Source organism: Mobula birostris, chromosome 1 (genome assembly GCF_030028105.1).
Source record: "Mobula birostris isolate sMobBir1 chromosome 1, sMobBir1.hap1, whole genome shotgun sequence".
Classification (NCBI taxonomy): Eukaryota; Metazoa; Chordata; class Chondrichthyes; order Myliobatiformes; family Myliobatidae; genus Mobula; species Mobula birostris.
In genome coordinates, this window is record NC_092370.1 from 123,676,621 (window position 1) to 123,798,516 (window position 121,896).

Consider the following 121,896-nt stretch of genomic DNA (forward strand, 5'->3'; position numbering starts at 1 on the left):
GACCAACTTACCCAGGAACAGTAAATGCGGATGGACACGTCTCAGAAGTGAAGGGTCCTGGCCACAAGCAAGGTGAAGCCCTGGCCATTAGCTTCCCTGTCATAAGGGGGACGTTGGAAGTGGACCCAAATGCAAGACACAGACACTGAAGTACTAGGAACAGGACTTGACTAGAGAGCTGGGACAAGAACACAGAAAAAAGTACAGTCGACATTTCAGGCCAAAGTCCTTTGGCAGGACTGCAGGAAAAAAAAGCTGAGGAGTAGATTTGAAAGATGGGGGTGGGGGGGGGCGGTGGAGAGAGAAACGCCTGGCGATAGGTGAAACTTGGAGAGGGAGGGATGAAGCAAAGAACTAGGAAGTTGATTGGTGAACAAGACAGAAGACCATGGAAGAAAGAAGTGGGGTGAAGCGATGGGCAGGCAGGGAGATAAGGTGGGAGAGGAACATGGAGATGGGAAATGGTAAAGGGGGATGGGGTTGGAGGCATTACTGGAAGTTTGAGAAATCTATGTTCATGCCATCAGGATGGAAGCTAGCCAAACAGAATATAAGGTGTTGTTCCTCCAGCCAAAGTGTGGCCTTATCCTGTCAGTGGAGGAGGCCATGGATGGACATATCTGTATGGGAATGGAAAGTGGAATTAAAATGGGTCCCACTTGTTCTGACGGTTGGAGCGTAGATACTCAGGCGAAGTGATCTCCCAATCTACGTCATGCCTGCTGAGTTCCTCCAGCATTTTGTGTGTGTTGCTCGGATTTCCAGCATCTGCAGATTTTCTCTTGTTTGTGTATTGTTGGCAAGGGTGGTTCAAGACAATGGTCCATCTCATATAACATAGGGGCATCCCTTCAGCCAGAGAGGGAAACCCCAGTCATCAGAGAGTCAATACTGGAAGACACAATAGTTCTGTTGCTATAATGCCTCTTGGCAGAGTGATTGATAACAAGCAAAAGGGAGAATGCAAATCTAACTTTAATGCTATCATCTCAAGACAGCAATACAAGAAGATACTTTAGAAAAGCATTGTGTCATTTACAAAGAACAACCATTAACTTATGTCTATCATACCCAAAGTGTTGTTTGGTAAATAATAAGGCAGATCTTCTTCCAAAGGACTCCCACAAATACCAGCAGGTGAGCCTATTAATGCACTGGTAAGTTGGAGAAGTCAACAGATGGGAGAATAATGGGTAGAGCTTTCGATTTATTTAAGTTAGCTTAAAATTTTTAATGTGTGGGATTATGTGAGTGTGTATGTGTATGTCACCATAAGACCATAAGATATAGGAGCAGAATTAGGTCTTTTGGTCCATCGCGTCTGCTCTGCCATTTCATCATGGCTGATCCAATTTTCCTCTCAGCCCTAATCTCCTGCTTTCTCCCCACATTCCTTCATGCCCTGACCAATCAAGAACCTATCAACCTCTGCTTTACATATATCTGGCTGCCACATCTACCTGTGGCAAAGAATTCCACAGATTCAGCTCTCTATGGCTAAAGAAATTCCTCCTCATCTCCATTATATAATGATGTTCCTCCATTCTGAGGCTGTGTCCTCCAGTCGTAGACTCTTCCACCATAGGAAACATCCTCTCCACGTTCACTCCGTCAAGGCCTTTCACCATTCAATCAGTTTCAATGAAGTCACCCTTCATTCTTCTGAATTCTAGTGAAGAGCCATCAGATGCTCTTCATATAACAAGCTATTCAATCCTGGAATCATTTTCATGAACTGCCTTGGAACCCTCTCCAGTTTCAGCACTTCCTTTCTAAGTTAAGTGGTCCAAACTTGCACACAATGCTCCTAGTGAGCCCTCACCAGTGCTTTATAAGGTTTCAGCATTACATGCTTGCTTTTATATTCTAATGCTCTTGAAATGAATGCTAACATTGCATTTGCCTTCCTCACTACAGACTCAACCTGCAAATTAACCTTTAGGGAATCCTGCACAAGGACTCCCAAGTCCCTTTGCACCAAAGTTTTTTTTGTATTTCCTCTCCATTTAGAAAATAGTCAACCTTTTCATTTCTTCTACCAAAGTGCATGACCATACACTTCCTGACACTGTATTTCATCTCCGATTTCTTTGCCCATTCTTCTAATCTATCTTAGTCTTTCTGCAGCATCTCTACTTCCTCAAAACTACCTGCCCCTCCACCTATTTTCATATCGTCTACAAACTCTGTAACAAAGCCATCAATTACATCATCCAAATCATTAACATATAACATAAAAAGAATTGGCTCCAACACAGACCACTGTGGAACATCCCTAGTCACCAGCAGCCAACCAGAAAAAGCTCCCTTTATTCCCACTCGTTGTCTCCTGCCAGTCAGTCACTGCTTTATCCATGCTAGAATCTTTCCTGTAATATCATGGGCTCATAGCTTGTTAAGCTACGTTAAGCACTGCACACACACACACACACACACACACACACACACACACACACACACACACATACCAAAGTTCCCAAGGCAGCACCTTCCAGATTCCAGACTCACGACCACTACCACGCAGAAGGATGAGAACTGCAGAAACCTAGGAACACCACTGCTTGAAATCACCCTCCAAGTCACTCACCATCCTGACTTGGAAACATATCGCAGTTCCTTCATTGTCGCTGGGTCAAAATCATGGAATTCCTTCCCTTACTGTACTATGGGTGTGCCTACACCTCAGGGACTGAAGCGGTTCAAGAAGGCAGCTCATCATCACCTTCTCAAGGACAGCTAGGGATGGGCAATAAATGCTGGCTTAGCTGGCGACGCCCACATCCCATAAATGAATTTTTTTTTAAAAAGCAGCCTGATGTGTGTTGCTTGAATTTCCAGCATCTGAAGAATTCCTCGTGTTCATGTGTGGCGCTTTGTCAAAGGCCTTCTGAAAACCCAAGTACACCACATCAACCAATTCTCCGTTGTCTATCCTGCTTGTTATTTCTTCAAAGAATTCCAACAGATTTGTCAGGCAAGATTTTCCCTTGAGGAAACCATGGCCTATTTTATCGTGTGTGTGTGTGTGTGTGTGTGTGTGTGTGTGTGTGTGTGTGTGTGTGTGTGAGCAGTCATGTGCAAGGGAGTATGTGTGAGTGTGTTTCTGTTTTTGCTTGCATGTATGCATAAATGCGTTCATACATGCATCTGTGCGTGTAAATGTGCACGTGCATTTTGGTGTATGAACCTTATAATTTAAAAGAAATATTCATTTCAACAGATCCGGACTTTGGATGTCTATGAATGTTAAAAATTCACAGACCTAAAATTTAATCAGCAGCTCTGATGGAGCACCACTCGCTGTCAAAACTATTCTGCAAGTGCAGCCAACCACAATCAAAGAGCTCCTGCATTGCCCTGCTCCAGGCTGATGAGCTGAGAGCAGGGTTTTCCGCAGAAGAATGCACCCAGGATTTAAGCCTGGTTGAAGGGTAGACAACCAGCAATCTAAAGCAGCAGAAGATCCATCCCATTAATGTCTAAACCAATCACTGTGAACCATCAGTGTGGTTCTCAGCTTCAGTGTCAAAGAAACCCCTGGCTGAGTTGAACCATACTCACAGTGACCTGAAGGCAGCCCATCTGACTAAAGAAACCACTCAATGTCTCTGCCATCTGCGCAAAGTACTCTTCACAAACTTTGGATGATCACAAGCTTGACTGTGATGGCTGCCATATAGTAAAGCAACTTGCTCAGCTCAGCAAATAGCCACTTGACCGGAATGCAGAGAAATGACGCTTGTCCAAATCTGAGCACAGCAAGTTTCAGCTCCATCAAGAACAAGAGGGAGAAAATTCAGTTTGAGAAACAAGACCAATAAAAACCTGGAAATACCCAGCAGCTGAGTCTGCAAACTGCTACTGACGAGCAAAAAATTGTTGCTTGCTGCCACTAACAAACGTAAATGAAAATGTATATATGAGAGTAATGAGATCCTGTGTGATACGAGGTAGTGCAATTAACCTGGCCAAATTCTGGCTGGGCAACCACCCCAGAGAACATTTTATGAACGCACAATTTGCTTTGCATTTCTTTGGAAGAAGGTTTCTTTTCCAATCAAGCTTGCCCATTTAATTAATTTGACTGGTTTTGCTTTAACTGGATTTATCGTGGCAAATAGAAACTTAATCATTAATATCGTTCTTTCATACAGAATTTGTTTCTCGTTATGTTTAATGAGTGATCTAGATACTAAAAATCTTCATTTATGTTGTCATAAACTTGTGTCTATTTAATGATCTTTTCAATTCAATCATGTTTATCAATTCCTGTGGCTAAATGGAAGTGGGAAACCCAGAGCAATGTTGTATTTTAAAGCTAATAATACTCTGAAAAAAATAAGAGATCTAAGACTGAAATTAGTTATTATTATTTGCAACTGCTTTAAGTTTAAAAGAATGGGGTTAAAAACAAATTTCTGTTAACTTTAGCTGCTACCAAAATCTGCACAATACTTCTAAAACAAGAGAACAAGAAATACAAATCAAAACCTTTGATTGTGAAAGATTGTATGTCTAATCTAGTGACTTTGACAAACTGAGGATGTGATTGACACAGTATTTTTCTGCAGGAGGTAGAATTGTAATATCCAGTTCGTTAAATATAAAGTTTAAATTGTGTTTCCATATGAGCAGGATTCAATTTTATTTTTGTTTGCTTGTTACGCAGTTGATTGCATTTGCACACATTTCATGCTTTATCTTGTAATAGCATTTATTTAAAACTCATCTACCCCCTAGGCTTGGTCTTATTTTGTTTTTCTTTTATTTGTAAATCTTAGTATTAAGCACAGCTGATTACCTTGAGTGAAGTGCATTGTTACAAGCTTTAACAAATGTACACCTAGGAACATTCTTGCCACTTAAGCAGTTTAATCTAATCCACTGTGTCAGAACAGGCATATGCAATGCTTTGACTAATTGCCTTTTAAGCGGTTAAAGACTTTGGTGTGATTATGTGCTTCAAAGGCAAAAAAAAATAACCAACAGCATATCTTCTATTTTATTGCAATGTAATATTTTTCTTAACACGTTAAGGTTCTCGTGACTTACAACAGTAATTTACCAGCATTTTCAGTTTCTGGTTCCTGCATCGGCTTCTCTTCTTTACAAACCCATTTCTTTTTTTACTTTGCCCATTTTTTCAATCCTTCTCTTCCAGCATCCTCTATTGTTATTCACCTTATTTCCTGCTTGAAGTAATCCTGACATACTGAACATCATCTGAAACTGCAAACGACAGAATGCAATAAACTAGAGAATAGCAGTAATCTGAGGAAAGTTCTACATTCACTGTTGCTGCTAACTCTCTGTCTTCTTATCCTACATAGAAAATAAAAAAATCAATACTGCCTCACAAGCCTTGATAAAAGTGGTGGACAAGTCAAGCAGGCATGCTGGATATAGTAAATTAAAGTGATCAAAATTTTCCAGTTGATTCAGCCTACAGCCTACGTAAACTAACAACCCTGTCTACCCACTGCCTGTCATGTCAGAAGCTTTCTTTATAATCTAGGTCTGGATCCTTCATTCTGATTTCATGATGTCTAAAAATAAAACAATCATGTACATCAGCAAAGTCCATCTTATTTGCAGCATTTTTTTAAAAAAATCATTGAGTAGTTTGTGCTTTGGAAAGTTATTTGATTTGAAAGAGAAGTCACAGACTTTTTTCTTGATGGGGAAGAAATGGTAAACAAAGGATAAAATTTCCAGTGGAAAATGCAGTCGATAAAAAGCATTTTTCTGTTGCATTTGATAGCTGCAAAGGCAAACTTATCTCAAATTTTGAGAGCCAATTGTTTGGAGGGGTGACCATTTCAAGACATAGATATCTTATTATCAACTCTAAATGGTACATGGAGATCACAAAATCATTTGCTTTTCAGTAAATCTCTGCCTTTATAAAATATAATAAAGTGTAAGATATATTAAGGAGTTAACAGAAATTTTATTATTTGACCATTCTTTGGAAGAAAATATTGCAAACAGATGTAATGCTTGGTCTGTGTTTCTCCAGATGTAAACTTCCAAATGCCATTTGCCTTTTAAAATGTTAGTCGGTTTGCCTTCTATTTCATACACTTTTATATTTTTTTACTTTTAGAGAATAAGTTGGAAATTAACTCTAGATCTCTGAAGATTTCACATCTCTCCACATACTGACTCTTGATAGTTGCCTTAAAAGTTCACATTTCTCTACTTTCCAAATAGGCAATTTTTTTCTAAGGAGTTTACTAGGAGCAGGCCTCACCAATGAAAAACTAACAATCTTTCTAAGTCCCAACATCAGTGAATTCTCACGAAGAGGCTATAGAGTAAGGTTAAAATCTCAGGTACAATCTTATCTTAGCAAAAGGCTAGGCACCATTTTGCTGGTTTGAAATTTGTTTATTGTCACCAAAGTTTATGCAAAATAATTTCTCATGTACAGATTGTTATGTTTAAAAATATATTTATAAAAGAGCTAACTTATTTAAATGAAAATATATACGGACATTCATTGAAGTATATTAAAAAATATGAATTAGATGTAACCATAGTCATTTTTAATCAATAAACAAAGTGCTAATGTTGTCCGGAGATACATCAGTACTACATAAATTGCAGGCATCATAAATTTATGTTAAAATTGATAGTTCCAATAAACACTAGTCAACCTGATCTGTGCCTCAGACAAGCAATATAAAAAGAATGTCAGTGCACTCTGGATTGTGAAGAGTTCCTCTATCTCTGCTCTTATATCCACATGTATCCTTTCTTTCATAAGATCTGTAATTAACCTGCAGTATTTATTATGTCAAGCAGAGGATTCAATCTGATTGATAATGTCATTGGTAAAGAGTTCACTAAACCTGTTGTCCTCTTTTGACATAACCATTTTCCCAAGTTAAAAACTGGATTAAAACAAACAATTTCATACACTAGAATAAATTGTGCAGTTTAACTGCATATTGCACAACTTCTGGACACTTAGTTGCATCTATCTTTTATTATGAGTAAATTACTCTCATGATTAGAGAGCTCAAATCATCTGTTGCAGCTTGGTTGAATGCAATTAATCTTTTTCTGCAGCTATCTAATTGTTAACCATTTATTTTTCTCTTTGATGTTTTAATTTTACTTAACCCTGTCATATAAATGTTGGCAAAAGTTTACAGCTCTTTTTTAAAAACAAAAAATAACTTTTTCAGCATAAAAATCTGAAAATTCATGATTTCTTTTAAGCTGGATAAGTGCCAAGCACTCAGAACCAGATGGATTTTGGTTTTGAGAATTTCCTGTGCTGGTTTGCTGGACCTAAATTCGTGCAGTATCCCAGTCAGACTGCAATGTTGGAGGCACACACCAGCTCAAGCTGTTTATGCTCCTGCTTGGCATTTTCAAAGGGGTTTCTAATCAGAGTGCTAGCTTATTGATCAATGACAAATACAGGCAACAACTTTTGTATACCACTGCGGTTGGATTTTTTATCTGAGATAATATTTCTCTCTTAAAAGGCATCCTCACTGCTATGTATTAATTAAAATCTAAATACTAAATATTGATTGATGCGTTATCAGGCCATAGCAGTTGGACTATGTCACATTGATTTTTGCTGTGATTTATTATCATATTTAAGAAAAATCATTTTGTGTGATTATACAGAGGAAATAGACTTTAGGGAGGGTGTAATTCTTTTGTATCACTTTTGTTGTGCGTTAGAAGGGCCAATTTCTCAATTGTGGCTGAGATCACTGATATCTATGAACACTTCTTCTCCTCTGTTTCGACAGCTAATGTTTAAGCCTGCACAAAAGATCATGCTCTTGTCATTAGGAATAATGGGCTTGGAGATTCCTTCCCTTAATCAGAACTTGGATTAGCAGAATGTACGACACCAGCATCTTATATATAAAACAAATTCACCATGGTTATTTGAAAAAAATATTGCTTTGAATAATATCATAAGGCCAAACAAAATGTCCTAGCAGTATAGATGGGCATGGCTGACTGTGGATTGTTTCAGAAATGACTACTACCAGGCTTGTGTTGCACCAGTGTTATATTACATATTGGTATAAGTGGTTCTGTCGGAAATTCAAGCACTTTTACTAAATTGAAAAACACAGCCTCCACTATGTTTCTGTGTGGCTTCATATATTAAGACCTGCTCAGCTTTCTGAAAAGGCTTTGAGTGTCAAGCAAATTGTGACTATTTTATTTTAACTCACCTTTTTAAACTGAACAAGGGACTTTAATTGTATCTTTTTTTGAATGTGTGTAATCTTTTCTGTTTGTTCAAGAGCCTGTATACCCTTTACTGTGACCAGCTTGCATTCACAATCAGAAAATCATATCATTTATTGTTCATTGTTCCTTTGTTATTAAGACAGATTTGGTTAATAATGAATTGAAAGAGAAAGAGGGAACAAGAGAGAACTAGAAATATTTTAACTTTAGATCGCTATCTTAAATCCTGTCAAGAAAAGCCACTTTTGAACAACAAATTGCATTAAACAAACAAATAACTACAAAATTCCTTACCATGTTTCCTTGGATCACAGTTTGCTGATCAGATAGCCCAGTGGCTCTTTGAAATATTGAATATTTCATTTTCTCCACAGACACTGCCTGACCTGATGAGTGTTTCTGGCATTCAGCATTTTTATTTCAGTTTTCCAGCATCTACAGTTTATTTTCATTCACAATATTGGATGGCCCTGTTAGTTTATCCACTGGGTTATAGAAACATAGAAACATAGAAAATAGGTGCAGGAGTAGGCCATTCGGCCCTTCGAGCCTGCACCGCCATTTATTATGATCATGGCTGATCATCCAACTCAGAACCCCGCCCCAGCCTTCCCTCCATACCACCTGACCCCCGTAGCCACAAGGGCCATATCTAACTCCCTCTTAAATATAGCCAATGAACTGGCCTCAACTGTTTCCTGTGGCAGAGAATTCCACAGATTCACCACTCTCTGTGTGAAGAAGATTTTCCCTAATCTCGGTCCTAAAAGGCTTCCCCTCTATCCTCAAACTGTGGCCCCTCGTTCTGGACTTCCCCAACATCGGGAACAATCTTCCTGCATCTAGCCTGTCCACTCCCTTTAGGATCTTATCCGTTTCAATCAGATCCCCCCTCAATCTTCTAAATTCCAACGAGTACAAGCCCAGTTCATCCAGTCTTTCTTCATATGAAAGTCCTGCCATCCCAGGAATCAATCTGGTGAACCTTCTCTGTACTCCCTCTATAGCAAGGATGTCTTTCCTCAGATTAGGGGACCAAAACTGCACGCAATACTCCAGGTGTGCTCTCACCAAGGCCTTGTACAACTGCAGTAGTACCTCCCTGCTCCTGTACTTGAATCCTCTCGCTATAAATGCCAGCATACCATTCGCCTTTTTCACCGCCTGCTGTACCTGCATGCCCACTTTCAATGACTGGTGTATAATGACACCCAGGTCTCGTTGCACCTCCCCTTTTCCTAATCAGCCACCATTCAGATAATAATCTGTTTTCCTATTTTTGCCACCAAAGTGGATAACTTCACATTTATCCACATTAAATTGCATCTGCCATGAATTTGCCCACTCACCCAACCTATCCAAGTCACCCTGCATCCTCTTAGCATCCTCCTCACAGCTAACACTGCCACCCAGCTTCGTGTCATCCGCAAACTTGGAGATGCTGCATTTAATTCCCTCATCCAAGTCATTAATATATATTGTAAACAACTGGGGTCCCAGCACTGAGCCTTGCGGTACCCCACTAGTCACCGCCTGCCATTCTGAAAAGGTCCCGTTTATTCCCACTCTTTGCTTCCTGTCTGCTAACCAACTCTCTACCCACACCAATACTTTACCCCCAATACCATGTGCTTTAAGTTTGCACACCAATCTCCTGTGTGGGACCTTGTCAAAAGCCTTCTGAAAATCCAAATATACCACATCCACTGGTTCTCCCCTATCCACTCTACTAGTTACATCCTCAAAAAATTCTATGAGATTCATCAGACATGATTTTCCTTTCACAAATCCATGCTGACTTTGTCCGATCATTTCACCGCTTTCCAAATGTGCTGTTATCACATCCTTGATAACTGACTCCAGCAGTTTCCCCACCACCGACGTTAGGCTAACCGGTCTATAATTCCCCGGTTTCTCTCTCCCTCCTTTTTTAAAAAGTGGAGTTACATTAGCCACCCTCTAATCCTCAGGAACTAGTGCAGAATCTAACGAGTTTTGAAAAATTATCACTAATGCATCCACTATTTCTTAGGCTACTTCCTTAAGCACTCTGGGATGCAGACCATCTGGCCCTGGGGATTTATCTGCCTTCAATCCTTTCAATTTACCTAACACCACTTCCCTACTAACATGTATTTCGCTCAGTTCCTCCATCTCACTGGACCCTCTGTCCCCTACTATTTCTGGCTGGTTATATGGCTGGTTTCTTGTTCTTATTATGGATCTCAGTCTGACCACGGTAGAAGGTGCTTCAGTCATTGTGGCTGAGAAAGAAGTTTCTCTTTAAATCTCATGTGTGCTGTTGGCAGGACCAACAGATACAGACCCTCCCCAGGTGGATGGCAGGGTTCCATTCCTGTGAACCGATCAAACCACGAACAGTTTGCAAGTCAGAAATGTGGTCATAAACAGAGGACCTAGGTGGCAAAAGATGCCTGCAGACCCACAGCAGCTGGCAAATCCATCCCCAGCCACTCCACTGTCTCCCAAACGCTTGTTCATTTGTATGGTCGGTACATAAGTCAGGCATTGATAAGCTGGGGAGGGCTCTGTATTTCCAATCCCTAATTGTCCTTGAGAATGTGATGGTGAACCACCTTTGAGTCATACAGTCATACAGCGTATGCTTACAGGCACCTCAATCCAAATGGCCCATGCTGACCAAGCAAATTCAATGTGCATGCATTTGGCTCATAAGCCTCCAGATCCTTCATATCCAAGTACTTATGCAAGTACCTTTTAAATATTATTAATATACCTGCTTCAAACGCTTCCTCTAGTAACTCGTTCTAAATACAGACAACCACTGCAACCACCGCAGTCCTTCTGATGGAAGAGCTTCCACAGTGCCGATAGGTCGGGAGTTCCAGCATTTCCACCCAGCAAAAATATAGAAACAGTGACCAATTAGCAGATCAGTGTGATGAGTGCCTATAAGAGGCTGTGTTGTCATGAGCTTGACATTTCTTTCCTTTTAGTGATAAAGGCCACAGATTTGGGTGTTGCTGTCGGAGAAACCTAAGCAAATAACTCCACTACATTCCTGCATCTATGGTGAGTGGTGGAGAGAGACGTTTGAAGGTTTGTGGTGTTTGATGGTTTGTCAGTCAAGTGGAGTGCTTTATCATATGAACATTAAATATACAAATTACGAGCAGAAGTAGGCCACTCAGCCCCTCAGGCTTACTTACGTACTTACTGCCTGTAATGCCATTGGCAGTTAGGGCAGCAAAAGAGGTCCTCCATCTCTGTCTGTCCTTGACCCCTTCATCATACCAGTAGCTTCCCCTCGGTTTTCACTACTGTCAGCCGTGCAAGTTCCGGATGGAGACTCATAGAGATGTAGAAAGGTTATTCGTTGTTTTTCCCATGACAGCCTTGTATGATCAGTCAAGGTTGTTATCCATGAGCTGAACCCCTGAAACCTGGACCACTCTTAGTCTGGCCTCTAGTCTTTGACCTGTTTAGCATGGGTGACCAAATTACCAAGTTAAACTGCTGAGCGGGTGGTAGTTGTGAGTAAGAAGCTGAGATTGCAATTTAGTCACCTATGATTTTATTAATAGTGGCTAAGCCTGTCCTCCAAGAGGACTACAACCTTGTTGTGGCTTGGAGGCTTACCTGCCTCAAGGATCCAGAGGACTATGCTGGCTGGAATCGAGGCCTCATGCTTTGGATCATGCAGGTAAGCCTCCAAGCCACAACAAGGTTGTAGTCCTCTTGGAGGACAGGCTTAGCCACTATTAATAAAATCATAGGTGACTAAATTGCAATCTCAGCTTCTTACTCACAACTACCACCCGCTCAGCAGTATAACTTGGTAATTTGGTTTATTACGGTCGCATGCACCAAGGTACAGTGAAAACTTGGTTTTGCACGCCATCCATGAAGAGCATTTCATCATAACAGTACATCAAGGCAGAACAAGGGAAAGGCGATAGCATTCTACTGAATAAAGTTACAGAGAATGAGTGCATGTAGGCAATAAGTTACAAGGTCGCAATAAGGTAGGTTAGTTAGTGTATAGGAAGGAGATAGAGAGTCTGGTGACATGGTGTCATGACAACAATATTTCCCTCAATGTCAGTAAAACAAAGGAGCTGATCATTGAACACACGACAGGAGGTGCTATGCACCCTTTGGTTTGTATCAATAGTGCTAAGGTCAAGAGGGCTGAGAGCTTCAAGTTCCTTGCTTATTGAGAATCTTATCTACCTCTGCCTTTAATGTTTTCATAGACTTTGCTTTAATCAACCTTTGCAAAAGGGGTTCCAAAGAATCTGGGAGAGAAAACATAAATCTGTCTTAAATAGCCGAGTACATGTTAAATGGTAAACTGAGCAATAGGTTTTCCCACTGGCACTCCACTTCCAAGCTGTCAAAACCCCTCAGTATCTTGTCCTGGAAGGTGCTGAATGGCAGCAAAGCAGTAAGACATGAGGAATCACCCAAATGGTGATGTCTGGCCCAGCTGATGACTTCGATCACAAGGTCAGGCAGTAGATACAGCTGTTTCAAATTGACAGGGCTCATTTCAGTCACCTTCAGGGTCGGAACTGATGGGCATCCTGGGTCACATGTGCAATTTTGACTCTATTAAGCCGCTGTTGTTGTCCCTCCAGGGGAAATGGAGAAAGGAGCACACTTTATTTTAATGTAAGATGGAATAGGGTGTGTACTGCTCTGTAGGATATAAAGGCCTCATCTTCTCCCCACCCCTCATCTTCTTCCCTACTGCTGGACCCCGCCAGAAAGCTTAGAGAGAGGATCAGTTGCTGGCTAGTTTCAGCAGCCATTTCTTGCTCACTTCCCAACCCACTGATGGAAGATGCAGCAGCAGCATTCATCTGGCACTTTTGTAGTGAACGTCCTTCGGTAATTAAGCCATCCAGACCTTTCCTGGTCAGTGTCCACTCATGCAGACCAGCCAGAAACTAGTCATTTGAAAAACATTTCATCAAGGAGCTTGCAGGGGAGCAGTAAATAAAACAGTAGCAAAAGGACTGACTGGGCCTGAAACTGCCTGTGAAGTTTAAAAAATCTGATGTATGTATGTAAAATCAACCAAGTGCTTTCTCAAAAACATGATTGAACAGCGCAAAAAAAAAGCTCAACTCCTGAAATAAGAAATACTTTACCTTCCTGCACCTGCTCAGTACATTTATTTGCAGAAAATACCTTTGTACCCAATGCACAATAAGTATCACCAAAGCATTGATAGGACAAGTCCCCTGGTACCCAGATTCCAGTGCACAATGTCACTCACAGTGGCTAGTATCTTTCCAAGGTCAGCTCAGACAAGGAATTCTAATGAGATTAAACCTCATTGCATGGGTTTTAGTCCATTTTTGCTCATTGTTCTGAAGTGGAGAAATAGAATTATTGGAGTGACAAATCTTTCCAGATAAATCTCTGAGTTTAATCCATAGCCGGCTGACATTCCACTGTATGGTTTCTATGCATGCATTATAACATATACCTATGTAAAAGACATATATATATATATATACATGAGCGTGTGAAATAAAACTTTACTAGAAGTCATAAATTAATTTTGGACAGACTCCTTTTATTTTTAATGGAAAGGCTAACTTGCTTTTTATGTCTGCATGCTGTGCATTAACAGCAGCAAATATCTGAAGAGCCTAAGTGAAAGACAAAGGAATTCTTTACTATCCCAGAAGTGCCGGGCAGGAATCAGGCACTGATTGCAGTGCGCTCCAATGGTTTTTATTTTCCAAACCCTTCACTGCTATCATTACCTTGTTAACTCCCTGTGGTCATGCAAGCATTTCCACAGATACCAACTAGTAACCCCACCCGCCCCCCAGTCTATTTAAGACATATATATTATTCTGTTCCTTAGACACAGCATTTATTGTTTAGCCGTAATTACAGCCAAAAAGCCCCAAACTCTTATTTCACTCTACTTTTAGGTCCTGTTGCTGTGTCTTGCATCACTCTCTCACTACACATCTTGGAACTTGCACGTTTCCTCTAAAACTGCTGACTTAAATGGTGCTTCCTCTTTCTTTCCCAACTACTCCCCCCTCTAATGCAGCTATGATCAAAAACGTGCTTGATGTCCTGAAATTCTTGTTGGAAGTGTCCGTGGAAAGCATATTCAGTGGGAGTACTCTTGTCACTGACTCAGTGTGTTTCACATTTCCATCTCCATGCAGTGATTCAGGATGAGAATCTGCAACTGGGAAGGAGTGCAGCACTGTCTCAGATGCATGATTCCTAAAGGTACCAGTGTGAGTGACAGTACGCTGGAATATGGGTGTCAAGATACCAAACCCATCAGTGTATACCTCCTACAAACATATATCCCACATACAAACATATCCTACAAATACAGAAATTAATATCCCATGACAACTCACAGGTGGATAAGGTCGTAAAGACAACTTTTGGCACATTGGCTTTCATACATCAAAGTATGAGTACAGCAGTTGAAATGTTATGCTGAAATTGTATAAGACAATAGTGAGGCCTAATTTGGAGTATTGTGTCACAAACAAGAGAAAATCTGCAAATGCTGGAAATCTGAGCAATACACACAAAATGCTGGAGGAATTCAGTAGGCCAGGCAGCACCTATGGAAAAAAGTACAGCCGACATTTCAGGCCAAACTCCTTCGGCAGGACTGGAGCGAAAAAGCTGAGGATTAGGTTTGAAAGGTGGGGTGAGGGGAGAGGGAACGTCAAGCAATAGGTGAAATTTGGAGGGGGAGGGATGAAGCAAAGAGCTAGGTAGTTGATTGGTGAAAGAGACAGAGCACCATGGAAGAAAGAAAAAAAATGGGGAGGAGCACCAGGGGGAGACGATGGGCGAGCAAACAGATCACATGAGAGAGGGAAAAGGGGATGGGAAATGGTGAAGGGGGGGAAGCATTACTGGAAGTTTGAGAAATCGATGTTCATGCCATCAGGTTGGAGGCTACCCAAACAGAATATAAGGTGTTGTTTCTCCAACCTAAGTGTGGCCTTATAGACATATCAGAATGAAAATCGGAAGTAGAATTAAAATGGTATTGTGTGCTGTTTTGATCATCTGCCTTTGGGAAAAATGTAAATAAGATTGAAAAAGATCAAAAAAAAATTTACAAGGATGTTGCTAGGACTGGAGGACTTGAGTTATAAGGAAAAACTGAATAGATTAGAACTTTAATCCCTAGAATGTAGAAGATTGAGGGAAAATTTGATAGTGGTATACAAAATTATGAGGGGTACAGATAGGATAAATATAAGCAGGCTTTTTCCACTGAGGTTGACTAGGACTACAACTAAAGGTCATCGGTTAAAAGTGAAAGGTGAAATGTTTAAGGGAACATGAGGGACAAACTTCTTCACTCAGAGGGTGGTATGAGTGTGGAATGAGCTTCCAGCGCAAGTAGTGGATGCCATTTCGATTTCAACATCAAAGAGAAGTTTGGATAGGTACATGGATGGGAGGGCTATGATCCGAGTGCAAGTCAATGGGACTAAGCAGTTTAAATTGTTCAGCACAGATTGAATAAGCCAAAGGGTCTGCGTCTGTACTGCAGTTTTCTATGACTCTGTGACTCTGAGACCATGGAGGGCCCCCACCAAGTTTCCTAGCCAATACCTGTCCATTAATCAAAGTCACTAAAACAGATTATCTGGTCAGTAATACAAGAGATTCTGCAGATGTTGGAAATATAGAGCAACACACGAAATGCTGGAGGAACTCAGCAGGTCAAGCAGCATCTACAGAAGGGAATAAAGAACTGTCCATTTGAGATGAGACCATTGATCGGTTCATCAGTTGAGAATTCATCCCAGTCTATCATAAAAACCAACCTCTACTCCATGAACTCAGTCTAAACTTCCCATTGCTTCAGGAAAGCAGTCAACACAGTCAAAGCCCCTCCCTGCCCGGTCATCCTCTCCTCTCCCCCCATCAGGCTGAAAGTATAAGAGTTCAAGAACATGAATCACCAGGCCCAAGGACAGCTCCTCCAACAACCTCTTTGACCCATTACCATCAGGAAGGAGGTACCATCCATTTGGACAAGAACTGTTAAGATGGGCAACAGCTTCTTCCCCCAGGCTGCAAGACTACTGAACTCCAAGCCAGTAGCATTATCCGGTTTACTTTTAACTTGCGACATAAATGCACCTTATTACTTGTTAACTTATTTGAGGTAATATTATTTTATGTGATAAGTGTGTCAGTTATATGTACTGTCTTGTGCACCTTGTTTCAAAGGAAGGTTGTCTCATTGTTGGTATAGATGTGTTTGGTTAAATAGCAAAAACTTGAACTTATAAGATTCTTAAATAGACTTCTTTTAAGATAAAGATTTTCTAGTCGACCTTGTCATGACCCTTACACTGAATCTGTCTGCCTGCACTACACTTTCTCTGTGAATGTAACACTATATTCTGCATTCTGTGTGTTTTTTTGTACTACCTCAATGAACGGAATGATCCATTTGAATGGTATGTAAATCAAAGCTTTTCACTGTATCTACACAGAAACAATTACCTAAGATCAACTCAGAGTTCTTAAGTTCATTCATTGCCTGGGACGAGTTTGTAGAGAAACAGCAAATAAGGGCAGGAGTTTGCAGACTGGATGTAGTGATAGGGATGTCAGGGACAGTCAGAATCTTAAGGATTGGACAGGGTGAGGAAATTGGTTGAAGATGCAGAGATTGACTATAGTGCTGGCATAACAGAATCCCAGGGAGGAAGGTTAGTGATGGAACATCAGGGGTAATCACTGAGTTAAACAAAGGTTTTATTTTTGGAATTGTACTCTTCCTGAATTAATTTGACAACTTTTATCCCCAATACCTGCTGTAAACAAGGAAAAACCATTAAAATGAAGGCAGGGGCTCCTTGAAAGATTTCGCTAGCAGACCTGTTCCATAGAGAAGGCTTGCCTTCTCATGACTCTGTTGAAACGAAAAACAGAGGGTGTGCATGATATTTGAGGTGGTTTGGATTTCTGCTTCCCACTTCCCTACCAGACGCAATCACACATCCGCATGCAACAAACAGCATCAACGCAGACAAAGCAATTATTGATATTTTAGGTCTAATGTCTGTGCAAGGTTTCGATGTGAAACATTAAAAATTCCTTTCCTCCCATAGATGCAGCTTGATCCACTGTTGCTCCTGCAGATTGTTCGTTGATCCAGATTCCAGCAACTGCAGACTCATGTCTCAAATTATTTTCATACTTTAAAGTTACTCTTTTTTTCCTTCTAGACTTATGATCAATGCCATTCCTCACACTCTCCCTGAATCTTGCAGTGCAAGAGGATCACAAGCACCAATGGGCACTTGGTGGACCAAATGGTCAGCAGGTATGAATCTACTCTGAATCGCTGTATTTCAAGCTTTAGTTTCATTGCATTTGACAAAGACTCAGCTGCTCTATTAATCATAATCACTTTGAAACAAAAAATGCCACTACAAGTCAACGGACTATATCCCACGAACTCATTCTTTTTTAAATTAAGTGCTGAATGAACATATATTCCACCGAATATTAGACAATTCTCCCTTTTGTCTTCAGAGAATATTTATCATGTGAATGTAGGCAGACTTTCCGAATTCTATCTCTGTAGAGATGTAAACATATATATCCATTGGACAGGGCTGTCATTTGTATCCCTAACTGCAGCCATCTATATGACTGACTGCAGGGGCTTTTGAATAGATCTAGCATCTGCCCCTGTTGAGATCTAGTCAGTCTAATTTGCTGCAAATTTTTGTCTCTCCCGGTGGTTCCAACAACACAGGGAAACCTGGCCCTATCACCTGGGAAAAGAATCTTTCTGATGCACCAATGTATCAAAGGTAATTCCACGTAGACAGCCTACTCTATCCAACCACAGCTGAGTGATTCAAGATTCTGTAAAAGATATACCAATCACCAATGAAAAGCAGGTCAACAAGTTGCTATCTTTTATTTTAACTTTACTTCCTATTTCAGTTTTAAAACTTTAAATCTGCAATTTCATTGTAAAGTTATAAACACAGAACAGAACTTCAAAACCCTGATTAGTGTCTATTATTTCCTATTTGTTAGCCCTTACTGGAATTTAGTTCAAATTTTCATCTATTTGGAGGAAAGCTTAGTTTTTTTTGAAATGATTATGTTGCTTTTATTTTATTGTGTTAATTTAAGGTAATTCAATACATTTTAGCTAAATGTATTCCATCTTCTTAATTATTTTAATCCATTTAAGTTATTTTTTAAATGTCTTTTAAGCATCAGAAGCAGTAAAAAGCAAGGAAAGTCTCTTTAAAAACACAAGCTCTCATAGTCCGCTGGGGTGCTCAGGTTTAGCCGACTGAGGCCTGATCGTCGCCACTACCAGTTTCATTTAGTAGGTCTGTGAAATGGAGGTCTCCAGTATGATGCATCCCAAAAGCAGCATTAGAGGTGACTGAAGGAGTAAAGTGAGGGTTAAATACAAGCAAGTGGTCACATCAAGCACAGTCCTGTCCATCCATTGAAGCCCTTTATGCCTCACTGGTACATGTTAATTTGTAATTGGTAATTGTTTTATTATTGTCACATGTACCACAATGCATGTAAAACTTTGATTTGCACGCAGTCAAGATCATTTCACCACTTCATTTCATCAAGATTGTACAAATGAAAAATAATAACAGAATGCAGAACAAAGTGCGACAGTTACAGAGAAATCGCAGTGCAGGCAGACATTAAAGTGTAATGCCATGACAATGTAGATTGTGAGGTCAAGAATCCACATTATTTTGCTAAATTAATGGTGGGATAGAAGTTGAGTCTGGTGGTAAGTGCTTCCAGGTCATTGAAAAAAATATCGCAATGCACAATGTAAAAGAGTAGACTTCTCTGAGAATACGGGAGCTAGACTTTCTTGGGTCAGGCTGATTGCATCTTCCATGAGGAAATAAAAATAGAGGAAAAGGGATAGAAAATTGAGGGATAAAAAAGTCATTTAATTCCTGCCTGGTAGTACAGTAGCATGGTAGTTAATTGGTGGATTAGTAGTCAGAGTTCAACACCGATAATCCAGAGATAAGAGTTCAAATCCCACCACGGCAGCTGGGGAATTTAAATTCAAGCAACTAAGTAAATCTGAAATTTTTTAACAAACGTTAGTTCTAGGAAAAGTAGCCACAAAACTACCAGACACATCAGTTTCCGGAGAAAGGATTTGTCACCGTCAGCCACTGTGATTCCAGACACAGCAGTGTAGTGGATCCTTAAGTTACCCCTCAGTTCTGAGGTAATGAAAGATATACAATAAATCACATTTCTCATGAAGGAAAACTGCACTGGGATGCAATATCTTCCTTCCTCCCCCTCCATCCTTTTGGCATTCCTTAAAACTGACCTCCTTTATCCGTTTTATGCTCATAGGATTATAGAATTGTTCCTGATCGACAACGGATTATTCAGTCCAACAAATCTATGCTAAGTCCCATTCACCAGCTCTTTCTCCACATTTCCGAGACTTATTCTCTCTCTCTCTCTCTCTCTGACAAATACCCAAAGGCTATTAGAATGCCTGTTTTTCCCTATGCTATCACTCCAAAACAATGTGAATTCCAGATCCCATCTTCAATTATTGGTCTCCACTCTTTACTTAGTGTATCCTGGCCATAAGGTAGAATTCATCATGCGCAGAGTCATTCCCTTCTGTAGCTGAATTACTTACTACATGTTCACTGTAGTTCTGTAGCTAAATTGTTGATATCATTCCATGATAGCTCAATCACAGATAATGTCAGTGGTGATAGATATACAGCACTGATATCTGCTCAAGCCTTGACCACCATGTCCATGCCAACCAATGAACACCCATCATCAGTATTGACCCCATCTTTCCGGGACTTGACCCATAGGCTTCTTACCTAGGTCATTTAAGTGCTCATCTTGATATCTGCTCAAGCCTTGACCAGCTTATATTTAATTTGTCTCTTCTAATCTCTTGCCATTAAGCCTCATAATTATTCTATGTTTCAGTGCCTCATAAATACATGTGGGAGATTCTGAAGTCAGCTAGAAGAAGTTTCTATGGTCTCATGAAACCAAAATTGAGTGTTTCGCCCATCAGACTAAATACTATGTTTGGCATAAGCCAAACACCACACATCATCAAAAACACATCATCCCTACCATGAAGCATTGTGGTGGCTGCATCATGCTGTGGTGATGCTTCACTGCAACAGGCCCTGGAAGGCTTGTGAAGACAGAGGGTAAAATAAATGCAGCAAAATACAGGGAAATTCTTGCAGAAAACCTGATTTTAGTCTGCAAGAGAACTGCGATTTGGGAGAAGATTTGTTTTCCAGCAAGACAAAGATCCCAAGCTTAAAGCCAATGCTGCACAGGAATGGCTTAAAAACAACAAGGTTAATATCCTGGAGCGGCCAAGTCAGAGTTCCAACCTCAAACCAATTGAGAATTTTTGGCTGGACTTGAAAAGGGCTGTTCACTCATGATCCCCATGCATTCTGACAGAGCTTGAGCAGTTTTATAAAGATGAACAGGCAAAAATGACAATGTCCTGATGTGTAAAGCTGATAGGAATTTACCCACATAGACTCATGGCTATAATTGATGCCAAAGGTGCATCTACTAAATACTGATTTGAAGGGGGTGAGTACTTATGCAATCAATTATTTTGTTTTATATTTGTAATTAATTTAGATCACTTTATAGTGATCTATTTTCACTTTGACACTAAAAAATTCTTTTTCTGTTGATCAGTGTCAAAAAAGCAAATTTAGATCCACTATGATTCAATGTTGTAAAACAATAAAACATGAAAACTTCCAAGGAAGGGTGAATACTTTTTATAGACACCATATGTCAGGACATTGTTACAGCAAATTCTTTGGGGCTGAAATTTTGGAGGTAATTTTTACTAATTCAGTAACACTTTTAATACACTTAAAATAAATAAGCTCAATCCTTTAGAATCCTTTACACACTGCATGTAGCCTATACAAAATGGACAGTCAACGTTTCAGTCTGGATAACTGAATAGGTTTGTTAATTCATCAAGTTACCATGCTTTTACTGGAAACTTCAAAGGGCTATGCTGAAAACTGCAAATGCTTCTGTTCACTAAATGCCAACTTGTCAAGAAAAGCTAATTGAATCAGAATTAGAATCCAATTTCTTTTCTGATGGGAAATGTGTTGTTCTGTGGCAGTAGTAGTAATAAATATTGTAATAATCAGGTGGCATTCATAGTTTCATAGATCATTCGGAAATCTTATGGTAGAGCAAAAGAAACTGTTCCTGAATCATTGGGTGTGGGTCTTCGGGCTCCTCCTCAATGGTAGTAATGAAAGGAGGACAAGACCCAGATGGCGAGGGCCTTCGGGATAGAGCCACCTATTAAGGCACAGCCTCCTGAAGGTGTCCTTAATGTTGGAGAGGATTGTTGTGCCCATAATGAAGCAGGCTGAATCAAAAACTCTGCAGACTCTTCCAATCCTGTGCATTGGAGACTTCACTCCAGGTGGTGATGCACCAATCAGGATGCTCTCTACCATTTACCTGTAGAAATTTGTAAGAGTCTTTAGTGACATATGAAATTTCCTTAAACTCCGAATGTAGTAGAGCTGGTGTAGCCATCTTTGTGATTGCATTAATGTGTTGGGCCCAGGATAGGTCTTCTTAGATCCTAACACCCAGGAATTTGAAGTTGGTCACCCTTTCCACCGCTGACCCATCAATGAGGTCTAGTATGTATTTTCCTGACTTTCCCTCACTGAAGTCCACAATCAGTTCTGCAGCCTTGCTGACGTGGAGTGTGACATTGTTGTGACACAATCAACCAGCCAATCCTGTATTCCTCACTATCTGTGGTATTATCATCAAATTTATAAATGGCTTTTGAGCTGTGCCTAGCCACACAGAATGCATAAAGAGTAGAGTAGTGGGCTAAACACACATCCTTGAGGTGCTCTTGTGCTGATAATCAGAAAAGGAGATGTTACCACCAATCCACACTGACTATTGTCTACATAACTGTAAGACATAGGAGCAGAATTAAGCCTTTCAGCTCATCAAGTTTGCTCTGCCATTCCGTTTTGAGTGATTTATTTTCCCTCTCATCCCCATTCTCCTGTTTTCTTTCTGTAACGTTTGATGCACTTACGATTCAAGAATCCATCAAACTCCACATTAAATATATCCAGTGACTTGGCCTCCACAGCCACTGGTGGCAATGAACTGCACAGAATCACTAACTGCTGGTGAAAGAAATTTCTCCTCATCACTGATCTAAAGGAACATCCTTCTATTCTCAGGCTCTGTCATCCTAGACCTAGACTCTCCCACTATTGGAAGCACCCTCTCCACATCCACTCAGGCCTTTCAAAAGTCGGTAGGTTTCAACGAGATCCCCTGTCATTCTTCTAAACTCTAGCGAGTGCAGGCCTAGAATCATTAATCACTCCCCATACATATTCCAGGACTCATTCATGGAAACACTTTCAGGATTCCCTCCGATGTTAGCACATCCTTTCTTAGATATGGAAACCAAAACTGCTCACAATACACCAAATGTGGTCTGACTAATATCTTCTAAAGCCTCAGCATTATATTCTTGCTTTGATACTCTAGTCCTCTTGAAATGAATGCTAACTTTGCATTTGCTTTCCTTACTACCAACTCACCTTGCAAGTTAACGTTTAGGGAATCCTGCACTCCCAAGTCCTTTTGCTCCTTTGATTTTTGTATTTGCTCCCCATTTAGAGAATGGTTTGTGCATTTATTTCTTCTACCAAAATACAAAACCACACACTTCCTGACACTGTATTCCAATGCCACTTCTTTGCCCATTCTCCTGATCTGTCCAGTCCTTCTGCAGACTACCTGCTTCCTCAGCACTACCTGTCCCTCCACCTAACTTTATATTATTCACAAACCTGGCCACAAAGCCATCATTTCCATCATCCAGATCATTAGCATATAACATCACAAGTGGCAGAATCAAAACCAACACCTGTGGAACACCGACAGCCAAACAGAAATGCTCCCTTTGTTCCCACTCTTTGTCTCCTGCAATCAACCAATGCTAGTTATCCTTTCTGTAATACCATGGGCTCTTAGCTCATTAAGCAAACTCATGTGCAGCCCAATCCTCCCTTCTCCTCAGACACTACTAATCCTCTTCCCCCTTCTGATCCCAGCTCTCATCTGCGCCAGGTCTTCACCATTGCCTCGGACCTTCCCCTCTCTGATGCAGAATGTTCTGTCCTCAGTAAGGACCTCATCTTTGTCCCCCGCACCCACACCTCAGTGAGTTCTGCGCCCACCATGATGTTGAGCTTATCTTCTGCCGCCTCTGTCTCCAAACATACTTCTTTAGCAAGGACTCTCTAGTTCGCACCGATGACATCTTCTCCCGTTTTCAATCCTTCCCCTCTTCTTGGCCACACACCGCCCTGGTCTTCTGCCTGCTCTGGACCTTTTCATTGCCAACTGACGATAGGACATCAACCGTCTAGACTTTAACACTCCTCTCTCCAATTCCAACCTCACTCCTTCTAAACGCTCTGCTCTCCACTCCCTCTGCACTAATCCTAACCTCACCAACAAGCCTGCAGATAAAGGGGGTGCTGCAGTAGTCTGGCGGACTGACCTCTACCTTGCTGAGGCCCAGCAACAACCCTCGGACACCTCCTCTTACCCCTTGAACAGAACCCCTCTAAGGAACACCAGGCTATTGTCTCCCACACCATCACCAACCTTATTAGCTCTGGGGATCTCCCATCCACTGCCACCAACCTCATAGTTCCTTCACCCCACACCTCCCATTTCTACCTCCTACCCAAAATCCACAAACATGCTTGCCCAGGTAGACCCATTGTTTCTGCTTGTTCCTGCCCCACTGAACTCATATCTGCATACCTCAACTCTGTTTTATCTCCCCAGTTCAGTCCCTTCCCACCTACATCCGTGACACTTCACACGCTCTGGATCTTTTCAATGATTTCAAGTTCCCTGGCCCCCATCGTCTTATTTTCACTGTGGAGGTCCAGTCCCTATGCGCCTCCATCCCCCACTATGAGGGCTTCAAGGCCCTCTGTTTCTTTCTGGACACCAGTCCCAACCAGATCCCCTCCAACACCACTCTCCTCCATCTAGCGGAACTTGTCCTCACTCTTAATAATTTCTCCTTTGGCTCCTCCCAATTCCTTCAAACAAAAGGTGTGGCCATGGGCATTTGCAATGGCTGCCTTTTTGTCCGCTGCGTGGAACAGTCTATATTCCAAGCCTACACTGGTGTCTGTCCTCCACTCTTCCTACGCTACATTGATGACTACATTGGTGCTGCTTCTCTTGCATCCATGCAGAGCTCGTCGACTTCATCAACATTGCCTCCAACTTCCACCCTGCCCTCAAATTGACCTAGGCCATTTCCAACACCTCCCTCCCCTTTCTCAATCTCTCTGTCTCTATCTCTGGAGCTAGCCTATCTACTGATTATTATTATTAACCCACAGACTCTCAGAGCTACCTGCACTGTATCTCTTCCCTCCCTATTACTTGTAAAAACACCATCTCTCAATTCCTCCATCTCTGCCACATCTGCTCTCAGGATGAGGCTTTTCATTCCGGAACGAAGAAGATGTCCTCCTTTTTCAAAGAAAAGGACTTCCCTTCCTCCACCATCAACCTTCTTCCATTTCACACACATCTGCTTTCACCCCATCCTCCTACCATCCTACCAGGGATAGGGTTCCTCTTGTCTTCACCTACCACCCCACCAGCCTCCGTGTCAAACACATAATTCTCTGGAACTTCCACCATCTCCAACGGGATCCTACCACCAGGCACATCTTTTCCTCCCCCCCCCCACCCCTCCCCACTTTCTGCTTTCCACAGAGACCGCTCCCTACACAACTCCATTGCCCATTCGTCCCTCCCCACTGATCTCCCTCCTGGCACTTATCCTTGCAAGCAGAACAAGTGCTACACTTGCCCCTACACTTCCTCCCTCACTATCATTCAGGGCCCCAAACAGTCCTTCTGGGTGAGGCAACATTTCACTTGTGAATCTGTTGGGGTCATATACTGTGTCCGGTGCTCCTGGTGTGACCTCCTGCATACCGGTGAGACCCAACGAGACCACTTTTCAGAGCAGCTACACTCCATCCACCAGAAGAAGCAGGATCTCCCGGTGCCCAACCACTTTTATTCCACTTCCCATTCCCATTCCAATATGTCAATCCATGGCCTCCTTTACTGCCGCGATGAGGCCAAACTCCAGTTGGAGAAACACCTTATATTCTGTCTGGGTAGCCTTCAAACTGATGGCTTGAACATCGATTTCTCAAACTTTCGGTAGTGCCCTCCACTTCACCATTTCCCATCTCCTTTCCCTCTCTCACCTTATCTCCTTGCCTGCCCATCACCTCCCTCTGGTGCTCCTCCGTCTCTTTCTTCCATGGCCTCTGTCTTCTCCTATTAAGTTCCCCCTTCTCCAGCCCTGAATCTCTTTCACCAATCAACTTCCCTGCTCCTTACCATCCCTCCTCCTCCTGATTTCTCCTATTACATTGTGTTTCTTCCTTCTCTCCCCCACCTTTTAAATCCTAACCCTAATGTGTGGAAGAGAGCCCCCGATGATCCTCTTAACTGTCCTCACAAACCTTTGTAGGGACTTGCGGTCAGTTGGCTTGTAAAACCCGTAACAAGCAGTGATGCAGCTGGTCAGGACACACTCAATGGCACTCCTTTAAAAATTGGTTAAAATGGCTTGTGGGGGGAGGGACACTCACTCACCTCATTCTCCTCAGGAAATGGGGATGCTGCTGTGCTCCCTTGACCAAAGAGGGACCATGTGAGATTCGAGGGCATGAGCTACAATGAGAGATTGGGTAAACTTGGGTTATATCTGGAGTGTCAGAGGCTGAGGGGCCTGGTAGAAGTTTATAAAATTATGAGAGACATAGCTCAGAGAAACACCCAGAATCTTTTGTCCCAGGGTCGAAATATCTAATACCAGAGGACATTCATTTAAGGTACACTAAGGGGAGAAAGTTTAAAGGAGAAATGTGAGTCAAGCTTTTTACACAGGGAGTGGTAGGTCCCTGGAATGAGATGCCAGGGAGGGGTGGGGCAGGGTGAGTGGTGGATGTAGGTAAGATAATGGCACTTAAGAGGCTGATAGACAAATGCAAGGAATAGCTGGATGAGGATCATGTACAAGCAGAAGAGATTTACTTTATTTTGGCATTGTGTTTGCCACAGAAATTGTGAGTTGAAGGACATATTCCTGCACTGTACTGCTCTGTTTTGTGTACAATGATGTATCCTAGTCTTAAAGCACAGAGAGAATCCATAGCCATTCTCCATGGAAACTGCCTAACCTACAAAGTACCCCCAGATATTTTTATTGTTATTGCACGCTGACAGTTAGGCTACAAGGAGAAAATGGTCATCATGAGAGACAAAGTCACAGAGTCACAGAGTCATACAGCACAGAAATTGGCCAACTAGTCCATGCTGATTAAGATTCCTATCTGAGTTAGTCCCATTTGCCTGCGTTTAGTCCATATCCTTCTAAACCGTTCCTATCCACTTTGCTGTCCAAGTTCCTTTTAAATTGTTAATGTACACATCACTCTGCATGAAAAAATTCCCTCAGGTTCCTATTAAATTTCTCCCCCTCACCTTAAACATATGCTTTCTAGTTCTTGCAACACACACTTGTTCTTAATTCCCCAACCTGGGAAAAAGACTTTGTTTATTCGCCTTATGATTTTATGCACCTCAAACTAGTATTGAGGTGTCAATGGACGTAGGATTGGTACTTGATGCACCATTGAACAGCAAACCAACCAAATGTGGTAGAGAATGTGGCTGATATGGATAAAGGGCTTCATTTGGGATTGCATTATTTGACTGAATTGGATGGAATGAGAGAGCTTAGCACTGATGAAGAAACTAAGGAAGAATTTAGCAAGTGTGGGCAATAGTACTCCAAGAAAATTCTGTAATACTAAGTGCCCAACATACTTTGCTGGTGTGATTCTGATCTTGAGTCACTATTCTATGCAGAACTCCCGTTACAATCAGCATTTTATTTCTTTGAACCTTACAACAATGAAAAATGTCAGTGTGATGGCTTAACGTAATAATGCTGGTGTCTTCTTGTATGATTCTATGTTGTTGAACTAAAGAGATTGCAAAGTCTGTGTCTGTGCAAGAACTGCAGACTTATGACTGCCACCTGCAGTGAGCCTGTTGTAGTAATTCCAGGTACTTACGTAAACAGCATATTCACAGAGTGTATAAAAGAGTCATTGATTGTGCCAAGTGAAACAGACCCAAGAACCAGTGCTGGCACTCAGAGTGAGCACAATAATTACAGCTACCATTGTAAACAAGATACTTAATTTACAATGCAGAAATTCCACAGAATTGTGAACTGCCCTGTCCCCAACCAGAACAGGGAACTCAGGCATTTTTTATGTAGTTTGATCTAATTTTTTTACATTACTCCAAGATCCAGTCAATGCTATTAAATACCAACACTACCTTACTGTGCTGCATACTTAGCACTGAGTCTGACTATTTGGGTTCAGTCTCTACTTCTGAAACATTTTGTAGATGGGATCATTGGGGTGGAAAGTCTTGTCCACCTTTCAGCTGGGTGCAACATTTTTGGAGAAGAGTAAGAGAGACCTCCCATTCTACTGACCAAAATGTATCCCATAATGTCACTTAGAAAATGGCTGTGTCATCTCTTGAAAGCTTGGTAGTCAAATCTACAGCATTAAATTGTGAATATGCTTAATAAGAGCTAATTGTTTGGAAAGGACATCATCGTATCCTGACCACCAGATTAAGGCTCTTGCTTCCTTAATCTGAGACAAGGGGCATATATTAAATGGAAGGCAGCATCAAGAAAAGGTTGACACAAAAGTCCACAGATGCTGGAAATTGGAGCAACACACAAAAACACTGGAGGAACTCAATGGATTAAGCAGTATCTGTAGGGGGAAATGGACAGTCTATGTTTTGGGTTGAGATCTTTCAAATAAAAAGAAATATAGAGAGGAGATAGCCAGCATAAAGAGACTAGTAAAGAAGCAGAACAAGAGATGGCAAATGATGACAGGTGGATCCAGGTGGGGAGGGGTGATACACAAATAAAGGGGATACGGTGGAAATAATGACAGAGACTGGGAGGTGATCAGTGGAGACAACAAGGCTGATGATTATGGAACTTGATAGGAGAAAATGGTAGAGCATGGAATCATATATGGGAGTTGGAATGGGCAAATGGGAACAGTGTGAGACAAAGGCAGACTGAAGAACTCCTGTCAATATTCTCTCATTGCACCATTACCTCAAAATTTCAGCAACCAAAGCACGTTAAAGACTTAAATGTACAAATGTAAGTCTAAGAATGGGAGATGCTTTTCAATACCTGGCCTACGTTTGGTTTGGGGCCTTCAATTGGTTGCAACTTTTTAATCACCCAATGGCTGACTTCAATGAAGGATGACCAGCAAGCCATTTTTGATGGGAAGAAAATAATACAATTGTAATTTTACCTTTCAAAAGTGGATTTAAATGATCTACAGTCTACAGCCCCCACAGCCCATTCTTATCATTTGGATCCATTAATAAGCAATTTGTATTCTATTGATCCAAATATAAATTTAGTATTTAATTTAAGGATAGGTTTAAAGGGATTTTTTGTGTGATAGATTAAAACTCACAGTGGTTGCCTGACACTAAAGGCCAATCAATGCCTTTTGTAGGATACACGCCACTTTTGATGTTGAGTTATCAAAACTTATCTGTAACTGATCTATATCCTGCTATATCATTTATTAGCTTTCTACACTGTCCACAGCTTGACCAATCTTTGCATTAAGATGAGGAATTTCTTCTCCAAGTATAGTGAACCTTTGGAATTCTTTATGCTAGGGAACTGTGTAGCTCAATGTAACGAAGAAGGTGATAGCTAGGGTTTTTGGTATTTAGGAGAGTTAAAGAATATGGGAAACACACACAAAAGATCTAGAGGTATATGGGCCAAAAGTGAGCAAATAGGACTAGCTTAGATGGACATCTTGGTTGGCATGGATAATTTGGGCTGACGGGGGCCTGTTTCAATGCTGTATTACTCTATGACTCAAGATACAGTCTTCTAAAGACTATTGATTATAATTTACATTACAGTCAAACACTGATGAATGTTAAATGGTATCTGTGGCTCAATGGGTATTAATTTTGTTTCTGGGTCTTAAGGTATTAGACTCAAGATGGACCATCAAGAACATCTTCAAGAGGTGATGCCTCAAGGAGGTAGCATCCATTATTAAAGACCCTCACCATCCAGAACATGTCCTTTTCCTATTACTACCATCAGGGAGGAGGTACAGGAACACGAAGACCCACACTCAGTATTTTCGGAACAACCACTTTCCTTCGGCCATCAGATTTCTGAAGAGACCCTGAACCCATGAATACTACCTTGTCATTCATCTTCTGCACCGTTTATTTATTTTGTAACTTATGGTAATTTTCATGTCTTTGCACTGTACTGCTGCTGCTAAACAACACAGTTCACAATGATAAACATCCATGATAATAAACCTAATTTTCATTCAAGCATGTGGTACACAATAACGTTGGGTGGCACTCCATTGCAGTGTTAGGGGAGTGGTGGGGTGGATGCTTCGCTATCAGTGATGCCATAATATCACAGTCATCCAACACATAAGCAGGCTTTTCAACCCAACTTGCCGAGACTATCATATATCTATTATTATTAATCCCAATAGCCATACTACGATCTTGGCAATTCAGGTGCCCATCTATGTTTTAGTGAAGATTTTAAACCAGGGCCTTATCTCCTCTCTCACATGGTACCTCTTCAAAACAGGATCTGAGACTTATTTGCTCTGGCCAATAATTATTGTCTCCCAAACTGATCATTGTTACATGGAAAGTACTGCATTTTGGTATAAACCTCTCAGGAAAAATATATGGTATAAAAGACTCTGGGACTTCATGAGAAGATAAGTGAAATTCATTTGGTTAAAAAGATAGATAGATAGATGCTTTATTGATCCCAAAGGAAATTAGAATGTCACAGTAGCATTACAAGTGCACAGATAACCAATATTAGAAAAGAGGTAAGAAAATAAGTTACCTCAAACAGTCTAACAGAAAGGGTCATCAATTCTCTTGCTATAGGATGACTCATTATAGAGTTTCATGGCCAAGGGTAAGAATGACCTCATATAACGTTCTTTGGAGCAGTGCAGTTGTCGTAGTCTTTCACTAAAAGTGCCCCTCTGGTCAGCCAAGGTGGCAGGCAGAGGATGAGAAACATTGTTCAGAACTGCCAGGATTTTCCGTGGGGTCCTTTGTTCTATCACAGTCTCCAGTGTGTCCAGTTTGACTCCTATAACAGAGCCAGCCTTTCTAATCAGTTTATTGAGCCTGTTGGCATCAGCCGTGTTGATGCCATTGCTCCAGCACAATACTGCATAGAAAATTGTACTGGCGACAATAGACTGGTAGAACATGTGAAGGAGAGGCCTGCATACTCCAAGAGACCTCAGTCTCCTCGAGAAGTAGAGGCGAATCTGGCCCTTCTTGTACACAGCTGCTGTGCAGGATTTGCTTTCTTCAAAATGATTGCATGCTTAACAGTGATAACCATAATGATCTAAATGAAAGACAAAACAGTTTTAGAAAAAAAACTACCAGTCTACATGCTCTGTAAATTCAAAATTAATCAAAGCACCTGCTTTTTTATGAATTATACCTGGATATAAAGTTCACAAGCTTAGTGAAGATCACAAATTCACAGTACTAGAATTTCATTCCCTGTTGACTTTGACATTAATCCAGGAATTTTCAAATTATTGTATTTTAAATTGTTTTAAACAGTAATCTTTTAGATTACAAAAATTCCTCAGGTAGTGCTTTATTATAATATTAAGATTCACACTTGTGATCAGACTAAGGAGTGAAAATTCCAAGAAAATTAAACTCAGGTAAATACACGCCTTCTCTACAAAGTCAAGCAGCTGTCACAGCACCTCGTTCACACGAAGGGGAACCTATTCAACTTTCATTCTATGTATTTGTGTCCATAGGAGTGTGAAAAGAAGATTTTCATATTGCCAGATTTACGCCGATGAGGATGTGGTGAAGATAAACAGTTATCTTGTTGACTTTTGAGAATCACTTTGTATGTCCATGTGTTTGCATAAGCAATTTGCATATTTGTGTGAGCTCATTTAAGTGAGCCCAATCTTTTCCCTAACCCATCACATACAGGCTCTAACAGGTGCTGTGAACAATAGATCAATCTTGTGCCTACCACCCTTGGCAGGCCCAAAACTTTTGACACAAATAATAGTACCTCAACTATCCCTAGAGTTTCCAGTCCTTCTGTATTCCCAGAGTTTACAATGCAAGAAAATAATTGTACTCCGGAACAGAAATTCTAGCCAGGTTTCCTTTTCCTCACCTAGCAGTGCTGGTGCCCAGCTGATATATGTCATATCCCGATTGCAATCCCAAACAGGTGAGCCTTAGGATCTTCCGGATCTTTATTATTCCATTTTGCAAACTTCCTTGCAACATACAAAGAAGCCATTCATCCCATTTTGTCTTTGCCAGCTCTTTGAATAGAGAACATAAAACAGTACAACATAGGACACGCACTTCATCTCACGATGTAGCACCAAACTAATTAAAGCTAATTAATCTAATCTCCCTTCCCAACTCATTGGCCATATCCCTCCTTACTCTGCATATTCATGTCCCAGAAATAAGAGTTTCTTAAATATTCCTGTGTGATCTGACTCTACCACCCCCTCAGGCAGAGCATTTCAGGTTCTCACCACTCTCTATGTAAGGAAATTGTCCCACACATCTCCTTTGTACTTCCACTTTTGCAGTTTAAATGCATGCCCTCTCGTACTTGAACCTTCTACCCTGGGAAAGTGATGATGTCTACTCTACCCACGTCACGTCATCTTCCTTCAGTCTCTGCCACTCTAGAGAAAACAGTCCAAACGTGCCAGCTGTAACCTGAATTCTTTTTTCATTCCCATCAATATCCCTCAGATTCACCTTCACACTGAGAATAATTTATTAACTACCACACTGCAGTCCTTTGGGAATCAGAGTACCCTGATGAAAGTTACGTGGTCAGAGGGAGAATATGCAAACTCCACACAGACAGCACCCAAAGTTGGGATTGAACCCATGTTTCTGACTCGGTGAGGCAGCAGCTTTACTAAATGAACCTCTCAGTCACCTCATTCTGCACTACATTGGGGTTGGAGGACAGATTTATATTTTTATGTCTGTGGAGTGGAGCATGAAGGTTTTACATTCTGCCTTAAAGAAAAGTCTGCTGTTTCTCTCGTTGCCACAAAGACCTTTGTATAAAGTGAAGTGTGGGTGACCATGGAAGAAAGATTGCTTCGTGATCTCAAGCAAACAATGTTCCTGGTCAACTCGGATATTCATTGCTTGAAGAAACACAGAAAAGTTTCCCTCTCTATTCAGGGATTCTCCACAGGTCATTATCAAAAACTTTTGTCGACCTTCTGAAATTGATGAAGAGATGAGTCAACTGGTTTGGACCAAAGTCAAAAATCCAAAACTCTTGCTTGCCTGTTCCAAGACAGGCTGCTGCATATTCCTTCTCTTTGGCATCCAAAGGTGTGCACTATTATGAAGGACAGTGGGGTTACATTTGAGGTGGAAGAGAGAGTGAAAGAGGGAAAGGAAGAAAGAAAAAGTGTTATGGGCGCATATGTGATAAAAGGCCACAGCCCTGGAGCAAACAATATCCTGTGCCATAATTGGCTGAAGTCAGCAGATGAGTGATAACATTGATAAGGGTTGGAAACTTCCATGAGTTTACACTGTACTATGTGCTCAATGAGTCTTGGAGAGAAGATGGAAATGTCTTTAAGAACAGACTCACAGTTGCATCTGGTGACCAACCAAACTGAAAGTACATAGATGTGATCATGCATAATCCCAATGTGCACCCCTTGGGTTCTGCTGCCTCCATACAAAACGAGAGGAGGGCAATTAGCTTGCTTGATCATTTTAATTACAAGGCATAAGGAAGCATCACAGTGTAATGAATTAACCATTTATTGGCACATAAATAAACAAATAAGATTAAGTGTAGAAATAAGCACTTTTAGAATCAAAATTAGAATCAGGTTTATTATCACTGACATATATTGTGAAATTTAGGAGAAAGACCAAAATGTTCTCTGTCATAAATGGGGAAGAATACTTACTTCAAGAGTAAACACGTGTTTCTTTGAAAAGCATAAAGGAAATGGGAATGCAATTTGCTTTGTGGCAATTCAGTTAAACCACCCAAGATCCTGAACAGAAGAAATCAGGACACTAAAACTCAGGTAAACTATGTTTTCTAAATGACATATTTGTACAGAGTTGATCAGGAACTATTAGACTTTGTTTTAAATCTAAGTATCAAGACTGAAAATTTTTTTGCAGCCTCTTACTGTTGCTGCGTCCAAGGCGTTAGATGTTACGGGGTTTGACACAAAATCAATTTAATGCTGTTGACTCCAAAGAAATATTGGATTTGAAAAAGAGAACTTGTAAGTGTATTGGATTTGTTGTGTAAAACAGGAAATATTACAAAGCATTTTTTTCAAACTGAATTTTGGGAAAATTCACCATCTGGTAATTTGCCACAACTAAGCTGATGTAGAGCTGTAAAGTACAGAAACAGTTTTAGTACTCGACATACTTCAGAAGTTAAAATCTTGCATTTCAAAGTGTCCCAAAGCATTTGTATACATAAGCATGCAAACATATGCGTACACATAGAGTTACACTCGTATAAGTTTCCGAGTGCACACACACACACGCACAAGCACATCCACATCCCCATACACACACATACACACACTCAGTAACATTCACCAAGCAAAATATTGAGGTCCTGCTGAAGGGTCTTGGCCCAAAGTGTCGACTGTTTATTCATTTCCATGGATGCTGCCTGGTCTGCTGAGTTCCCCTAGCATTTTATGTGTGTTGCTTGGATGTCCGACATCTGCAGATTTTATCTTGTTTGTGATTGGAATAGTGACATGGTCATTGGTTCTGCTCCTCTGGATTACACAGGCCCAATGAATTGAAATGCTTGGGGTTTACAACATGTATCTTCATACCATATTCAACAATGGCCTGAGTGTTTCAGTATCTTCTTTTATGCTTCAAACCCACCTTTGGCTATATGGGTTTTCTTGCTGATTTCTCTCAATGGGTTCCTGCAAACTGTGGTTTTGACAGCCTCAAACTTCAGCTTTGAAGTGGTGCACAACAAACATAGGCAGGGATGCAGAGGGAGACATTTTAAGACAATCTGTAAGTGCAAACAAGCCAAACATTAACTTCAATTTGCATTTAAATGGCCCTTTTAACATCCTCCCACTATGCCACACAGTTGTGTTACTAACCAGTCTCCAAGCCACAGAAGGTGACATTAGTAAGATCATGAAAAAAGAGCTGGTTTTAAGAAATGTCAGAGAGAGAGAAGGGAATTGAAGGACTTGGGGCTAGGGCATCCTACTGGTCAAACAACGATGGGGCTGCAAAATGGGTCTGAAATAGAGCAGATCAAAGCTCTTAAAGGTTTGCAGAGTTGCTGAGGCGAGCGGAATGTGCTGCCTTAAGGCGACGGAGAGGCAACAAAGATTCTCATAAAATATAAGAATTATTTAGAGAGACATCTGAGGGCTATGGACCAAGTGCTCGCTATTCCCTCCAAGCAGTAACTGAAGTGCACTCGCGCACATGGCCCTTGTTGCTACGCAGCTGACATTTTCTTTTATATAATGCTAATATAATTTAGAAATTGAGCCAACATAATTCTGAAATATCTGTTAATATAATTGTAAAATACCCCGTAATTAATTATGTGTTAATGCACATAATCTATAAATTTTCTAAGTAATAAATGTAATGCAACTTTTACTTTGAAACATTTTAGAGCTTCAAAGTACTTACATTGTCAGTGTTTCAAGTTACAACACTGTTACAAATTGTGACAATAAACACAGAATGGAAGTTCCAAACAAGAGAAAATATGCAGATGCTGGAAATCCGATCAACACAGACAAAATGCTGGAGGCACTCAACAAGCTAGGCAGCATCTTTGGAAAAAAGTAGAGTCCACGTTAAGGGCCAAAATATTGACTGTACTTTTTTCCATAGATGCTGTCTAGCCTGCTGAGTTCCTTCAGCATTTTGTGTGTGTGTTGTTAGACAGAATGGAAGTTGGTAGCACTTGGTTAATAAACCACTGGCCTGCTGAACGCCTATGCCATCTAAATTTATAAGTTTATGAAACATGAACATTCATTCTTGTACTGTGTTTCATTATAGCATTCAATTAATAAATAAAATCAGAAGTATGTGATCTTTCAATTTTCTTTAGAAATATTCACATATGCATTTGTCAGGCCGTGTAAAAATTTGCTGCTCAGAGCATGGGTGCAGCTGGAAAAAAACAGCTGAGGGAATAATGCAAGTGCAGTTGAATGGGATTAGTATTCAGAGATGAGTAGCTGATATCATGGACCTGGTGGGCTGTGCTATTCGACTCTATGGAGTGGGGTATGTCACTGAGAGTGCTGGCACAACACTGGTAAAGTAGTATTTTACTACTACTACTATGTCGACTCAGGCCTAGGGGGCTGGCGTTGGGCACGATGACAGACTCTCCACTTCTCCCTCTCCGTCATCGGTGTGTTCAGTTCAACTACATTAGCCGTGCTGCTGTCTTCCAGACGTGTGTTGACCATAGTCTTGGGAGGGCACCCAGAGTTCATCCTCCCATGCTTGGGCTCCCATATGATGTCTAGGCTGGCAGGTAGGTCGGGGTGGCATAGACAGTGCCCCACTAGTTGCAGTCCTCTCGCCTTGATTTTAATGGTGAGCATCGGTAGGTCGTTTTAGAGCTCGACGTTCGTCATGTGCTGTTGCCAACTCATATCAAGAGTCATCCAGAGCATTCGAGTATAGCAACCATCTAGAGACTTTCGCATAGTCTTGGTGAGTGTCCACGTCTCGCATTCAAACGTGAGAATGGACTCTATGACTGCTATGGAAACCCTCTTTTTAAGCCCTCTGGTCAGGTTCAACTTCCAGATTTCCTTCATGTCGTTCATAGCCCTCCACGCCAGCGCCTTCCGTATCTTTATGTCCTTCTCCGAACTCATCATTATTGACCTGAGGTACTTGTAGTCAAAGACTTTCTTAATGGTATCATTCTTTACCGTCTTGAAAGTACCTTCGTCATAGTTAAACACCATGTACTCTGTCTTTTTAGCGTTTAGGTGAAGTCCAACTTTATTGCACTCAATTTCCACTCTTGGCAGTAGCTGCTGTGCTTCCTCCATCTGGTCAGAGAGCAGGACTACGTCATCTGCAAAATCGAGATCTGTGTGCGTAACTGGTCTGAACCTTTTGGTTCGTCCTGGCTTAATAGTGAAACCAAGCTTGTCATGATCTTTGGTAGCTTGATGCAGAGCATAATCAAGGACGATTATAAAGATGTAGGGTGTCAGAGTGTCTCCTTGCAGCACAGCAGCTAGGAGCTCGAACACTGCTGTTTCTCCGTCTGGTGATACAACTTTTGCCATGGTTTTGGTATAGCTGGACTCTATTGCTCTCAGTAGATGGCCTGGCACTCCACAAGCTTTCAGGATCTTCAGCATTTTACCTCAGTGAATGAAGTCAAAAGCATTTAACAACAGATCTAAATTGCAAGTCCCACTAATCTCATCCAAAATCTGCCCAGGCCAACAAGCAGCAGTTTACCAGTAAATCTGCTTTATTTTGATTCTCGCCTTGCTGTAATGAAATCACATCTTAGTTAACGGCAGGAAAGAGATTCTGAAGGCACAGCCACTTTTAATGTGATCATTGCATAAACACAGCACCAACAACTTCAAACTGAATTTCTTGGGGCTCGCCTGTACAAATCCCAAGCAACTTCCTCCATGACCAATAAATGATATCGAAAGTCAAAAAAATGCAGGTACTGAAAATCTGTAATAAAAACAGAAATGCTGGAGACACTTAGCAAGTCTGTCTATGGAAAGAGTAACAGAATTAACATTTGAGGTTAAAAGGTCAACATGCTAATTCGCTTTCCATTGATGCTGTGTGAAATGATGAACACTTCCAGTATCGTATATGAGTATTCATAACTTGAAATATTTGCAAACAAAGCCAAAATGCGTTATTTACTGGAGCCGATATGTTTTAAGGAGGAACATTTGTAATCCTGCTAAATACTCCAATATTCCCAATACTTGGTGGGAGGTTTTAACCCCAAAATCGACAATTCCTCCCCCCCCCACACTGATGCTGCTCAGTCTGCTGATTTCCCCTTGCAGCATGTTTGTGGCTCCAGATTCCAGCATCTACAGTCTCTGCAATTTAATAGGCATCCGTTAGTCTCATGAGACCATGGATTTGCGCCTTGGAAAGTTTCCAGGACGCAGGCCTGGGCAAGGTCGTATGGAAGACCAGCAGCTGCCCATGCTGCAAGTCTCCCCTCTCCACGCCACCGATGTTGTCCACGGGAAGGGCATTAGGACCCATACAGCTTGGCACTGGTGCCGTCACAGAGCAATGTGTGGTTAAGTGCCTTGCTCAAGGACACTCACACTGCCTCAGCCAAGGCTCGAACTAGCGACCTTCAATTCACTACACAAACGCCTTAACCACTTGGCCATGTGCCAACACTCTCTGTAATTTACACAGAGGCATCACACTTAATCCCAATCATGCTTTTCCCAACAAATCTGAACCAGTGGGAGTCAACTGATGATAACATGGCCCAATCAAACCCTGAGCCATCTCTAAAGTCACAAGAGATTCCTCCAGACGATTGTTTGTAGATCAAGCCATCTCTGCTTTTAATAATATGGGTATCGTTCATGTCGAATCCCTGACCAATTTTTATCAGCACACCATAGAAGTCATCATATCTGGATGCAAAGCGGCTTGTTATGCTCTGCATCTGACTGCAAGGAACTGCAGAGAGTTGTGGAGGCAGCTCAGCACATCACAGAATTCCACCCCCACCCAGGACTCTGTTTATCTTTCTTGCTGCCTCAATAAAGCAGCCAGTATAATCAAAGACCCAGATGCTCTCTGTACAGACCTCTTCCATCAGGCAAGAGATGCAAAAACCTGTAAGCATATACCACCAGACTCAAAGACTGTTTCTACCTCACTGTCATTAAATTATTAAATACGCAGCCATTTCTTGATCGGGGTTTGCTGTCACAAACAGCTGAGCTATTGCGTAGGAAACAGCAGCAGCAACAGCTGGAGAATCATCAACAGAATCCAGCCAGAAAGATCAAGGTGTCTGCAACAGTGTGGGAGTCCTGAAAATTGCAGACGTTTACTCTGGATCAATCACAGCAACATACAGAGCAATGCTTAAGATAATTCACTTTATCATACAGAGTATGGTTACGTTACTGAGTCTTAATAGACTATTCATCTGATTTCAAATCCCACCACAGCCAACGTGGAAGTTTAACTTTAGTTTATGAATTTAAATTCTGGAACTTAAAAGAGAGTTTTAGTAATGTTGAAATAAAACCAGCAGACTGATAAAATCACTTTTGGATTGCTCATCACCTTGGTCGATCTGCTGGTCTGATCTACTGTACATGTGAATCCACAGCAATGTGATTTACCCTGCAAGTGATGCATTTCAGGGGCAATTAAGACTGTACAATTGTTAACACTCACATCCCATGAATAAATTCACCTTACACTGAAAAAGTTACATGTTTTTTCTCAAAAAACCAAAAGAAGGTCTTAATTTAAGATTGCAAAGAGTTACATAGCCAACTTTGCAACACCGTGAAATGGTTTGATACGAATCTTTTCTACACAGAGCCAAACACAAAGAAGTAACTTCAAACTGTTACAACTTTTCACTAGATGCATTATGGTTGCATTTCTATTGTCATTTCGGGATTAATTTCTGCTTTGAGCTGATTCTAAAGAAAAGGCCTAAATATGGTCTTAACTGGGGTCAAATGGCTATGGTGACTTCCATAGTACATTTCTTAATTCAGGAGAACTTTACCCAGGGATTAGTGAGAATGTTGAACTCTGAAACAAAAAGCAATGACACTTTTTAAGGGATTCTGGATGAGTGCATGAAGGGAGAATTGTGAATAGTTAGATGAAGAGGTACGACAAAAAGCAAGCATAAACCAGTGTACCAAATAGCCTTGTGCAGATTACATTTTCAATGAAATTCTTCTTCAGTACAAGTACAAGTTTAATGCAGCATCAGATTTAGTCCACAAAACGACTGCGGAATATGGCTTTTGTTGCATAGTATCCCAGGTACAAAAGTCCTGCTGAGGTTGTATAGGTTCTGATGAACATATTTTAATGTGTTATTTACCGGAGTGAGAATGGTCAGCAAATGAACCTATACACGCACAGAATTCTCTTAGAGCAGAAAATTTTGCATTTCAGTCAGGCAGAAGTGATCCACCAAGTCACCAAGGCTAAAAAAAAATGAGCTGTAACTGCCAATCTCAAACTGGTAAATTGACACAATCACCATCTTATTGTAACTGGTGCGGTATAAACATATCAAAATTTAAATTGAAAGATTTTCATTGGAGTGCCAGACATACCCAATTTGAGAGGAAAAGTTGCTGTGTTGACCATTCTCTGCTACTTTACAGCTTGCAACTCTATCACACCTTTAAAGTAGCAAAATGTGGATGTGGAAGCATTGGAAAGGGTACAGAGCAGATTTACCAGGATGCTGCCTGGTTTAGAGAGTATGCATTATGATCAGAGATTAAGGGAGCTAGGGCTTTACTCTTTGGAGAAGAGGAGGATGAGAGGAGACATAATAGAGGTGTACAAGATAATAAGAGGAATAGATAAAGTGGACAGCCAGTGCCTCTTCCCCAGGGCACCACTGCTCAATACAAGAGGACATGGCTTTAAGGTAAGGGGTGGGAAGTTCAAAGGGGATATTAGAGGAAGGTTTTTTACTCAGAGAGTTGTTGGTGCGTGGAGTGCACTGCCTGAGTCAGCGGTGGAGGCAGATACACTAGTGAAATTTAAGAGACTACTAGACAGGTACGTGGAGGAATTTAAGGTGGGGGGGTTATATGGGAGGCAGGGTTTGAGGGTTGGCACAACATTGTGGGCTGAAGGGCCTGTACTGTGCTGTACTATTTTATGTAAAATGCCATCATGCACTTCATGGAACTGCTGTGGGAAAAGTGTGCAGCAGTTACAAAAGTGTTGGAGGTAGTGGTACAGGAGAAGACTGCAGAGTTTGGGAGTGGTGAGGCTGCAGAGAGGTTTGAAAGTAAAGATGGAAAATTTAAATGGAACCATTTCGATAACAGGACGTTCAGTGAACACGGGACAATTGTTGAACTGGATCCGACGCAAGTGAAGTGATGCAGAGTGTTGAACTGGATATAACGCAAGTGAGGTGATGCAGGGTTTTGAATGAGTTAAGAAAGGATAGGTAATGAGTGGGAGAGGAATGAGACTGTGCAGATTAGAGGTAGCAATGCCATAGATGAAGGCTTCAGTAGCAGAGCAGCTGATGCAGGGTTAAGGTAAAGCAATGTTACAAAGCTGGAAACAGATCTGAAAGGAAATACTTTAAAACAGATCATGCGTAGCTGACCAAAGAAAACATCAGGGTTCTTTACAGAGAAGAAGTACAAGAGACTGAGGAGTTTTGTTTGTCAGTTTCTCCTTTTCTCCTGATGATATTGAACAGGCCAAGGAATCACTTCCTCCGGTTGTCTCCTAATGCTCCACTTTAATGACTATTGTTGGTGTATGCAGCTAGGAGAGTATCAGAATCAGAATCAGGTTTATTATCACCAGCAGGTGTGGTGGTGAAATTTGTTAACCTGACAGCAGCAGTTCAATGAAATACATAATAATATAGAAAGAATAAGTAAATAAATCAATTACAGTAAGTATATATACATATGGAATAGATTAAAAAGTGCAAAAACAGAAATAATATAAAAAAGTGAGGTAGTGTTCATGGGTTCAATGTCCATTTAGGAATTGTATGGCAGAGGGGAAGAAGCTGTTCCTGAATTGCTGAGTGTATGTCTTCAGTTTCTGTACCTCCTTCCTTCTAGTAACAATGAAAAGACGACATGCCCTGGGTGACGGGGATCGTTAACAATGGATGTCGCCTTTCTGAGGCACCGATCCTTGAAAATGTCTCGGGTACTGCGGTCGCTAGTACCCAAGATGGAGCTGACTAATTTTACAACTTTCATAGCTTCTTTCAGTCCTGTACAATAGACCCTGCCCCCCATCCCATACCAGAAAGTGATGCAGTCTGTCAGAATGCTCTCCACAGTACATCTATAGAAATTTTCCAGTGTTTTAGTTGACAAACCAAATCTCTTCAAACTCCGAATGAAGTATAGCCGCTGTCTTGCCTTCTTTATAGCTGCATCAATACGTTGGGAACAGGTTAGATCCTCAGAGATCTTGAAACCCAGAAACCTGGAACTGCTCACTCTCTCCACTTCTGATCCCTCACTGAGGATTCGTTTGTATTCCCTCATCTTTACCTTTCTTGGAGTCCACAATCAGCTCTACTGTCTTACTGAAATTGAGTGTAAGGTTGTTGCTGTGACACCACTCCACTAGCAGGTATATCTCAGTCCTGTACGTCCTCTCATCTCAATCTCAGATTCTACCAACAATGGTTGTATCACCAGCAAATTTATAGATGGTATTTGAGCTATACCTAGCCACACAGTCATGGGTGTAGAGAAAGTAGAGCAGTGATCAGAAGATATACTACCAAGGCAACGTCACAACCAAAGGCAATCAGGCTCTTTTATCATGGTGAACACACAGGGCACCCATGCAATAGAGATTACTGGATATCAATGTGAGTCCCGAGCATTTTTGTCCTTTCTTGGCATTAGTGGTTGCAAACCCACGCCCATTCCATTGCATTCTGTTGCCTCAGCACTGCCCAAGGCTCTCCGGTTTCTTTGACAGTAAGCCTTCCCTTTCCCTTCTCAAGATCAACCAGAGATTTTCCCCACTCAGTTCCAAAAAGACACATCTCCAACACTGTCACATTTTGTCATTGCTGATAAACTAAAGAAACATTACAAAAAATGTGTTTGTTAGAGATAAAATTTCCATTAGTTCCCCACTAATATTTAACTCTTCAGCTGTCTCCATAAATTTAAAATGTCTTCAAATTCTAAAACAACATTGAAGCAGAACAGTTTGGACATGCATAGGTTTATATGACTCTGTTTTAAAGTTGGAGTTTATTGTCATATGCGCAAGTAACTGTACGCACAGATGTCATGACAGGCTTACCAAACCATCACAGGCACATAGCGTCACATAAGCAGCATACACATGAAAAAAAATTAACCACAAATTATATACAATGTTTTACAAGAAGACACAATTGGAACCGAGAGAAAGAAAAACTAAGTCCATTTTTGTGCAAAATGAGCAGAGTACCCACAGTTTTGCTAAACTGGAGTGTTTAGGGTTTTCCCCATTGGTGCAAGAACTGAATGGATTGTTCTTGAACCTGGTGGTGTGGGATTACAGATTTCTGTACCCCCTGCCTCATGGTGTGTATGTGTGTGTGTGTGTGTGTGTGTGTGTGTGTGTGTGTGTGTGTGTGTATGTGTGTGTCTTTGTCCCTGTAAGGTTCTGCTTGTTTTCAGTACTACCCCGACACTGTTTATCATAGCTGAGCTATTTAGAAAGCCATTTCTATTATTGCATGCAACCCTTATTTATTGTAAAATTAAGGGAATGTCTGCGCAACACAAACACTTAACATTATTAAAATACTTGAATAATCTAAAGACATGCAAATCCCTCTTTATCAATCTTGTGGTCTACTCCCTTTAAAATGAAGATTTAAAGAGGATTACAGAAATAATTACAAATTATCACAACACAATTGAACAATTATGAATGAGTTTATTCATTCAGAATGAGGATTTTGAAAGCAGAGCAAAACTCTGCAGAGTTGATGCAAACTGGCTTGGCAGCAGTTTCGCCAATTGAAATATCTTCTTAAAATAAACATAGTGGGTTTTTCACAACAATTTTTAAAAAGTAGTATCAGTCGAGATTATGGAGTGTACCATAAGTATAGTTAAGAAGTAAACTGTACTTCAGCTTAGCATTTGTACGGGAAAAACATAAGAAAACATACAGTAATTATTAGATGAAAAGTAATAGGGGTTGTCACTCAATAGTTTTAAGAGAAATCAGACATGAGGAGAAAAATTACAGAAATCTGCATCCTTGCAATTTATTTGGTGAAGCAGAATATGCTCTGCCTTTATGTCAATAAAATTAGCATTATTTTTCTATGACTGTGTTGAATAAAATTTAAATGATGGTCTGGTATTTACATAATTTTACATTAGTGTATTTGCCTTAAGTACAAATGCAGGTCTTTAGTTATAATACAGTAGTGATTAATTTACTTAGCTTTGAATTGGAAATTATGCCGTGTACTACAATGTGAAGAATCCAATATTACTGCTGTTAAATGATGACAGGAAGGTGCTTTAAGGTTAACTTGTTTGTAATGTTGTCAGAAGCCTGGTCTTGCTTAAGGAATTAGGCTTGCCATTGCAAGGTGCTAGGTGAAATGGTCATTTTACTAAAAACATGAGCACAGTTTGATAACATTTGTGTGACAAACATGTGGTCTGTCACATGACAACACACCTCTGCTCTTGAGGTTTTTATTGTTATTGCTCCAACAGTGACATTTGACCTTTTTTTAACTGCCTGTGTGTAGTGGAGTGTTCAAGGCTCACACCTGGTGTATGTAATAAAGTACAGCATGCATAAATAATGAAGGGATGGTTGTGAAACTTTGCTGTGTGGCAACTGACTGTGACAGGCTCTTTGCCACTGCTAGCCAGTTCTCTCAGGATTAACACAGACGTGCATACAAAGGAGGGAAGGAACTTACTAAATTCTTTAAATAATTAATTATAAGCTAAGTATTTCTTTAGATTTCAAGCAAAACAATAACATTTCAAACCAAGGTGTTACAACAATTCAAACAAATGACAACTGATGGATTTCAGCAGCAGTCAACCAAAGCAAACTCCAAAAAAAATCATTGTGTATGCACATTCTATTTTTGGACCACTTTCACTGTGAGTTTTTTTTTCCTGAATTTCACAACATTTATAGTGTTGCTCACATCCACTTCAAACTGGAATTTCATGTTTGCAAAGCTGACACTCTCATGATGTCTTTCAAGTAAACTTACATCCAAATATCAAAAATTACAGACAATCCAAAATCCCCAAATGTAGACTACCATATAGTTTGAGATAAGCAATCAAGAAGCCAACTTGACTATTAGGTTGGGTTATTAATAATGCTACTATTTTAATAATTTTTATTAACAAAATATCACACAGTTATGCTTTAAATTCAAGCACACATTGCTTCAACTTTTATAATAACTTTCCATTATACAACAAAGCAACAAACATCTACTTATTTTCAATGAGAGATAACATATTTAAAATTAAATTGATTGTTTTCAAAATCAACAATTACTCTTTGAAAAAAAAGTCTGGAGACTACTGGAGATGACAAACAGCTTCTGCATAGGTTTAAGTTACTTGTACATTTTCAAATGCAAAAAAAAGATTTATTTAACTCAAGTCCCATTTTCATCACTCTCAATTGCCTGCAATTCAATATAATTTAAAATACTAAAGCCCATCAAATGTTTAACTATCTGTATTGAATCTAAAGTACTTAGATATCTAGAGATGATTGAAAAGCTACCTGTCATCAAACAATTCAAACATTTTATGGCTAAGTTCTTATCAACCTGAGAATATTGGTATATATTGCTTCATGAATATGGAATAGATATTAAATTGTAGATGAGGCAGGGTATAATGAGAAGGTATAATTTATGCCTAAACTGAGTACTGTGCCATGTAAATAGTTCACATGTCATTTTTACTTCATTAATATAGGAATGTTTTAGCCTCCAAATGTAGTCCATGCAGTCTACAATTATTTTAAAATATTTTTAACTTCCTTTACTAAATAACCTCAACTATACAAAGTTTTAATCTTACTCAGAAAAGTGATATGTTTGCAATGCATCTGTCTAAAATCGTAGTGGCGTTTGGATTGCCCACTGAATAGATTGTAGGAGATTGATGTGTGTTCTAAATGTGACCTTTCTTGATAAAGAGAATCATCATATGTTTTTGTTTTTGTTATTAGTTGGCTACTGTACTTTTCTATCATTGTAACAATTGCGTATACAACTTATAATCGCCTTATTTTATTTCTACGGTTAGCACATTAGATCCGGTTACCTAGTGCATACGAACCCTGTTTGATGCATCACTTGGAATGCTCCGGAACATGGAAGCGTTGCTCCTGCCACAGCGGTTTAGAGAACATTGCGCCGGCTGACAGACAGTGTCCTCGCCGTTCCAGCCATATCATTGTGAGCTTCACTTCTACTAACGAACATCATGAAATCAAACGTAATTAGGGTGGCCCCGGTTATCCTGGACTCTAAGGTTTTAAAAAAACAAAACAGGGAGCTAAGGAAGTAGATGAAAAAACGAGGCAAATATATCCTGAAATCAATGTAAATCTTCAGGCATTCTAACATGTCCAGTTTAATCAATGTTCGCAGTCTGCTAATGCAAAAATGTGTAATAATTTTCGCAACTCGTTTTCTTTTGGCTTGGAGAATTATTAACAAGAAAAGTTGTAAAAAAAATAACTGCGTTTGTATTCCCCCCCTATAGGTTTAGGTGTGTTGCTTTACAATTGCGGTTTGTTTTCAGAGTCTTTTTGGAGGATATTTTGGGTATACCATCGACTGGCGAATTCCTAAGTGCAATATAAAGTTCCACAATACAAAGGAAATTCTTTGTTTCGCGGTGGAAGTCAGAAGATTGTCTTCTTGCAATTGTGGGAGACTATGCATAGCATCAAAAACAACGAGTTGCTGAACTTTAAACTACAATTAAAATCGCAACTGCATTCTTAAGAGTCAACGAGCAAGTATCATCAAAATGCAGTATTTTTAAAAGTTGGCCGAAGAGTGGAATCAATTTTTTTTATTTGAGAGGGTGTCTTTTTTTAATTTGCTTTTTTTTAATTCGCAGCACATGAGATGCTATGGATCATCTTACGATTTTACTTGGGAATTAAAAAATAAGTTTGCCCACAAGTACACTCGCGGTAGAATTACATGGGCAACCGACTACTTGTAGAGAAGTCCCTACACGAGAGAATAATTTGGCGTGTTCATTAAAATTAAACCCCCCTCCGCCAGCATTTCTGTAATGGGGAATTGTATTTGCAATCCCGTTCCCCACTCCACCCTCCCCCCACCCCCCAATCCCCGTTCTCGATCAATCACAATACAGTAATTGCAACGGGATCAAAAACGACTCCTATTAAAATAATGCTGCACGGGACGGGATTTCGATGCACACATCTTTCAATTGCAAGTTGAAATCGCTCGCTTGCTTGTTTTTACCCTCAACATGGGATCTTGCTATTTTCTCTACTGGAGACTTAAAATAAACCAAAACTCGTTTAGAATGGGCGTCTCTTCCAATCTAAGTGAAGTGGAGAGGGAAATTTATATAAAAAAAAGAAAGCCAAATGGGGCAATCCAGCAGATGTATACCCGGGTCGCTCTTTCTGTGCCCAATGCCTCTCTCTGCTGAAATGGTTTCAGAAGCTGATCGATAGCTTTGATAACTGTTTCATTCTGCATCGGGTATTCGAATGGCTCTTCTTGCGCCTTTTTATTCCCCTTCCCCACCCCCACCCGCCCAAAAAAAGTTGAAATGACAGGTTTCAGCCCCCTCACCAGTAAAGATCAGTTGGTCAGATAATACAGCCGCACTTTAATCTCAAGTAGATCTTTATTCTGGCGCCTTTGTAATGATATTGACAATGATGGGATGGTGGACAAATTTTTGGGGGGAGGGGCTGTCATAGAATAGGAGTAAGTTTCCTGATAAAGCACTATAGCCACTCTGGCTATTCATCATAAGTCTGTACGAAGCAGATAGGTCGAAAGAAATTATATTCCACTAAATAGTGTGTCTTCTTATCTCGCCTATACCAGGGGAATAAGGAAAAAACCGATCGATACAGTAGCTGCTGTATGGAGCTCGCAATTATCAATAGCTGGCTTTACTCTCTCATCCCGGGCTAGGTTCTATAATGTTGGCTAATAGTAACCTTCTGGATGGGACTACGCGCATCAGCCCAACAAGAATTCTGTCCGTAGGGAGATGGAAGAGAGGAGCCATGAAAAGGGTCCAAATAAGCAAAAAAAAAGATTACAATTGATGTTTGACAGGCTGTTTGGGTTGGCTGTTGTGGAGGAAACTGAAATTTCCATTTGATGGTAACACATATCATGGTGATTGCTACAGAATGGCAGGGTGTACTATCAATTATCTGTCAGTGTAATAACAATATATAATATCGGTATGTTAACATCTACCCCGTGCAAACGGGGACGCGAGCAGATGTGTAATTAATTGTCACTTACTTAGCTAACATTTCACACAAAAAAAAGGTTTTGTTTTCACGCTATTTGACTTCTGGTTTCATGTGGGAATGTGGGATGTCGGCACAAGAATCCCAAATTTATTCACCCTTCTACCGAATCAGGATGAGCTATTAGCTGAATATTTTGAAATTGTTTGGCATTTCCGTGCACAAGCGAAAAAGTTAGGAAGCTGCGATGTCAGCGCTCATATCGGTAAAATCGCCAAAAATAAGTCGAATGTATGCCCCACGTTTAGCAAGGTATTCAGTTTAACATTCCTGTTCTAACTTGAACTTTTGAATATATTTTCATATAAATCATATTTTTTTGAATCTCAGATTTAGCTTCTGACCATTAATTAATCAAAAATACAGTTAGTTTGTCGCCTTTGTAAGGTGCAAGAATACAAAGTTACAATTTAACCTGTCTAATACCTTGCAAACCTATTTGCCGGCGTGTCAAGGAAGTCTGAAGACCGTATCGTTTCAAGATAAAAAGACATTACATTTTTCCCTCACTTTTAAGCATTTGTCATTTGCCACACAAAGCACAACATATTTTCAGGCTCGCTTTTAAATATTTGCCGCTCGATATAAATTAGATATAAATCTGCAGATATCCTTAAATTATACCTAAGTCGTGAATTCTGTATGATTGCTTTAATGAAACTACTAGGATGCAGTCACCAAGATTTGTGAAATGATCACTTCAAAAAATAAAACAACTAGATTGCTTTTCCAAGTTTTATTGATGCAACTTCGCTAAGATCTGATGAATTCGCAGATTCCCCCATCTCCAACTCTGCTATTCCCCAGGGAGCCCATTTATTCGTATTTTACAAAATAAATGATCAAAACGATGATTTATTGTTAATAATACTATCTGGGTGTCAGATTGGTTTATAATTTAATATGTTGTTTTAAGTATTCCCTAAACCTTAGGAAACTTTACAAACAGAGGGCAAATTTATATTTAGGTTGTGAATTCGTTTTATTTCAGTTTTAACAGTGAGATGCTGTCCAAAACAATCTTAACATTTCGATGAGTCCCGCGAATTTAAAAATCACGGTTTTAGAGAGTTAATTAAATCCATGTAGTGCAAGATCCGTTTCGCATTCAGCAGCGACTTGTAAGTGCGAGTTTCCGAAGAGTTTACGGAGACGGCGGGGTGGGGGTAAACCATGATCCGTGTTTCAGGTTAACGAATGGGTCAAATTTATTTAACATATATTCAAATGATTCCGCCTTGCTGCGCGCAGAGGTTGTTGGCTTTGTATGTAGCCGTACTTGGATGATCACCGTGTGCACTTCGATCGCCGCGGTGTAAACATATTTTCATCCCTGAACTTGCATTATCAAGTCAAAAAAATGTAAAATAAGAAAAGGTGCGTTATGCATTTATTAAAGCGGTTAAACATTCATTAGCTTAGCTTCCATGTTCACTTGAAGGCTGAAATTTGCGTCCAACGAAGCATTTGAATGCATAACCCACGCGTTTTAAAGGCATTTTAAATGCAATAAAATATCAAAAATATACCCACCGCTCTCTCCTTCAATCTAGCATATTTGGGTGATAATTACTAAAGAGGCAGGTGACTGACAGACAATCTTTCGTTGTAGTTCGCTCAAGTTTTATTGCATGGTAATATCACGCATTCCGCGCGGCATGCTAGCCAGCGATACAACGATCAACAAGTGTTTATCTTTATAATAGGATTTTAATGGCATTTGTGGTCAATACATGCAAAAAATACTCAGTCCACACCAAAAGGCGCGTGCAAACAGCAACCACTCGCCCTATCGCCCCAAAACGGCGGGATGGGATCCGCAGTTGCTTCAATAAAAACGAGGGTTTTTTGTTAAAAAAATGGTCTAAGGACAAGATAATTTTCAAAAAAAAACTACTGTGAGTATATGATAGGGTTTGGGCGAAAGGGAAATAAAGCGTGTATGTGTGTGGCGCGAGTGAGAGAAAGAGAGAGAGAGAGCGAGAGAGAGGCGACCGGTGCTGATGTTTGAGAGTTAGGTTAAGTAACTATCTGGTACATCCTAGTGGCGACATTTCGCAGTGTTGGCCACGCTGATGCTGTAAGCGGAAAAGCAACAACTTGTTGGCTCAGCTTGGGAGACACGCATAGGGTTTCTCACTGCATCCAGCACCGACACTTCCTACCGACAACCTGCAAACTCCGCGGGCCAAAACGATACCGTAAGGGCTGCGCTGAAGCCGGGGACAACTTCGCCACGGACACTATAGTAATCGGTATTGCGGGGTTGATTTTATTTGATGGTGGACGTTATTTATTTTGTTTGGTTCGGTGACACCCGGCAACATCAAGGCATGGACTCGACCCGCAACCTTTCTTTCAGCGACGCCTCGTAAGCAGAGCGTATGGAGACCGACTAGAAGACGTGACACACTCCGCACCTCCTCGCTTTAAGAGTGGCCTCTCGCTCCCTTTCATTGCCTGTCTCTGAACACACATGCAGCCACACACACAAACACACATTCACACACCTATATATACAAGTATATAAAGCATACACACATACACTACAGAGAAAAGTTTTTTTAAACCAGTCCAAAATCTTAGTGACTTATAATCATAAACAGATAATTCTTATGCACATATATTGCCACAGAGATATACTGTATATGTGTGTGTATGTGTCTGTTGTGTGCGCGTATGTGTGGCTGCATCTCTGGTCGCGAGGAAGACTTTGCACAACAAGAAAGAGGCAAACAATCATTCTGAAGAGACCTTTGCTGAATTTCTGCAAACTATGCCAACGTTTGCTGCAATTGGGTTGCCTTTCTGCTCGCTGTTCTCGAAGAGCCGAAAGCAGCGTTCGCGAGTGCCTTGCAAGTAGCGAGGGCCACAGCTAATTGATTACCAGCTCCAGTCCCCCCCCTCCCTTTCTCTCTCCTCTTCCTTCTAATTTGAATAATCTCAAAGTGTCTCCCCCCTCTGGAAAGGATCCAATCGTCTGTCAGATGCGGCGATGATTAATCGCAATGCATTATTGATAATCATAATTATATACTGACATGCGCACTTGCGCCGCTCCGACCCGGCTAATTTCCGTAATTTTGCAAGTCGGTATTTGTGAAATTTTTTTATATGCCTCGCTGATGTATCTGCCACCATGTCGCGCCGCAAGCAAGCTAAACCCCAACATCTCAAGTCGGACGAGGAAGCGGTGCCAATAGTTTCTCAAAATTGTAAGTATGCTTTCCCAATATCCTTATTATTTGATTCCGTTTGTTTCCTCCGGTTTTTATATGTACATTGATATATTTTCTATTGAATTATTCTTGTCTCGAGAAGGACAAGGTTGAAGTTGACGGGAGAGGGAGATTTTTAAAAAAAAATATGTATGAGAGGTTAAAAAATGCTTGCATCATATTTTAGTGTTAGCATGCAACTCTGAGCAGTGTTTGCCCAGATGTCCAACCTCTCTTTGCACCCCCTCCTTCCATTAATGTGGACTTCGGACGAAGAATTAGGGGAAAATGCAGCAGTGTTTTTTTTCTTTCTCTGCCGTTTTTTAGGCTGTTTGCGAGTGAGCGGCAGAAGCGGCCAGTAGTTTCACGACTGTTCGGTTAGTTTTAGAAAGTGATACAGTCGGATTAGTGCGTTACCTTTCACTTTTATTTCCCCTGTTTTACCGTGTTTGCTTGTTGCAAAAAAAAGTGGAGATGTTTTGGAGGGGTGTGTTGGGCTGAGGACTGTGGACGCAAAGGGAGGGTGAGCGAGGGTGACTTCCACTTCTCTGGCTCTCTTCACCTCTCTCTCTCTCTCTCTCTCTCTCTCTGTCTCTTTCTCTCTCTCTCTCTCCCCCTCTCTCTGTCTCGCTCTCTCTCTCTCTCTCTCTCTCTCTCTCTCCCCTCCCGAATACGGGCACCAAAGGCAGATGCAGACGGGGATCTGTCCCCGGAACTACAAACACAAACACCCCTCCCCTCCCTCTCTCGTTCCCAGCTGAATGTTTCTTAGAAACCTTTCAGTTGAAGTGTTTTAAGTAACAGATGTGAGCGAACACTGTGTTGGTCGCTAAATCCTTTACTCCCCGGGCTATTAATTCGCCTAATACCGGACCTTGTAACTTTGAATTGATAAGACGAGAGAGAACGAGTAAGAAAGAGTGTGAGAGTATGAGCTTTTAGATATAAACCAGTGTGATCACTAAAGGACATCCTGGTTTGTTTGTGGCTTGTCATAACTTTTAAGCTTCGTGGAGAGAGATTTAGTTTGGTTGTTAGGAGAAATACAGTTAACTTTGTGGTTGGGATTTTTTTCCATTCCGAGGACTTTGGGGTGTGCAGGTTGAAGGGTGGTCAATTGTTGTAACTGCTGTGTGTCTGTCTGTGCGTGTGTGTGTGTGTGTGTGTGTGTGTGTGAGTGAGAGGGGGGGGGGGATAGAGAGACTGATCAAAAAGTCCAGCCATGTTTGATCTCCCACTTTCACGACCTGTCCCCTAAAAAGCCGCTTTCATGAAAAGCCTCAAATTGCTTGCCCATGTCGAAGCGAAGTACACTCATTCTTGGAAATGTGTCGCCCACAAGAACCGTCACACCACCTTGTAGATTCAGCGATAGTGTGAAACTAAAAATAAACAAATATTCCAAATTTGAGAGTATAATCATTCATTCTTCTAACACATAGTTTTATTGAAGTCTGGGCTTTTTTTTTGGTCTGTTACTTAGTATTAAATGTAACCGTCGGTTTACTGACTGGTATCTTTGTTCGACTCGCTGCGACAGGTTAGGCCATTTCATTTAATTTTGGGGGAAAACAACATTCTGTTTCAAAAATGCAAGCAGCAAGGAGTCGAGAGAGGTAAGGTCCCCCTTACCAAAAAAAAGTGACAGCGTTAAACTGTCAAAACGTGCTAGCGCCTAATATCAGGGCTAAATTGATGAGAAGATAGGCGCACCGTGGTCAGGGTTTACCTTCTCAAAAACGATTGCTACTATTTAGATGATATTTATTTTGGGGGGAAAACTGTGCTCTCTTTTTCTCAGAGTCGCGAGAGATAAAATAATTGCGAGAAAGTAAGACAGGGATCATCTTTTATCTGGTTTAGAAAAGTGGTCCTTTGACTGTTCTGGGCGGTACAGTGTTGGGTTTATTTTTACTGGAGCCCTGTCTTTCCCTTCATTGTATATTTTTGTGACAAATTAAAGCATCAACGCTGGCAATCTCAAAGTTCAGCTGTGAAGTCACTCAGACAAAAACGGACAATAAACATTCAGCTTTCCTAATAAAAAAGTTCACGTGACTTTACAGATATATTAGTGGAAATGATATTACTGGAAAATTGGAAGACTGGGATTAAATCTGTATGATACCATAGATTATGCGCACCGCCTTCATCTGGTTGGTTCCAGGTTAGGTTTAAATAAAACCCAACAAATTGAACCACAGCAAGTGTAGATTAAGTGCAAAATATCTTTTTTTTTGTCATGGAAATGTTTTTTTGTTTACTTCATCACGTCGAGTTTCTCACACTTCGGCTTGTTTTGTGTAAGTTCTCAATGACTACATGACCGAATGAATGGGTTGATTTCTGCGGGGGGAGAGAAAAGAACAGCTTCACAATCAAAAGAACTACACTGCACCCCAGTGTGGAATTTTTACCATTATGATTGTAACGTGTGAATAGCTGCAAATCGGCTCTCACAAGCGATCCGTTCAACAATGTAACGATATCAAGGCATTAAAAACTAAATGGGAGAAAGGCCTTCAGAAACAACCCATATATATTTTACTGCATTGTGCAAAAAAATTATGTAATAGTTAAATATTTACCCTCAAACTTGTATGCACGAAAATATCTGGAGTAGAAATCTTGGGCAGTGATAATATAACTTGCAGTAGCATTAGTAGGAAAATAGTCTTTAGCGTTGTGTTGAACGTCCGCATTTATTCAGGAGTTTTAAGCAGGGCGCTATGTGCGAGGCAGTTGGTAGCTGGGGGAAAAAATTGAAGTTTAGTTTTCTCACATTCAGATTGAGATTGCGATATAATGCGGTGGTTTAATCAGATCATCACTTCATCAATCTGGCAGTCAACAGAGGAACTGATTGAAGTTCAGTGGGAGAGAATGAATGGCCACTTTTTTAATCTCACCGCTATGAAGAGTGTTATCAACCAAGTATACATGTTAATGTTTAATTGGGTAAGAGTCTCTGGGTTGTAATTTCTCCCTTTGGTGAATGCATTATTTTTCAGTGGTGTCATGTGTTGAATTCCTTAGTGCAATAATTCTCATTCTGACATTAGAGATGGTATGGTGACATATAGAATGGAATTACCTTTACTAATTTAGACTAAAGGCATTGCAGAATTAAAGATGATTTATTTGATTCCACTTAGTGAATTAATACAGGAAATGTGCTTCTTTGAACTCCTGAAATAGCAGAGTTCAATGGTAAAGTTAATTGACAAGTGGGTAACTTAAATACTTGGAAAAGGACTAGGCATAATGTAAATAAAGATTTCTCATGCCATTGAATCTCTTAGAATTTCCAAACCGGTGCATTGCTTGACTGAGCCTCTTCAAAGATTTATGCTTCAAAAACCATCTTTAATAAAGACAAAACACTCCTCTCAGGGTGCAGTTCTGTGTTAATATTTGCAGAATTGAATGATAATACTGTAGAAAAAAAAGCTCTGTGGGAAGTATTATGACCTGTCATTTGTAATGATAGTAATCTATTTAGTACAATAGCTGATATGCTTGGTAAGAGGCATCAATGGACAGTATGGAATCCCTGCCTCTGCTACTCGCTGCTCTGCTAAATTAAAACTGTTCGCTCATAGCAGGTTGAGTTTGCAACAACCATAAATAAATTTTGAACGCACAGATAGAATTGCCTTGTGCTTTTTTATGTCACATTAACGATTGATTAATGAAAATATAACATGAATTTTAAGTTGTCATTACAGAAGGAACAGAAAAGATAATTTAGCTTTAAATTGTGACAGATGGTGGTATAGTTGGTATAATAATTTGTTTCAGCAAAGGATGACCCTCAATTTATTTTATTTAACACTTTAATAAATTTGCGCCAGAGTATTACGTTGCCAACATTAGACAATGATGGTTGCAGATCATTCATTTTGTTAGTGCCTGATGAGATCTCCCTCCAAAGAAGTCAGAAGAGAAAGTATTAACTGCTCTCTCTCATTAAGTCTTACCTTCTTTTAAATGGCACTTCTAGTTAAAGAAAACCTTTCAGTCGCAGTTAACGAACATAGGCATCTGAGGTAGTAAGAGCAGCACAACAATAAATATCAACGGCTTGGATCTTTATCTGCTTAATATATATATATTCCATACCAATATATATATTCCATACCGATATATATATGTATATTCTTTGTCAGTGAACATTGCCAGCACGCACAGTATTACTGAGTTGTGTACATTGTACTTTTTAGCATATGCGTACACAGTGTAGTGTGGTGTCATTTTCCCACCACTAATAAGTAACTAAATGCTGCAGTGATCTCCTGTCTTCATTTAAAAAATATTAAATTAAATACTTTGCAAATGCATTCTGTGCTCTGATTAAAAATAAAATGTGTCTGTGGCTTTTGAAGACAATTCCATAGATTTTAAGGGGTTGGAAAAGTGCAATTTGTAGGCCGAGGAAATTGAGTACTAATATTATGCTGTTTTCTCTCGGAATTAAAAATTACAGTTTCTGTTTGGTATTTAATCCCTTCCAAAACACTTATTCAAATCAAGCTTCTGACTTGTTGAGGAGTAGCTCTTAAGGAAACCTAACTTGATCGAGAAAGCTAGAGTTTTTGTCTTAGACTGCTGATCACAAAATGGTCTTGAAGCAAATTGTTTAAAAAGTGACTTGTTTATTTCAGTTGCTAATCAAAGAACTAAATTAATTTCACACCTAATGTATTTTATATTTCCAAAGTCCTTTTGCAAAAGATATTTTCAGTGATCCTTTTCATTGCTGTTTTATTTCATATTTTTGTAGCACATATGCATAGTGACAGAAAGTCTAAAGTGACAGTTTCATCTTTGTGCCACTGGCAAATGCAAACACTTGGGATTTAGTTTTATCCATTTTCTTGGTTACTGTTACCAGAGTAGATTTGATAATTTCATCCTTTCTCGTACATTGATCAGAAATGCGCTAGCTGATTGCAATATAAGTTCACCAGAATTTGGTAATTCAACTATTGTGAAGGCTATGTTTTATGTGGTTGACAGCATTGTGAAAATGTTGCCAATAGTGGGGCTCAATTCTGCAAATTATTTTCAAAATAAAGGTGTTGTCATTTATGGTGGAAATGGTTGTTCTAATTTATGTGGATTTCTAACCTTGATATTAGGGAATGGTCTAACTAGTGCTGAGCTTTACTGCTGTGGAAAATTGTGTTGTGCAATTTCTCGACTGAGACTGGAATGTTTGGGTATAATTATGGTTATAAATTGTTGCTGGGCTTATTCATGGCTGCTAACAAAAACTATGGAGTTGTTTTGACCTTTTGTGCTTCCTTTCTGTATTAACTGTGTTGTCGTCCAGTGTAATACATTAGTTTCCTTTGTTTGGCTTCACTGAAAAGGTGGGATTGCATGGTGTGCCAACAAGCTTCTGATGGGTTCTCCCTGAGGGTGGGTAGTTAGAAGTGCTTTGACAGAGCTTGCTGGTTTAACCTTTGCCTGGTTTGCCCTGCCTTAGGTGGCCACTAGATGTCAAGCTCATAATACAATTAGTACATCTGTGCAGTTGACCTTGGCGGCACAGCTTACCACTGTTCTGTTAAGTGTTAACACACTGAATTTGAGTGTTAACCAGGGATTGCTGTGAGTTTGTTACATGTGGAGGCTTATCACATGCCCATCCAGATAAAGAGAAGTGTTTCTAGTCTTTAAGTAAGGAGCATGCTTTTGCTGGGGTTGGTTTCTTAACTTTCCATATACAAATGTTGTCATGCTGTCAGCAAAATCAAAATTATTATTCTTTTCTTTTCCAAATAAATGCAGATGATGGAGTATCTTCTACTTTATCTTTTGTTTCATGTTTTGTCTTCACGTTTTTTTATGTTGAAGTGTGTTCGCTTAAGGAAAACTTTTATGTCATTGTGAAGGCCTGTCTATAGTTTCAGGATCAAATGCTTTCCTTTTTTTGTTGCTTGTTTTATTTATTAACTTTCCTCCTGGCAATGGAGCACAAACTGTATGACCTGGAAGTGATGTCATGGATGCAAACAGTGTCATAAGCCACACCTGCTGACAAATGTTGTGGTCCTTGACCTGGGAGAAAAAGAGTAGGAAAATGGCTGCATATCAAAGCTGTAAAATGGGGACCACCATCTTATTCGGAACACCGAAAAAAAAAGTTGAGTATGTGTCTGTCTCAGATTTATCAGTTTTCGGTTCATGACGTCATTACGGGAGAATCTACATAACAGCATGAACATTGTCACATTGTTGAATTTGAGGAGGACCTTTCAGATACCATCTCAGAGCAGGCAGGTACAGATCCAATTTTAATTTTCCTAGCTTTTTTAATATTATGCTATTACTCTTAATTATTTTTTAATATGATCTATTGCACCGATGTACAGTACAGCTCTCAAATCTTCTGTGGCAGTTGGCCACTGGAGATCATTTCTTGAGGGAAGCAGCAATCCTCGGCTGATGGCTGAAAGCTGAAGATTGCCTTTGTAATAACCTGATTCTTGTCAGCTTCATTCAATTGGAGGCCAACCTGCTCACGATTTCTTGAGTACAGAAGCAAAACCATTTGTTGGCACATTAGCGTCAGGCCACTTTTAGAAAAGGAGCACTGAAAGTTTTTAATTTGATGTGTGTCAGCTTCAACCTTCAATTTTACAGTGCTATCCTCCTAAATTCAACGTGTTGTTACCAGCTTGCTGACAATGGCACATTGAGAGGAGGCTCAATGGTTTTTTCATTTAATCTCCCGTTCTCTGTTCATTAGTCAACCGTTTGGTAGTCTTTTAAGACCACCCAGTAGGTGTGTCAATAATACTCATTTAAAGCTCATGCCCCATGCAATCGGTATTTTATGCAGAATAATTCTCATCTACACGTCAGCAGTTTTGGAAAGAGCATCAACCTTTTGTTTCTTCAAGGAAATCTTGTACTCTCTGAAATCTCGGTACTCTTTCAAAGAGGATAGAGTAATGCATCATATCAGGAATGTTTCAGCCCTATTCACATTTGAGCTTTGTGTACAAAGAACTGATTGTTTCGTCCGAGCAATGCAATGCTCTAATACTGAGAAAATGCAACTGTTCCAATAGAACCCTATGGCAGGCTGTACCACAGGTGGTTCCATGTTACAGATCCTGAGATTTGGGCCACTGAATAGATTATAATGAATGTGCCAGGTCAGTGATATGGTTTAGCATAGCGAGAGTGCCCTCGTCTGTTCAGCCTCTTGCTGGCAGTCTTTTCGATTGCAAGACCACGGTGGGAGAATCTGCCATTCATTCTGGAATTTTTCCCGTATTGTTAAACTCTGTGGGAAATCCCTATTTATCTCTGCCTGTCTCCCAGCATGAGCTCTGTCTGTGGTGATTCATCCTCTTTTCACAGCATTCCAGGCACCATAAAGAGTTAAAAAACACAATTAATTTTATTCAACTAGCAGAGATCGCTTCATCACAAATTTTCAGTGAAAATATACCACAAGGGAACATTCAGATGAACTTCTACTCCACGTAATACAGACATTAGTCCTTTTCTTCTGCTACTTAAGTTGAACAGTTATTTGCAATTGGCACCAGTCTTCTGGAAAAAGTTCAGTGTGGTTTTTATATTAAAAATACCTTGAATTATGCATTTTAAAAATGCTTGGCCTGTTAATATTGAGTTTCTTTCTTCAGGATACTATGATTAGTAAGTATCTGAAGCAATCTTTAAAAATTATTTACTTTTACCTACATGCATGATCTTATTTTTGTTCTATTCACATGTTTATTTAAATGCAAACGTGACCCAAAGTAAAGTTCTGCAGCAAATGTGCTTTTTAATTTGAGACTGGCATAATCATTCAGTATTGAAATTGCAGTTTGAGTATGCAAAGTGTTTTGGGCACCAACAACTTCCTTGCCCACACTGACCTAATACACATAATCAGCTTTAGCTGTACCTTAAATATGAACAACATGGCTAGGGATTGCAAAGGAGCGCTTTGCATTTCAGATTGTGCATTAGAGTGCCAGAAGTTTTAGTGCTTTACGACTGTAAATAAGATGGAACAAACATATTTTTATTTTGTCGCCAGGAAATTTTGGCAGATGTTGTCGTGGATGAGAAAGCGAGAAATGTCCAACAGTATATCCAGTGTAAAGCAAATCATAAAGTTTTTTATATAGAAGTTATGATTAGAATGCTTTTAACTGAATTAGCTATTAGACTGCATAATTAAAAATATACCTTCTGGAAAATAAGCTTTAACGTAAACCTTTAATTACGTCAGGATTTGTGATGTGTATTGACTTCCATTTTAACAAACTTTGTAGCTTAATAAATTAATGCAATTTCCAGGCATGCAAACAGGCTTGTGCTGATGGAGGATTGAAGGTTATGAAAGTGATGGATGATAATGGTTATTAGTTGTGTTGAATACTGTATTTGTGTTATGTTTTGCCTTCTTGAAAACAATGGCTATTGTTTAGATATGTTTTTGGACTATAGGAAATGGTAAGATTGGCAAAAAGAAAATTAGTTCATTTCAGATACTTTGTGTTAACATCTGCAAGTTTAAGAAAAAAGTTGTTTTTCGTGGAAAAGCCCTCTATTTTTGGATAGCCGTTAGAATAAGGAATAATAAGTACCAGCCAGGAAGCTAATGGCCATAATTTAACTTGGAGGTTCTGAATGCATAAATCACAGAAGAGAGGCTTGAGTGGTTAATGAATGTTTCAGAATACAAAGATTGAATTACAGTCCCTAATGCCCTCTGTGATTCTTTTTCACAAATGTATGTATAACCAGATAGGGGCTCTTTAAGCAATAGTTTGGAGTAAGATGTATTTGTGTTTAACTTTTCCTGTATAACTGTTGTATGCTTACAAAAGTATTATTCAAAGACTAGAATGGTTTCTGTGATGTCCCAGAACAACAGAGCGAAATAGCTATGATTTATCAAAAGTGTTTTGTAGGTAAGCACTTGACCGGACCAGACCCAGTCTCTAAAAGATATTTTCAATGGAAAGTTGTTGCAAGAGCACACATTATGGAATAGAAAGTGTCTATTTTGATATGCAACTTTTTTTTAGAACAGTACTCCTTGGGAGAAATATCCAGAAATGATCTGTTGACTCTAAAGTATAGGTGGAAATTTTGCATTAAGAACTGCCAATGCAAAGATGAATTTCAATAGTCCCATTGTAATATTGCTCATGGGTTTTGGTAACCAATGATAGGTAACTATCTTTATTATGCCAGGAAATTCAAGATGCACAGATTGATTTGAAGAGCTTGCAAATTAAGTCTGTCAATGGACCTACTTACACTCAATGTTCTGGTACAGTACAGGATAAGTCATCGTTTGAAAACAGATTCAGCAGTGATTTAAATAATTTGCTTGTTATTTGTCAGTATTTACTGGTTACCTTAATTATTTGCAAGATTCAAGTAAATTACTAATACTCCTAACGAGTATCAGTAAATTTTTTTAAGCAACATGTCTTCTAACTCAGTCTGCCATTCTTGTGCACATTATTGTGGAATTCACAGGTGCAATACGTAATTTACACAAATATTCCTACCAGGAGACTGTTTGAAAATGTAGATCTGAAGACATATTTCAGATACGTTACATTTTAGGAAAAACTTTACTTTTGATAGTTGTTTATAGTCAGTTGCCAGCTGCTTTGGAATTCCACCAAACTTTGCCCAAATTGGCCTTACCAATGCAAAATTTACTGTATCCTGACCTATCTGTCTTTTTAAGAATGTACAGTTTACAGCCTTCTTTCATTAGAAAAAAATAACATAATAACATTGAAATTAATACCAAACTAATTTACTATTTTATAGGTAAAAATATAGCACTACCAAAAATTAATTGCTTTTTTTCCTTTATAAAAACAATGCATTATAGAGGACCTTTCTATAGAAAACAAATTTAACAAAAAGCTTAAATCAGAATATAACTCTATTTTCTACCAAATAGAACATATGAGAAACTGAAGATAAATTTAAACAATTTATTGTAGGTATAAAGGTGAGGCACAACAGTATAATGAAAATACTAACAAATTTTGCCTCAAATTCTATGTATTTCTTGAAATAGTCATTCTTTTATTGGTAGATGTTAACAACAATAGTTCCCATTTAAACAGAACTTTTAACATATTGGAAGAAAGATCCAATGTGATTTCTGAGAATATTATCAAACATAGCAATTGACACCAAGTTATCTATTCAGGAAAATGACTATAGATTTAAAACAATGTCGTTTGAGATGTAGGGGGATATCACTTTATCGTAAGCACCCTGGAGTGGATCACAATATAGAACCTTTAATATTGTGCGCTTATTTCAAGGTTCAATGTTCTGTACCAAATGAGCAGGTGGTATATTATTTGAAATCATATTTTGTGTTTAGATTGCTGATTGAATCTTGTATGGATCTATTGACAAGAGATAAATTCAGTAATGGTACTCCACTTAAATGGCACCATGGCAGGAGCTACTGCAGACTATCACATTCATGTCAAGGTTTACTCTTATATTGTACCGGGGGTGGATGTCAGCAAGGGATTTGAATTAGGCTGTTTACAAGGGTTTGATTTGAATCACTCTAGTGCACTGTTGTTATCAAATCAGCACTGAGAGTTTTGTTTATGACATTTTGCAGTACCATATGAACAGTGTGAACAGAACATGTGTAAGATTAACATTGTGTAGTTAAACACAGAACAACTGCAAAATAAGGACAAGAATTGAACTACTACTTAAAAGTAAATAGAGGTAGAGTTGGGAATTTACGTCTGTGACCAGCTGAATAGTTAATTCAAATTCCATCTGTTTTCCCTTTTTTTGTGCTTGTAATGTTGTTCACTATTACCCAAACCAGCGATTTGGGGATTCTTGCTATTTAGCTTCTGTGACTTGCGGCAGTGTGAAGCAGTAACAGATTAAAAAAAACAATCTATTTGTCCTGAAGGTTTTTGTCTCCACCAGTAATAACAGAAATTATTTTGATCCGTGGATAGAGTTTTTTTTTAAAGGATGCTTTCTAGAAAGGGTTGCTAATATGCCATTAGCCCCTTTCACTAAGCGCTAGGCTGCCTGATACAGTTTATGCCAGGCTGTTCATGCATCAGCAGCATTGTAATGGATACTTGAAATTGGGTCTCTTGAAATTCTAAAGTCATTTTACAGCATATAAATTGTATTTATGTATTGGTGATAAGTGATACCACTTTTCTTTTAAATTCTGTCTTCCTTTTCTGCTTTCTCTTTGATCTTTAAAATGTGGCCCCTTTCCCTATTATAATAAAGCATGCTCCTTAATCTTTGTTGCAATAAAGGAGGATTAGAACACCCTTGGAATAACTGTATGGATTGTGTTGTCTGTCTCACTTGGCAGACTCTACTCGTACCATCAGTATCACTTTGCTTCAGTCTCACTGGCTCTGCATCCATTGCTCTGCATACATTGACACCCCACTCCTGCCCCCACACGAAGAAAGGTGACAGAGTGGTTTATCTTCACACATGGGCTTCAGTGTGTAGATAATAGTGATTCTGAATCTTCTTGAATATTAAAATAAAAGGATATATTATGACATGAACACAGTTGCCACATTGAAATCTCCAAATTGGTGGATCTGAATTGCACAGCTATGGTTTTTTATGTTTGTTTCTGCTTGGAAAGTAGTTCCATTAATGTCAATATTTGAAATAACAATCCTAAAATAGTAATGTTCTACGGGTTTTGTACATTTTTGGATGTTTTTGGTTTGGCAGAAACTGTTTCAGTTGAATTCCATTTTCTATAATTTATACAACAATTTCTTTCAGTTTTTTCAGATAAATGTAAAGATATTTAAATACTTCTCTTCTGTTCAACAATCCTCCTTCCAATCCCCATATTGAGTTCACAGCACACAGTCTTGGCTCTGCTTAATTCATTAGCTAAGGCTTGGTCCAATGCTAGTTGAGAATGAGACAATGTTTTTAAATGCCCTTTGTGTTATATATAAAGCTGAAATATAACATAAGAGATTCAGCAGATGCTGAAAACCCAGAGCAACACACACAATGCTGGAGGAACTCAGCAGGCCAGGCAACATCTATGGAAAAGAGTACAGTTGACGGTTCAGGCCAAGTCCATTCTTCAGGACTGGAAAGGAAGGGGGAAAACACCAGAATAAAAAGGTTGGAGGGGGGAGGTGGACTAGCTATTAGGTGATAGGTGAAGCCAGTTGGGTGGGGAAGGTAAGGGGTTGGAGAGGAAGGAATCTGATAAGAGAGGAGAGTGGGCCATGGGAAAAAGAGAAAAAGGAGGGGCATCGGGGGAGGTGATAGGCATGTGAAGAGAAAAGGTAAGAGGCCATATTGGGGAGTAGAAGAAAAGGGAATGGGGAAGAAGAAAGAAAAGAAAGAGAAAAGACAACTTACCAAAAGGAGAAATGGATGTTCATGCCATCGGGTTGGAGGTTACTGAAAATGGCACTGGAAGCCAGGTGGAACAAGATGGCAGTGAAGGCAAGCTCCCAGGCAGGACAGATGCGTGGTTGGCTTTGTTTGCTCTCCGTGTTCCCAGTTCCCAAGCCCCAGTGTAGATCATTATGATGAATAGCACTGAAGTCTTGATCAGTCCTGACTTGAGTTTCAATCCCACATTATGTCCATTAGCAGGATGCTATTATCATATAATTTAATGTAAACCTTCAGTGGTTCTTAATTACTTGATTCTTTGAATTTAAGGGTCTTTGCCCTCATTTTCAAATCTCCCATCTTAAATCTTGTTTGAGCTTTATGCTCTTGCCACTTGAACACTGGTCTACACACAGTGGAATTCAGACTTCTCTAAACCTTTTCATTTTGCTGCATCTCTGCCCATTTTCAAAATCTTGTTTAAAACCTCCTTCCAACAATGCTGGAGCCAAATCTCTGATTTTATCTGACTGGCTCCTCTCATGTTGAGAGTGCTCTTTCTCTATGTGAATTCAAGTGTTAGAGTTGCATGTGCTTCGCAGCCCGTGAACCTTGCTGCATTTAAGATGAATCTCGCTGCATGTAAGAAGCCTAGCTCTGAATTTCTCTGGTGAATGCCTAAGTGTTTATTTTATTTGTTTACTTTTAGCAATACAATGCGGAGTAGGCCCTTCTGGCTCGTTGAGCCACACCACCCCAGCAACCCCCAAGAAACCGAATTAACCTGAACGTAATCGTGGGACAATTTATAATGACCAGCTAACCTACCCGGTACGTCTTTAGACTGTAGGAGGAAGCAGGAAGATCTGGAGAAAACCCTTGCATTCCACAGGGAGGACTGACTGAGGCTCCTAACAGAATGGTGCTGGAATTGACCTCTGAACTCTGGAATGCCCCGCACTATAATAACAGCACGCTGACCACTGTGCTACCGTGGTGCCCTTTCTTAGTATCTGTTGTGGACCCGAATGCTTTAGTTCGAAGCAGTTTCCCCTGCACCTCTCAGTGAATGATACAGCTGCTATTTCACCTCAGAAAACTAGCTATCAGCTATTCCAGAACTCAGGTCTAATTGACTTCCAGTCAAGGGCTCAGACGAACATTGCAGATAAAGCCATCAGACAAAGCCCTTCTTCCATTTATAAATTTAAAATAAACATAATTTCAATCAGAGATCATGACCTGAGTTTTAAATGCACAAACTCGCCTTCTATTGCAAACTTTCAGCACTTTCTATTTTTGTCCAATGGAAGTATCCATCCAGGCCAGACTCTCTTCTTGCTATTACCATCAAGCAAGAGGTACAGGAGCCTTAGGTTCCTCACCACCAGGTTCAGGAACAGTTATCCCCCAACATCCATCAGGTTCCTGAACCAGTGTGCATAATTTCACTCATCTCAACGCTGAACTGACTCCGCAACCTATAGACTCATTTTCAAGGGCTGTACAACTCATACTCTCAGTATTATTTATTCACTTATTTATTTTTTATTTACAGTTGTCTTCTTTTGCACATTGGTCATTTATTATTTTTTGTTATTATTTATATTTTTTCATAAACTCTATTGCATTTCTTTAATGTCCTCTAAATCCCTGCAAGAAAATGATTTTAAGGTAGTATATCAAAGGTTCATCTATTATCAAAGTACACAACTCTGAAATTCTTCTCTGGGTAGCCATGAAGCCAAGAAAGAAAACTGGAAGGCAGCATGATCAACCCCCAAATCTCCCCTCCCAGTACAAAAGAATTAACAAAATGGAACAGGCATATCCATCCCCAAATCCCCCCCTCCCTGTACAAAAGAACGAACAAAATGGAACAGGCATATCAATCCCCTAATCCCTCCTACACAAAAAAAAATGAACAAAACAGAACAGGCGCATCGGCCCCCAACTCCCCCTCCCCACACAAAACAAAAACGAGAAAGATCGGGCAAAAAACACAGAATATTAAAAAGCTGGAAAAAGTCTATAGTCCAAGTCCATATCCAAAACGCAGAAAACCTGGGTACCATTCTCCATGCACAGCAGCAGGTTCTCACCTCTCTGGTAGCAGAGTGATCAAAAGACAGGTAGCTGGCGCTCACCTTCCGCATTCCCTCGTCGCTTTAATTGACAAAATAGAGTCAAGCTTTCGCTTGCACCCCATCCCTTAGACTTACCGACACAAGGTTTGCGCATGCCGCCTCTGTCTCCCGCAATCCTCTCAGAGACTGCAGATGACCTCCAAGCATCCACATTCGCCTGAATGTTTCAATCTCCCCCATCACTTTAATTGGTGAAATGGAGTCGAACATCGGCTCCCACTCCATCCCACAACCTGCCCACCATGATGATTGCACACACTGCTTCTGCCTTCCAGAATCCACCCGGAGACTGTAGAGCGCTGGAACACCCAAACAATCTCCAAACAGCAAATCGCAGGCTCCAACATTTCTAGAATTACATCCAAGACAAAAATCAAATGTAAAAGACATATAAAAAAATGGAATATATGGTTTCTTGATCTATTCAGAAGATGTCAACCAAAGGAGCACTGTATGCAGGCGCCATTATGACTGGAAGTGGCAGATATGTACTTTGAACTCTGAAAGTGTTAGCTTCCATTGGTTTGAGAACTTGGGATAGAGTCCTGTGATTGTCCTTCTGATCTATCTATAGCTGAAGCATATAAAGTCCTTTATCGATCAAGTAGCCCAGGCTCAATATAATACTAATTCTTTATGTTGGTTGTCTGCTGTCATCGCTGAAAGAGCAATCTTTTTTCCCAATGCCATCACTTCATCATAAATAAGTATAAAATGAACTTCCAGTTTACAGAAAAATGGTAAATTAATGCTAAAACATTATGAACATTTTACAAATCATTCTGTCTTGTGGAAATATTAATCTCCCTTTAAGATTTGGATTAGAGCTTGTTGTGATATCCATACAAGTGGAAGCTGGAAGGATGGACCATTGGAGGATGAATGCAGTGACAGGAGGAATGAGAATAGCCCTCTGCTTCTGGGTCTCTGGTCCTGAAAACAACTCACTCAGTGATCTTGTCATCCTGTCGAAGGCCGCAGCAAAGGAGGTGGACTTTTTCCATTTCCCTACCTACCCCCAAATCTGCAGCAAAATTAACAGGGAGAGCTGACATCGCACTAGAGTCACAGGGCACTGATACTTTTAATTTGGCCTCTTATAGTGAGATCCATTCGTATTTATGTTTTCCCAGCTCAGCAGTTTGAACCGTACTGTACTCTAGGAAATGCAGTCACCTGCTAATCCCCCATTCAAACAAGTAGGCATGCTGAACTCATAAAGGTAAAGATTAAAGGTTAGCTTTATTGTCACAAGTACATTGAAACATACAGTGAAATGTGTCACTTGCATCAAAACAAATCAGCAACGATTGTGCTGGGCAGCCCACAAGTGTAGCTACGCTTTCATCGCCAACAAAACATGCCCACAAGTCACCAACCCGAACTGTATTTTAGACTGTGGGAGGAAACCCACACGGTCACGGGGAAAACCTGCTATCTCTTTTATAGGCAGAAGCGGGAATTGATTCGTGAGCAGTGATGGCTGGTGGTGTAAAGCAATGCAGTAGCTACTATGTGACTGTGCTAGCCAAAGCTCACTGACATTAGCGACTCCTCACGTTATACCGGTTTGGTGCTGTAGATGTTCCAGGGATGCTCTAAGACATCCTCCAGGTCATGCTCATCTGACTCATGAAGAGCAGCAATCAGTGCGCATTGATGAGGAGATAATCCTAATGGCCATAAAATCCTCAACACTGAGACCCCTCCTGCCTCTTTCAATGAGAACTGCGTACATTTGTCATCACTCTGTGATGCAAAAGGTATCATTAAACTGGAAACATTGCAAAAAAGATTTACAGGAATGTTACTGGGGCTGAAGGCCTTGGGTTATAAGGAGAGGCTGGATAGGCTGAGACTTTCTTCTCTGGAGTGTAGGAAGCTGAGGGGTGATCTTACAAAGGTTGATAAAATGACAATAGCCAAATTCTTTTCCCTAGGGTTGGGGAGTCCGAATCTGGAGGGCATAAATTTAAAGTGAGAGGGGAAAGATTTAAAGAGGACCTGAAGGGGGGAACTTTTTTCACAGAAACTAATATCACCCCTCAACTTCCAGCTGTCCAGCCTTTCCTTATAACCCAAGGCCTTCAGACTGAGTACCATCTATGTAAGCCTCTCCAGTTTAATGATATTCTTTCTTGGGATATCTATACAGAGGATAATGGATATATGGGATGGGCTGCCAGAGGAAGTGGTAGAGGTGGACACAGTTTACACTCAAAAGGGGATTGGACAGGTACATTGATAGGAAAGGTTTGTTGAATGTGAGCCAAGCACAGTCAAATGGGACTAACTCAATTCAGTAACTTAGTCAACACAGACCAGTTGGGCCAAATTACCTGTTTCTAGGCTGTGTAAGCTCTACGACTTTGCTTGAGTTACAGTGAACAAGATTAGTTTCAACAACTGTTTGATGGAAGGAAGGGGAGAAGGAGAGTTTATGGAGACAATTTTAAAGTTTAGAACTTGCCAGATTGTTACGGCCGCTGATACAATGTTGGGACAATTGAGTGGAGGAGGACAGAGACCCAAGTGTGCTATTAGCCGCAGAACCTTTCAGGTATTTGAAAGCACCATTTAATCTCGTCATATCCAATACAGTCGCTCCTGAAAACAATGCCAGATTTAGTGCTCATTTCCAGCAATTGTTTTGCTTTTGCAAACCCCATTTCTCTCTAAAGTAGCCCTGCAATCTATCAGTTACCCAAATTGAACTAGAATGGCCAGCTTCCAGCAACTTTCCCCCAATAAAGAATCATGGATATGTGACTCCTCAATGCGGTGTTGCTTCATTACCAGAGATTTCCTGTATCGAACTGGATGTTAAACTGAGTTCCCTATTTACTCTCTCAAGTGGAGATAGGATCTCCAAATCCATTAGTTTGAAGGGAAGTAGAGCTCTCTCAATAACCTGCGTTGTGTATTGAATATTTCAGTAACATTTGAATAATATTGTAAATATATTGTTTGATTAAGCATTTTTTGCTTGTTTAAATTGTTCATTATGAGTTATATGTAACTCAGTGTTCCTGGGTCGTCCATTACGTTCATGCTTGGATCTCCTCAAAACTAGTCTGAGGAGGATGCAGGACAAACAGCTGAGACAAATTGAGGACTCCTCAAACAAGGAGGTTGAATGTTTCACTCCTGGACAGGGGCTACAGGGGTGATCAAAAATAGGCAATTTGGAACGATTAAGGATAGAACTGGACCACTCTCCTACACTGTGGAGATAGCGCATCGATCAGTTGAGGAAAGCAAGAGTCGACTGCAAGGTCTCCAGAGCTGTCAGAAGCAATTTCCTGCAGTCCCAGAGTCGACTCCTGCAACAGAGGAGACCCCAAAACCTAAAATTATTTCACAGCCACAAGCCTCAACTGAGCAAGCAGAGTGACACCCCCCCACCACCACCACCACCGTCCCTTGTCAGGAAAGATGTTATCCCACAGAGTAAGAAATCCTCTTCAGTGATTAAATCTTTAGGCCTGAATAGGACATTTAAAATTTACTATGCTGTGAACGTTTTCATAGTATTATATGTATTATATGTATTATATAATATACTGTGTACACGGTGTGTGTGTGTGTGTGTGTGTAAGTACGCCCGCCTGCGTGCATGTGTTTATATTTCCTTTCAGGATAATGGGATATAAATAATGACTAGAGAGCAATGCATTACATATTTGAGTTGAGATGCATTCTATATTGAGTTAAAGTTTATAGCTAAGCAGAGAGGAGTATAGTTTATTTAATATTTCAGTAATATTTGAGAAATATTCTAAGTATGTTGTTTGATTAAGTATTCTTTGTTTAAATAATTTATTATGAAGTACACGAATGGCACACGTCACTACGCCACCATGTCACTTTTGTGCGCGCCTCACTAAAATGAAACAAAGTAGGCACGTTTTCCCAGGCCCTCGTGTTTTTCTTTTGATTAGTTTTGGAGTTACAAAACATAGCATCCTGAACAGTTCCTCATTTACAACAGATAATCTGGGATATATCTCTATGTAACATGTGAGATTTAAGTCAATGAAGACAGGCCACTGATCTTCTCCCCGTTTGAAGAATAGGTGCATTGAAGTTGATGGTATCTCCACAAAAAGGGCATTATATAAATAGAAATTATCTTTCAATATGGCTCTACACCTTAAAATATTTCTGAATTTTTAGACTACTTTCTTTCAGAAAACCTAAGAATACTGTACAAATCACTCTGCACCATGCTTGGCTGCATAATTCAAAGTCTGGCAATAGTCTTTAAGGATTCGTCACCACTTTTGCCCAGTTGTATGGAATACAGTTATTGACATCGGTACAAGTGACCATGTATAAGTTTATTGCCATCGGACAGTACATTATCAAATGAGACAACATTCCTGCTGACCATGGTGCACCCACAAAACGAATATCACACACAACACAAGAAACGAACTGTTACCATAAATAAGTTAATAAAATCAGTCAGCCCCAATAATATAATTTGGCTTTGAATTATATTTTATATTATATTTTGAATATTATATAAAGTATAATTCAAAACCAAATAACTGATCCCTTACTGTCAGGGCTGTTGTTGCACTTTGCCATCCTACAGCTTGGTTTTTTGAGTAGGATATCAGATCTACATCTCCCTGGTCCTTGGTGTTGGCTACTCATCGGTCCTTGCTGAAGCTGCTTCTTGGAGAGTTTTGGTATCTTCCTCTCCATCTTTTTGCTTTGTCATCAGGATATAATTGCCAGCAATTCCAAAACAGAAGCTGCACCTATTTCCTCAAACTCTTCTCTAGATAAAGCCTGGTAAAGATCACCAGCATAGCCACTGTGATGGGTAGTTCTAACCACACCAACTCTGTTAGTAATTGACCACCAATAAAATATAGTGAAGATGCTTACTCCATCAAAACTAACCTTATCTTGTCATAGAGTTATACAGCATGGAACTAGGTTCTCCTTCCCAACTTGTACATGTTGACCAGATTGTCCTATTTATTTAAACCTTTCCTATCCATGTACCTAACCAAATGTTTTTTAAACATAGCTTATGTTTCTGGCTCTGCCACATCCACTGGCAGCTCATTCCATCACCCTCTGTGTGAAAAGGTTGTCCATCAGGACCCCCTTAAACCTTTTCCCTCTTAAGTCCATGCCTTTTAGTTTTTGACTCCCCTGTCCTGGGTAAAAGACCATTATCATCCACCTTATCTACTCCCTTCACGATTTTACATACCTCTAATAGGATACCCTTCAACCTCCTATGCTCATGGGAAAATAATCCCAACCTGTCAAGCCTCTCCCTATAACTCAAGACATAAGTGAAGGTTTTCTACCTCAAACATTAATCAATAATTCCTCCCAATAATTGTCCATTGAGTTTTCCAGCAGATTGTTTGTTTCTCAACTTCCAGTATGCGCAGTATCTTGTAGTTCCTTATCTCATGCCAACGTTTTGATCAGTACATTAAACGATACATTATTCCAAGCTCTGTAAAAAGAATAGATTAAATAGATTACCTGGTGGACAGAGGAAAAGTTGTAGTCTTCTTAAAAGTGGCCTTACTCACCTTCAGGTTGTCAATGCTACATCTGTGGCAGACTCTGCAGTTCCTACATAGACTTCATTGAGCACCTCACAATGAACACAACCCAAAGCATAAGCAAGTTGTCCTTCTTCTTAAGGGACTGCAGAAGAAGAAGGTGAAGGGGAATAGAAATCTAGTGCTAGCTTTCAACAATATATTGAGGTCCAATTAAATGCAAGTTCAACAATGTAGATCCTTCTTAGTGGCAACTTCAGGGTTGAGCTTACCGCTGTTTCAAGCAGACCTTGAAGGTTCTAGCACTACAATTCCAAACCCTTTGTCAGAATCTGGCTCTTGTATTTATTTGATTTTTATTTTAGTTTATTTAGTGATACAGCATGGAATAGGCCCTTCAGCCCTTCAAGCCATGACCCGCCCCCCAACGAACCCAATTAACCCTAACCTAAATCATGGGACAATTTACAATGACCAATTAACCTATCCTTTGGACTGTGGGAAGAAACTGGAGGACCCAGAGAAGACCCACGCATTACACAGGGAAGGACATTCAGAGACTCCTCATAGAGTGGCGTCGGAACTGAAATCGGAACTACAGAATGCCCCAAACTATGCTATCATGGCACTTGTGTTCACGGTTGACCAGCTTCCTCTCATGAGATACTGTCTCTGCTGTAACTGATGACTGAACTCCCAGGAACTAATCTTTAACCCACTTTTGTTCCTCCTTCATATGATGGCATTCTTCACTTATTCTTCTGTCCAGTACGTTCATTTACCAATGTCGATATTCTTCAGGTCAAAAGTCTTCTGTTTACAAGGCATCTAGTGCTTTTTGCAATACTGATTTAAAACATTTCATTTCATCTGTGTACAATGGACCAATAAATATTTATGTTAGTTCCTCAGCGTCGTTTATATTGGGAATATGAAGAGATAAAAGATCACGTGCAGGCAGAGAGGATTTGTTTAATTTGCCATTATACACAGACATTGTGGGCCAAAGGGCTGTGCTTATTGTTCAGTATTCTATGGTTTTCTTATGCCTCTGATCTCTATACCCCATTAACTTTAACGACATTGAATTTAGTGACCTTTTACCTCTTCTCACCTGCCTGTTTCTTCCCCCTGGGACCCCTTCTCCTTTCCTTTCTCCTATCATCCACTCTCCTCTCCTTTTCCAGCCATGGCCTTTCCCACCCACCCAGTTTCACCTGCCACCTTCCAGCTAGCTTCCTTCCCCTCCCCGCACCTTTTATTCCAGCATCTTCTCAGTCCTGAAGAAGGGCCTGGGCCTGAAATATTGATTATCTATTCATTTCCATAGATGCTGTCTGACTTGTTGAGTTCCTCCAACATCTTGCGTCTGTTACTCTGGATTTCCAGCACCTGCAAACTCCTCGTGTTAGTGTTTTTCCTATTTGTTGGTATCCTGATCCTCATTATCTCCACTTACCTCAGGTGAGGATCTCACATTCCCTCCATTGCTAAAGCCAGGGAGCTCCTTGAGTTCCTTTTTCATGTTGAACATGTCTTTGCTCCTTAATGATTCTTCCCCCTATAAAGCCCAAGTGAGAACAGGTTATCTTGCAAGGCTCTTTTACACCTTGTGGTTCAAGATTTAAGAGAGTATAAGAAATATCAGCTAGCTGGCAATTCTCCACCCCAAGCCCGCAGCCTCCTCATCACTGCATAAGCTCTCTCTTCACTGATGACCCATCCCTATGCTCCAACCCTGTCTGCTTCGCTCAGCTGCAAAATTTAACCCCTTTCGTCCAGCACTTTGCCTAAACTGCTGTCTCAAATTTCTGCTGTAATACGTGAGTTAAAACAGCACAATTCCTGTTATTTGATATGCTCTGTCATTTTCAGATCTTTAAGGATTCAGAACTCATCAAATAACGATGTCTAGATTTGACTAAACCATGATCTTTTCATTTTTAAAACAGTACTTGGATGTAAATTGGGAGATAATAATAGAAGCATAGATAGAGTAGACAGCTGGTATCTTTCCCCGGAGTTCAAAAATACGTATTACTAAAGAACAGGCATTTAAATTAAGGAGGAAGGGGAGAGTTCAAAGGAGAAGTATGGAGCAGATTTTTGCTTTACACAGAGTGGTGGGTAACTGGAATGTGGAGGCAAGGGCAATAGAGGCATTTAAGAGGCTGTAAGGTAGGCACGTGAGTATGCAGAGAATATATGGACGTGGACCATGTGCAAGTAGAAGGGATAAGGAGCCATCAGCTTAATTAGTTTGACACAATATTGTGTTCCTGTGCTGCACTGTTCTATGCATTAGGTTTACTCGAAGAACTATGGACCTAGTACTGAAATATGGGATTAGGCGAGGTAGTCGTTCACAACCAACACAGACGCGATGGCTTTTTTCTGCATTATAATTTTTCTCTGATGATATGTACCATACTGACGCCATGTGGCTTCTTCTCTGAGCCTGGTGTCACAATAAAAGAAAGTTCACATTCGGAAATGTAAGGGGATCTTGAAACCTTCGCAGAAGTTTCTATGATCCTCTAGAGGGGGAAGCACATAATACTTCTGCTGAAATCCTATTAAACACTGCAGATGATTGCATAGTGCTCACACTCCTCGCATTTGATGGGCCAGATCTTGCTAACCTGATTTAGAATGGACCCATGCACTCCCCAGCCTACTTGTACTGGCCTGATCTTGATGTGGACAGTCAATCTCATTGCTGTAGCTTCCTGGACACCAGCAGTGTGGCCTAGAGAGTGGCACAGCATTCAAAGTGGTGATAAGGAAACACCGCTCCTGATTTTGCCTTCTGTTTTGATAGCTTTGCCTGCTGGTGAACTTTCACCCCCAGCTCCACCAGCTGCAAAGGCTATGAGTGACTATTTATTTTTAAAGGTCTCTGGTATTCAGTTTCTTTTCATAACTATTTAATAATTAGCATTTTATAAATAAATAGTTAATTTGAAACAGTGAAAATAATTATAAAGAAATAACTAGAAGCAATTTAAAGAAAACAAAATTTAAAATCACTTTTAAGGGCGGCTAGTCGCGCAATGACATCAGCGCCGGACCCAGAAGCAGAGGTTCCCGGGTTCGAAACCATCAGGTCCGCTCCCGACTACGCTTTCTATTCGTGCTGGGTTGAATGTCGAGATCGTAACTCGACCTCGTAAAATAAAGGGAAAAATACTGCGAAAATGTCTGTGTGAGGAGTGGCGCGCCACACCGTCTCTCTCTCTCGCTCCGCGCCTTGTAAAAAGCCATGAAAAAGACATCATCACGGACACATGCACGCACACGCAGACGCACACACACAGATGCGCACTCACACACATGCACAGACTTGCGCATGCAGACACACGCCAAAAAAAATCACTTTTAAGATATTACTTAGTCTCTCTTCCGTCTCCTAGTCCATAGCTCTAAAATCAACAGTGGATTCTCAAATCCAGGAGCAAGCCAGGGTCACACCAGTGGATTCCATGTGAAATACAGCAGTGGAGGCAATGGGCAAATATAGCTTTATCTCTTGTTAGATATATGAAAATCAGGATTATTGCTAGTAACCACCACCAGGTACAAATATCACTACTTTTGTTCTTGAATCAATAACAACACCATGAATACTAGTTTATCGACACAATGAACACTGACCACGTTGCACTAAAATAGACTTCTTTGTTCAAATTGTGTCTTGCGGGAAAAATGTTTTTCTTGTGAATGCTGCTGTACGTTTCTCATTGCACTTGTGCGTATGTGCACATATATATGACAATAAACTTGACTTGAATGCACATTCACAGTAATTCTGATAGTGATCACAGGTTCTGATCGAAAACACTAGGTGGCATATTCTATGCCACTTGAAGGAGCCTTGTGGAGGAAGAGGTTGAGAAGGCTGGTGCAGGATACAAGAAAACTCATTGGGTCTGCGTTGAATGAACAGAAGAGTACCCACCGGTTGGGCAGTCTACTGTGTGACAATTGAGGACTCCTGGAGCCCAGAGTGGACAATAGAGAGAATGAGGGTGTTGCATGGGCAAGGTAAATTTAAGAAAGACCTAATGTCTAGGGGAACATGTCCTTTGTCACTCATAGAACTGTATGCAGTGCCAAGTTTGGAAGCTACATTAGAGTTGCAGATCATACCACTGCATTAGGCAATAGACACTGTGCATTAAGTAGGTCTGCAGGAACATTTAATAAAGAGGGCTTTCTTGTAAAGTAATGAGTTATATTCATGTCTGCCAGGGAAATAAATACCGTATTCATTAAGAAAACTTGAAGTTGAAAGATTTCTATCTCAAAAAGATTCCTGTAAAATGCCACAGTGCAGAGATGGTGGATATTTCAGGGCTGCGTGAAGAGATTTTTAGGAAGGCCTTTTTGTTATCTAGTGAAACTTAATTCTAAGCTCTTTTTGATTTTGTAGTTTTGTTTTTGGCACATATTTATTCCGAGTTTACTTCCTCGTTAGTCTTAAATCTTCCCTGGTACAGGTTTGGTAGTAAGTGACTTCTGCGTCTCAGTTTTCTTCCAGCCCATGGTTTAACAAATGCTGATAGCCACATGAAAGTGAAGGCATGTTCTTATTCTCTCTCTCTCTCTCTCTCTCTCACTCATTCATGCACACAAGTGGTGAGTTTTAATCTGTTTTAGACAGGTAGGGTTAGAGATCAGCTGGACAGGTAAAATCTTTAAAGTCTCCCTCCCAGTGTCAACCTCAGAGCTCAACAACATCCAAAGTAGATCATAATCTTCGCTCCCCAACTATCACCCTGAACATTCATTCATTCACTCCACCACTGGCACACAATGGCCACCCTGTGTACTATCTGCAAACTGCAATGCAGTTACTTGTAAAGACTCCTCCAGCAGCACCTCCCACCCCTGCAGTCTCTGCCACTGTGAATAATAAGGGTAGAAGGTGTGTGAGATCACTCATTCCTCACATGCTCCTCACACGCCAGCCTGGCTTGGAAACATGTCACTATCCCTTCACCATCAAAGTCCTTCTTCAATAGTGGTGCAGGAGTACAGCACCACACAGAAGAGCAGAAATTTAAGAACAATGTTCATTATCTCCATCACAATGCCGAGTAGGGATGGCCCGATCAGTAACCTGCTCAAAACTACATTTTTTAAGAAACATGAAGTTCTGGGTTTAGCTCTGGCAGAACAAAGGAAAGACTACAGTATACTTTGGGGACTATTGACCCATTTTGGCAAAGGTGATTAAATTTATTTTTCAGTTTTAACTCTTGCTGTCCTGATGACCCCAAGCCTTGAGAAACCCGAGCAGGAAGGCAAGACCCATGTCTGTCAGTGCATTGAGTATAGGAGTTGGAGCATAATGTTGGGGTTATATAAGATGTTGGTGTGGCTGCACTTGGATCCTGACTTCTCATCTTTTTTTCCGGGCCTGATGAAGGGTCCCGGCCCAAAATATCGACTGTTTACTCTTTTCCATAGATGCTGCCTGGCCTGCTGAGCTCCTCCAGCATTTTGTTTGTGTTGCCTGGATTTCCAGCATCTGTAGATATTCTTGTGCTTGGAGTATTAAGTACAGTTTTGGTCACCCTGTTGTAGGAAAGATGTTATTAAACAAGGAAGAATTGGAAAAGATTTTCATTTTCAAAGGATGTCGCCAGGATTTGGGGACCTGAGCTACAAGGAGAGATTGTGTAGACTAGGAATTTACTCCCCGAAGCATAGAGGTGACCTGATAGTGGTATACAAGATCATTAGAGGCATAGACAGGGTGAAAGGTCTTTTTTCCTAGGAAGGGTTTGCTAAAAATAAGAAGACATAGATTTAAATACAGAGGAAAGTGATTTGAAAAGGAAATCAGATGGAGCATTTTCATGCTAAGGGTGGTACGTATTTAAAATAAGTTGCCTGAAATAGAGCTGATTATTGACTACAGGAGGTGGAAAGTGGAGGTGCATGAGCCAGTACTCATCGAGGGATCAGAGGTGGAGAGAGTCAGCAATTTTAAATTCCTCAGCATTGTTATTTCAGAGACTCTTTCCTGGATCCAGCACGTACATGCCATTACAAAGAAGGCATGGCACAGATTCATCACGTCATCTAAAACTTTTAACAAACTTCAATAGGTACGTGGAGGAGAGTATACTGACTGGTTGCATCATGGCCTGGTATGGGAACAGCATTGCCGTTGAATGGAAAAACCTACAGAAAGTAGTGGATATTTTTCAGTCTAGCACAGGTAAATCTCTCCCCACCATTGGGCATATTTACAAGGAGTGCTGTCACAGGAAAGCAGCATCCATTATCAAGGACCCCCACCATCCAGGCCATGTGCTCTTCTCACTGCTGCCATCAAGAAGGAGGTACAGGAGCCTCAAGTCCTACACCAGGTTCATGAATAGTTATTGCCCCTCAACCATCAGGCTCTTGAACCAGAGGGTATATCTTCACCTACCCCAACACTGAACTGATTTCACAACTTATCTACTCACTTTTAAGTACTCTACAATTTGTATTCTCAATATTGATTGCTTATTTATTATTATTTATTTTTTGTATTTGCACAGTTTGTTGCCTTTCGCACATTGTCCCTCTCTGTCATATGCGGTTTTTCTTGATATTTATTATAAATGACCAAGAGAAGTCTCAGAGTAGTTATATGGTGACATGTTTGTACATTTTCAACAAATTTACTTTGAACTTGGAACTTCGGTTGAAGCAGCCACATTAGCAACATTTGAAAGCCATCTAGATATGTACATGTATTGGAGACGTTTAGAGGGCTATGGGACAAACTTGGATAAATGGCCTGGCATTTGTCGTGTCAGTTGGACCCATGGGCCTGTTGCAATGCTCTATGACTGTGATTCAATGACAAGTGGACAAATGACTTTGCAGTGCTGTTGGGTGGGGAAGTGAGATGGAACACAAATCCTTTTTCTTCATGTCCCAAATTGTCCTATTTTGTTTCCAGAGGCTATCCCTGCCAATAAGAAATCAGATATCCAAGTATGGGAGCGTCATTGCCTGCTCACCCCTCTAAAACTGAGGATTGGTTATTTGTCTGTCTATCTGTCTAATTCTCTCCCTATCTCTGCCATGATCCTGCACTTTCATGAGCAGATGCAGTGATTGAATAGGGATCAGAATAAAAACCATAAATGTTGTTATTCATTACCATGGCCACTGTTGGGTCTGGCTGTGAACAGGCTAAGTGCTGAGCTTGACACAAAGGCATGACAAGGCACCTACACACTTCCGCCACAAGCAGGATCTTGCCTTCCACTCCCAACCAATCTGTCCACTCCCACCCCACTCCACTCCACCACTCCAACACACACCACTAGGCAAGGAATGGCAGGTTGAAATATCATTGTGAATTGAGACTTCTAAACAATTGTGCAAACGTCAAAGACCCAGGGGTGTTGTTATATGTTTAACCCTGTACATCTTACCAATACTCCATAAAACATATTTACAACCCTTCAGAGTAATGATCCTTGTTGATGCACGGAGGCTTACACCATTATTTAGGAATGCCCTTGTCATCTTAGTTTTTGAATTTTCTGACTAACAAAGGGAGAATATATAAATGTTGCTAGATTGGGCAGGGAAAACAGGAAACAACTTGAATACAGCAGGAAAACAACTGTGTATCTTCATATCCAAACAGATTGAATGTATGTGTGGGGGTGGAGGGATATGATTTCTAGTCACTTGCATTCAACATAAAATCAATTTCTGATTGGGAGAGTGAAAAGGCAAAGGAGAGGGGATTAAAAAAAAAGTGGAGAGGTTACATTAAACAAAATCTCAGTCACAGTTAAAACCTGAAACAGATTTATTATCACTGACTTAGGTTATATGAAATTTGATGTTTTACAGCAGTAGTTAATTTTCAGTGCTGTGGAAGCTTGATATACTGTAGCATGAAAGCGGGATCTTAACAGACAATGGCAGAAACTGGTGTTCAGTCATTCAGTTTCCACTGAATTCTACCGTACCCAATTTTATTCTCCCAATTATCCTCTACACATTTGGGGCAAATTAGAATGGCCAATTAACCTGTGAGTCTTTGTGATAGGGAGGAAACCAGGTCACCCAGAAGAAATCCCTGTAGTCACAGGGAGAATGTGTAAACGCTGCACAGATGGCACCCAAGGTGAGGATTGAATGGTGTCTCTGGTATTGTGAAGCAGCAGTTCTACTTGCTGTGCCAGTGTGTTGCCTATTGACTGGCAGTTGATTGGCAGTGATTAATAGCCAATGTGGGGTTAAAAGGGTACTTAACAGTTTAAATGTACAAGGCATTCTTCTGTGACCAGCTGAATATCAGTCAACCACACTCAGGTTGGAGGAACAACACCTTATATTCCGTCTGGGTAGCCTCCAACCTGATGGCATGAACATCGACTTCTCTAACTTCCACTAGGCCCCACCTCCCCCTCATACCCCTTCTGTTACTTATTTTTATGCACACATTCTTTCTCTCACTCTCCTTTTTCTCCCTCTGTCCCTCTGAATATACCTCTTGCCCATCCTCTGGGTCCCCCCCCCCCCGTCTTTCTTCCCGGATCTCCTGTCCCATGATCCTCTCGTATCCCCTTTTGCCAATCACCTGTCCAGCTCTTGGCTCCATCCGTCCCCCTCCTGTCTTCTCCTATCATTTTGGATCTCCCCCTCCCCCTCCCACTTTCAAATCCCTTACTCACTCTTCCTTCAGTTAGTCCTGACGAAGGGGCTCGGCCTGAAATGTCAACTGTACCTCTTCCTAGAGATGCTGCCTGGCCTGCTGCGTTCACCAGCAACTTTGATGTGTGTTGCTTGAATTTCCAGCATCTGCAGAATTCCTGTTGTTATCAGTCAACCATGCTATTCAGTGCTTTTCAGTGGTCTAGTAGACAGCACAGTGCTTTTTCCACAATACTAATAAAGGAGTGATACAGCTCAGGCAACAACCTTTGGACCTCACTGATCAACTATGTACAGTATTTGCTCTAGATTGAAGCTCCTGTACTTCATGGAGTATAAAGCATTGGAATTTTCTGGGGGTTAAGAAAAATGTGGAATGTCTTTGTTTCTCAGTTTCTCACTTAATTTATCACAATTTTTTCCCTGTTCTCAGTTTTTATTTCCCTTCTTCAATTTCTCACCTCGACCCTTCTCTGAGTGCAACCAGGCAAGGCTGTGGGACATGGGTAAGGTCATGAACTGTGGAGGGTCCTGGTTTAGCTCTTGCTTCTATGTGTAACATAACATAATGTCATTTCAAGAGGGGCAATGATTTTATATTGAGCCCTTACATCAAATGCAACCCCTGCACACTGGAGAAATGCCGATGGAATTTTATGTTTGCACACAATATTTCACCGTGTTCTTTACACCACCAGTTATAGCCACAGAATGGAAATCCTCCTGGAGCTTATATGTTTATGCAGAGATCTGAGTTCATTGAGCTTGGTTCCACTAGTTTTATGAGTCGTAATATTAGCTCCATCATGGACATTAGCCTCCAAGACATCTTCAAAGAGTGGTGTCTCATAAAGGTGGGGTCCATTATTAAGGACCCCCATCACCCTGCTCATGCCCCTACTGAAACACCCTGGTTTCCTTGTCTACATAAGTCCAAGAAGACAACCTCCGGCCCCGACAAAGTCATGAGAATGAGGCACACTCGATCCCATCCCAAACCCCGGTTTGTGTGGATGCTGTGTCACTTGCTACGCTGTTACAAATTAATGCCACGAAATAACAGATGGCACACTGCATACCATTAAAGGAATTATATTTATGAGTCTTAACTAAAGGGTTAGTAAAAATAACAAAAAGAAAAAGGCCCATTCTAATTGAACAGTGCACAAGTTGGAGCTCATCTTGAACTTCTCTGTCACTTACACATTGGGCCCTTGGTCAACGTGAAAGCACACACCACCTTCCGACGTCACTCGCAATTCATCTCAAACAAACAGGTCTCCCACCGGATCGTATGCTACGACTGGTTCTCCCCAGCACGTTCTCTCTTCATCTCCTCTCGAACAAAAGCTCCAAGCCCAAGCTTAGTGTCCCTCACCAGAGAAACCTTCCCTTAACCCGACCATCCTAACTGGATGGGACACATTTCGCCTCGCTCTTGTCCTCAATGGTAACCCAAACAAGCATGAAAACAGAACAGACTGCTCTTACAGAGCTGCCAAAACGGACAGCATAACAGTGAAAATATGAACCAGGGCATTACACTAACATTAGGAAGGAGGTACAGAAGCCTGCAGGCGCACACTCAAAAATCCAAGAACAGCTGTCTATGTTATCATGTGTTGTAATGCCCTGCTACCACAAAGTTAACAAATTTCACAACATATGCCAGTGATATTGAACCTCATTCTGATGTACAAAAATATTGTATCAGGCCCCACTTCAGTAATTAGATGAAAGATTCATTCATCCCTCTGTCAGAATCGGTTCAAAGGAGGGATAACTGAGTATTAACTGTGTTTCCCCATCCCCATTTGAACCACTGAATATCGGCATACTATGTATGATGATATTAAAAATCAGAGTGTGAAGTTACATGGTTAACACTAGGCTGCCGTTGAGAATTGTCTTTCTTTCATTCCTGGGCAGCTGACACCTATATCCGTGGCTCAGTTGGGACATGAGGCCGTGGATATTGAACAGTGACATGTCTCTTGGAGCTACCTCCCTCATTCTTTCTCTCCTGCTGTCATATACACTAAAGCTGAATGAAATTCCTTGCTCCTCTGAGGCTCACAGAGTAAGCAGTATACATCATAATTACAACAGTAAGTACACCGATGAATGCAAAGCAACAGAATGGCGTAAATTTATCAGTGAAATAATGCATAACGAATGCTAAAGTGACCATGGCAGAAGAACTAGAATGAAGGGTTTGAGAATGTGGTGGCACCACTGGGAAGGGAATGTGAAAGAGGTGATTGGTTCAGAAGTCTGATGGTAGTGGGGAAGAAGCTGTCTTGTCTGTTTCAGTTGGTATATCTGGTCCTCTGGGCTTTCAGGTTCCTATATCTTCTCCCAGTAGAAAGACAAGAGAAAAGGGAACAACCATGGTGTCCTTAATGGTACTGTCAGCTTTGTTTATGCCCTTTAGGTTTTAGGGCTCCTCAGTCTTCTTCCTCTGGCACCAGCTTTTGCCGGTAACTGCAGGAAATGCAGTATGTGGCATTCATTCACCAGGTCTCCACTTCTGCTTGGTGTCCACTGTCAGATACTTCTGGACTGTTACAGGCAACTAAATGCCATGTTCAGGAAGTTGATGTTGTTCTCCTGATCTATGTGTTGCTCGCCTTGTTATGACCCGAAGTCTTACAGTTGAAGCATGCACTGGTTTGAGGGGCAAGAGAAGTTCAAGGTAACCCTAACATCCAAACAGCTGCTGAAAATGCCCAATAGTGCAGACTCTGTCCGGGTGATTCTTTCTTAGAAATGTTTTATTCACAATGAGGGAATCCTTCTCATGATTCTAGTACACCAGCACGTTGAGGGAGTGGAAATCCTTCCAGTGCTTTAACAAGGTCTTTTTTTTATTGGCACAGGGATGCAGACAGTGGCTCTCTCCACCAATGATGGTGAATTCCAATGCCAAGATTCTGCCCTGACCTCACTGAGACCAAAGTAGATGGGTTAATTTCTTTGTGATTCTGTGCATGGACTCAACTTCTGAAAACTTCTTTTTCTCAGGGTTGGGAGATCAAAAGGTAGAGAGATAGGTTTAAGGTGAGAGAGGAAAGATTTATTAGGAACCTGAGGGGCAACCTATTTACTCAGAGAGTGGTCCATATACGGAATGAGCTGCCAGAAGAAGTGTTTGAGGCAGGTACATTAGCAACTTAAAAAAAAAATTGGACAGGTACATGGATAAGAACGTTTTAGGGGGATATATGCCAAAAATAGGCAAATGGAACTAACTTAGATGGTGTCATAGATAGCATAGATCAGATGGGCCATAAGGCCTGTTTCCATGATGTATGGTTCTATCACTCAATGTCTGTGACACAGTGGGAAGCAACACATTAGGGCACAACATGCATCTGCTGTAGTGTCTTGGGAAGATCCTACAGGCCTTAACCTCCTTAGAGGGAGCACTCTAGTCACCAGGACCTGGCTGGGAATCTTCCTGCGCAGCTGGAAACAGCCTCAGAAAACCTGAGCCTGGGAATCTAATATTCATCCTCAGTTAGGGTTGCCGTATTAGCCAGGTCGTCCCGTATATTGGGCTAAATTGGTTTGGCCTATACGGGACTGCCCTTGTCCCATATTTCTCCCTGCTAAGGTAGAGCGTTCCTATGAAACCTTTCATGCCAAAATGGCGTGAAGCGAAGAAGCAATTACCATTAATTTATATGGGAAAAATTTTTGAGCGTTCCCAGACCCAAAAAATAACCTACCAAATCATACCAAATAACACATAAAACCTAAAATAACACTAACATATAGTAAAAGCAGGAATGATAGGATAAATACACAGCCTATATAAAGTAGAAATAATGTATGTACGGTGTAGTTTCACTGAACAGAATCGCCAAAACCGATTTGTAGGAAAAAATCGGCACGTATACGTGTACACACGTCATGTATGTGCACACAGGTGCCGGCGCAAGGCTTCATGGTCATGGTAGTCTTTCTCGGGGTAAGCACAAGTGTCCCGTATTTGACTGCTACTTTTGTCCCTTATTTGGGAGTGAGAAAGTTGGCAACCCTATCCTCAGTCCAGGAAGGATGTACCGCCAATCTGAGCATGGGCTTTACATGGTTGGGGGTGGCTTTGCCTCACTTTTTGAGATTCCCAACCCATATCATCTTAGTGTCACCTTCTGTAATAGACTGTTACCTGGTACACAGGTACCATTGTTAGGGAATCTTAGCAGCTCATGACTGGATATAACACTTACAATTAGTTTAAACATTCTGTGGACTTTGGAAGGTGTTGCTTTATTAGTGTCACATGTACCGAGCTACTGTGATAAACTTTGTTTTACATGCCATCCATACAGATCACTTTATCACATCAGTACCATGAGGAAATACCAGGAAAAAGCAAACACAGAATGCAGAATGAAATGTTGCAGTTATGGAGAAAGTGCAGTGCAGGCAGACAGCAAGGTGCCATGTTGAGGTAGACTGAGGTCAAGAGTTCATCTTATCAATGAAGAGGACCAGTCAATAATCTTATAATGGTAGGACAGAAGCTGTCCTTCAGACTGATGGTATGTGCTATCAGGTTTTTGTATCATCTGCCCAATGGGAGGGGAGAGAATAGTGAATGTCCAGGGTGGACGGGGTCTTTGATTACGTTGGCTACTTTGATTAAGAACTGAGAAGTATAGACAGAGTCCAAGGAGGGGAAGCTGGGTCATGATGTCCTGAGTTTTGTCCAAAACTTTTTGCAGTTTCTTCTTGCCTTTTGCAGGGAATTGCCATACCAAGCAGTGATGCATCCAGATAGAATGCTTTCTATGTTGTATCAATAACAATTGGTGAGTGTCGAAGAGAATGTACCAAAATTCTTCAACCTCCTGGGGAAGGGCTTGAGTGACCTTCAGAGAGTTATAAATCTGCCCCATCAAGTATCTTGATTGCCTTTTAGATGGCAAGAGAAACAAGCAACCATTGTGATTTTCACATAGTTATAATTGTTTCATGTTGGTGATGTTATGGAGCTTCCTGCTCAGGTCTCATTGGAATGGTAAAAGCATGCAAACCATGAACAATTACATCATTTGGTGTGTGTCTAACTCATTGGACACAGGGGTCACACAAAGAGACACTTGTCCCACAATTTCATCCAGAAATAATCTACAGTGCAGTAAACCATGGGTAATATTCCAAGTGGATCAAGTTTTGGAGACAATAATGCAATGTTCTTAATATCCTTCTCTGCAAAAGTAACTTCCTGTTTATCTGTTTTTAACTTTCTATCATCTGTATCCATTCCATTGTTGGTACTTTGCAGTAATGTCAGAACTGTGTCCTAATTTAAGTTGTGTCAATCTTTCACCCTTATCTCCTAAAAGGGTTCTTTGATACCTAGACACTCCATTCACTATGGTTCTGTTCATCTTGCATGGAGGAACTCTTTACAGGTTTACATTGCTTCCTCATTTGCTAGTTGTATGCCCTTTGGATGATAGAGGAAGGCAATGATATTATTTGATGTGCTGCATTGCATTCTACACAAATAGGCAGTAGAGTGGTGGAGCAAGCAGTTCTACTGCCTCGTGGGCCCAGTGAACCAGGCTCAATCCTGACCTCCATTGCTAGTTATGTGGAGTTTGCATGTCCTTCCTGTGTCCATGTGTATTTTCCTCCTTGGTGATCCAGCTTCCTCCCAGCATCCCAAAGATGTTCTTGTAGGTGAACCGTCCACTGTAAATTATTTCTCATATAAGGAGGTGGCAATTAATGGGATTCAGCTGTAGTGAGATAGGTAGGGAAAGGGAATTGATGAGAATGCTGAGCTGTCATTGACTTAATGGGCCCAATAGCTTCCTTCATGAAGAAATATCAAGTATCAAATAAACATTGAGCCATTTACACAATTGTCACCTTAATGGTTTCAGAACTCATAAGTTTTTTGTTGTACATTTTCTTAGCACGTTTCATGATGTTCCAAAATATTGTACTGCCATCAAAGTACTTTGGGAGTGCACTCAGTATGGGAAATGGGGCAGTGGAATTCACACTCCACAAGTTCTCACAAACTGAAACGTGACAATGACCAAATATCTGCTTTAGTGGCATTGATTGAGTGATGATGTTACCAAGGAAATCTCCCTTGATCTTCTTCAAAATAGTGTAATGCAGTCCTTTACATCCAAGACAGTGTGTCAATCCCCAATTTAATCTTTTATTTAAGGGACAATACTGTCAATAGACAACCGAACCACCCCAGTATGGCACTGAGTTATCAGCCTTGATTTCCATACTTAAGCATCTGGCACTTGCAGTTGAAACCCCCATTCTTCTGACTCAGTGTTCCTGTCTGAGCCATTGTTGTTCCATTTTAAAATTGCACTAAAATATGCTTCTGTTAGTCTCCCAGAGTGTTATCCAGTATACTTGCAGCCTTGGCTCCTAGTTACAGCTATACAAAAAAATATATAACTATATGGAGAAATTTTCCTTCTTAGCGGCTTGAAGAAATTTTAAAAGTAATTCCAAAAATGCAAATTATCACTATTATAAGGGCAATAGATGAGCTATTTTGTTTATTCCCCTGTACAGCCTTCTTGCAGGTGGTAAGCTTGCTTAAAGATTGGTGATTGTCAAAAAAAAGGACTTCTTAACTTATTTGTGTGAATTCTGCAACGAGACTTCCTGTTTTCGGATGACTGTCACTAAATATTAGAAGGGGATGTAATGCAATAGCAATTGCTAATTTCACACAAGGACAGTTTGCGTGGGAATGGGAAGCAAACTTTGTCAGGATTGGCTTTGTGGTCTGTGTTTAATAGGCAACTGTGATCTGCTTTTCCCCTCAAGAATGCTTGATGATAAAATAGGCTCTGTCCTGTCCAGAGTTTGTTCCTGCTGACATGATAAACAAAATCAAAAATGATTATCATACTCCAAATGATACAAACCACTACTTGATTGTTTAGCTGGTGAACTTTTACACAGGGAGTTCAGCAACAGTATTGTAACATTGAATCAGAAAGGCATGGGTTAAAGGCTCAGTTGAGGAATGTGCTGCTAGTTCAACAACAATGTCTCTCAAATGAAATGTTGAGTCTCTGTCCTTCAAGGTGATAGATGTAGAAGATGTCATTACACCACTTGAAGGAACAAGTTGATGGTCTGGCCAGTTTATTCCAATCGTTCAGATGTTCCAAATCATTAATAGATAAGCAGAGAAAAGGGGGGGGGGGGGAAGCATATGGTCTATGTGCGAGGAAAAGGGATTAGATTAGTTAGATGTCATTCATTTAATTAGTTTGACACATCATGGGCTTGTACTGTGGTGTCATAATATTAAGCCTGGTCATATGCAGTAGACACTAAATTCAAGAAGCTGAATTTTGTAAGCTGGGTAAAGTGCACCATTGGTATTGTGCAATGCATGTTACTAAGAATAAATTTCATTCCCATTGAGTGGTTGTTCAGTTCATTTCTGGTTATGAGACCTTGCAGTGTGCATATTGGTGGTTGCATTTCCCCACAGTACAACAATGAATACATTTCAGAAGTACTTCACTGGGTACAAAGCTCTTCAGGCCAGAGTGCACTTAATAAGTATGAACTTTTTCTCTCCCCATGTGAGTTGATCAAACAATCTGTTCATTCCCAACATTCAATTTTGCCTCTTAAATCAGACTTCCTTAAGTAAATAAACTATTGCTGCTTCCTAACATTTCTGAGCTTTGGTTGAAAGGTTTTAGTTAAGTTGATTAATATGGAATATCAGACCTTGCAGTTTGTAATTGCATTAATTCCCAATAGGGTGATTATAGAAACACAAGAATGTACAGGCCAGGAAAGATTTGTTTGCTCCTAGGGCCTCAGAACTATCATATCGAAAATAATTCTCATAACTCTGTATCAATTCTTTTTTCAGCAGGTACTTAGCCAATTCTCTGTTGAGTTAACAAATACAGTTAGCCCCTGTGTATTTGCCAGCCCATGCATAAAACAGGACAATTTAAACTGCTTTTCCAACCCGCTTTTCTAACTTTGTGTCTATTACTTCAGAATATTTATATTCAACTAGTTTTTGGGTCTTAATGCCAAGTCTTTTTTGGTGCAAATATTTTGTGGTTCTGGTGCAAGAGGGCACCAGAAACCAGACTGCAAGCCCAGACTTCCAATCATTCTAAAGCATTGGAATTGATTGCTAAAGTAAGCAATCCCAGCAAGTGCTGCATTGCCTCTGCATTTGTCTACATTAAATGATATCTTCAACCAAAGTTTTCCTGTCCTTCAGTATTTAATTAGCCTGGTCCCTGCTGTTGGCATGTTTACATTTTTGCAAACTCAGTATTTTATTTCTGTGTCCACCAGTTAACGTAACATAGAAGTTTAGAGGAGCCTTGAATTTTCAGTTTCTATGTACTTCATAGACATGGGTTTACAATAGTAAAACTGATTATTAATTGTGACAATATATTTAGAATAATAGGTTACATAAATTCCTTTGGTTGTAGTTTAATAACCTTTGCAAAAACCTAAGCCCCCAAGTTGCAATCTAGGACACTACAGTTGAAACGCTTGACACATTCAGCTAAAATTCCTCTCTGTTATTTCAGCAGAGGCATTAACCCACTCAAAATAAATAACAGAGCAGAGAATTTGAAACACACAAAGGTCTGTATTTTCCTCTTTGGCAGGATGGTGAGCTCCACACATTGCTTTGAACCCAACATAACCTCCAACCCATTTTCCGGGGTGTTGTCTGTTTTGCCATCGGAGTGAGATAGTGGCAGGTCCCCTCCCCCCTCCCCTGTGCTTTCCTGAAGGAGTCCAGAGAGTGGTGCACTGAGATCACCAACGCAGCAGGCTAGGTTGTTGAGCATATTTAATAGCCTTGAGAAAGCTTCAAAGAGAATGTTTAAAAACTTTTATTTCTCTGTCTTGTTACTACTGCTTGAACCTAATATACAGTGATGTCTTTGGTGAAGTGCAGAGCCATGTTGTTGAACTATGACTTAAGAACAGGCATGCCTCATCTTGAATCTGTTTCCGAAGCACCTAAGTTACAAAGCACTTTGATAGACTGCTTAAAATTAAGTCGTTTCTATTGGCTGTTGGATCTGTAGCCAGAGGACAGTTTAGGCCAATTGACAAAACAAATTGAGATGGGCGCTTTTTTGAACATCAGCTTGATGCAGTTTGAAAGGCTAGTGGAAATATAAAACCATGAGATATAGGAGTAGAATCTGGCCATTCAGCCCATTCAGTCTGCCCCAAAGTTAAATTATAGTTGATTTTTTTCTATCCGATTCCTTGCCTGATCCCTTTACCAATCAAGAACCTAATAATTTTTGCTTTAAATATACCCCAGGACTTGACCTCTACTGTCCCCATGGCAAAATTTTCCACAAATTCACCACCCTCTGGCCGAAGAAATTCCTTCTCATCTCAGTTTTAAAGGCTGTATTTCAGGATATTAAAAGTATTCAATATTCACTTTCAAAGGGATTTGGATAAGCACTTCGACAAATAAAATGTGGTACATTTCTGGGACAGGGCAAACAGCAGGAAATTTTTGCCTGTAGCAGAGGTGTCTAAAGGAAGAGTACAGAGGCTAAGGCCAGGGGTAAGAATCTCAGGATTTTCTTTTCACCAAGAAGGATGGTTGGAATTTGAAATATACTGCCTGAAGGGGTAGTGGAAGTAGGTACCCACATGATATTTGGGAGGTATCTGCAAGCACTTGAATTGCCAAGACTTAGAAGGTGGCATGCCAGCTGCTGGTATTGGTATAGGTGGGTACTTGATGATCGGAAAGGACACAGTGGACAGAAGAGTTGTCCTCTGCATTGTAGAGTGGGGATCAGAAACAATCAAATTCATTATCACTGACTTTGTTGATGCAAAATTTGTTGTTTTGCAGCAGCAGTACATATAAAAATGTGAAATTGCTATATATTACATAAGATAGAAACAGAGGAATAACAGGGTAGTGTTCATGGGTTTGTGGACCTTCCAGAAATCTATTGGCAAAAGGAAAGATACTGTTTCTGAATCGTTACATCCTCAGGCTCCTGTACCTCCTCCCTGATGGTAGTAACAAGAAGAGGGTCTGACCTAAAAAGAAGGTAGAGTTTCCCAAGTGATGGATTTCACCTTCTTGAGGCACAACCCCTTGAAGATGCTTCAATGGTGGGGAGGGTTGTACCGACAATGTAGCTGGGTGACTAAACACTCTACCTTTTTACGATCCTGTGCATTGGAACCAGCATACCAGGCTGTAATGCGACCAATCTGAATATTTCTACTGTCTGTCTATACAAAAATGTGAAGAGTCTCATTGCTTTTCAGTGAATCGGCACAGATCAGATGGGCCAAATGGCCATGTTTATGGCATTAGGGTTTTATATACCAGGCAAAGGCCACCTCTTCCTACGTTGGCACATTTCACCAGTTTGGATGTTACAACATTTGGCGCAACACAATCCTGTAATTCTGTGCCTGACACTTATTTTGCAACATGGATACAACCAAATGCAGTGTTGCTGGAGGTTTTAGCAATATGTTTTTATAATTATTATTTTCTGAGCTGTGGTAAATTCTATATACAAAGGAAAGATTTGTAGTAATGAAATTTCAAGATTACAAAAAGGGTTTCAAAACCATTTGACCTCATCTGAATTTTTAGGCTGGGTTACAGCATGGCAACTCTCTTCCTATTTCCTACTATTTTATATGTCACTGTTCACAGGGAGACGGAGCTCTTTCCTGACAAATTAAATAAAGCAGCAAAATGCCTTTTTTTCAAAAGAGGATGAGGGTGAATTTGAAATCAATCAGTAAGATTTTTTTTTACCGAAAGCTTATTAAAGAAGAACAGGTTGAAAATAATTCTATGTTGTCTCTCTGCAAATTAATTTAAGTCTTATTACCAAACACTATCCTATAATTCCTCAAATTATTTAAATTGTTCTCTGTAAAGCTTTATGGAAAAAGAAAGGCTAACATGTCTGTTATGCCTTTCACAATCCCAGAATACATCTAAAAAGTTTTCATGTTTCCTTACCAACCTAGCCATCCTACCCATTGAATCTCTGCCAGCAGACAGAACAATTCCATTCCTCCACTAATTTGCCCTATTCTCCCTACAACTCCACCACCCAGCTACACTAGGGACAATACGCAATGGCCATTTAACCTATCATCCTGCACCTTTTTGGTATGTGAATGGAAAGTGGGGCACAGCAAGAACATGTAGCAGAGGACAGAGCTGAACCCAGGTTTCTGGAGGTGCAGTGAGGTAGCATCTCTGCCACTTGCTCCACCATGCCATTCTTAGTAGGTTTTACAATCTACTTGCAAACTATTGTAATAGTCTTACAATTTCTTTACAGTCTATTTGCAAACTATTGTAATATAGGAAAGCGCAGCATCTCCTTTGGACCCAGGACACTCCTCTAAAATAACAGTGAGATTAGGATCAGGTAATCTGCCTCATAAGTGTTAAAGTAATGGATAAGTACAAGTAAAGCAACAATTTTTCTTTGAATGAAGTGAGGGACTTTTTATTTGTCAGGACAGAAGCAAACTTGATTTACTCTTTCATCTGAAAGGTGCTTAGTCCATTTCTTAATTTCCTTTTAGATCACCCAGTGGCTGCACTATCCCTAATTTGAAAAAGGATCTAGTGCTTTCCTGGCGAATATGACAAATAAACCCTTCTCGGGCTTTCAGCAGGTACAGGTATCAATTTTAACTGACGTTTAAGAGACAGACTACGGGGGTATAAATACCACCGGACCAGACATGTCCAGGCATCATCCCTGATGAAGATAGCAGAGGTTGTCATTGAAACACCAGTTCAAATGGATACCTGTACTCAGCTGGAAGCCTGAGAAGAGTTTATTAATCCCTAATTTATTTGTTGAATATTGCTCACCAAACTTTGTCTATGCCACTTTTGGTACTATACTTCATACTCTTTGTAGAAAAATCAGAAGCTGTTAACCTTCATACCATCTCATTTCCAATTATGTTTGCATGAAGGTTACAAGTGTAGAAATTTGCCCTCTGTTACATGTGCTAATGATATGAATTAGCAGCATATTCTGAAATACTTCAATGGAACTGTTTTTTCGGAAACAGGGTTCAACACCCAAAACAGAGCATTTAGTTTAAACAACAGAAGGCAAACAAATGCCACAGTGTTATTTTTGTGACAAATTTGTGCCCAAGCACAATATGAATTCACACATCAATAAGTAACATTCATTTAATATGAGCATTCTTTTGTTCAATATTTAATTAAATGTGTTTGTGACATCGAATTAAGTACTGTGGCCTCTCAGAAATCAAAAGATGTTTTCTTAAAATTGCAATGTGCTAGATATCAAAAGCAATGACTTGAAATATCCATTCCCTACAGGGACATCACAAGGCTTCAATTCAGAGCAGCTAGGATCAGAAATGCTAAAAGGTAAAACTATAGAGGGCAGCTTTGTGCTATCATTCTTAAAAAGAGGCATGAATTTACATAGCACCACAGAACACCCCAGTTAATTAATTTCAAATAGTAGCTATTGTGACTGATGTAAGTAAAACGCAAGTGCTAAATCTGAAAGACTCCTTAGGAACAAACATATGCTCATAGAAATGCATATAGTATCAGCACAGTGTCATCCACGTGCCAACTACACCCCTGTTAGTTATTAGCTTTGCAAAGATCTTTCATTTTTGTACATATTGATCACCCATTCACACCCCATGAAGGACACGCTGCCTCTGTAGTCTCTCCATTATAGTCAAAGCCCCAGTGGGTTTTATGAGTTTCCTGTCAGGAGGACCAGCTCACAGCCTGCTTCCAGACCTCAGTTAATGCTCTTTACTGCTGGCTGCTGAGAGGTGGAGTCATGACAACGTGACAACGGTTCCATTAATCTGATATTGCTTCCCTGCAGGGACGCCACGTAGCTTTGATTCAGTGCAGTTAAAATCAGAACAGCATGTAGAGGGTCATCACTTGTTCAGTGTACAAAGCGCCATACCCACACACAGATAATAGAGCAAGACTGGCTGGCTGGTAACAGTAACCCTGACTGCTTTCCTTTATCGCCTCTCCCCAACCCAGAGTCATCGAGAACACTTCTGACATGCTTCACACTGATATACCCCCTCAGGAGCCAGAGGTATCGGTGTACCTTGAAATTAAAGAAACAGGAGCAGGAATGGGCCATAGATTCCACCTGAACTGTTTGCATTCAGTAAGATCCCATTTCCTCAATCTCACTTTTGAACTATCTGATAATTATAGTGAGCAAAAATTTGCTTTTGTGTACATTCAACAATTACTCTAGCAGGTGAAGAATTCATAAGCACCTAACCCACTGACTAAATAATTTTCTCCTCATCTTGGATTGATTTTTCCTGAGACTATGTCCTCAGGATCTAGACATTTCAGCCAGACCATTTCAGTGGCTACCTTGCACTATCTTGAGGAAAAGCACTTCTGTTTTATTTGCTTCACTGATCCTTCTCCTCAAGTCCAGAGTTTGGGCCAGCATTGCTTGTAGCGCAACCCTTCAATGCCAGCCTTGGTAAGTTAGTTGACCACTGTTAATTGTCCCAAGTGTGAGTGGTTTCATCTGGGGGAAGTTGATGGGAATGTGAGAAACACAAACTAGCACAGTAAATAGGTGGTTGACGATCAGTACAAACTCAATGGGCAAAATGGCCTGTGAATGTGCAATTTGACCCTATGAGAGTAAGTGATTTCTTGCAATGCTGAAAAGGTGTGCATGCTACAGATGCAAGCAATTATCATTGAATCGGTCTCGCGAATCTACACTGCAGCACCTCCAAGGCAAATATCAGATCATGGCAGAGCACTTTTCACCCAATCAGGTAATTTTGATATTCAATACTGTGGAGGAAATGGTGGCAGCTAGATTGGTCACACTAAAAGTGTGCCACACTCAGTGTTACTGAGAAGGTACTCTATAGAGTGAGTGATAAACACTGACCAAATCACCACAGATAACTTCACTGCTCTTCTTTGGAACAGTGTTGTGGATTTTTTACACCCACATGAAAGTAGATGGAGCCTTGCTTTAATGTTTCGACTGTTGGAAGAGCTCTTTGTCAGTACTAAAACCATGTGCTCTAGTCACTGATGTTGGACTTAAACCCAGAGGCTTCAAACATAGTGACAAGAACTGAGCCACAGCTGACACAAGCTAATATCGGGTGCAGACAATACTGTTATAAGGTTGCGATCACCTCCCGTAGCATTGACCACATCTGGCTGCAGGGACCAATTCCCATACACGTGGGTAGTTAGCTGAAGTTGGGTAATGACCAGGTGCCATCACCCAACACCCTACAAACAGCTTATTGCTGAAAGAGAATTGCAAATGGGTGCTCTGCCACTGTGAGCTGGCCCTATAACCACACTGGCACAACACCACGCTGCCTTAACCAACTGCACCACTGTAGAGAATCCTTGTCTTACACAAAATGCAGAAAACACTGACAAGTCCTCTGACTTCCAGCAAGCTGAATAGCCAACCAATAATTTAGAAAGGTAGAAAGTGGGAAAAGTGGTGGATGCCTCCACTTGACATTAATGTCACCTTATGCTGTGCTAGCAACCAAAACTAAACTTTAAGTTAGCTTATAAATTACTTAATTGGTCAGCTATCCATTCAAATTCTGTTTCTTAAATGATTTCTGAATAGTCCATGAACCAGTTCACTATTTTGCTCTTTCTTGCACTTTTTTAAATATTTTTATATATTCCTTATTGTATCTTAACAGTATTTCTATACGTTGCACTGTACTGCTACCCAAAAACAACAAATTTCTTGACGTATTTAAGGGATAGTATACCCAATTCTGATTATGTTGGCTGTTGTTCGGCATGCAGTAGTAAGTCCAGTTCAGAAAAGTGAAAACATACAACAGTAATTACCAATTAGTAATTTTCCTGACACAGACAAAAACCATGGTATTTCTTGAGCACAAGATGAGTCAGTGCCCAAGGGTTCTTTTGTATAAATACTATAGGTACCAAACTTCCTTATATGCTGACTAACTAAGCTTTTTTTAAGTCACTTCCTCGTAATGCAGGAGCATAAAAGACTGAAGGTAGTGTACTAATATATGAAGGGCTTATTGAGGATCATAAAAATATTTTGCTGCCAAAGAAAGTCTAAATCCTGGCTCTATCATAACAGTGATAGTTTCAGTTTTGTTCAGTTAAGAAATCACCACTCATAATATGGCCTTCTGTTTGTCAAAGTTTTAATGGTCTGGGTCTCTATCAACAACTGTTAATAGATATAGCACAGACTTTGCTTTTTTCCCCCTGCCAGCACAGGAAATAATTAATTTAGCTAAATTGGGCAGAGCTCTGAAAGATACTACACCTTCATTAATGTGTAAGGGTGCACGGCACTTCAGGTTTCAGAAGCAACTAAAGGTACGGTCATTGATTTAAGACAATATATAGACTAGCATTAAATCCATACTGCCTTCATGCTGTATAAAGATAATAAATCTGGTCAGTCCAACACCACATTTGAGTAACAGAAGGCCAGTTTGTCCTGTCAGCTACTGATTTGAGCCAGAAAGGTTACAGATTAGTTTAGTCATGTCAAGTGAACTGACAAAGACTTCTCTAATTTTGTTGGAAATGAGGAAACCTGATGGTAAAGGGGAATCCTAATGAGTCCATCAAAGGCTTGATTTGTACCCAACAGACAAGGCAGCTGTGAATTGTATGAAAATATTGGAAATCAATAGCTCCTATGGAATTTCATTAAGCAGCGGTATCCACAATTGATAGGGCTTCATAATTTGATGGATTGTGCAAAGAAAATGATTAGCTAGGCAGAAAGAGTGATAGAATACACACAGAGGGACCTGAGATGTATTGAAGTGAGGTAATTTGTACAAAATAAAAAAATATTGATTTTAGTTATGTGCAAAAACTTGAAATTGGAGGGAGGGGTTGTCCAGCAAGTCACTGCTTGACGTGTCCCTTTCATTTCCTTGTAGTCCCAGGGGAAGGACCGGACGATGCTGATAGTGGGAATGAAAGTAGGAGTGGAAGTGAGGAAACGCACATCTGTGAGAAATGCTGTGCAGAGTTCTTCAAGTGGCCTGACTTCATGGAGCACCAGAAGAATTGCACAAAGAACCCGCTAGTCCTAATCGTCAACGACGAGGAGGCAGCACACTCAGAGGAATTCCCCGAGGCTTCCCCTGCCAGTAGCCCAAGTGATCAGGCAGAGAGTGAAGCTGGTGAGGACAATGGCCCGCTAGAGGGGAACGACTGCTCTGAGGTAAAGATTGCCGAGCAAGACGAGCCGATGGAGGTGGATGCATCCATCGACAAAGGGTTCCAGAATCAAGGGTCCTCCAGCACTGCTACTTTGCTACCTCAGATCTCAGAATCATCTTCCATGACCAGTTATAACATGCCAAACACTAATGTAACTTTAGAGACCTTGCAGAGCACAAAGGTGGCAGTAGCACAGTTTTCCCAGGACACCAGATCTAACAGCCCCACTTCAAGTCATACCATACCCACCATGGCTATTCCTATGATCCTAGAGCAGTTGGTAGCTCTGCAGCAGCAACAGCTGCACCAGCTGCAACTCATCGAACAAATTCGCAACCAGGTGGCGATGATGAATCCGCAGCCGCTGCACCCACCAAACCCTTCTGCACCCTCCCAAGGTACTCCCGTATCTGCTGCTAGCCAGCATGCTTCCTTCAGCGAGCATCCTTCCAACCCCCTGTCAGGCGTTATCTCAGCTTCCAGCACAGTGCAGGCACCCAGCGCCCACACTTCGGCTTTTGACGGCTCCCAGCAGATCGCTCAGCCAGCCTCTGGGGCTAGCACTCCTGTTCTACCCAGTAGTGTGTCACCAAGACTAGAATCCACTTTGCCTCCAACCACAAGTGGAATTACATCCTCCCTGACTCCAAGTTCCAGTTCAAGCACAAATAACACTTCCTCTCAGTTGCAGTATTCGACTTCATCACTTGCACATGGTAGTCTCCTCAGTGCAGCTTCCAGCATGCCTAACTCGCTGCTACCTCAGAATTCCTCAAGTGGTGTGATCTTTCCAAACCCCCTGGTCAGCATCGCTGCCACAACCAATGCTCTGGATCCACTGGCTGCCCTTATGAAACATCGCAAAGGGAAACCACCCAACGTCTCTGTGTTTGACCCTAAAACAAGTTCAGAAGATCCATTTTTCAAGCATAAGTGTAGGTTTTGTGCGAAGGTCTTCGGAAGTGACAGTGCGTTGCAGATTCACCTGCGGTCTCACACTGGAGAGAGACCATTCAAGTGTAATATTTGCGGAAATCGGTTTTCCACCAAAGGCAATCTCAAAGTACACTTCCAGAGGCACAAAGAAAAATACCCTCACATCCAGATGAATCCATATCCAGTTCCTGAATACCTAGATAATGTACCTACTAGCACTGGTATCCCATATGGAATGTCCTTACCACCTGAAAAACCAGTGACGACCTGGTTGGACACCAAGCCTGTGCTGTCAACCATACCAACATCAGTTGGATTACAGTTGCCTCCAACTCTGTCAAACATTACTAGTGAATCCCCAACGGTGACTCCATTAAGCAGGTCACCCCAAAGACCATCACCTCCATCAAGCGAATGTGCTTCCCTGTCACCAAATATGAACAAGAACGATTCCAGCATTCCGATAACCGCAGAGTCTCCGCAGTCAATCACTGGTGGTAGTATTGTTTCAATGGTCCAAGGTGTGAATGTACCTGCCTCTGGTTTCAAGGCGGTAGAAGGCTGTGCGTCTGGACAGTCGGTTTCATCAGCTGCGTGCTCCACCACATTCACTACATGCACAGAGAGTGGAGTGAACAGCATTCCCACGACCCTCCCCAGCCCTCTGCTCCCCATCATATCCGATCAGTTCAAGGCAAAGTTTCCCTTTGGTGGTCTGTTGGATTCTATGCAAACATCTGAGACCTCAAAGCTGCAGCAGTTGGTGGAGAACATTGACAAAAAGATGACAGACCCCAACCAGTGCGTTATCTGTCACCGTGTTCTCAGTTGTCAGAGTGCTCTGAAGATGCACTACCGCACGCACACGGGTGAGAGGCCATTTAAATGCAAGATCTGTGGGCGGGCTTTTACCACCAAGGGGAACTTAAAGACACACTTTGGCGTTCACCGTGCAAAGCCTCCCCTTCGAGTACAGCACTCTTGCCCCATTTGCCAGAAGAAATTCACAAATGCCGTGGTTTTACAGCAGCATATTCGTATGCACATGGGTGGCCAGATCCCCAACACTCCATTGCCAGAAAGCTTATCTGACAGCCTGGACAGAGACTTAACCTGTGATGAAATGAATGCAGAACTAATGAGCAACTACCCGGACGATGAACTGATGGATGAAAATTCAGTGGACGAGGAGGCGGAATTAAACATTGCCTCAACGGAGTCTTCAAAACAGTTGTTGTGCTCTTCCGGCTCCTCGCCCAACTCACCGCCTTCAGTGATATCCAACATCGCCGCACTAGAGAATCAGATGAAGATGATAGATTGTGCTCTAGGCACCCAGCAGCGATCGCAGATTGTGAAATCTGTTGAAAACGGATCCATGGAGAGCGATCGCTTAACGAATGACTCTTCCTCTGCTGTGGGTGATCTGGAAAGTCAAAGTGCTGGTAGCCCTGCCCTGTCGGAATGCTCTTCCTCGATGCAGGCATTGTCACCCGCGCCCAGTAACGCTGGGAGTCAAAGATCAAAGTCACCAGGCTTTGGCAACCACGAGGAGCCGCATGAGACTCCGGTGAAATTAGAAAAAGTGGACAGTCCATCAACTCATCGGGAGAATGGAGGAGCACTTGATCTGACAGCCAACAACCTGACCCGGCCGATCATCAAAGAAGAGGCTTTTAGTATGCTGTTCCCCAACCAAGAATGTGGTAAGTTGAAAAGTACTGTTTGTAGTATCTGTGGGAAACCTTTTGCTTGTAAAAGTGCGTTGGAAATTCACTACCGCAGCCATACTAAAGAGCGTCCATTCCTTTGCACAATCTGCAATCGTGGTTGCTCCACTATGGGTAATTTAAAACAGCACTTACTGACTCACAAGATGAAAGAACTTCCTTCTCAGTTATTTGAACCCAACTCCACTCTAGGTCCCACCCAAAGTACTCCTAGCCTGGTCACCAGCACTGCACCAACCGTGGTCAAAATGGAAGTCAATGGTCACAGCAAGCCGATCTCCCTAGGTGAAGGCACGCAGGTTCCAGTTGGTATACAGGCTCCATCTGCACCACAGACAGCTATGAGTCCAGGTATGACACCCATTCTGGCACCGCCACCTCGTCGGACTCCCAAGCAGCATAACTGTCCGTCGTGTGGGAAGACCTTTTCTTCTGCAAGTGCTCTTCAGATCCATGAGCGCACTCACACTGGCGAAAAGCCTTTTGGCTGCACAATCTGTGGCAGAGCCTTTACAACAAAAGGGAATCTTAAGGTAAGATCATTTTGATGTATAAATTAGTGATAAGAACATATATCGGCGGCTTCTCTTTTAACCATGAACCTGCAAATGTAAATCTCAAACACGATGTTGGCACAGCAAATGTAAAGACTTGAGCTTTAATGTCTGAAAAGTGGGACCTAATCAAATGCAGTGGATTCTGATTCATTGGGACACAGTACATTTTGGCCCAATTAGACAGCTGCCCCTATTCGCTGAAATAGTTAAAAAGGTATAAAAAAGTAAAGCTGCCATTTAACTGAGTAACAAATAATGTATTTACGAACGTTAAGTGAAATACAGAACAAGGTAGAACACTACAAAACTACTGAAGAGCTACAAAATTGCATGTTATTTCCTAATAGTTAACAGTGGAGGAATTTATCCAGTGTACACAATGCAAAGAATCAGCACAGACACCAAGTGCAAATAATGGACTCCCTTCATACGATGGCATAGCAATTGCAAGCTCCAAATATTCATATTCATTTTAACATTCAATTTGAAGGATTGTCGATACCTTCAAATTCTTCATAGTCCCTAACTTGTTGAAATAGTGAAATTGTTCCATTTTCACTCCTGGTTGTTTCTGGCATCTCCAAGCTTGAGTGCTTCAAACTGGAGTGAGCAAAACGGTTCTGAATTGTCTTACTGATAATTTCTGGTCAACTATCAGTGACAAAAATCACTGCTTTTTGAACACCAACACACACAACTGACACTATTTAAAAACTGTTAGCTCTTAGCGCAGTGTAACATCTAACAGCCACACAAGTGTGCATTACTGACACTAGTTAGAAACTGTTCGGCAAGTCTCCTATTCCAATTAAGTAGCATAGTGCCCCAAATAAATGAAGGAGATCCCGGCAATTCTCTCGATTAGTTTTTGTTCTTTAGGAGTTTTCCCAAATAAGTGGCTGTCCCAATTAAGCAGAATCCACTGTATATCATTTGACTTCACTTTGAGGTTTTAGTCTTAGGCACACATAAACTTATACAGAGATGTAAACACACACAATATTTTCACACACTCACACACTAACACACACACTGCCTTAACTGATCTTAATAGGGAACAGATTTCCCAGATCATTATCAAATAATTTAAAAAACTAACAAAATATGATAATTATTTTATTGAATAATACTAAAGAACATTTGGTACTGGAGAGAAATGTGCTAAAGAACATTTGGTACTGGAGAGAAAGATTTAAATAGGTAAAACAATATATTTTCATAATTTTATTTACAATTGAATTGCAAAAGTTTCTAAGTATTGCAAAAAACAAGTTTGGGCACTGACTATTGAAAAGCCTTTCAATTTTTCAAACTTCACTTATTTAATCCACACATCATACCATCTGCCTTTGTCAGTGGATTTGTCACTGACATTTATGTGAACAGAATTTCCTTGTAGGAAATATCTCACTGTAAAATCAACAAATGGAATGGATTATCCCCCTTAATATACTTTGCTTTCAACATAGTTATAAAAGTCTCTTGTTTTTAGAATGCAGCAAAATGATTGGAGGAGTTTTAGCTTAAACCAAGCTTTACAAAAGTGGTATATTCTCCCAACAAAGATAAAGATATCCAAGAAAGGCTTGTTTTGTCACTAAAAAAAAGGAAACTGTTATACTGCAGTTCATTTCTTTAATTTGAGGATTCCTAATATAACAAATGCTCTTTCAGAAATTCAGGATTTCAAGTTGCATATGTTCTTAAAATATAGTCATATGAACTTTTAATTAACTAAAACAACTAAATATATAATTGAAGGCTGGCATTTAATAAGAAAGAAACAAAATGTCCTTCCATTAAGACTATCTGTGCCTATCTGTGTCCAGTTACCGTAAAGAATTCTTGAAATTCTAACCACTGTCTGAAAATTGCCATGTAACGGTAATACTGGCAAAGACATTTTTAAAGTGGCAGATGCTAGAAATCCACATTAAAAACAGAAAATGGGGGAAATATTTAACAAGTCAGTCCACATTATCTTCTAAGATGAATAATAGTGCAAATCAAATTCAAAATGCTGCATTGATTGTCACTTTTACAATAAAACACACACGTTTGGGAATTCATTGTCAGTTGGTTGTGCTAAAGCAGCTTCAGCAAGTTGTACTCCTGCTCTGCAGTTCATTGCAATGAAGTGAACTGAATTTTGGAAGCAGAGTACAATAGGCTAGTTCTGTGATATAGCTCCTTGAACACAACCAAGCAGCGACCAATTTTACACCATTATCTTTTTAAACTGGTGTCTATTTTATTAAATTAGAAATAAATCTGTGCGTTGTAAGTGAATGCCGATGGGATGTACTCAAAGAACATTCCTTTTCTCCTCAGATGTAATCAAAATACAGTACTTTAAACTGTGATGTTTCAGCATCCTGCCTCGTGACAATTCTTTGCTTTAGACCAGTTTCATTTGGAGGGATTGTAGGTATAAACCAGCTGGTGTTAATTCTTGAACATTCATCTGTGATAGTTAAAGCTATGCAGATCTAGCTTGCAACAAATTTGCCTATGTGGTTTACTTGCAAATGTTAAAGTTTGCTTTTGAACCAGACTGCCAGGGTGTAATGTTAAAGATACATTATGTATTGCGTAGCTCCCCACTCCAATTTACATAATTACTAAAGGGAGTTTCGATGCTGGCCAATGACAGGTGGGAATAAAGGAGGGCAACCATCTGCCCATCTCAGCTACTATTTCATGATGCAAAAATGACAAGGGTTAGAATTTTATGCTTATACTAAATGATTGGTGACTCCATTGAAATGCTTAGAGCCATATTTCAGAAATGGAGTACAACGTCAAGTAGAAGTGACTGACGACACATTTCCATTTCCTGTCTGTTGTTAGTCCAGTTGAAACCAAAGAGCCTTGAGAAAGAAAGGGGAGCTCCCATTATGATTGATACACTGGGAAACTGTGCACCTTTTTATTGGGATGCTCTGGACTAATAAGATTAGAATTGCAAGAATTGCAGAGCATAGCTTGTTTGTTAACGCTGTGCTGCTGCATTGACTCTAAGATGGATGAGCATAGGGAAACCACATCAGTTCCTGATCTCATGTTAGCATACTGTTGGGATGTTTAGACATAGAATCCTCAACTAAGCATGAAGCCTCTTCCATTCACATTGTTAATATTTGCAAAAACATTAAGATAGCGTAATTTCTTGAGCCAGGATAAAAGTCGCTGTTAATCAACTTGATCAGTGAATTAAATTTTCTCATCAGTAATTGGCCCTCAATCACTACATATAATAGTAGCTTTCTCATAATCTGATTTTCAGTCATATTATTAAAATAGAAAAAAAATTCAAATTCTTAATAAGAAACTTAAATAGAGGCTCATAATTTTAACTGCACAATATTAAAGATAGATGGGAAATAATTTCATTCAAGTAGTTTTCTTTACCATTTCCGGACTTGATGGAGTCCCTTATTTATGTGAATATAAGGAATGTGAAAGATGGGACAAGGCTCATGAAAGAACACATTCTCTCATAGATGGAGCTCATGGCTTATATTTCACTGTGCCTGAAATTATTAACTGTTAGGAAAGACTGTATATTGTCAAAGTGTTCAGCAATATCATTGAAATGAAAGAATAACACTTAGGTTCCATAGCCAACATACATGTCTTTATACCCTGCACCCCAAAGGTTCCTATGTTTGTCCCTTCTTGGTAATCATAATTAGATAGGTTAGGCATAGTAATCAAGTGGTAAGAGGTCTCCCTTCACTTGACTTATCCTGCAGTTACTGAAATTTTTTTTAAAAACTGCAGATCTGAAATGAAAACAGAAAAACTCAGCAGGTCAGGCAGCAGGACTCTCTGTTTGATGAAGTGTCTTCAACTTGAAATATTAATTTGTTTCTGTTTCCACAGATGCTGCCTGACCTGTTGAGTGATTCCAATATTTTCTGATCCTATAATTAATTAGACAGGTGGTATTCAATTTTCGGGTTTGGTGATGAAAGTGACAAAATAACGTATGATGCATTTTGTTTATTTTGCTTTACTTCCATTCACTTGATTGACATTAGCGTTAAAGTGGGAGTGATGTAAATGGGCCAACACCAGGTAGATAAGGATTGCTGGTACTCCCATAAACACTTACCACAGACAACCAAATACATTTTATATCTGCGATTCTATATCCTCACAGATAACTGTCTATAATTTAAGTTCTCCTTCTGCTAATGTAAGTCATAAGTGAGTGTAAATAAATCAAAATAATAAATTGTAATAGATTACAATTGTAATAGACTACGTTTCATTGGAAAACCTGGAGATTTAGTGCTGTCAATCCAACTAATTATAGTAGATTGAAGGGAGTCCTCCCATAATTTGACATCCACCCCATCAGCACTGAATAGGATTGGCATATGGAAGTCCCAGAGTTGGCCTCCCTCATTCCACTCTTGTTTCTTCTCCTGCACTCTGAGCTTCAGTTTTCCTGAAGAAAGATTCCTCTTCCATCACACGATAATCCAAAGCAATTTTTTGTTGATATGTTGTGCTCCTTTGAAAAGAATAACCGTTGGCTCCGTAGATTCTGATACTGCTATTTAACTTACAGAACCAAATTTGCCGATATCCATGGCACTTATGTGAGCTTAAAGCTTAAGTTATAATTGTTGTTTCACACTTTACAGTTGATGCACACTGAGAACACAGTTAAAAAGTTTGATCTAACACACATATAAAGGTTAAAATGCTTTGCACAGACTGGTTCAATGCAAAGGTACTTTGACCAATGTTGTTTGTTCTTTATATGTATTTGTACTTGTGATCACCTTGTCAGAATCAGAACCAGAATCGGGTTTATTGTCACCGGCATGTGATGTGAAATTTGTTAACTTAGCAGCAGCAGTTCAATGCAATACATAATCTAGCAGAGAAAAAAAATAATAAATAAACAAGTAAATAAATTATGTATATTGAATAGATTAAAACATGTGCAAAAACAGAAATACTATATATTAAAAAAAAGTGAGGTAGTGTCCAAAGAGTCAATGTCCATTTAGGAATCGGATGGCAGAGGGGAAGAAGCTGTTCCTGAATCGCTGAGTGTGTACCTTCAGGCTTCCGTACCTCCTACCTGATGGTAACAGTGAGAAAAGGGCATGCCCTGGGTGCTTGTTGAAACTTAAATATTATTTCTTCAGAAATTCTTCCTTAACACTCTAGTGATAACCATGCTGTGCTCTGTATTTGAAATTCATTTCCAATTATTTCAACTGAACTGTATTTCAGAAGTACAGACCAGTGTCCTACAGCTACGATGTGATACAAATAATGCTACGAATACATTTCTGAACAAGAGATACTGATTCTACATTTCTGCATCTGGTCAAAGCTGATCCATCAGTTGTTACTGTTTATAGTTTTTGCATATTGGGCAATTTTAAACTGAAGACTTGTCCCGGTTAAAATAGATATTAAGAATCTTAGAGCAATACTTCAAGAGTGATTAGTCCCTTCAGTAACCAATTTCCCCCGGGATCAATAAAGTATGACTATGACTACTATGACTATGACTAACCTTGATAGCATTCCTCTCAATTTGGCTGTCAGAGCAGGTTTACCGCATCTCACTACAGTTTGTGGAAACTCACATGGCACAAAATGTCTCTTTCATCTGCCTTGTTTACCAATCCAACATCAGTCAAAATAATTAATTGGCAGAAGCTTCTCAGGATGTCTGCCAACATGGCTTCGCCAGACGTTTATTCCATATTCATTTGCATGAACAAACCCAGTTCCCTCCAAAGTTATGAGACACTGAGTAAGTCAGTTTTAGCTCTCCAAAACATCTGTGATGACTAGAATAAGCCATGATAAGAATGCATCTTTTTCTGAATGTAAATATGGTAACAGATATGCTTTGAAACATGTTCTCGACAAAGCCTCCGGATTCAGACTGTGCCAATTAATTTGGTGAGTGTCTCACTCTCCTTACCTCTATTTTCAGCGTCACTGTACACTGCCTTGTAAAAATATTTGGCCCACACAATTATTTTCACATTTTACTGTCTTAGTTTCTAAATTTAAAATATATTGAAGTGGGATTTTTTGACCTAATCTACAGAACATTGTGTATCATCTCAAATCAAAAGAAAATTCCAAAACCTGTCAACAATTTGCTAAAAAAAGTTAAAAACCAAAATTGTGTGGCTGAAAAAAATATTCATACCCTTTGCAATTACTATGCTAACTTTCCTCAGTAGCAATATATTACCATACCGACTCACTCAATTTGTTGATGTAGAAAGTTGGCAGATCATTTATTTTCAATGAATTCATAAGAATACTGTAAATACCCCATCTGTCTGTAAGGTCCAACAGTATGGAAGGTTTTCAGCAGATCAAACCAAAGTGAAGACAAAAGACCATTTAAGACAAGTCAGGGAAATCATAAAAAAGAAACATAGATCTGGGGAAGGATACAAAACCAGCTCAAAGGCACTGAACATGCTTCAGAGCTCAGTGCAGTCCATTGTAAAAAAAAGTGGAAAAAATGTGAAACCACAGCCACAATGCCTAGGACAGGCCACATCCCTAAACTTAGTCACTGGAGAAGAATGGCACTTGAAAGAGAGGCTACTATGACGTCCACAGTCACTCTGAGAGAGCTTTAGATGTCAGTGGCTACAACTGGAGATGAAATTTATGTCTCCACAATCTAAGGCCTTGCACATTTATAGAAGAGTGGCAAAGAAGAAGTGCTGGCTTTAAAAAAACATGTCCTTGTCTGTAAAGACTTTGCAAAGCTTCACTTAGAAGATGTTATAAAGATGTGGAAGAAGGTCTTGTGCTTGGATGAGACTAAAGTGGAACTTTTTGGTCTCAACAGTAAGCAGTACATGTGGTGTAAATCTGACGCTGTGTATCCACCAGGTAACACCATCTCTACTGTAAAGTGTGGTGGAAATAGCATCCTGGCCGTGGGGATGCTATTCAGTAGCAGGAACTGGAAATCTGGTCAGGGTTAATGGGAAGATGAATGCTGGTGAATACAGAGAGGTCCTAGATAAAAACCTGCTAGCCAGAAAGCTTAAACTGGGGAGGAAGCTCATCTTTCAGCAAGACAATGACCCAAAGCACACAGCCAGAACAACCGTGGAATGGCTTCAAACAAAGATGTTCTTGAGTGGCCCAGTCAGAGTCCTGACCTTAACCTGATCGAACATCTTTGACAAGGCCTCAAGCCTGCTGTCCACTGCCACACCCCAACTACTCTGGCACAGCTTGTGCAGTTTTGCAAGGAGGAATGGGCAAATCTTGCTCCACCATGTGTGAAAAGCTAATAGAGACTTATCCACAAAGACTGCTGTGAGAGATGGTTCAACTAAGTACTGAGCAAAGGGGCGGGGGGGGGTAAATACTTTTGAACTGCTGACATTTCAGTTTAGAATTTTTAGTTTTTTATGCTTTACAGTATTCCCTGTTTTTGGGCTCTGCTGTGAATAAGAGAGCATGTGATTCACAAGTAAAAATTCTCAATTAAATTGAGCAAAATCCTTGGTTGTACTACACACTTACGTGATCAAAGGATTTGTGTGGAATACTTTTTCAAAGCACTGTATGTTTAACATTGTACAATAATGCTGAAAGACATTTCCACTCTGCATTCGCTCTTGGCAACCAAACCAAAACTAGCAAACCTCCTTTGAAAGAAGATCGGTGCCTAAGGACCTGTGTGTTGAAAATCCCAACAGTTACCCTGCTTTGAGTAGAAATTAGTTTCCAATAAACTGAGAGGGATGGGACTATTTGAATTTTAAGGCCAAATTCAGCACGTCAGGAATTCTGTAGCCAACCCTATGAATAATGAACTAAGCAAAATCTAAACAGTGATTTAATAACAGTATATATTTTAAAGCATTTTAGTACAAAGATGCAGTGATTGATCCATAGAAGAGAGGCGATGTCATAAAAAGTTATTAGTTATTTAATCTGGTTGGAAGGAAATGAGTGTTTAATCAGACTTTTTTTTTTCTTCTGTTATCTCTGTTCTGAATTTATTAAATTGGCATGGCAGTTCAACAGACAACACAGTTCAGAAGACACACTGTACCTGCCTAAATAGGCAAAACACCCAGATTGTAAAGTTAAAAAAGTGCATTCAAAATTGCAGCTCTCCTCAGTCATATGGGAGTAACATCTTGAGGGCACATTGGTCTTGTTTGTTTAATCATAAGCAGACTTTGTGGCCTTAACATCGCAAACTGTTAAAAGTGCAGCTCGAAAATAATTTAATTCTACTTAAAATGATTGAATGTCGTCATGAGAAAGTACCGGGTAAAAACATAGCATCTAATTTGAGAAGAAGCTGGACAGGAAGACACATATGTATACAAAATTAGGTCAGTGCATGATGTGCACGTTAGCCTACATTTGTGTAGTGACATTCCGACGTGGCTCATAGGAATGTTTCACTTCCTTTTGGAAATGTAAATCAAGCATGTTCTATAACGGGTATCCACTCAGCAATGATACATACAGCAGTGAAGCACAAAACAGACCCTTTGGCTCAGTTTTTGTGCCAAAATAGTTGAACTAGTAATTAAATGCCTAACTATACTAATCACTTCTCCCCACACATTGTCCTTATCCCTGAATTATCTGCACATTCATGTGCCTATCTAAGAGGCTCTTAAACACTTCTAATGTATTTACCTCCACTAGCACTGCCATAATAGTCCTTTACTTTTTTGTGCCTGTGTTCCATTCATCTATATCTTCTGGCATTTGGCTCTACTTTCATATTGGTGTGGTGACACCATTGGAATGAGCTACAGTAACATTGAACAATCTTAGGAGGATTAAAATAATTGTTTTAAGTCTCACCGACCTCTTTACACCAATTTTTAACGGACAGATTTTACTGTTAGCAAACCCAATGAGCCATGAAAGGAGAGAGTATGGTGACCAGAAATGTGTTGATGTGTCATTTTAAAGAAGGACAATGAGCTCTCACAAGGGGAGGTTGAGGTGGTAGGGGATGGAAAACTTATAGCCCCACTAGCCATCTCAACATAGTATTTTATCACATAATCCCCAGAAATTATTATACACAAAGAATGGTCAAAATCCACATTTTGAGTGCCTTTGAGGGATATGTTGAAACAGGAACTGATTCAAGAGGAAATCATTTGCAGGCTTGGGAGAAAATAACTGATCTGATTGTTCAAGACAGAGTTGTACAGACCCAGCGAACTCAACAAACTCCTTCAGCTCCATAGTAATTCTATGATTCGATAAAATTCCTCTTGATTCTGAAGCAGTGCTGGGCCGGTTGGGGCTTCTCACTTCAAGTTCACAATTTGTAGCCAGTGATAAAGCGTGGCCAGCAAACGTCCAAAACTGATTGAATGGAATGGTTCAGAGGCTTGTAGAGTGGAGGTTGTCAATGAGGCACAGAGCAGCAAAGCCATAGAAATATTTGAAAGCAATAATGAGACTTTCCAGTTGTCAATGCAAAGTTGGTTGTATAGAAAGAAACATAGTGTACTGCTCGTGGTGCTTTTTGTCTACTTGATGCAAATTGTAGGGCTGACATAATTTAATGTTACCTTCCAGATTGTTCCGGCAACTGAGTTTTGTTCCAACCCCACACTCCAGCCTCTTGGATTGTACAAGCATCTACTACTAATCATTCTGTTCCTCCTCACCTCCATGCTAGAATAGATTTATAGCTTACAGTCTGGAATTAAGACTGGTTTGACAATTGGCCATCATTATGAAAGCTAACTATTGGCTTTTTTTAAAAGAAAAAATGTTTTTTGCTTCCACTTGGAAACATGAACTAGGCAGTTTCTGTAAAAGGCAGGCAGGTGGCTACGTGAGATTTCTGTTCGAGTGGCAATTGAAAATCTGTAATAATACCCTTTTTCCTGGTGAGAGATAATGTTCTGTCCATCTGTATTGATGGCATTTGGCTCCACATTGGTCAACAGACAGCACACCAATGAATGAGTCAGAATTACATAGAACAAAGCTGTGAAAGGATTGAAATAATTATTTTAATTCTCTTTTTTTTACAAAACTACAAAAGTTTATTCACTCACAAACTACAAACATCAGGACTGTTAACAATTTCAAATTAAAATATCTATAAAACACTTAATTCTTTAGGTGCCTCACCATTCCCAGAAATCCCCCACTCTACCCATAGTGACTGCATGCTCGCTCTCTAAGGATACCCAGGCACGGACATAACCCCAGAAGAGGGAGAGACAGTCGGTTCAGGCAGAGCCCTCGAATGTTCACCGTCTGAACCATCTTGGCCAAGTCCAGGAGTAATCCCACCATTAGATCCCTTGAGCGACTCAATTCCCCACCCCGTGTGACCATATTTCAGAGGAGTGGGGGTGAAGTGCAACCAAAACTTAAGGGGCAGACCCTTCAAGTACTCAAACAGGGGCTGCAATCTCTCATACTCCAGATAAACTTGGTGCAGCCACAGAAAAGGCCTTTTGGTTACTTTTCCTGGTACGTTCTTTTCTCTGAATCATTATTTTTGATCACCTCACCCCACACATGCACAGCACTTTAGAATTCTTTTCAAGGCTTTCTAATACTGGAGGACATGCCTTCAAAATGAGAGTGGTTAAATTCAAAGGAGATGTGTGGGACAAGTTTTTTTACACAGAGAGTGAAGGGTGCCTAGAATGCACAGCAAGGATGATTGTGGAGGTAAATATGATGGAGGCATTTAGAGTCTCTTAGAGAGGCACATAGATATGCAGAGAATAGAAGGAAAAGGATATTGTAAAGGCAGAAGTTAGTAGTTTAGCTGGACATTTAATTGTTTAATTAGTTGAGCACTTCATGGGCCAAAGGACCTGTTCCTCTGTGCTGTTCTATGTTCTGAATTCACATGAATTCAAGTTCTTCTGAAATTGATCAATAATTGACATTGAAACAGCATAAGTTGCAAAGCAGAGTGAAAATTTTGCTTGATGGAATTTTGTATTCAGGCCTTGAAGTATAAACTTTCGGCTAAGTGGAGTGAACTTTAATTGTATTTTAAATGTTCAGCTTGATGCAATTGTAATTATTATGATCAGCAGAAATAATGTGAGGCATTACAACCAAAGCAAAAGGTAATGAAAACCCCGAATCTGAAATAATCAGGCAAGCTGCAAGAAATGTTGAACAGGTTGATTTGTCTGTGATAGAGAAGTTATAATTACGGTTTTGGTAAAGATCGCATCCAAGTTATAAACCTGTCCCTTTTTTTCAGCCCTATTCCGCATTTCCTGCAACATATGGTTCTATTTCAGAATTGCATTTGCTGCCTATCAATATTATCAACTACTCCTGTTCAACGAAATGTTAAAAGAATCTGTGCAGATGGACATAATAATGGGGTGACTGCATATCAAAAGTGTATCCTGTTTGACAAGTGTATTCTATTTAATAGCACATTTTCTTTTTGTTACTATTTTATGTTTCTCGTTAGGTTCACATGGGAACCCATATGTGGAATAACTCTCCAGCAAGACGAGGACGTCGTTTGTCAGTAGAGAATCCAATGGCGTTGCTAGGCGGTGATGCTGTGAAGTTCTCAGAGATGTTTCAAAAGGACTTGGCAGCTCGGGCAATGAATGTTGACGCAACATTCTGGAACCAATACGCTGCTGCCATCACAAATGGTCTAGCCATGAAAAATAACGAAATTTCTGTTATACAGAATGGAGGCATCCCTCAGCTCCCTGTTAGCCTGGGTGCCAGCGGTATCCCAGCTTTAACTAGTGTGGCCAGCGGAATGGACAGGGTTCGTACGGGGAGCAGCCCACCTGTTGCTAGTCTGGAGAAACAAAGCACAGAAGGAGGTGCAAGTCGCCCATTTGCTAGATTTATTGAAGATGGCAAAGAAATTGGCATTAACTAAAACATGGCACTCTCAAACGCAAGTAACAAATGGACCGTTTTACCTTTGGAATCTTGTACTATATTGTGTACAGTTTTTGGAGCATACCTTCAATAGTTGTTAAGAAATGACTTCAACTCCAAATACTCAGTTGTTGTGTTTTTCTTGCTCCTTTACTATAGCCAGAATCACAAAAGTTTCAAATTCTGGTTATGGTTTGAGTTGTCTTGCAAGATTTGCATGGTACTACTTGTTTCAATAGTAAATTTTACAGAAAAGTACTTCAAAATTTTTAGAAAAATTGTACATTCAGAAAATTAATAGGCCCTTGGTTACAATGAATGGACAAACTGTGGATTGGAAACTTGGTTGGGCCAGGGCTCTAACTTAGTTCCTTGACAACGGTACTCATAGTGAATCGATAAAGGGCCTGGAAAGCATAAGCTGACTGGAGTATGGATGGACAAGTGTGCTAATTGTGTTCACATGAAGTAGAAACTTGAAAATATATTTTTTTTCTTTGAAGATATCCTGCTCTGTTTTAAAACAAAAGTGATTTTTGTGTCCCCAGATGTGTTCTATGAAAAGTGTGCTCATCTGTACTATTTATGATGTCAAGAATATGCGGGTCAGAAATAATATTCAGTCCCACAGTAAATTTATTTGTCATTTGCATAAATATATGCAAAGTATATACAAACATCTACATGTTTCTCAGACAGAAAAAATAGAGTCTGTTACTGACAGCTTTGTAACAGCCACATTAATTTAAATTGAACCCAGATACTCCAGTAAAGTCTGGAAGTCTCTCTTCTCATCTTTAGGAAGAATATAAGGTTGCAGATGTGTCATTTTTATTTTTTTTTCCAATGCAAGCAATTGCTATTATAACCGCATTTTGGGGAGTGGGGGTTTGGGAATGAGAAATTTAAATGTTTTTGAAGCTGCTATCTAGCCCTTTTAAGTCAGAGATGTATTTCAGATAAAAGAGGATAAAATTTTGTGTGAGGAAGTGAAATTTCCATTAAATGACATTTTAAAACTTTAGCACGTGACTTGCTCTAGATGCATTCACTTCCAACTTCAATTACCATAAAATCCAGTGTATAATTTGCACCAGTGTACAAGTCACTTTTACACATACACTCTTTGAAGAGTACTCACAAGTAGACATATACACCAGATTTACAGTATTTTTGAGCAAACATGCCTTATTTGTTCCTGAAATCGTAGAGGTGGGATTTTTTTGTCTGTTTTTGAAATAGAGCATCTCAGCATAAGAAACATTATTTTCTTCATTTAATTTTAACATTTCTGTACTGAAACAATGCTTTCACAGACCTCATGAAAAAACTGTTTCCCACCCTCCTCTCCCAAACTAACTGCAGTGCCTCTTACTTCCATTTAATTGTTAATGTTTAGTTGATTAATTGGTACATACTAATTAGTAGCCCAACTCAACACACTAATAAAGGCATGCAGTCTGAGGACTAAGGATGTGCCTGGTGCCAATAAATTTCAAATCATTTAAAATGTACAGTACACCATGTTATTTTTTATTTAAACACAAGAACCCTTGCAGATTTATTCCAGCCTTTTATTTAGCATTTTCTTTTAAAAAAAATCTCTGAGCACTTTTAATACAGTTCAATGATTCTCAATGGCTTAGAGTCCACATTAAAATGGCATAGACAGGAATTTATGCAAATGTGTTAATAGGTGTGTTAAAGGAAGGAAGCTGAAATTAACAGAGTCCTATATTGTTGAATTGGTTAGAAATTGACCATTTTATTTGTCCCCTAAAGTAGGTATCAACGTGAAATCTTTTATTGTTATTTTCTCCTCTGACAAAATAACTTTCACATGTGGCAGCTCATGGGTAAGTTACTATGGATCTGGCAGGCTCTACTTTTATCGTCCTTTACCCATTGTTTCCTTATGAAACCGATGCTAAGGTGTTAGGCATGAAGAGATTTTCTTTCAATTCACATGTCAGTATGAATCTGGCTTTGCTCCATATTTTATAGTGACCGTAGACAGGGGCATTTGTACACTGGAGCACAAGTTTTCTGCCCCATGCTTTTAGAGTCGCTTATATTTTGCACAGTTTGTGGAGCTTTTAACGAATAAGAGAAGAGCTCATGAAGGAACTTTACCCTCTCCATCCACCTATACTCTCCTTATCTAGATTCCACTATTTACTTCAAGTTAGAGAAGGGAGTCTTGTTTAAATTCCATTAGACTTGCTAATTCAGAACTTTCTTCAACTGGAACCCTCATCTTCGTTTGGTGGCATCAAATTGTAAATGCACATCCAGAATGGTTGCTGTAGAGCCTGACTAAAGTACTGTGAAAATCCACATCACATGCATTGGTCCACTTCAAGTGTTGGCGGTAGCTCCCTGCTCTGAGATACTGCTAGGTCACCAGTGGCAACCCCTGTTATGGATGTGCCTGTTCTTCCTGTTGTCACTGTCGGCTATGAGATCAGAGATGCATTAGTGATAGCCGTTACCAACATGTTCTCATCTCATGGAACAGAGCACATCTTTGGTTATGTACCAATGGATTATTCTGATTGATTAGATGTTTTTCCTAGAGCAAGATGATAATACCATCCCGTCCTTTGTGAGTCAAAATTTTGTTGTGTTGCATGACAGAAGGAACAAAATGCAGACCTGGAAGTGAAACAAAATGAAGTCGAGTGGAGTAACTTTATTTCGTTTCTGAAGGTTCTCTTGAAATTTGTTGTAGGTCTGATCTTTGTGCCACTTGATCTTTAAGAGGGTGAAGCTCCTCTTCTGAACAATTCTGCCAAATATATCAGCAAACAGGAAATCCCATTTTGTACTAGAGGAGTTTTACACCAAATTGAGCTAAACCTATGATAAAACTGGGATTCGTTAAATACCTTGCACCTTATCATATGGCTGAGATGAGTAAAAGAGGACTTTAACCTTCCTAAGCCCAGCAGAGTTAAGGTTGAACAAAATTTCCACAATGTAATGAAAGTATTACCTGTATGATAAGATGGCCTATCTTTTGAATCTGATGTTGTAAACTTTCAATAATTTTTAAAATGCTGGAAATGCCATTCAACCTGGCTATGTTTCTCCTTGGCATATTTTGAAAACAAATGGTAGAAGACTGACACAACAAGTGACCGTTTATTAATGGGACACCATAGTAGGAGTCTGACAATGTTTCAAATCTGCAATATTATTAAGTAAGCTAGCAAATTGGGATGGGTGGAGCTTAATCAAAACTTGAACTAACAGTAACCGTTTCGTGTACAGTACTACCTCATTTTTATTTGCATTGGAGGCACGGTGGACGGTAGTGTAAAAACTGCTAATTGTTTGAAACTGTTTTTGAAGAGATATTGCAATATGAATTGGGTAAAAGACATGGTAATCTAATGGTGGAGTTTGCACAGCAAGTAGATTGAATGGACTAAAAGTGGGACAATCTGCTCATTGAAAAGAGAAAAAAAAAATAGGACTCCTTCAAGGAATGTCAAAAAGAAGCGCTTTACTGGTTGTTTCTACCATCTTGTTACAGTGAACCAATGTGAAGTGTCAAGATCGATCGTAGAAGAGCTGTTTTGCCCCCTTCCAAAACTGTATTTACTGCAAGGGTGTTTGTTCCTAAAGTGAGAACAATGTGTCAGTCCTGTGGTATTTCCACCTTTTTAGCACTAAGTGTGGGCGAATATGGGAACCTTTCAAGAGCATAAATAAAATGAAACAAAACAAGTTGTAAGGTGGCTTAACGTTGCTGTATTTTCAGCAGTTGAATGTTTTATTTATCTGTGTCATTTTCGGTGTGAAATTTTTTGTTATCCAAATGTTAGCATTTGATACCATGTAGTGTTCTATCCATAAGGATCTGTAACTTAAGACTTCTAAAGCAATGTAAATAGGGCAGTAGGTAGACAGAACCCTTCTGCATTCAGATGCTGGTTGTTCCTCTCTACATGGTGAAGAGAGACACTATTTTTATACTGCGATACCATGTGGGGCTGGAAAACCAACCTGAACGACTTGGGAATTGTTACCTATATCCAATATTTTTATTAAACCTTGTTGGCTTGACACATCTACTGACTGAAATGGATGTCTTAGTCTAGGTTACTATTTTGTCATATGGAATAAATAAAAAAAATGCAGGATATGATTTGCAAGGTAAAAATGTGTTTTTTTTTCTTTCCTGACCTGTCAATTTTCAAAGAAAAGTGGAATACTGGCAATAGGAGTTTGTGGTTTATGATAATGTCCTTCTATAGAAGCTGTTAATGAGAGTATTTAACACTGCAGTATCCTTTTTGAACGGAATTTGATGTAAGTGTTATCTAATTTAAAATAAACTATTAAATGTGAATTATTAATTGACCTGCTGGGGGTTAAGACAGGAACATGTTTCATTGGTTAATTTCTTAATATGAGGTGGAATATTCCAAAACTATATCTTATTTGATCTTTGTTTATACCATAATACTTTTTAAGGAGTACATAATAGATTGTAGAAAACTATAAGGAATAAAGGAACAGGGGGATCTTGGATTGGGTACTGTTAAAACCTGACAGGTAGATACAAGTAGGACAGGTAACTACTGGGGATGCTTGCCTTGAGGAATAGATAGAAGGTTATGCTAGAATTAAATAAAATACCAGTTAGGCCACAGTTAGAACGGACATTTAGTCACTGCATTACAGAAAGGATACAATACCACTGGTGAGACTTGAGAGGATGTTGCCAGTGCTGGAAGTTTACGATTACTTGGGAAAACCAGGCAGGTCAGATTTGTTTACATTGAAACAAAAAGGATCAAGGGGCGGTTTAATTCAGGTACATGAAGTTATGAGAGGCTTACTCGGTCTGAACAAGAAGGTCCAATTCCTTTAGCAGTCACAACAATACAGGAAGACATTATATATAAGTTCATCTGTATTAGAATTGGAAGAGAATTTTCACCCAAAGAGTGCAAGAATCTAAAGTCACTCTCTGAATGTGTAATAGAAGCAAAAACCCTCGGTGGACTTAAAAGGACCATGGTTGAACATCATTACTACCATTACTATGACACTATGGACCAAGAATTTGGACGGTGGTTGAGGGGGGGAGGTACAGGGGAAGTAGATCCTTTTTTGGCAAGCAGGGACATTGACATGATTGCCTCCTTCTGTTTCATAAATGTCCAACTTTCTCAACATGCTATTAGATCAGGGGAACCAAGGATTAAAATTATCATATTGTTTCCTTCCACAGCTCACCGATTCTCCTATCAATATTAAATACATGCTCCACGGTACATATTGCATATTTATTTCCTCAATCTTTGTAATTACCTTAAGGTGACATACAAACTTTGTAAATATATATATAAATCTAAACTCCCCATCACCGCCTAAATTGCACTAAATAACAATAAATGAGATCTCTTGTTCCCTCATAGACTTTGTTCCATGAAGTTCTGACACTAGTTTTCAACATTAACAATGCTCTCTGACAATCTGTTTAAACTGCATTTAACTATTAAGTAATGTGCCTCCAATACTAGGCTTCAATGGGGAGAAATAAGATTTCTTCAGTAGGGTATTTCTTCTAGCAAGTTTTCAGGGTAAGGATTACATACCACACTGATAACATAATTTTATTTTATTCCAGCCTCTAAACCAGTGAGGTAAATGACAGAGAAAAGAAAAAGTAAGGATTTGATATCTGACCATTAGCAAACACCAGAGATAAACCTAATAACTTAACAAAATTATCGTCATTACATTTAGGTAACATCAGTCAGGCAAAACATTATTTACATCTCAGCTCTGTGCTAGAATATGCTAATTGAATCTTAATCTTTGAAACATGAAATCACCTTTGAAGAAACCACATAAGTATAAATTTGCCATTTATTCCATATACTGTAGATACATGTAATATTAAGAAGGATTTAAGAACAAAACAAGATTGGGATTATAAATCTCTGAACATACATAAATATTATTTAATATGCATATTTTTCCACAGGCACTAGAATAGGATTTGTTTTTCCTTTACAGGAACATAGAACAGCACTGCACTGGAAGGATATTTGGCCCACAATGTTGAGCTGATCTTGATACCGTTAATACTGAATGTTCTCTCCCTGTGTATTAACTATATCCCTCCATTTCAATTAATCATGTGCCTATCTAAAAGCCTATCAACCTGCCTGCTGCTGCCAATACCCCTGGTAACCTCCTCCAGGCACTTACTACTCTCCTCATAAAAAAACTTCACCCCCCCCACCTTAAAAACATGCCCTCTGGTGTTTGACAGTCCTATCATGGGGGAACGATTAAATTACGCCTCTCATAATTTAAAAAAAACTATCTGGTGCTCTAGGGAGAATAAACAAAATTTGGTCAATCTTTCCAAACATTATCCTGGTAAACTTCCAATGCACATTTTCAATCTCCATATCCTTCCTATAATGGGGCAACTAAAACTGTGCCCAGTGTTCCTAATGCAGTCTGATGAATGCTTCCTTCAGCTGCATCATGATGTCTATACTCTTAAACTCTTAAACCAATGAGTACGTTTTTATATATACAGGGGAAATACAATGACTTCAATCATAACACATTAATATGTAAAAAAAAATCAATGTGAACAGACACACTACACCATAATGTTGTTGAAGTGGTACTTTATTAGTATCTGTTTCAAAAGGTGCAGGGTTGGCAGTGCTGAGCTCCACTGATAAGTTCACTCTGTTCTAGACTGGAGAGCAGCTCCTCCATCTAGACTGAACCCATCAACATATCAATTAAACTTTTAGTGTGAGTAAAGAATCAACTGGACATTTATTTTTTAATAGAAGAAAAATACCTTCACAAGGTGACCTTCAGAGAGCTTGCAGAATTTTCTGCACTAAATAGTTGCCAACTTTATTCCAGCTATACTCTTAATTTAAATTTCTATATAAATAAGATATAAACAACATCACAAACTCTGCATTGAATAATGTTCAGCAAAATCTGGATCAGTTTTACTACAGACGTTGCATAAGACCTTGGATTGCACATGTAACGCCATGGTGATTTTTGAAATTGATATATAATCTATTAATTCAGAACTAAACTATATAGAATATCAATCTTTAAAAACGGAAAGCAGTTCAAACTGTACAAACAAGTGGTTTTTGTACCTGTTCCAAATAAGATTTAATAATGTTTTTAACTGCCAGTATAAGTTGAAGAATCACCAATTTTAAGCTTTCGCAACAGAAAGCAAGCAAATGTACAACCCCATGCAACAGCTAAAATCATACAGTATTACTGAATCCAATGCAGATTCTAAAATATTGTATCCTTGCTATGGCTTGTAAAACTAAGTGTTTGTATTTGGGGGAGACCTGGGAGGGGTGGAAACAATACACTTACTGTGGCTCAGTTGTACAATCCCGTCATTTTCAAAGTTCAAAGTAAGTTCATTATTTAAGTACATATACTTCACCATATGCAATCCAGAGATGCATTTTCTTGCGGGTATTCTCAATAAATACAAGAAACATAATAGAATCAACGAAAGACGGCACCCAAAAGTACTGACCAACCAATGTGCAAAAGACAACAAACCGCGAAAATACAAAAATTAGGGGTAATAATAATAATAATGAGTCCCTCCATTGGTCGGGATCGAGCATGGACGTTGCGCCCCGGCTGTCTACATGATAGGCAAGCCAGGGCAAATAATATAATAAATAAATAATAAGTATCAAGAATATTTGAGATGAAGAGTCTATGAAAGTGAGTCTACAGATTGTGGGAACAGTTTAGTGATGGGGCGAGTGAAGTTACCCCCCTCTGGTTCAAGAATCGTATAGATGAGGGGTAATAGCTGTTCTTGATCCTAGTGGTGTCCTAAGGCTCCTGTACCTTCTTCCCGATGGCAGCAGCAAGAAGAGAGCGTGACCTGGATGATGGGGAACTTTGCAGAAGAAACAGCCAGATCGGCGGAAATTTGATTTATGACCATATCCATGGCACATAAACACAAGTCACCAATAAAAATCAGAATGATAAAAGTTACACCATAGAAAAAGTACGTACTCAAACATCCCCATGGTAAAGTCAATTCCATACGCTAAATATTCGACAGTTTGTTATAATGAGGAGTATTAAACAGACTAGGAGGACTTCAGTGGAAAAACAATGTACACTATTTGAAGATTAAAAGATGAAGCATTGAATCAGGAAAAGGGAACGTAAAAGGGGTTGAAGAATGAACTATGAACACGGAAAATCCTGATGAGGGTTTCGGCCCTTTCCGTAGATAATGCCTGATTCGCTGAGTCCTCCAGCATTTTGTATGTTTGAGGCAAGAACTAAAGTCGGCTAGACTGAGCTTATTTATAATAATCAGACCGGGACCGACAAAGTCCAAGAATGAAGTAGGGAAACGACGTAGTGTTTCCTCGAAGTTAGACATAAGCAGCAACTATTTCCATTGTCCTACACAGAACCCCAGCGTGGCATTCCTGAGCTCAGTTTCCATTTCACTCCCCTCCCCCCATTGCCCCGTTTACTCGCTGGAGATTATTCACCCTAAAATGTTCGGGACAACAGAGCCCAGAAAAAGAAAATTGGCTTTCAAAAAAAAGGTCCTTAGACCTTGAAGTTAGCATTCCTGTCAAGACGGGACCATTCCTCAAACCACCTGAGACTAGATAATACTGGAGTAAGTATTTCACATGACCGGTTAGACTGCTGCACATACTATTTATATGCAAATCTGAAGTGATGGTTTCTCATTGATCTAAACTGTGCATCCGACACCATTTAATTTATCATTTATGACTCCTCCTAATGCAAGACCGAAACATTGCGCAAATCTGAAATAAAAGGAAAATGTTGGTGGGGAGGGGGGGAGAGGATTTTTAGAAGCGCTTTAAAAAGAGTTAACGCAACGATGGTGTGATCTTCCTTCAGAATCCATCTCAGTATAACATCTGATGTAACAATCATCAATGTTCAGAAGCAAAAAAAGCAAAAAGTTGGAGGAACTCAGCGAGTCGAGCAGCATCTGTGGGTAGCTTTCTCTTGCGAGATCAGTATTCAATACAGTTCTGCAATACCATACGTTAAATATTTACATACCTACAACTAATGATTGCCTCTCCAGCAGATTTACAATTGATAAACTGTAAAGCCCAGGAATACAGGATTTGAGTCACCCACTCGCACATACACGAGGCAGGTATTGAAATCATAAACAGTGAACAGTGGTATATTCATCAGGATTTCTGTTTTAAGTTTTTCGCCCCCATCTTCTTATTCTGGCATCTTTCCCCTTCCTTTCCAGTTTTGAACAAGGGTCTCGGCCCGAAACGTCGACTGTTTATTCATTTCCATAGATGCTGCCTGACCTACTGAGTTCCTCCAGCATTTTCCGTGTGTTACAAAAATATATTGTTTTAAAGAACCAGTTTTTAAAAAATCTGAAACGTTTACCAGTCACGGTTATCAATAAATCAGAAAGCGATCGAAACTTTCGGTGGGTCGGGCAGAAACTGTAGAGAGAGAAACAGAGTTCGCCGTTTCAGGCCAGAGACCGTTCGTCAGATTATCTAGTTAGATTAATTTGTAAGTGTTCAATTTTCAGCTAAACAGATCTCGTAAAAGTTGTGTGAGAAAAGTTTCTAAAGCTGATACTGACATATGGAGCACTCGTTGGAAACCATTCCACTCCCTCGGTGATGACAGATGTCAATATTTCTGTCCCAAGAGTTACCCTGGCACATAGGATAAAACTGCAGTCCGGTTAACGTATTAAACATTTTGCAGGTTTGGAAGTGAACGCGAACATAGGGGTCAGCTACATCGAAATACACAAATATGCCCCAAGAGGAGGATGAAATATTTATTCTCAATTTACTTCTCATAATATACAAATTTTTGAAATATAAACAATTCCCATTCTTCAGCATCTAGCTGAAGCCAATCTCATGTTCTGAGTTGTTTTTTTTTAACTATTTGTAAATGTAAAGAATTCATTTCCAACCCCTCCAGGACCGCTTGTGCGCTAGTTGTGAACTAGACCAGGATGTAGAGAATAAGCGAGTCGGACGGAATTCACCCACTGTCCATGCTTCAACTGAGTTCAAAGGCTTGCGTCATTGAAATTATCAAATATCTCTTAACGCTGAAGTTCTGCATCTTTGCTTCACTGACAGGTCTCCAATTAGACCCATAACTCAATCAGAACACGTTCATTTTCTGCTTTGTGGCGATAGACAGTGAATTTAAAACCTTCACACGGGGATATTGTGTCTGAAAAATTGATTTTTTTTTCTCTCCTCCGTTAGTCCCTGTCTCTGTAAAAGCTCACTGTCACAAACTTGCCTCACGGGCCGATGTTGCCTCTTTCTTAAATAATTCTGACTTCGAACTTCTAATGCAATAATCGAGGAGGGTTGCATTACATTTAACAAGTTATCTTCTAGAGGTTGCTGGGTTTCCTTACTGTAAGTCTTTTTCAATTCGCTCTCACAGTCCCGTAAACGAATACATTATCAACACGAAGCGAAACTTCGCAGGT

General features: G+C 40.1%; 1 protein-coding gene across 4 annotated transcripts; it reads left to right on the forward strand.

The window, feature by feature from the left end:
- Positions 1–50,066: 50,066 nt before the first annotated feature.
- On the forward strand, positions 50,067–111,840 carry LOC140199455 (sal-like protein 3). 4 transcript variants are annotated; one of them, XM_072261605.1, is made up of 4 exons: positions 50,067–51,131; positions 95,926–98,853; positions 99,070–99,410; positions 110,905–111,840. In XM_072261605.1, the coding sequence occupies exons 1-4, from the start codon at positions 51,056–51,058 to the stop codon at positions 111,334–111,336; spliced, it is 3,777 nt and encodes a 1,258-aa protein (XP_072117706.1). In that variant the 5' UTR covers positions 50,067–51,055; the 3' UTR covers positions 111,337–111,840. The 4 variants fall into 4 exon arrangements, with proteins under 4 accessions (XP_072117706.1, XP_072117677.1, XP_072117698.1 ...); XM_072261576.1 differs by having other exon boundaries at positions 95,926–99,410; XM_072261597.1 differs by lacking the exon at positions 50,067–51,131 and adding an exon at positions 57,225–57,422 and having other exon boundaries at positions 95,926–99,410.
- Positions 111,841–121,896: the final 10,056 nt, after the last annotated feature.

Coding starts and splice junctions, on each gene's coding strand:
- LOC140199455 (XM_072261576.1), top strand. CDS start 51,056: ATGTCGCGCCGCAAGCAAGCTAAACCCCAACATCTCAAGTCGGACGAG. Junction 51,132..95,925: donor GCCAATAGTTTCTCAAAATT/GTAAGTATGCTT, acceptor ATTTCCTTGTAG/TCCCAGGGGAAGGACCGGAC. Junction 99,411..110,904: donor CAACAAAAGGGAATCTTAAG/GTAAGATCATTT, acceptor GTTTCTCGTTAG/GTTCACATGGGAACCCATAT.